Genomic DNA, 110,312 nt, shown 5'->3' with positions numbered 1-110,312 from the left:
GTAGCTTGGCATAAAATGCTTTATTAGCAGGACTAACACTCGGATTATGAGCCTGGCGGATATCCGCCTTGTGGTCGTGGCATAAAATGCCTTAGTTAACGGGACTAACACTTGGTTATATGGCTTGGTAGATATCTGTATTATGGCCTGGCATAAAATGTCTTATTAACGGGACTGACACTCGAATTATGGGTCTGGCAGATACCAGTCTTGTGGTCTTGGCATAAAATACCTTATTTAGCGGGACTAATACCCGAATTATGGGCCTGGCGGATACTCGCCTTATGGTTTTTTTCTTGTTTCAACATATCCTCGCCTTTCTGACTTTTGATTTTACTTTTGACTCGTTCTTTTGTCCTTTTTCAGCGTTTGAACTTCATCATCTAGTCTTATATACTTATGGACTTTATCCATTAGCTGTTGGTACGTAGCAGCTGGATTCTTGATTAGAAAATCCATGAACTTGATGTTACGCATTCCTTTCTTCAACACTGCACACGCTATCTCATGCTTTAATTCCTCCACCTGTATTACTTCTATATTAAACCGTGAGATAAAACTCCTTAAAGACTCGCCCTCTCCTTGGCAGATCTTCAGCAAGTTAGAGGATAACTTTATAGGAGGTATACAAGTAATAAACCTAGATTTAAGTAACATTGCAAATTGGGCAAAGTTCTAAATTGAATATGGACTCAGATGTTGGTACCATTTCTGAGCCAAATCTATGAGTGTTGATAGACACTCGGCACAACACGAAATTGTTGACATTCTGAAACTGCATGGTTGTCCTAAAGATCGCTAGGTGGCTTCTAGGATCTGCTGTTCCATCGTATTTGTCCAAACTTAAAAGTTTAAACTTGGTGGAAAATATCTCTACCAAGATCTCTTCTGACAGGGGCGAGGCATCATCCAACAATAATCCTACTCCTACTTCTTCTAGTATCTTTGCACAGCCCGTATCAGCTTCCAGTCGAAATCCTTTAGAGTCTCGTCCATCGACTCCTCTTCCTCTAGTTTTGCTTTCCTCTTGGACTGCATTCGGATTTCCTCTATTCGAGTCCACTTCCTCTCTTATTCTGGGAGCCATGGAGGCATTCTCCCGAGCTTTATATTGCTCGATAGTAACCTATAGCTTTTTATGTATTGAAATATATGCTCATTATTTAGATTGCTCAAATAAGCTCTATTGGCCATTGATGGAGTGTTTTATCCACTATCAAGAGAGGAGAAAATGATTATGTTTTGTTGGCAGTAGCAACTCGTGAATTTTCAGTTATTTTAGATAATAAAAAAGAAAAACGTTCCTTTTTAAGAGGAAAATGAATAAAAGATTGTGCTCTACTCCAATTGAACAGAGAAAATCCAATAAAATTTTCCGGCAATGGAACCAAATAATGTGACTAAAATGAAATTGTGTTGCGATTGGTCAACCTGCAAAAAAGAGAATGTGAGGTGGTTGGCGCTTACGACAGTCATTACGACACTCAAATCAGTAAACTAAAGAGAAGGACGAGCGTAATGTAATATTTTGAACTTAAGAGTAATTGTATAAAAATTGTGTATTTTGATATCTATGATCATTAGCTTTTATACAGTAAAAACATAGAGTTAATTATCGCATTTCCTAAAAATCCGACGGGTAGCGACCAATGAATAGTAGTCTTATGATTACAAGTGTAATAGGATATACTAGATTATATTTTTGACAAAGAGCTTAGATCTACGATATTTGGGTATTTTTTTCCGCCCGTGAAACCGAATATTATTTTATCAGACTTAACTTTATATTCGAGTACTAGCTTATTACGTATTTTAAATGATTGTTGTGTAATATATTAAGGAAATATTTTTTTTATTAAACCTCTAACATCAATTAATCACTTACTAAATAATTAATCATATATGTTTTTCTAGGTTCACTTTGTTTTATTAATTAGTCAAATTCAATTCACATATATTTTTCTTAAATTTTAATTTCAACAATAAATTCTTTAATCATTTAACTTTCAATTGAAATTTTATTTTCTACTATTTCATTACTATAATTGTTAGGATGTTATATAAACATCGATTTATCACATCGATCACGTAATAAAAGTTTAAATATTAGACGAATATTCATTTGATAACACTCTATTGCCTATAAATATTTTATTTTTGAAAATTATAAGGTTTTATGTGACTAAAAGTGAAAAATATGTTTTATTTGATTTAGTTTAATTTTTTGTTATTATTTTATATTTTGTAATTTCTAAATTCAAATTTTCTACATAAGTCAATATAATTTTTATAGGGTAATTACGGTGTAAATAATAAAATTTAAAAAAATTCATAATTCATTACAAAATCAATTTAAATTGAAAGGATTAAATTCTTATAAATATTAAAACTATAAAAATTAAATTATTATTATAAATATTAAAATTAAAAAAAATTAAATTATTATAAAAGTAAATTAAGAATAACTAAATAAAATTATTATATTCTATAGTGAATTATAAGAAAAACTATTTTATTAATTGGATAAAATTTTAAAATTAAATTATTTATCACAAAAAATAAATTGTAAGTTTTATAAAATTTGTATAAATTGCTTTTTGTTTTAATATCAGACAGATAAATGAAGATATATAAATTTAAAAAATATATAAAATAGCAACAAAATTTATTAATTAAATTATGAAAAAATAAGAATTAAAGTAAATTATTGACTATTTATCAGTCATTTGAAATATTTATAATTAAATTACGGATAAAATTTCATAATTATATTTTTATTTTTTATAGTGATACGTTTGTGATAAAAAAATTAATAATAAAAGTAATGCGCATAATAATTGTTAATAAGCCTAACACTAATTTATCGTAATTTTTGAAAAAAAATAATAAATGACCAACAAAAACATGCCAAATCACAACTAAGTCATTCATCTCAAGAACACAAGGATTTCTATTAAAATTCTATCAAATTTTCAAAAAGTAAATTATCAGTAAAAATATACTCAAACACTAATAATCTGAAAAAAAAAATTGTTTTTATTTTATATTTACTAAAATATCCTTATATTCATTTACAATTTACAGAAAATTAATGCATTCAAAGTTTTTTTTAAATGATATTACTATTTAAATTAAATATTTTTTTTCAAAAAATAGTTCACTCATTAAAAATAATAAAGTCTAAGGTTACAAGCCATAAAATAAAAGAATAGAAGGTTTTTGAAGCTCAAAACTAAGCAATATAAAGACCCACATGCCCAAAAGAAAAAATGATGGCACCAAAGAATCGCTGCTCTCATCTCTTCCGCTATAAAAACTGAAAACTACATTAACTACCATAACTGAAAATAAACTAATTAAAGAAAGAAGTAAAAGTAAGGAATTAAACAATGATGGCACCAAAGAATCTCCACAACTCCACATAGGAGCAATAGAAGCCAAAACTCTCGAACACCTATCCTTCACTTTTCTTTAACATGTGGTTGATAAAGATGAAGCCCAAAGGGATAGAAAAACTATCCTTAAAACAAAAAAAGCATGGCCAAAATGAAAGATAAAGGCACCTGCAATAACTCAAAAATTTGGCCAAGAAAAAAATAAACGTCATAAATTCAGTGTCAAGAAGACTTTGTGCCGATACTGGCCCTATAAAGTAACTATTATTAAACTCAACTTCTTGCGAATCTAAGCCCTTTTAATAAAAAAAAAAAAAATAAATAAATATGAGAAGAAATAAAATAAAAAATCACTAAAAAAATAACAATGAGAAAAACCTTATACACACGACTTAAAGGAAAGAATGCAGTCAAAGTTTATATAATTCACTTTTCACTCTTCGAATTTAAAATTTTCTTTTTCAAAATAAAATTCAAATGGTTTAAAAAATAAAATTAATAAAAAAGTTATTAAATTAAATCCTTATAAAATTTTAGTTTAAAGATTGAGAAATATAAAATAAGGCTTTACAGGAAGAAAAGGTTTAAATTATTTTTTATTTAAAATAGAATAATCCATTTGTTTGAATAAATAAGCGAAAACATTTTCGAATCAAAATAACAATATTATATTATTTAGATGTTTAGAGGTTTTAAAGTCGTTTAAAATAAAAAAAAATATTTATGCAATGTAGTAAAAAATAAATTTACTTTCTATTTATTTATAAAATATAAAAAGATAATATTTATTATTATATTTTACACTAGATATTACAATCTATTTATATATAAGAGAATATCTGTTTAATATTATATAATCTTAAAATTAATTAACTGATTTATCTATCAGTATTTATTTCCTATATTAACATGCATATTTACTTTCTATAACACACAATAATAATAATATAGTTAATTTTATTTTTTAATTGAATAAAATGCTATTCTTTTTTAGAAAATATATATTTTTTTAGCTATTTTTATATTAATATAATTTCCATTATGTTTTCTCACCATTATTTTGATTATATATAATTAAAATTATGCTTCTGATCAAAATTTAAAATAGAAAATAGTTAATGGGATAAATAATTTAACTTTGCAATAAAAGAAACGAATGTTCTATTAAAAAAAAAAAGAAATGCATTTGATAAAATACTGATTAGATTCCGTCATAAATTTTAATCAATATCGTTTATTTGAAACGATAAAAGAGAAAACAATAAATTAGAAATTGAAAATTTTTATTGAAATTTTTTAAAGATTTAAAAAATAAGTCTCAAATAATGAAGGAAAACTATTTATAAACAAAAAAAAATTATAATATATAAAATTATAAAAATATCTAAAAAAATAATTAAAATATAAAATTGATCTTTAATCGGTGAAATTTTTATTTCAAACTTTGTGACAGGTCTGGGACCCTCATCACACTTTTAAAAGTTATGTGTCTCAAAATTTTTTTTTTAAAAATCTATCGTGGATCGCCATCGAACGTCGGCTAGATACGGTTCAAGTCTGCCGTAAAATTTAAGAATAATCGCTCCGTGTCATCATTTTTATTTAAGATTATTTTCATGAAAAGTCAATAAATATAATTAAGAAGAATATATGGTGGATCTAAACAGTAAAAATAATAAAAGAAAAAACTATATCAATATCAGGATCCATAATATTATTCCATAAGCATATTTGTAGCTAATTAATCCCACATTCTTTAATTATTCATATTTTCATTATGCTTAATTCTTAAAATATTGCTTAATTATTGATTATAAGGCATCTTAAGAAGATAAACATAATTAATATGAAGTTTATTTAGAAACTATTAAGTAATTACATTCTCAATTCTTTAAATAAATAAGTTGAACTAATTTACCATAATTTTAATTTAATTAGAAAATTTTGGTATAACACACATAAAAATTGTGGAAATAGGAGTTTATTAGCTTTTCCATGTTAATTTTATATTTAAGTTATACATTAGTACCAAAAGTACTAAATTTTATTTTCGTAAAAAATTACCACTAAACTATTATTAAAAAGGTCAAATAAAATCATCGCCGGTTCAAAACTATTGTCTTTTTTTTGAAAGAGCCTTCATTTCTCATGTCTTTTTCTTAAAGGAGCGTTCAATTCTTGTGGCTTGAAAATTATCGATGTGATCTTTTCTGTATTCTCATCCGCAATTTCGACGATGGTTTGTTTTTTAATGATTTTAATTTCTGTGATTTATACTGAATTCTAGCGTGGTTTTGATGGTGTAGATTTAGTGCTTCTAGTTATTTTCCTTTTTCGGCCATTTGCTTAATTTTTTCCTCTTGGCTAGTTCCAAGTGGTGACGGACCAAATTCATTTTGCTGCCAACAAGTTGGGACTTAGTTTGGTTTGGTTTGGATTGTGCTTAGTCTTGCATGAGTTTGCTATTTTCCTATTTGAGATAAGAAGTCTTTTATATATCCAGTATATCATTGTGAGCTTAAAAGCCCTCTCCAATATATTGACTTTGAAAAAAAAAACCAATACTAATTTTAAACTATATAATGGTTTTTTTGTCCTACATATTGGTTCTCTCCTTTGATATTACTATTATACAATTAAAGAATAAGTATGAAAAATAAACAAACACACAAATTTAATATAGTTTATAAATTTATCTACATTCATGGCTGTTAAGTTTTTCTTTTTTTTTTTTGAATTTTCAAACTAAATATACTAGGAGTATATTACATATTTATATGTATAGAGAAAATATAAAAAGATATAATAATTGGATCCGCGACCATGAGATTTAATATACGGTTTGTAATATATTATTAGACTTTATATCTCAACAATTCTCCTACTTAGAATATCCGGTCAATTTAACTATTTTCATTTTCTGTGCCAATGTATCTAATAAAAAAGGGTAAACTGTAATTTAGTCCCTCTGATTTAGTGAAAAACAACCTTTCGTCCCTCTGTTTTAAAAAATCTTTAATTTAGTCACTGTAATTTTTAAAAATTATGCGTTTAGTCCCTCCCGTTAGATTTTCAGTTAAATCACCGCTAATTTTAGTTAAAAAGACTAAAATACCCATTCTTTCTCCTTCCTCTTCCTCATCTTCTGGTTTAATCTTTATACAATTGAAAATTCTGAAATTTTCTCAGGAAAAAACTCTCTCTTTGTTCTGGGTTTTTCTTGATCTAAAATGTTGAACTCTGTTGTTTTTTTTTTCTTTTCTTTTTTCAGGTTCAGTTGTTCCAATTTATAGCGGTGGTGTTGGGATTAACTATGGCCAGATTGCCAACAATCTTCCATCTCCATCTAGAGTTGCGCTTCTGCTTGAATCCCTAAACATTACAAGAGTAAAACTCTATGATGCTGATCCAAATGTCCTACTTGCCTTTTCAAATTCAACTAAACATTACAAGAGTAAAACTCTATGATGCTGATCCAAATGTCCTACTTGCCTTTTCAAATTCAAATGTCTATTTCATCGTTGGACTTGGAAATGAGTATCTTCAGAACATGACCCCATCAAAGCTCAAAATTGGATTCAACAGCATCTTCAAACCCACCTCCCTCAGACCAAAGTCACTTGCATTACTGTTGGAAATGAGGTTTTTAACAGCAATGATACTCAATTAATGTCTTATCTACTCCCAGCTATGCAAACAGTGTATCATGCTCTTGTTAATCTTGGATTAGATAAGCAAGTTACTGTCACAAGTGCTCATTCTCTCAACATCTTAGCCAACTCTTACCCTCCTTCTTCTGGGAGTTTCAGACAAGATCTTGCTGAATATATTCAGCCACTTTTGAATTTTCATTCTCAAATCCGGAAGGAAGGAGAAGAAGAAGAAGAAGAGGAAGAGGAAGAGGAAGGAGAGAGAATGAGTATTTTAGTCTTTTAATTAAAATTAACGGTGATTTAACTGAAAATCTAACGGGAAGGACTAAACGCATAATTTTTAAAAATCACAGTGACTAAATTAAAAGTTTTTTAAAACAGAGGGACGAAAGGTTATTTTTCATTAAATCAGAGGGACTAAATTACAGTTTACCCAATAAAAAAATATATAGTCAGAAAAACATTTTAATATGTAGAAGAAGACCAACTGAAACCTTGCACAACTGAAACCTTGCGCAACCTCAACTTCCCCGTATCAGTACTTCTTGTCAGCATATTTGAATTTTTAGTACTTCAATTTTTTTTAAATACATCTCACATTCTTCCAAGTAAAATAGTACCTATACGGAATGTAAAATAAAAAATCTATTAAAAAGCCAACGATAAAATTGAATCAGATTAATTCAATTCATATCATATCTTTTTTAGTTCGTTTTATTTAATTTTTATAAATATTTAAATTTAAATTTAAATTCGATTTTGAATCAAATCAAACCGAATATTTATCTCTATATAAAATGGGTGAAATTTCAAATTCGAATCTATTTATATACGGCACTTTTATAGTGACTCGAATAAATGAAAAAAAAAGTGTATTAAGAACTAAGAAGTAGGAAATCCATTTTTAAATTGGTAAAAAAAATAATTTTTAGTGATATAAACATTAAATAGGAAGCTATTTGATTAATTGATGAAAGATGAAGTTTTATTATAAAAAGTTGGATAGTGAACCCATTTGGGTCTCTTCTGATATTGGGCTTTGCACTTGTCAAGCTTATCATGTACTTTAGTTAAGAAATTAAACATTTTTATTTTTATTTTGAATTAAGAAATTGAGAAATTTAACCTAAAACTACTTATTAAAATTTATTTAATGTTTTAATTAATTAATTTCATAAAATATATATTAAAATTGAAAATTAATTAAACACTCCATTGTTAAATTATTGTAATTGCTGGGCTATTGAACAAGATATTTCAAAGGTTACTGCAATTTATATTTTAATATTTATTCCTTAAACAATAAAGTTAAACTTTAACGAAGTTATAATTTAAATTAACTTTTTTTGAAATTAATTTATAACATGACTTTAATTACGGTATTTTTTCAAATTCAATTTAAAAGGCATGATTAATCTCAAAGTTTTATTTTATTAATAAAATAATTATTTAAAATGAAAAATTTTTAAATATTATTAAAAACATATTCACATATTTAATCTGATAATAAATATATCTGAATAAATTTGAAAGATCTCAAGATATTTTAAAAAAAATATTATTAAAATTAATTTACGCTTCGATTCTTTAATAAAAATAATTTATATTTAAAAAATATTGCCAAATATAACTTTCTCTTTTCATTCTCCTACTTACATTTTTTCTATTAAGAAAATATTTTTCATTTAAATTTTTTAAATGCTAGAAAATATGAAAATTATTTTTTTATAAAATATTTTCTCTTAAATGAATGGAGCCTAAAAGATATTATTTTTATTATCTTAATATATTTTGAAAAAAATTAAGGTATGTTAAATATAAATTAAATTTCCATAATTTTTTAATTATTGAGAAGGGGATATAATATAATTAATAAATAAGAAAATTATTGAATTTAATAGATATAATAAAAATATTTATTTTAAAAAGACTATTTTATTAATCAAATTAAACTTTAAAAATTATATTATAATTTATCATTAATTTTTTAAACTTTAATTTAATTCGCTAATTTTAAATTTTATTAAAATTTAAAATATGAATGTAATTTTTCTCCATAACAGTTTTTATCAACCATAATAATTAGATATCAATTTCAAACTAATTGGGGTAGGATCTATTAAATTAATATGATAAAAAAAACATTAATTACATTTATTTATTTGTGATAAATTAATAATAAAAAAATAGCTAGCTACCAAACCATTAATAACAAACCACTAATAATAAATTAATAAAAAAATAATAAATTAATAATAAACATTAATTACAAAATTTTAAAATTCGTATTGTCCGTCCTGCTTGGAATAAAAAAGAAAATTTCTCTAGCATATTATTGACATTTTGCAAGCTACCAAACCATCGGAATAAAAGAAAAAGAAACAGTTAACTTGTCTAAGCAGTCAAGAAGGGACAAATGGGTATTGAAAATTTCAAACTTATTTGAAAATGTACTATCAAATTATTTATTTTACAAATTAATATTAATTTTAATAATATATAAAATTAGATGTCATGTTATTAATATTAAGCCATAATATGTCATAATTCATGTCTTATTATTCAATAAATTACTTCTTTTAATGATTTATTGATTTTGGGAAGAGTAAAATGAAAAATTTCTGATGTTTTGAAATCCAGATAATAAGATTTAAAACAGCCCGGAAACCGAACTGCTACCGGCGCTAGGATCCAGGTCGGCTTAAGGCTGCCTAGACCCGTAGCAAGCCTGCTGTGAACTCTGTGTACCTGTGAAATCCCATACATGACCATACATTTTCTGTAAAAATTTAAAACTTTTCTTGCTCCATGACTTAACCTGTGCATACTCTATATCTGTACTGTAAACGCCTGCCAGAGCTCTCATCTTTGCTCAAGGCAGCACAAACTCATATTATGTTAAGCCTGGTTTTTCATACATAAGACATAAAACATTTACATAAAAAGATCATGTACATACAAAAGGGATAACAACTCTTATAAATCAAGCATCATCTATACACTGTACATTACACTATCTCTTTACAATTACATGTCCATACTAGCTATTACAATCTCTATACTCTTCCTGTACCCTGCTGTCTTCCCTCTGAACTCTGAACCTGCAAAATTGGGGTTAGGGGAGAGGGGTGAGCTACTATAGCCCAGTGAGTAGAACAGTAATAAAAACAGGTGATAAAACATGCTCTCATGGAATGCATTACATCACAAATAAATCACATCATCTCAGCTGGATGGATCAAAACTCCCTCTATCTGTGTCCAGCCCACAAAGGAGCTCTTAGGACTGCATCTCAAACATTAGTACCGAAGTACCCTGTGCCTGGTCCCCGTAGGGCTGTTCCAGGTCTTTCCTACGAGAGCTATTGAATCCAAAACTATGTCCGCACCGTATCATAGAAGCAATGTACAAGGAGCAGTGCCAAGTACAAGGATAAATGCAATGCGTCACATTCGTGTATACTAATGCACTCAACCTATAGCATATTCATGATGCATGGAACATGATAAAAATATTCATTCACCATATTAAAACATTAAGTTCAGTTCCACTCACCTCTGGCTGACTCTGAACTGACTCTGCAGGTTCTGAAGTAGTGCTCACTGTTGACCTCCCTGATTCCTCTGGTCCGTTCCTACACAGGTGGACTCAAATGAGGGACCAAACTAACACAAGAACATCTCTAAAAACTCCCCCAAAAACCCTCTAAAACATCCTAAAACAATCACATAAAACATGCAAAAGAAAGCTGGACAGGGCACTTTCGGCGGCAGGTTCGGCGGCCGAAACTCCCCTCCAGAGACGAAACTCATGCACTTCGGCGGCCGAACTCCTACCTTCGGCGGCCGAAAGTCCCTTCTCATACCGAAAGCCTAGCTTTCGGGGGCAAGGTTTGGGAGCCGAAACTCCCCTCCAGAGACGAAAGTCTCCAACCTTCGGCGGCACCTTCGGTGGCCGAACCTTGCCTCCAGAAACGAAAGTCCAAACTTTCGGAGGCAAGCTTTGGCAGCCGAAACTGCCTCCACAAGGGGTTCGGCGGCCGAACATTCCTTCGGCAGCCGAAGTTGGTTTTGCCCGTAGGACAGAACCATGCTCTGCTTCATGCAAATCTCCCCCAACTTCACTCAAACATGCAACACACAACTCCTCAACAAGCATATACTCGTGTACATGCACAAAAGGGTCTAAAACTAACTTAAAACCCCAACAAACATAACAAACATAACACTCAAACATGCTCATACACCAAAATCATCAAAAACCTTAACCAAACCTTATCATGCATACTACCCATAAAACTTCCATAAAACCTTCAAAAATCAAGAAAGGAAGTTCAGGATCTTCACTTACCTCTTCCAAACAAGAGAATAAATGATCCCAACGTGGAGATATGGAGAAATCCTCACAAATTCTCCAAGCTTCCAAACTTAGCTATTTTTGTTCAAAACTTCAAAACAAAAATAACACTCCTCAAAATCATGAAAGATTTAAAGGAAAACATAAAAATCATGAAAGTCAACTTGGAGAAGATTTGGACTCACCTCTGGCTGAAGATGGAAGAAAAATATCCTCCTTCCACCGACTTGGGGCCTTTTATAGGTGGCTGGCCATACCACCTTCGGCGGCCAAACGTGAATCCGAAACCATGCAAGGTTCGGCGGTCGAAAGTGACTTTCGGTGGCCGAACTTGCCATTTTCTCCCTTGTTGCTTTTCTTTCAAAAACTCATTTCTCTAAACACTTTAAAACATTAAAAACTCTTTAAAAACATGTAAAAACATAACCCGAACCCTTCTAGGGCATTTCGACATCAGAAATCCACCGGACTACAGGGATTACGACGCTAGACTCTAGCCGGGTATTACAATTTATAATGGTTTTGTAAGTTTAGATGGAGAAGAGGGCGTTTCCTCCTTTTATTCCTTTTCTTTTTATCTATTAGTGACATCTAACGGTCTCTCTACTACAATGTCACCTGCTCCTGATACGTAGGTCCATACGTACGAAAGTGTCATACACCTCCTCCATGCCAGTCGGTCATTTAATTCTCTTTGGCGTGTCCGCGGGCAGAGCTGCAAAGTGATTAGGACCGCTGTCCTTCCCCTTGTTATCTAATAGGGCTGGACTTCTTCTTACTGGATCTGGACTTGCAAGTGATATGGTCCATTTCACGCGTTCGGATCAAGACTGAAAGCGTTGGGCCAGTTAGTTCTAGAGGTTTCATGGAATTTGGGCCGGTACTGTCTTCTTAGGCTTAACCCTATCCTGTAGTGGAGAAGCGCGACGATTATCAACTCCCTTCTGATTTTATCATTATTTCATTTCAAGATTTGTATTTTACTTATATTATATGATTCAATTTTATAGTAAAATAATATTTTATAATATAAGTTTGATGGTAATTCAAAATTTAGAAATTTTTATCATTTTTAATAGCCTGATAAAATTTTATTTTTATATAAAATTGAATTATAAGACCTAAAATAAATAACTGATAATGAAAGTTTATTTTTAATTGAACTCTGTTTTGAAAACTTATTATTTTCATTTAAAAGTATTCATCGATTATTTTTAGTAAATTCAATTATCTCGCTTCTTTATAGCTATATTGAATTTGTTGATATGAATTTAATACTTTTATCTACTATAATCTATTTAAGATTTTTAAGCTTTGAAATAGTTTAATTATTATTGAGTATGAGTAATATACTTATAGAAGATTGCAAGTTTCTTGAAAAACTTATTGATATATATTGTAAATTTTTATCTCTTACTGTATTGAAAAGAGAAAAAAGAAAATAAGACTCAAAAGGAAATTTTAAGAAAGTTGGTATAAGGTAGTTAAACCAAATCACTATCATCTTTAATTCTTTTAATTTCAGTTTTTTATGTTTAGTTATTGTATTTAATTGCTTATAAAGTCGCTGGATCTGTTTGCTTTCAATTGATTTATTTATTAAAACACTTTAACTTGTTTGGTTTAGGATAATTTAATAACAGAAGTTTAATTTTCTTTAAAAATATGAACTATCGTGAAATAACTTTTTAAAAAGTCTATATTTTAAAAAATAAATTACCATGAAAATATTATCTTATTTAAAAAAATTAGATTTAAGGAAAATATTATCTTATTTTAAGAAGTTAGATTTAAGAAAGAGAAAAAATCGAGAGCACCGAATCACAAATGACCACATTTTTAACACTACAAAAAAGCAGACTATCAGCGACGGATTTAGCGACGGAAATTACTTCTGTCGGAAAAAAAAAATTTAGCGACGGATTTAGCGACGAACACTAAAGCTTTATTTTCTGACGGATTTGCGACGGATTTTTAAAATATTAGCGACGGAATTTATTCCGTCGCTAATCCGTCAGAAAATGCAAAAACAATATTTAAAAACCTAATCCATATCTTTCGGGACTCTTTTTTATTTCAGCCACCCTTTTCCTCTCCTTATCTCTCCATCCTTCTTCTTGCCACTGTCGTCGTCACCGCCGCCGCCGCCACTGCCGTTCCCGGGCTGTCGCGCGTTGCTGCGCCTCTCTGTAGCTGTTGCTGTTGCCGCGGCTGTGCCGCCATTGCTGGAGCTGCCACCGCTGTCGCCACCACCGTTGCCACTCACCGCCGTTGCAGCTGCCAATCGTCGCCACTCCATGTAAGTTATTGATGGAATGATTGGTTGATCATAATGTATGCTTGTTATACTAATTTTTAATTTTATATTAATTATTAAATTAATAATTTTGAAAAAGATTAGGTTATTACTTAGCCATTGAGTTTGATGGGTTTATTGCTTAATTGTTTGTTTTTATGTTTTTTATTTATTTATTTGGGGTTTTGAGATTACATCAATTATTGAGAACATGATTATTATGTTACTAATTTTTATAAATTATGAAATATATCTTGTAATATGTTAAAAATAATGTGAAATTAAATTCATTAGTTATAAAAAAAAATAATGTGAAATTATGAAATATAGCTTGTGCAGCAGCAAGCTTGCTGCTGCCTTGCTTGTGCAGCAGCAAGCATGTTGCTGCCTTGCTGTGCAGCAGCTAGCTTGCTGCTGCCTTGCTTGTGCAGCAGCAAGCTTGCTGCTGCACAAGCAAGGCAAGCTGCTGCACAACAGCTTGCTGCTGCTGTGCAGCTGCTGCTGTGCTGCAGCTTGCTGCCTTGCTGCAGCAGCTGCATGCTGCTACTTCCCTGCCTTGTTGACCAGTTATATTAATTTTTTTTTTGTCTCCATTTTGTAAATTGGCTTTCAATATTTATATTTTAATTATTAATTATTTTTTTCTAGCAAATTAGATGAATTGCTTATAGAAGTAATCAAAAGTAGTGATAACAAATAATTTAAAAATTGGATAAACAACGAAATATTTTTAACGTTTAAAATTGATTAATATAGTTTTTTTTAATTAAAAGGAAAAAATGACCTTTTAAAAAATATATATATATTTTTAATTTTAAGAGAATAAGTCATTTTATAAATTTCAAAATAATAATAATAATAATATATAATTTTATTAATATATATATGTATTGTTAAATTGATTATTTTATGTGCCTTTATTCAACTTTTCTTTGATATGTATTGTTAAATTGATTAGTGTGTTTGATTTGTTAAATTAGTATATAATTAGAGTTGAATTTGTTTATATTTCAGAATATATTTATCATGTCGGTAGATCGTAGATGGATGTATGAGCGACTAGATCAAAATGGCTTTCTTAATTCTGAATTTGAGATTGGGGTGGAGACATTTCTAAACTTTGCCTATGCACAAGTACAGTTTATATGCCAAGATAAAATTCGTTGTCCATGTTCTAAGTGTCAGAATAGAAAATTTCAGAATAGGCAAGATGTTACTTATCACCTTTGCAAAAGTGGATTTGTTGGAGGATATACTAAGTGGATTGAGCATGGTGAATCTATCACTCATGAAATAAATTTTGAACAACTTGAGGAACAATCTACTGATTATCTTGCTACAACCAACAATGTCAATGATTATAGAAGCATGGTCATAGAAGCAATGGATATAAATTATGGTACAGTTGGAGTTGGTAGTTCTGAAATGGGCAATCGAACCATGGAGCCGAACTTAGAAGTTTCAAAATTCTATGAATTATTACATGGTGCGGATGTGCCATTATGGGAAGGCTGCAATAATCATACCAAGTTATTTGCTGTATCTCAATTGCTGAACTTAATGTCAGAATTTCACATTAGTCATAGTTGTTTTAATAAGTTTATGGGAACGGTAAAAAGTATGCTACCAGAAGGAAACCTCTTACCAGATAATTTTTATAATACGAAGAAGATGATGTCCACTCTAGGCCTTGGTTATACAAAAATCGATGTTTGTGTAAACAATTGTATGTTGTACTTAATATTTCAACATTAGGTGGGAAGGAACGGAGTTGATAACTGCATTTATCAAATAGCTCAAGGGCCCAGCCGAAAAATACAATAATATAAAGGATATTTTGTGAATGGATTTAAATTTCATCGACATGATTATGGCAGAGAGCGAAAAATATTAAATAGTGGTGTATGGGTCAAAGGAAGTTGTTATAATGAATATGAAAGTGATTACTATGGCTTGCTGAATGAGGTATTAGAATTAGAGTACTTTGGAGAGAAAAACAAGATAATCCTTTTCAAGTGTGAATGGTTTGACACTAATAGAGGGGTAAGGGTCCATCCTCAACATGGTCTTGTGGAAATCAATGTCAAATTAAGGCTAGCATCATCTGATCCATTTATTTTAGCTCAACAAGCTCATCAAGTTTGCTATATTAAATATCCTAAAATCAATAAAGTCAGGGTTGACTGGTGTGCGATTTTCAAAACCAAAGCTAGGAGCACTTACAATATTGGACCTTCCATGGTTAACAACAATTCAAATGAGCAAAACTCCAATGATGTTGCTTATCAAGAGGATGATGTCTCAAGACCTCAAGAAATTGTACCAACAACCGAACTTGATGATCCCACAATGTTACTTGATTCAAGTAGTATGGTTGAGGTGGATGTTAATGAATTGCAACAAGTGCAACAACCACTTGAAGTGGTGGAAGATGAAGATGAGGATGTAGAGGAAGAGGAGGAGTGAGAGGATGAAGAAGAGGAAGAAGACACTGAAGAGTCAGATGACGATTTAGAAGTTGATGGTATTGATAGTGATGATGATGTCAACTTAGAAGATGATTCTGAATGATACATTGTAAAGTATATCATATTTATATATATATATATTCATAGACTTAATATTTGATTATTATTTTTTCTATTGTTTGTCTTTATTGTTAATTAAAACTAATGAACAATTATTTTTTCAGATGCCTCGAAGAGCAGTATCATCTAGAGGTAGAGGACATAGCCAGCAGCTCTCTATGAATGAAACAGATAATCCAACTGCAGATTGTACTTCTCTATCAGATGATTCAGCAAATTCATAGATTAGTTTTTAGTTTTATGAGCATTGTTAAGTATTATGAATTTATTTTATATATTCTGAATATTGTTAAGTATTATGAACATTACTTATAATTATTATGAATGATATTTGATTTATATTCAATATGATTCTTAATTATAAATTATTTGATTATACAGGGAATATCTAAATAAAAACAGGGAATTATTTTTTGTGATTGAATTTTAATATATTAGCGACGGATTAGCGATGGATTTGTGAGAAATTTTTTTTAAAATGTGTTAATATTTCCGACGGAAAATTTCCGTCGCTAATTATTTCCGACAGATTAGCGACGGAATGTTCATCGGATGAATTGGAATTTCCGACGGATTTAGCGACAAACGTTTTTCGTCGCTAAATTTTTCCGACTGAATTTTCGTCGGAAAACAGTCGTAAATTTTTCCGACGGAGTTTAGATCCGTCGGAAATCCGTCGCTAATATTTCCGTCGGAAAAAATTAGCGACATGACTTTAAGCGACGGACTTGAGTCCGTCGCAAATCCGTCGCTGAAAGTTTCAGCGACGGATTTTTTACTTTCAGCGACGGAAAAATCCGTCACTGATACCCTATTTTTTGTAGTGTAATAAATAATATTTTATTTCTAGAAGATTTGATAACAAACTCCACCTTTTTATAATATAAAAACTAATGAATACAAAAATAAAAGAATACATTTTTATAAAACTATTATTAAGTTCTAAGCAATTCATTATATTTATCCATTTTATCAGTTTACTGACTTGAATATTGGAATTGTTATTGTAGACACCAATCACTTCACGTTCTTTATTGCAAATTGATTAATCATAACTCAATTCTGTTTCAGTCAAATTAGGTACATTTGTAAATTAAACTAAAAAAGTAAACTAAACTCGATGATCAATCTAATTCTATGCCAAAAGTATCAAATGTATCATTCAACCTCCTCCATTCATTTGTGCAACATGAGCCCATTATATGACGTTGTTTCTCACCTGCATTGACTTAGTGACGGACTCAAGAGGGTAAGTACATAATGTTCCTCTTGAAATTTTAATTTTTAATTAAGAGTTGGTTAAATATGAGTTTGCTTTAATATAACGTTACATTTAACTTTCTTGTTTTCTTAAAAAAGATTTAGAAAGTTGAATTTTTTATCCGTCTCATTACATAAAAATTCAATGAGTTCAAATTTTAATATAATCACATGCATGTCTCAAGCTTCGAAACAAGGCAATTTTGCAAGCAACATGAAGGATAATACTAGAAGAAGTAATGTTGGCAATCACAGTCATTTTAACTTAAAATTTTGGTCCTTTTTGGATGATTATGACCCAAAATTATAGATACGACCATCTTCACATGATCAAGTTTGATCTACATAATCCCAATATTTTGAGGAGAAAGAAAATCTCTGCTATGTTTCTAATTATTTGATTAGTTTTGGTTACAAGTATGAGCAACCACTTGACGTTGTAAGATTTGGTATGCAATCCACACTAATTTATTGTGTAGTCCAATCTCACATCAGTTTGGGATAGTGATAATATGTCTCTTGTGATAATAACTTATTTGGTAAAACTAATTTATAGTTTAGTGCTGGCTCGTAAAACATTTTAAACAAAAGCAACGATGGACCTAGTGGCGACTTCATCGAGGGAAACGCAGCCCGCTGAAGGAGTAACAGAAGCAATGGCAGTATCATCGCAAACAGCAGCCGCAACGTCAGCGCCGGTTTCTTTTCCGCTGGTTGCAACGAGAAGAGCCACCCGTTCCCAGACCAAAGGAAAAACCTCCATCCATGAAGTGCACACCAATGAAGATGATGAATGGGAGGTCAAGCCTAAAATTTTGAAGTAGCTACAGGACTGGAAAGCACAACTTAAGACCACACATTGGTCTTAGAAGTCTCAACAGAAAGCAGTGGCGAGGACACAACCTCTAGCCACAGTGAAAAAGAGACTACAGGACCAGCACGGGAGGCAGATGACACCAGCAGTGAGGAGGTTCAATCCACTTCTCCTCCGAAAAAGAAAGAGAAGAAAAGAATGCCTAGAATAGTCGGTGACAAGGCCAGATACTTGCCCGAGGAACAAGACTTACACGATAACTTCAATTTTGAGAGCGATGATAAGGTCCTATTATTTCACTACGATCGTATTTATTTCGGACAGAGGACAAGTAAGCTCCAGCCACCACAGCAGCACCTCCAAAACCTAATGATCAAGCCCGCCTAGCCAGAATTGAGGCAAAAACACACCACATTGATGCTAAGTTAGATGCCATCTTCTTCCCACTTGGGGCTGCACATACTCTAACCTCCACCAGCCTGAAGGTTTAAGCAACTCACTCCTCATGAAAGTTCTCTTTACTCATTTTTGCTAATTTATTGATGAACTTCTCTCATTGCTTGAATTTTTTCCATATTGAGGACAATGTGAGGAGTAAGTGCATGGGAGAGAAGTGATTGGAATAGAAGTGTTTTTGTTGTGTTTTTGCTGTGTTGATTGATGTACATATTTTTTTGCTGTATTTTCTCTTTTGTTGTCCTGCATAAATTTTTCTACCTGCTGTCAGAGGCTTCCCCAAGCCTGTAAGACTTGCCCTGTTTTTATATTTCTCAATAGTTTCTCAATACTTGCTTTTGCTGATTTGTCATTATTTTTTCAATTCTCAAATTTTAATTTTTCTATTTTTGAGGTTTATTTATATAAAAATAAATGAATAAATAATTTTTACAGTTCCTTACTTGCAATGATAAATTGATAAGTCTTTATCACACAATTCAAGTTTTTATGCCATTTATATGCTAGCCTAAATAGAATAAATTCATCATTGTTCATTTTGTTAGTTTTGTTTTTAAGGTTTGTTTTGAGAGTTCATGAAATATGGTCCTTATTTTAAATAGTTGGGTAATGAATCCTTATTTTAAATAGTTGGGTAATGAATGCATGTTCTTTTAAATGTGTTGTTGCCCTTTGTTAAGAATGATTTTAAGGATATTGTTTAGACCATGTGTTTATGTTAAAATTAAGGGGTGTCATTAAAGAAAAAATAGCAAAAGTAAAAATCAGAAATTAATGTACTCCTGTGACCCATTCCTCTAGTTACTTGGTTATTTGGTTATCAACTCGATGACCAAGTAGTGCAGTACTTGGTGACTCTTTAAGGTGATTTTATATGGAAAAATTAGCGTTTGGAAGAGTATCACCCCTTTTGGGCCATTTAAAAACTCGCCCCATGTCTTTAGTTAAGTGACCATGAGTAGAGCTAGTAGCCATCTGAGCTGAATAACCTAGGCAAGTGGCTCAGTAACCATTTGTTTCACGTTCACTTCATCAGTTTTGGGCAAGATATAGTGGGAAGTATAATAATAATCCCGAAATTCTTTAAATTTTATTAGTCTAGTCAAGAGTTTCTAAGAGTCTATTTTTTCAAAAAGGCAGTTTAATATTAAATGGTATTTTAATATTTTATGTGTTTAAAGATGGATTGAGGGCTAGCTTTAAGTATTGAGAAACACATTTTAAATAGGCCGGTTGAAATGAACTTTGGCGAAATTAAGCTATTTCTACTATTATTTTATTGCATGACAATTTGATTCTTTGCTTTGGACAAATTAAGTTTCAAATGGTTGATAACAAGTTTGTGTTTTTATTGTTTTTAGGGATTCAAATTTCTATACTTGAGGACAAGCAAGGGTGTAAGTGTGGGAGAATCTGATGAGTTGCAAAACTCACTACTTTTTTCATATTAAATTCCATGATTTTGCTATAATTTTGATATAAACAATTGATTTTTATTTGGATTTTGATTTTGGACAGGTTTTGAGCTGAAAATGAGAAAAGAAACCAAAAGAGGCTGTTTAAAAACTTTTTCTGAATTGGAAGGTACAGCCTTGTTTAAGGCTGTAACCCAAGCCCGACGAACAGACTTTAAGATTTTAGTTTTGCTAACTGTACAGAGTTTTTAGATATATGCAAACACGATTAGATCAGAATTAGGATAAGAGTCATCATAGGAGTAGTAAATTTATTCTACTTTTTCTTTAAATTTGTGAATAGTTATCTTTTTTTGGAAAAGTTTATATAAAGGCTGCCCTAAAAGTAGAATTCATCATCTCTTCTTATCACCTCCTCTCTCTTTTTTGGGTCCTCTTGGCCGAATTCTTCTTCTCTTCCTTCTTTTATTTTCTGCAATTTTATTATAGCCCTTAAAGGCTAAACTCTTTTATTCAGTTGAAGGTTAATCAAATTGAGGTTTATTTAAAGTTGTGAGATTTTGTTATTAATTTCTGTTAATCTTATTTCTATTTTCAATTAATTTTTATTTTTGAAAAACACCACCTCAATTGTTATCCTTTTAGGAATTCAAGAGGTCCATTAAATCTTCTAGGAAGACAACATATTATTAATTAACCCAAGTAAATATGTAATTGTTTAATTGGGTTAATACAAGTAGTAATTAATATATTTATTTATGTTAAGTAATTAATTGATTTGATTTAAATAATTCGCTTGTTATTATTGATCAAGTTTGAATTTTTCTCTCTTAAAGCAGTTAATTAATTAAATATATACATTTGATGAGCTTATTAATTAACTAGGAATTAATTTAAGCACTATCCAAATTAATTTAATCATAAAAAAGAATTGGTAGGATTCACTTATTTGAACATTATAACCAAATAATGGATAATAAAATGAACTATCTTTTTAATTAATGATCAATTGTAAACTACTCAATTTTGATTACTTTCAGCTGAGTCTTTATAAGCTTTCAGATATTTTTTTAGTCTTTATGAGCTCTTTGGATTTTTCTAGCCTTTATGAGCTCCTTAGATTTTTCTAGCCTTCACGATCCTTCGAGCATTTTTCTAGCCCTAATCTTAGCCCTGACATGCCTCCGGGCTTTCTGCATTAAATGCCTTAAAATTTTCTTGTGAAGCAGGACTAACACCCTGTAGATCCGCTAACTTATATACACCTTCAGGCCTGACATTAAATGTCTTAGAAACTTCTTATGATGCGGGACTAACACCCAGTAAGTCAGTCGGTCTGACGTAAACCCGCTTTCAGGCCCAGCATCAAAATGCCTTGTCGCGCAGGACCCCTGCCCGGATGACTTTGTGACCTTTTATGAATTTATTTTTGCCACCAATGCCCAGATTTTGTGCAAGACCTATGCCCGGATGGCCTGGTAATTGCTTTATTGCCTTTTATGAATTTATTTTCCAAACCAATACCTGAATTATATGCGGGACCCATGCTCGGATGGCCTAGCAATTGCCTTCTAGCCTTTTATAAATTTGTTTGCGCGGACCAACACCCGGATTATGTGCAAAACCCCTGTCCGGATGGCCTGGCCTTTTATGAATTTATTTTCGTAGATCAACACTCGGATTATGTGCAAGACCCATGCTCAGATGACCTTGTGGATGTTTATGAATGTTTGTTTCTGTTTCCATACTATTATCCATCCAATATTTATGCTAAAAGAAAATATTGAAGAATACGTCGTGGCTTTATTTATAACATTTTTCACAAATTACCTTCTTTTAGGAATACAACAAAAGACTCGATCATCTAACTTGATCGATGTCAAAACCTCGAGGTTTGACTCAGGGGCTGAATGTCTGTGACATTTTCCTTATGACTACTCCTATTAACACTTGGTCCTCCTATAATCACATGAATAACCCCGTAGGTTCACTGTCAGTGGTGATTTCAAAAATTATTACCTCGAGCTAAGGACTCCTATCTTTTATACTCTTTCTGATGAATTTTCGAAGTGTGCCGTTCCCTACTAACCTTTCGATCTCATCTTTCAATTGCTGGCACTCCTCCGTTATGTATTAGTGGTCTTCATGAAAATGACAGTACATGATCCTATCTCATTTTTCGGCTTTTTTAGGGTTGAGTTTGAAAGGCCATATGATCCTCTTGTTATTTTTCATAATCCACATTAGGATATGTGATCGTGAGTCGTTCAATGGGGTATATTTCTTATACTCACCTCGGCCATTCCTTCCTCGGAAAATCAGATAACTTTGTGGTCTCCCTCATATCCTTACTTCTCCGGCTTTTGGCCTAATTCTCATCCGTCCTTTTGTCCTCTTGATATCCTTCCTAGCACCTTTGGATAGCCCGCCCCAGCTTCCAGCTAGTGTCTTGGGAACATCCTTCCTCGAACTTGTCCTTCCCTTTAGACCATGTTTGGACTACCTCCATCCGATTCCATGGGGTATCTTCAGAGACTTATTTCCTTCTCTTGGGCGCCATAAATGACACCTTTTCCCGAGCTTTATATTGCTAAAAAATAACCTACAACTTTTTGACATACTGGAGTATTTGCTTAATATTCAGATTATTGAAATCTGCTTCATTGACCATAGAGACCGTATTTTATCCACTGTCAGGAGTGGAGGAAATGATAACATCCTCACAGGTAGCTGCCTTAGCAGCAGTTCATGCATTATTGGCTATTAAGGATAAAATAGAAATTTCTTTTTAAGAGAAAAAAGGATAAGAGACCAGTTTTAATCTAAATGAACAAGGAGAATTCACTGGACCTCCCGGCAGCAGAACCAATGATATTATCAAGGCTAAAAAATAATGACGTGGTCAGGCCAGAATTGTATTGTAATTGGAGTGAGGTGGTTGGCGCCTACGGTAGCCACTCCGATACTCAAGTTAGTAAACTGAAGAATAAGACGGGAGTAAAGATTTGCTTAGAATACAGAGTATCGATATAGAAGAATAACGTACCTTTACCTCTGTGATCGTTTTCCTTTTATACTGTAAGAAGGTGGAGAACATTTCTTGATAATCTAGCGATAATGTGGTCAGCCTGTTGGTAAGCGATCTTCACCGGCTAATTGATCGGGGATCCTGTGATCCTAGGCGTAAAGGGGATCTTACTAGATTATAGCTATTTAATGGTAATTTCTTCATGGAGGCGAATCTGTCCGACCTGAAACCGATTTGTCCTGAAACCGGATCTTTTCTATTGGTTCCGACATCATGTTCATCCAAGTCTTAATTAGGAGCCGGTCGTTTGAGTTTTCCCTTTTACGGATGTAACTACTTATCAGCTTATCAAATCTTGCCATATAACTCTATTTTAGGGTGATAAGTGTTGTCATGACTTGCGTGACATTAATATCTAATGATAATTCTCCATTTAAATAATTTCATTAAAAACTTTAACAACTTTCTGCCCTTAATTATCATCATATTTTTTAAATTTTAGAAAATCAAAATTCCTAATTATTTTATTATAAGACTTTATTTATTTATAAAAAATAGTTTGTATTTAAAAAATATTTTTTAAAAAAATATTCTTTATCAAAATATTTTTTATAAAAGATATTTTTTTAAAAAAATATTAATAAATTTATATAGAAAAATATTAATAAAATTTTTAAAATGTAAAAAATAATTTAATTTCCTTAAAATGACTTAATATTATTTAATTAGAAAAATATATTATATTTATTAATTTATTCAAGTATTGCAAACATTAGAAATTATAATTAATATTTTTTAAAAAAATATTTTTAAAAAAATAAATGGAACCTATTTCTATAATAGAAGTATTATTATTATTATAAGTGTAAGTAATATAAATACTTAAAATTACGGTACAAAACGATATAAATTTATAGTAGAAGTCATGATGATTAATTTTTTTTTTACAAAGTGATTAGAGAGTTTAATTTTATAAATTATAATAATATTTTAGTTAAATTATAAAAAATAATTATTAAGTATCTAATTTTAATAAAATGTATGATCAAATGCTAATGTATTGATTTGTAATTGAATCTATTAATCATTTTTCTTATTTTCTTTTAATTTTAAATAAAAAACTGTGCTGATTAAATATTATTAATATTATTAATATCAATAATTTCTTATTTTCTTTTAATTTCTGTTTTATTATTTTAATATTATTAAAACTAAAAAAATGTTTTCTTTAAATATATTAAATTTTAAGTTTAAATTAATGTTTAGTATTTTTAAATTAATAGGAGGACTAAATAGCAAATTGTAAAAAAAGAAAAGGGGATCCAGAGAGAAAAATAGAGGAGAAACGGTCCTTTCTGATACAAACAACAAATTGTTAATGGCGACGGAGGAGGAGCTTCTCCCTCTCCCTTTCTCAGAGATCTCGTTCTCGTCATTCTTCTTCTTCAGGTACTCTCTTCCTCTTTGTAATACAAGCATTTATTTGTTTGTTTATTTTTTTGTTCTGCTTTTAAGATCAAATCATCTGATCACCGTTTGATTATCAAAGTGCATTTCTTTTCTGTCCTCTCGATGGGTGTCCATTGGTTCTCATTCCAAGTTGATTTTGTACGTTGAAATGGGTTATGTAACTAGTATGTAATTTTTTTTGGCATTTCGTTTGAATCGGAAATTTGTGTTGCCGATTCAAAGAGTGAGATTGGTAGGATTTATATTGGCTATTCGTAGTTCACAGAAATCAAATTATTCGTTTGATTAGGTTTTCTAATAGTTTTAAATGGTGGGTATTGTTGCTGATTCTTGTTTTTAGAATCAAATGTTTGTTTCTTAGTGGCTTTTATTGTGTTTAGCTTATATTTTGCTTTTGATTTTATGTGCAGTTGATTGCTTTTCGAGTTGAGTTGCGTTGGGGATGATAATAAGGAAAGATTGAATTTGAGTGTGTGTGTGTGTGAGAGAGAGAGGTTTCTGTTAACTGTAAATGTCTTCTGGAGAAGACGAAAAGCAATGGAGTTGTCCAAAAGCCGGAGCAGTGAATTTGCAGAGAGTTGGTTCACTAGTGCGCGATATTGGAGAGCCTTGCCTTTCTCAATCACCCATAAAGGTTGTTATTGCTGTAAGACTCTCATCAACTATTCTAATTCAATGATTTTCTCTCTCTCTCTCTCTCTCTCTCTCTGTTTGTGTACCTTACTGGATCAAAATCAACATCATTTCTTTCTTTGTTTCTTTCTTTTTTTTTTTTTTTGGCGTATTTTTTTGGCTTAGAAAAATGTTTTTTCATTTGGAGTTTGGAAGATATCAGGCTTTGAACAGTGAGTTCTCCAATGATCATAATATATTTTATGTGGCTTTGGCTACATATATTAGATGGCTTATGCCTTCATGTGAAAAGTGTTGCCCTTCATGCACTTAAGGGGGAAAGAACACAGAGATGAGAGAAATTCTTATTAGCTGTGAAATGGCATGCCCAACTGTCATTCTCTCCCTCCTTGCCTCTTTTTCCTGCCCCTCCAAAAGACATGCACACACGTGCTGTTTGTTCAGGAGTTTGAGTGTTTAGGTATTATATTCCTTAAAAAGTGAGGGATTTTGCGGGATTAGGATAAAAGGCATGATATGAAGCAGAGAAGTAAGAAGAGACTCGGTCAGAAATTAAGCGAGAAATTGACAACCACAGCTTGACTTAGTAGTGTTAGTTAGATGTATGAGATCTGTAATCATGTGTTTGAATAATTTTACTATATGCCTGGAGCATAGAGATGACACATTAGTTAATTTATTATATATCTTGGAAAGTCTATATATGTTTCTGGAGTTTGAAAAGACAATCTATTGCAGCGTGACTGCTCAATTTGGATGGAATTCCTCCTTTTCTTTTTTCAATTTATTTTAAAGTGTAATTGAAATGTGATAAGTTTTCTCCTTTTTGGAATAAAGTTCTCATATGAGATACTGTTGTGTCTCAGATAAGCAGAATGCTTAAACCAGACAAGTGGCAGGCAATTTTTGATACTGATGGGAAGGTTTTTGGTTTTCAAAAAGCACTCAAGTCTATTCTTGTGGGGGTATGTTGTTTCATCATTGCCATACATCCAGTACTTGTGTTGCTGATTCACATGTGCTGTTAGTGCAATTTCTATGGAGGTTTTAACCTTTTCAATTCATATTTTTATACTCCATGAAGTTGTATTAGGAGCAGAATTGAGGCGTAGTGGTGAAGGTCTATGAAAAGTTATTACGCATTTGTTTAATTTTGAATATGAAACTTTTTAATTATTTGAGTTGTGGTCTCATAGCTGACCATACTTAAAAAAAGTTGCATTTGGTTGCATTTGTTAGCGCATATTATTTTGATAAGATAAGAAATTTCATTGAGACAGAGTAAAGGAGAGTGGACAAAGAATCCTTCTGTAAAACTCAACAAATAACTACAAGCAATAACAAAAAAAGAAAAGAAAAACAGATAATGTCTTCCATTCAAGTTGGATAACACACAAATAAATCCCTAAAAAGCCTCACATACAAACATACACGACATAACAAAACCAAAGGTTTTAGAGAGAGTTTTCTAATATATATCTCAATGAAACAGGTTCAATACGTACCTCTTATATGTGCAATAACCTGTCATAGATTAAGAAGGGAAATATAAAAGGAAGTACAAGCAATTGCAGGATAAAAACTAAATTAATTCATATACTTATTGGATTATATGTATATTTGAAGATATACCCACATGGATGTATGCAAGTGTCTTAAAGGATTGGAGTAGCTTGCTAACCATGCTATTCAATGCTATAATAGAATTTGGAAAGATGCCAAATCCCACATTAGTGGAGGAATAGCATTTTGGTTCCTATCCTTAAAAATGAAGGAGACATTTGAAGTTGGGGATAAACTACCGGGATATTAAACTAACGAGTCACGTGAAGGTACAGGAAATAGTGATTGAACACTGGCCTAAGGACATTACTAGAGTATGAGAGAAGCAGTTTGCTTTATGCTTGACATATCTATAATAGAACCTCTGTTTTTATTAAGAAGATTAATGAAATTGTATAAGGAGAGGAAGAAGGATCTCCACATGGTATTTATAGACTTACAAAAGCTATGTGATAGAGTGTCGAGGGATGTTCTTTTAGGTGCTAAAGAAGGGGGCTAAGTTTTATTCTTGTTCACTCAATTTTGAGGTTTCTTTCACTTTTATTACTTGATTTTAGTCTATTTCAATAAAATCACTCTATTTTAATTTTGTTTCAGAAGAAGTCAGTTCAACTTGGCATAACAGGTTTTCAGATTATCAAAGTGAAAAACAATAATTTTAGATATTCTCTAGCATATCTTTTTTTTTCTCTTTTAATTTTTTCCCCACTTTCATTTTTAGTTCAAAGAAATTAAAAGTTAATTAGTAATGAAATTATTTTATCTTAAATAAAACTTTAGTTTGATAAATTTATTAATAATTTAATTTTATGATATATTTCTTTTTATTCATTTTATTATTTCAAATTTTACTAAATTAATTAATGGAAGTTGAACTTAAATAAAAATTATTTTTAAGGTTTAAGTTTACTTTTCTCTAATTAATAAAAATTTGCTGTTGGTAAAAAAATTTGAATATCTCAAAAATAAAAATATGCAATAATTTTAATAATATGTAATGAAAGGAGTTTAATAATACATATTTTTAAAATGCATAATAATTGATATTGAAAATGTAATTTTTCTTTATTCAAATTAGTGATATAATTTTATTTTAGAAAAGATAATAATCTTTAATTAATATTGAAATAAAGACTATTTACATTAAATTACTTGTGCAATTAAGTAGTAGCTTTCAAAATCTAGTATTGTTTATAAAATTCAATTGTTAGCAATGAGAATTTTCATTATTTTTTTATCAAATATTTGTTCATCTATTTCAAAATTATTTAAGTTTTATATTTATAATGTTATAATTAATTTTACTTTAATCTAGTTAATTATCTTTCGTATATCAATATATTTTTTGCAAAAAAAATCCTAATAAACAAGTTAATAATAACCCCTTTATCATAGCTAATTATAAAATTTTATACTCTTATTTGTACGACAAGAATATTTTTTAAAATTCTAAATTCTATCTCAAATAATCAAATTAAATAGCAAATATATCATGTAATTGACTGTAGAATTTAATAAGAAAGTTTATTAAAAATAAAACAATTCTATTAATAAATAATTATCTATTAATTAAATATAAAGGATGTAAAAGAGGGAGAGGAAATGGATAGAGGGGTTGGTAACCTGTTATAGCAGGTTAGATCGACTTCTTTTGAAACAAAACTAAAGTTGAGCATTTGAAATGAAATAAATCTCAAGGTTGATTGGCTATGGATAAAACATACCCTAGAGCATCTAGAAGACAGAGCATAGTTACTAAAAGCACAAGGCACACAAATACAATAAGGGTCTTGGTGACTAGGCGTGAGGCACACACGCAAGCGAGGTGGAGCACAAAAATATAAAAAATTCATTAAAATAAATTATAAAAGTAGTATAAATTTAGCACAATGTCAATTATATAAGGTTATACATATTATGCTATTTATTTAATTATTTTTTACTTCATTACACCACTACAATTGTCAATTAAGTATTACATATAAGAGTGAATATCATTGAAATGCATTGTATTAATTTTTTCCAATCGAGTGCAACATTAAAATGATAGTTTTAGCTGTTTTGCATTATAATTTTAATTTTCACTATATATTTAGTTAAGGGTAGTTACTATCAGGTCTCTCTTTTGTCAAAATTAACTGCTTAACCCTATTTATAAATCAATCAATTAACTTGTCCCTTAATTTTGTAAAATTAAACTCTTTACTCTTTCTATCGAATAAAACGTTAGTCAACTCCCTTTAGCCTTGGTCAAAGGGACTAAACAGTATGGATATTTAAAAAATTACAGGGACTAACTAAAATATATGGTTAAAATTCCACCAATAAGACACAAGTTATATATAGCCCTTTATTATCATGTGAAGAAGGACTAGAGAGGTAGCTAGCCAGCCAAATAAAGAACAGTGAGGAAGGATCTAATTCTAGGTGATTTCTCCATTTAGTGGGTTTACATAAGGGATGGGTTTTGATTTCACGGCAATAAAAAATTGTGTTGGTTATGTAACGGCCTTTATTGGCAATAACTTAACCATTGTAAAGGCTATTACCTTCATTTAATGGGTAGAAATCTTTAGAGTTGCTGTAAGAGACCACTTGCAATGTAGTGTATGAGAAGACACTTTTTTCTTTATATTTGAAGCCTTCCACTTTCCTCCCAAGCCAAAATTTACCCTTTTTTAAAATTTCTCTCAAATTTCTCTAAATTTTCTCCCAACTTTCAGACTCTTCTAGTGCTATTAATCAACTTCTCTAGAAATTCTTGTGTTGAAGAGCTCAAATCATCCAAGATACTAAGTGGTTTTGAAGTGCTATTGTGCAAAAAGTTAGTTCTTATTATTTTTCAACAATTTTTAGATATTTTTAATCATTTTTTTAGTGAATGCATAAATAAAAATAATTAAAAGTTAGAATATTAAATAATTTATATTAGAAATTTGGAGCATAAGTTTTTATTATTTTTTCAACAAGTTTTTAGATATTTTTGAATCATTTTCTAGTGAATCCATAATTAAAAATAATTAGAAGTTTGAATGTTAAATTAGAAATGTAGAACTTTAAAAGTTTAGAATTATAATCTAATATCATTAAAACTAATTATTAAATGAGTTTTGTGCTCTTATAAGTTATAATAAATGATAACTACATATTAAGTATAAAATATAAATATAAAATTTACAAAATTAAAAATTTATGAAAAATAGGTAGTAAGTATAAAAAAAATATGATTTTAAATTAAAATGTAATTTCTTTAAATATTTTAACTTGTTTTGCATAATGTAAATACTGAATGCTCATTCTAGTAGTAATTGAGGTTAATTATTATGTATAATGTTTGAAAACTATAAATTTTGTGTTTATTATTATTAAGTTGTATAACTTACTTTTGATTATGTTTTTAAATATCTGTTAATTTCATGAATTTTGCAAATTTTTAAAAATAATTTGCATAGCGACCGGTCATTACCATTATGTTCATTACGTTATGACCGTTACAGGCCGTTTTTGTTACCTGTGATCGCGACCGCGATTTGAAACCATGCTCATGGTGCTTATTATTTGCAAGTGATTTATTTGAGTTGATGAATATAGTGAAGGAGTTAATGAAAAATGAGTTCTGGAGAAGAACTCTTGAGAGTAAAGGTTTAGAGTTTAGACTAAGTAGAAGTAAGGCATGGTTTCTGCAATATGACATTAGCTCATGCATAAGGGATGGAGGGGGGTTCAATTAAATGGAGTTTTAGTGTTAACATGCAATCAATTCGAGTATTTAGGTTCAATTATCCCTAATAAAGTAAAATGGTTTGTTCTGCAGAGCTATGTCAGGCCAATTCTGTTGTATGGGGTGTTTAGGTTGGATATTCAAATTACAACACACCCAGAAGATGAGTGCAACAAAAATGTGGAGGTTAAGATAGATGTCTAACTGTAAGATAAGGAATAAAATTAGGAATAATCACAGCTGCTAGAGTGCGTGTAGCCAATTTGGAGATAAAATGAGAGATTGATGAAAATGATATAGTCATGTCAATGTGGAAGAAAGATGAGTTACTGGTGAAAGAAAAATGAAAGGAGGAGACTAAAATGAAGTGGAGACCACTCAGGGAAGTGGTATAAAAAACTTTACGAGTTTTGGATATCATCATAGAATTGGTTTTGAACAAAGCCGAATCGCAAAAAAGAGGCCCATATAGCCAAGTCCAACTAGTTTAGGATTCAGGTTGAGTTGTTGTTTGTAAATAGTATTGTGATGCCATCCATGTAGGTTCCAAGTTGACTACGATCAATTGTTATTTTACGTCATAGAAACAGTATATATGTGTCATCATGATTTTAATCCTATATTACATAAAAAAATGATAATATAGGACCACCTATGTTTCTAAATTGATACTGAAAGAATCACTGTCCTCACAGTGAAGTAGCACTAAACCACAGGGTATATATGTATTAATTATTTAATGTTTTTCATATGTACTAAAACATGAGCAGCATTTTTTGCTTTTTGTGGCTATACCCTTGTCATAGTTCTGGATAGTTTGATATGGTTCTCTAAAAGCAAGATTTTACGTTTAATTTCTCCTCTTGGTGTTTATTTGTATTTATACTGTCACTCATTTTGGTGAAGGTTCATTAGGCATTCCTTGTTGGAGGAATAGCAACGTTTAAGCTGCTATTGGTTAGAAATTTGCATATGTTTTATTCACCTTTAGATCATGCACAACCTCAAAATAGCTTACCTGCTATTATATGTGGTGTAAGATTATTGTATTTCTTACATTTCTTATCGTCTAGCTTTGAGCTTTGTCTGCAGTTGCAACTTGAAACCTTTATGTTTATCCATTTAAAAGTTTGTTTCATCTGCTTCCTTCACAAGTTATACTTTTTTCGCTTGTTCTCTATTGTTTGGCAGTTTATTTCTATATATGCATTACACATTTTTGTTTTTATATGTGTATGTGTGTATAAAAATATAATATAATAATATATATATATATATATATATATATATATATATATATATATATATTATTTTTTTAGATAAACACACCCCCGTTGGCGCCTTAGTGCGCCTTGAGCCTTTAATAACTATGATATACATATGTGTGTTTGTGTGGATACAAATGTAAATATCTTTTTATGTTGCATTATTCCCGAGTTTATTAATTTCACTGTCTTAGTAATCTGCTTTCCCCATTACCCTAAAAGATGATCCTTTCTGGTTCTTCTGACTTCTATAGAATTGTAATGGTGATAAGTTCTGGTTTCTCTGACTTATATGTCATGGCCACATTTGATGCATGTCATAGGGTGTGGATCCAGCAATAAGGCCAGAAGTTTGGGAGTTTCTACTTGGTTGTTATTCACTGGACAGCACTGCTGAGTACCGAAGGCAACTGAGGACAGCCCGAAGGTCTAAGGCTTTTTATTTTCATTTTTATTTTTCCCTTATAAACTTTCTTTCAGGGGTATATTTCTTCAGCTTCACTGCTTGCATGAAACCAATTGAATAACAAGGCGGGACCTTCTACTAGGGATTTTAGATCTACTTTTTAGGAAGAAATTTAGGTAGTATTTTATTCAGAAAGTAAGTGTTGATTTTATATCAGGACCTTCTACTAGGGATTTTAGATCTACTTTTTAGGAAGAAATTTAGGTAGTATTTTATTCAGAAAGTTAGTGTTGATTTTATATTCCTAATTACTAATTAGATTGGTTTAGTATCTTCTTATCTTGAGATTCTTAATGGTAGTAGTAGTATTATGATTATTATTGAAGATTGAGAATTAATAAAATTTGAGAGTTCATTTCTTTTCCCTTCTGATTGTTCTTTGTGTTTCTATATCAATTATCATATAATCTTGGTAAATCAAATTATTTCTTGTCTAATGCTATTCCACTTTCTAAAATATTGATTGTATCTGTTGCAATTCTCTGTAGTTTTCGCATTTTATGGTTATGGAGTTCATTCTCCTTTCCTTGTGCTTTTTTTGTTAATGCATGGATGCTTAGGCTTGTAGTTATTAAGAGGGCAAAACTATCCAGCGAAGAAAAACCTTAATTTATTGATGCTGTGAATTATCTTTCCATATGTTTTTTTTTTTTTTAAAATTTATGCCTTTTAGAAAACAGAAAATGATGAACATGTGTTTCTTGATTATTTCTTAATCTAAGACCATTCCTTACCATATTTACCCTAGAGATTTAAGCTTAATTACTTGATTGAGCAACTTGAGCTATAAAGTTCTTTCTGTTCTCATCTTCATATTTTCTTCCCTTCTATTTTATCTCTTCCCCTGCACCCATAATTCTTACATTTTCATCAATGAGGTTATTGACGTTTTAGATATTTGCAATGAAAGTACCTCCTCTCTGGGTTAAGCCACTTATTTGAAGGATTTGGAGCAACTAACTTTTTATTTTTTATTTTTAACTTCCTAGATTATTGTATAATTCTCTGGATGAAACCTCTTTATAAAACCTTTAATGCAGGGAGCGCTATGAGGACCTGGTCAGGCAATGTCAAATGATGCATTCAAGTGTAGGAACTGGTGCACTTGCATATATTGTGGGGTCCAAAATTATGGATATGAGAATGTTATCCAAGGATGAAGGGAGAGGGGAAGCGAAAGTCAAAAGTAGACACACTTCTTTTGATGCTGCTAACAAATTAGAGAATTATAGTGATTGGAATAATAATTGTACAGAAACACCATATGAGTGTGAAAGGGAAAGTTCTAGTGATTCAGGTGAGCTTGTCAGTGTGAGGGGAAGCACAGACAGCCCGACATATGATTCTTGTTTTTTACCTGCATCTGGCCAATATAGTAGTGGTTCTCATGAAAGAGGGGGTGAAGTTCATGAATCACAATATGTAGCAAAGAGTTATTTTGATTTTCCTCCTTTACCTGTCACAGATTTATTTGATCGGGGAGAAGATGAGGGAGAATGTGTTGTGCATGATTTTGAACCTTCTACCCAACAAACTTTAAGTTTTCAAGATGGCAGAATGCACATTTTTCAAATTGATAATAACATAGATTTAATTATGGAATCAGGTGGTTCACCAGCTAACAATGTTTCACATTACAACAACTCTGAAATTGAAATAGTTCATGATGATGATCATGAACCGGTGTTATGGTCTAATAATCAAGAATATGAAAAAGAAATAGTAAACAGATTGAGAATATCTGATGTTCCAGAAACATCCTTGTTAAATGCGGCTTCTCAAGGAGGGGCTACTGGCGAAGACAAAGTATCTGAATGGCTTTGGACTTTGCATCGCATAGGTACTTGGTTGTGCATTTTTTCATGTTATCTGAAAGGCAGTGAAGCTATGCCATGGATTTATTTTATCAATATTCTTCTGAGCAACCAGCATCTCTTGTTTTTCAGTTGTTGATGTGGTGCGAACAGATTGTCATCTTGAATTCTACGAGGATAAGAAAAATTTAGCTAGGATGTCTGATATCCTTGCTGTCTATGCCTGGATTGATCCTGCCACTGGTTATTGTCAAGGTTTTGACATTTTTGTTTTTGTTTTTTTATATTTTCTGGATAAATATTTAATTTAGTATTGTTATAAATATTATTTAATGCTATACTTTGAAACCTAACTCCAATCTCTGAAATTTAAACATTACAGTCACCTATTTTGTTTGGTTTTCTGATTTTAGGTATGAGCGATTTGTTGTCTCCTTTTGTTTTCCTCTTTGAGGATAATGCTGATGCATTTTGGTGTTTCGAGATGCTTATAAGGAGAATGGTATTACCAGCCAATCCAGACTTGTTTAGCTAGAGATCTTTATGTTGTTCTCTAAGACTAAAAATGATTTTATACCTCTACAGCATGAAAATTTTCAGATGGAAGGACCAACTGGAGTGATTAAACAGTTGCAAGCATTGTGGCACATCCTGGAATTCACAGATAGAGAAATTTTTGCTCACTTGTCACGTATAGGTGCTGAAAGCCTCCATTTTGCGTTCCGAATGCTAATGGTTCTTTTTCGTCGAGAATTATCTTTCAATGAGGCTCTTCAGATGTGGGAGGTTTGTGGTCTTTAGCCATTCTCCATAAATTCCAGGAAATTTATTGCATTGATTACATCATTATGTACCTGTCATTGGAACCTTTTTTTTTGGAACATGGAAATTTGCAGCAATAATTAGTTGCATATAATGGTTCTTTTTTGCATTTTTACCTTGCTAAATGCATACCTGTTATTATAGAGTGTGTCCAAGAAGTCGAGGAGGGGGGAATTAGACTATAATCAAATTTTCTGCTCTTGCTTGAAGCCTTAATGGATTTGAAACTATACACTTAACTGTGTGAGATCAAATGTGTTTATGAGTGCTAAGATGGCAAATATAGGTAGAAATTATGGTAGATAAATTGACTACAATTACCTTTTTTTTTGGACTGAGAAATAGGAAAAAAAGAGGCAAATAAAGAACAACTCATAGAATGACATAGAGTTATATCGAGATCATTAGAACTTTCATCATTATCATTAGAACTTTCATCATTATAACTTTCATCATCATCATTATAACTTTCATACTGATATTTAGAAAAGCAAAATTGGAAAACAGGAGATTCAAACAGGGACTTTGGTATCCTTAAATAGTCACTTTACCATTAGGCTAGAGAGGCTACAGATGCAAAAGCTATCTTCCTTTCTAAAGTATACTGGTTTGGTTTGATTCTACCAAAGATTTTCCTTCTAAATCGAAACCAAACTGAATAAATCAGACTTTTTAAAATTCAAAGTCAGACTGAATCAATTTTCTCGAAAAACTGAACTGAATTTCTAAACTAAATCAATTCAGTTGGTTTTCAGTTTGAACTGAATATTGCTTTGCCCTAGTGGGAGACTACACATCAAATGGTTGATTTGACATGAAGAGAGCCATTACCTTTTTTCCTGACATGACAAGTCTGTTGCATTGAGAAAATTAGATGTCCAATTTTCATTATACTTGAAAACCATAAAAAAAAGCTCAATTTAGCTGAGAGCAAATTAGCCATCTAATTTAAATTTAGACATCTAATTTTGCTTTTGCTAGCAGATGTTTGGGAATTTAAAAGGACAGATTTGTTTTGGGCCTTTAAAATCATTTATCATGAAGCATAAAACTTGTCTAAAATCTTGGAATTCAAATTTGTAAGATGGTTTATCAAAAAGGACAGAAGAAGGCATTCATTTATCAAAAAGAAGTCGGTTGAGAAAGCATTAACCCAAAACCTTTTAGGAATGCTCATTTGGAAAAGAAGTTATTTGTCCAGGAAGAGTTTATTGAATCTATTTTCAAATTTATGTTCTCTTTTTTAACAAAGGGCTTGTTTCAACTCCAAAAAGCTTTAAGGGACTAATTGGCAGAACATTAAATAATGAGAATGATGTGGGCTTGTGTTGTTATTGATACTCTTTGGTTGTTATAGTTGTCGTCCAGTGTACAGGTGCTACTTACGAAATAACGGTAAAGATGGACAAAAGCTGTACGTAATTTTTTTTAAACAATATCAATTGTTTGTTATTCTGAAAGGAAATTGTAATTTAAAGGACCTCATGTCTCAGAATACATAATTTTGTAAATCTTGTAGACTAGTAGAAGAGGTACTAACATTTTCTGGCATGTGCATATTCTGCCAAAAGTGCAGTATAGACGAATTTTGGTTATCATACTTCAATAGTAAGAATGAGATGTACGGTATTTCTTTATAACTTGTCTAACTTTCAAAATGTGCATGATCCATTTATACGTTCTTTTCTTGATTCTGAAGTGACAAATTAACCTCAGGATTCCTAAAAATTTAATTAAAGTTAACAACTAAATATGCATACTGGGGACAAATGGTATTTTACTAAATGGTTTTGGTCATATTTCTACCAACTTGATTCAGTTATCCTTGAAAAAGAAATACTGTTTCCAACTTTGCAGGTTGATTCATGATATGACACAGATTTTCTTGTGTTAGAATAGGCTGACACAGTTGTGGTACTAACAAGATAAAGATAAATCTAAGCCCTCTTATTAAATAATGATTTAGTAATGCCCCTATGTTTTCCCCTTTGTAGGTGACATTGAAAATATCTGTATCTGAAATTACTAATTTCCCCCTATGTCTTTTCTTCTAAGAGATTGTGTTTTAACCATGGTTATATTATCTTGAATTTTTTCAGCATAGTTGGAAGATAATTATAAACTTAGTTGATAGGTTTTTGTGGACCCCTTCATATTCTTGTGGTGAATTTGTATTCATTGGTGACAGAGATGTTGCCTAGTAGTGCAGTTTGATGAACATGGTATTTTGAAACATGTTTTGGAGATGAGTAGTACCATGAAATGATGAAATGGTGAAAAATCTTTAATGGCAGATGATGTGGGCTGCTGATTTTGATGAATCATTGGCCTTTGATTTAGAGGAGAACTGCCCGGAGCCACTGGTGCTACATCTCCCAAGGGATTCTGGAGGAGAAATAAAAGAAGAAAGCACAGAAAATGGCAATGGTAAAAGCACAGAACATGGCAATGGTAAAAGCACAGAAAATGGCAATGGTTGTTCAAATGATAGTTCACAAATGAAGCATGCAAATATGGACCACTCAATGTCTGAGGACACTGCAATGAAGTCAGCATTAGCTTATCCCTTCTGTGGTTTGACAAGGAGTTTATGGTCGAGAAGCGACCGCATGCATATTGGCAATCTGGTCTCATCAACTAAAAATGGGGACGATGAATTACCTGTCTTCTGTGTGGCAGCAATCCTCATCATGAATCGGCATAAGATCATTAGAGAAACTCGGTCAATTGAAGATATGATCAAGGCAGGTGCATTACTGTCAATTATTTTTATACTTGCTTCATCTAGTTAATTTGATCAGTTCTGGGATAAGTAGAAATATATATTACCATTAATCTCAATTTTTTGTGTTAACTACTGGGACAATGTGCTTTTCCTGCCTACCTATTGTTTACTTATTTATGATCTCTCTTTCTGATGAGAAAATGCATGACCAGTTAGAAGAACATATGTCTTGCTTATTGAACTGTATATTAGGTAAAATGCTTGTATATGATGTCTTGAAAAGAAAATACTAAAGAGGAAAGTTTAAAGACAGTAGTTTTTGATGTCTTGAAAAGAAAATACTAAAAGAGGAAAGTTTAAAGACAGTAGGTTTTCTCTTCTTCAGTTGTTGGCATAGCAAAAAAGTTTTCCTAATATGTTTTGATCATGGGACCCTGCTTTAGTGTTGGCTATATTTCGTAGCAACTATCGACTTTAATATCTTAGGATTTTATTATGTTGACTAGCATTCAATGATATGTATGATCTTGTCCAAAATCAAATACCTGCATGTCAACCTATCTACAATTTCAGTTAGCTATTAGTTCTCTTTCTTTTTTCCTGCCGTCTTTTTTAGTCATCTCTTTTTCCTTAAACCAAGTATAATGTATGTAGGGAAAAGAACTTATAACTAACCTCAGCTAGATTGAAATTGAGGCTGACTTGACTTCCGTTGACCCTTGCATATTTAAATAATTGCAGATATTCAATGACAGACTGCCAAAGATCCATGTCAAAAGATGCATACGTGCTGCAATCAAACTTCGGAAGAAGTACTTTCACAAGGTTTGATGCTCATTTATTTTTTTTTTCCTTTGTTCATGCAACTCTGGAAAATAAGAGTCTGAATTATAAAAAAGAAATCTGTTAATGTTTTTGCTCATTTGATTTTCTTTACAAGTCCTTTTCCCCTAGGGGTGTAAACGAACCGAGCCGAGTCGAGTTTTGAAGAGCTCAAGTTTGGTTCGTTAAAATTTTTTCGAGCTCGAGCCGAATTCGAATTTTACTCATTTCGATCCCGAGCCGAGTATTAAGAAGTTCAAGCTTGGCTCATTTAGCAAACGAGCTTAGACGAGTCAAGCTTTTATCGAGTTGAGTCGAACTTTTATCGAGTTTAGTCTCGAATAGTTCATGAGTAGTTTAATTTATTTACATGTATAATAAATTTTAGTTTAAAAGTAATAAGTTTAAAACTAAAATAATTTTAGTTAAATAAGTATATATACAAATTAGCTTATAAACTTATAAAGATAAGTTTTTAAATCTTAATGATCCAAATATATGCAAGTTTAAGAGTGTAACTAAACTATATAGAGCTGAATTTTAGAAAATTTAGGATTGGCTCATGAAAGTATATGCAGGGTTTGAGTTTATTTCTCTTACAATAATAATTTCAGCTTACTTAACGAGACTGTTCACGAGCCTATTCGCGAACCTGCTCATGAACTCAAAAACGAGCCGAGCTCACGAGCCTTAACGAGCGGAATACTATGGAGCTCAAGTTTGGCTCGTTTACCAAACGAGCCTCAAAATTAAGCTCGAGCTTGGCTCGTTTAGAAATCGAGTCGAGCTCGGTCGAGCTTTTATTGAACCGAATCTCGAGTAGCTCACGAACGGTTTGGTTCATTTAGACCCCTATTTTCCCCTAACTTGAAGGAAATACTATCTTTTGCTTATGCTTGACTGCTGTTTTTCTTTTTTCCCTTAAATTGCTCCTTTTTCTGAAACTCCTTTTTCGGACAGCTGATAAAAAACAAGAACCATGCAGCTCAGAATGGTGACTAGGCAGTTTTATTCTTGTAAACTTCTACACAGAGAAGCACTTGCAACTATGGTCTTTGATATAAAGCTTTGAGTATCACTGGCATAGTTATTTGGGTCTTTTAACAATGGAGTTGTGTACTTGGCGTTCAATTCAAAGGCATTATTCAGTTCTTTGTACTTTCATCATCTCCTTCATAACTTTTGTGAGGTAACTACCCTGTTATTAGGGTTCTAATTTCCTTCACTGCAATAATATACCTGGTGCAAGAAAATTATCATGTCATGTGTATTAGTGTTGTTCAGAATTTGAATTCAATTTATGCACTGGCAACTTTGTGCAAAAAAATATAGATTGCTTTTATGTTAAGATGGTTTCCTGTCGTGGTCCCTTAACATGTTACTTCAACACTCTTTTATGCCTATCACTAGTGAAAGTATCTGGTTGTGGGGCATGTTTCTGCTCTTTGAACGTGACCTCCGACTACAAAATTTATAGGTTTAGTTGAAGATGAAATGGTGGGAAATAATTGTGTTTAATTATATCAAACATTGGGAGAAAAAAAAAAAGAACAGTTGGAAATGCATACATGGTGTAGAATGGTGGAAATTTTTCTTTGAGCCATCTATCCAGTCCTACTAAAGTTAATGCATTTATTGTTGTTTTAACTAATTATTGATATAAAGGGAAACAAAGGTTCTGTTCAAAGTTCAAACCTTACTATCTACATACTGAAAAATGCTTTTTCAAATAATGACCTTTCACATGATCAAGATTCCTGGTGCATATTTCTTTGTATGATGTGAATTTTTCTGCCTTTGAATTTGGTAAGATATTTAGGTTCTGTTCAAACCACACTATATGCATACTTAAAAATGCTTGGTTTAATAGGGACATTTCTCATGATCTTGGCAAATATTTCTTTGTACAATGTGAAATCTTCTGTCTTTTCTTTTGTTAAATATTTTTTCTTTAAAAAAAAACAGTTGTGGTACTCAGTCCTACCTTTTATTTTGCAGCATGATGTATGTGACAACATAATTTTGTTTTAAGGGAAAGATGTAGTTTTGGTAAAAAAAAAATGTCATTTTAATTATACAATTACTCAAATATTGAATTTTATGAGTATAGAGGCCAAAGTGTTTGTATATGATAAAGGAATAACCAAAGTGTGTAATATACCAAACTTAAAGCTTTTTCACTTTGCAGTTGTTTGAGAAGCTTAATTAGTAACATAGTAGTATATGGGAAGAATTAAATATGTTATTGATGAAATAAAAATCAAATGAAGGCCTTGTATATTATTGTCTATCAATTTTACATTTGTCAATAACAAAATGAAACCTGTACAGTAGACTTTTTTCTTTTGAAATTTCTTTTTAATATGATACTGCTTTCGTGGAGCCATTGAGGTTTATGATGAATCTTAAGGCTTTCTGTTTGGTGGCCTTCTAGCACCTATTTGTTCCCTCAATGATGTCTTCTTTATCTGTCATAAGAACTTCTTCGCCCTTGATTTGGCTAAATGCCTTTTTGGCTATTAAACTTTGGGGTAGTTTGCCATATTCATTAAACTTTGTTCAAATTTCATCACTCAAATTGGATTTGATATGTAATATAAGTCAGCATAGCCAAAATTGATGGACGATCTGTGGTGATAACATTTCTTGAAAATCAACTATATGGAGTGACTCACCTAAAGACACAAATAGCTCCATGTTGTTGCCAAATATAGGTTTTTTAATTTTAGACTGCTCAATTTCATCATCAGCTGTCATTATTTGTGCTTAACCATCATTTCAATTTTGAACTACTGAGGTGTTTATCTAAATAGCAATCAGACATTCTACATATGCAAATTCATTTCTCGCCCTTTCTTTTCATAGATGGTATCATTTGATTTATTTATTTATTTATTTTTGTGTGTGTACAGTGGAAAGATCAAAAAGTGCAACAAGTTATTTTCTGGTCCATCTGGTTTCTGATAAATTTTCTGCTGTGGACACTACTGACAGGTTAGGCAAATACATATTGTATTTTTCCTTCACAAATTTTTATACCATACAATTAGGGAGCAACTCATGTATTGACAATTTTGATCCTTGCCCTTTTGTTTATATATGAAACTAAAAAGTGCACTCAAACTTGTTGGAGACAACACGATCAAATGATTGTAGAGGTCTAAACATCAAAATCAAGTCTGTAACTTCAAGTAGTATTGATGTATTTTATTTGTGGATGGAAAAACAGATTCTTCATGTTCATGCTTTTATTATATTTTGGTTTTTTGCTCTATCCTTGACAAAACAATATCATTTAATTATCATATTGCGGAGTATGTTTATGTTGATAAATTTATCCTTATAAAGATAATATATTCAGTGTTATTCTGTTATTTCTTGTTGACGACCCGGCAATTTCGCCGTATCTCCCCTGCATATCCTGTTAGAACATCGATATTTCCCATCCGATTCATTGACAGCGCAAATGATCTCCTCATGTCTTCAAAATTAGCAGCAAATTCTTGTGTTATGTCTAATGTGTCATTACTGAATAGCAGCTGCTGGTCAACTCCAAGGACAGATTTGTAGGACAAAACCCCCTGGTAGAAAGTCTCTGTGAATTTGTAGTTAGAGCCAGATTCAGGATTTAGAAACACCAGAGGATCAGATTGGCCCTTTTTGGTTCTGGGTGGACATAGCTTTCTCATCTCAGCTGCAAATGCTGGGTCCATGTTTGGATCTGGCTTTCCTGTATTACCGAAATTGTACAACCGGTCCTCAACAAAGCTGCAGTGTGTTTTTCCCAATGAGTGTGCCCCTGTTGTACACAAACACGCTTATTCGACCAGAAAATGTGCAGGATCATATTGAACAGGGCATATAGGATGGTTGGATACTAACATTGTTAACCTAACTAGGAGATCCATTGGAAAAATTGCTTAGCTTTTAGCATCATGATTTTGCAGAGTAGAATAGGTTGTATATATTTTCTGGTGAAATTAGATTCATACCTAAGAGGGTAGCAAAATCTAGCACATCTAAGCCTTTAGATTTGAAATAAGCCAATGCCTTCGATAATGGGATGGACGGTGATGGGAGGTCTACTGATGCTGAGCTTGACGACATCCCATCCCTTCTTCCTGTGTATACAGGATAAGATGGTGCACCTGCCTGTATGTTTCATTAGATCATTAAACACAAGTCATGAAATTTTTAGTCTAGTTCATACAGTAGCCAAATTCTAAATTTGCATTGATTTGATAAATCTTGATTTGATATGTTTTTCCTTTGAAGTATTTGGATTTTTTGGAGTAAAATTACTGGGAAATTTTCCCCAGTTATTTTTTTGTATGAATAAAGGTAGGATGTGGAAGATTTCATACCAAATGAACAGCATCCCTGGTAGCTAGGTTAAGAATATCAGCACAAGAGACAACTCCAGGGCACCTTTGTTCAAGAACTTGTTTGATCTTGTCTATGAGTGCAAATCCACCCAGACCTCTGTTCTGTGGTGCAGTTTTCTCTGAGTTTGGTCCATCAAGAAGAATTGATGCATCGCAGCCCTGAATTTGTGTCAAATTATTATGGTTTTAGCCAGAGAAGAAACATGAACAATTGACCTTTATGAGTTTATAAGGTAAAACTGAGCATGAATTCATATGAGAATAAATTTGATAATCAGTAATTAAATGTTTGCATATAGATTTATGCATTCATTATATATATTTTAATTGATTCTGCACAAATTTAGATACATATACTTTTGATCTAATAGTTATTAAACTCGTTCTTCTATGATATCATCGAGTTTGTATTAGATGCACACACTTTATTTGAGAAAAAACTAAACCTTCATTTATTTAAATGTTCCTTGCTCTTCTAGATTGATAGCTAACAATTTTAGTCACCAGTGATTAGAATAAATAAAAGGTAGGCAAAGGAGAGATTTACAAGGACTTACAGTAACAAAGCAATCTGAGTAGAGCAGCCGGAGAAGCTTTGGAGTAATGGATTTATCTTGTTTCCAATACTGCTCTATTTGATGCCTTATGTACACCTCTGCATCAGGGCATGAGGTGTTCCTCTTGTAATACTGCCACTGCAGCTTCACCGGTGGCTGCAGCGTCACTGCCGCCTCCACAATTGCTATAGTAAACAAGCTTAATGCAAGAACCACCAGAGGGGAAAACGTCATAACACTTTCTGTTTTTCTCATTTTCTCTCACACTTTGATTAGCTGATGATGGATTTGGCATAAACGATGATATCATTATATACTAGCTTGGTGGGTTTCGTCCACGTGGCATTACCGACAATGCCAGGCTGGATAAATTATCATATTAATGTATAAAAATTAGGGTTTAGCTTTGAAGTTATTAAAGAGGAAGAGTATGAAGAAAGGCAGAGTGTTAATAGGCTGTACACATGGACCAAGGGAAGGAGTTTCAACATTCTCGTTATTGCATAGAAAAGTTTCATTAACAAGAAAGGAACGTGCATGCATGTGATATCTACCTTGGTTTTAGGGTTTTTTCAATTTTTACTATGCAAAAATTCTGTGATCCAAAAATCTTATTTATTTTAAGTTGATGGTGAGATTACCAACATAAATACTCTGATTAGTGATTATATTGGTTAATTATTAGGTTGGATTTTGCATATCAAATTTGATACTTATGGCTATCGTAAACAGCACCTTCATTTTATTAAATTTTATCACATCAGATCTTGATTTTGTAAGGTTAATTCTCCAACAAAATTATCTCTCCCCGTTTTGATTCGATGGAGGTCCAATGATTCGAGTAATATATATCTTGTGGGTTACACAACAGAGGTAGGCTTCCCTCTTTCTCACTACATGGGTGATTCAAATTGGTTATTTTTTTAGAATATGGGAAATTCGCTTCCCAAAAAATAACTTAATTGGGCAAGGGAAAGGGAAGTAATTTAATTGCTAGAGGAGGGGACGGATGTAATTTACTTCAAAAATGTTTTCAACTTTTCAAGAAGTTAAGTAAAAATACCAACTAAATAAATATAATTTTAACACTTTTGAGAATTTAAAGTTTTCTAATTGAGTTGGTTCAAATTAAATAAGACTTAAGTCTTTTTATATTTATTTTTTATTATTTAAGGTAAACTGCAAATTAGCTAACATTTTAAGTTTTTAGAATATGAGTTCATTGATTAATATTATATTTAATAAACAAATATCAAAGTGGCTATTTCTGGGCAAATATTAGATAATTGGGGTGTGGTGTGATTTTTGAGTATGATTTACTCATTGAGCTAAATTTGGTTAGCAAAAATATAAAGTTGACATATAATAGATGATAGATTAAGATACTTAATGTGTTGCTTTCTTCACTTGGTATTTGACCTTTTTTAGATCAAATCTCTCTCTTCTATCACAACCAAAAGCCTCTTTGAGTATTTGTATGAAAAGTATAATTTTAAATCAAAAATATGAAAAATATACACTTAAATTTTAGAAAAATGTAATTATTAAACTATGAATTTTATAAAATATATATTAAACTCATAAATTTTATATAAATATAATAAAATTAAAGTACGTGCAAGTTATTTTATATAAGAGTATTGATATAGAATTAACTGTTAGTCACGAAAAATAAGTATGAATTAATTTTTTATAAAGATTAAAGAGTGGAATGATGCATTTCGCATTTTAATTAAAACAAAAAGGAAAATTCATCTTTTTCATCTACAAACGTTTAGGTTATTGAATAGATGGAAAGGTTGGTGATGAAGAATTAAAAAAGAAGAAAAGTTATGAAGTTATGAGAGAAGACCAAGTTGTGCAATTGGGCAGCTTTGTATGAGGTAAAGCTTAATTGAAGCTCAAGCATTTATCACAAAAGCCTTCATAGGCAAATTATTTGAAGCAAGGGTACTGCTGGCCTTGACCGACCTTTCAGAGCTGCCGCCGCACACTCCTCTTCTTATTTACTTTTTTATTTTTTATTTTTTATTTTTGACTTGAGATTATTTCTTCCACTACACTCAGAAAATATTTTAATTTTATTAAGATGATTAAAAAAATTAATAATTAAGAGAAAATTAAATAAAAAATTTGAGAAAAAATCAATTTCAGTTCAAAATTATGATCTGTTTTAGTTATGACAATTAATTATTAAAATAAAAATATTTTAATTTATTTCAATAAATTAATTATAGTTATTAATGATTTTTTTATAATTAATATATCTGTACGTGAAATTAATTATGAAATGTTTATTAATTAATCTTAATCAATAAACCAACCAAAGAAATTTGATTTATCAATTGTTTTAAGAATTAAAAATACTCAATTTTAACCAATAAATCACACTGTGAGTTTAAGTTAAATAATGAAATTTTTGAATGAATTATATTAATCATGATTTATTATTAAATAATTTAAATAATTATATTTTAAATATTCAATCGGACAATATATTATTTTAAAAATATAAACAATAATAACTATTGATGAATTAACAAAATAATAATAAAAAGAACTGAAGTTATATAAATATTAAAAGAATAAATATAACAATAAAATTTAGATTTCACAATTTTTTTAAAAAATAAAATTTCAACGAATAAATATAACAATAAAATTTAGATTTCATAATTTTTAAAAAAAATTAAAATTTCAACTTATTTTCAACTGGTGTTTATTCTTCCTTTATTTGATTCTACTAATTTCTTGCCAACCAAATGAGGTTTCGATTGTTGAAAAAAAAAACTTTCCAAAAATAAATCTCTAATTTGTGCCTAGATGGTAATTGATATAAATAATAAAGCCGATTTTTAGTATATTCAACCAAAGTAAAAAAAAAATTACTAATGTGATCTGTTTGTCAATTATTTCCTATGATCTCATACTTAAATAAACAACATAAAATTTCTCTAAAATAAAAATGTGAGTCTTTATTTTCGGCCCTAAAACTTAGGTAATCTGTGGATCATATTCGTTCTAGTTTCAAAGGATGTGTTTAGCGCGATGAAAATACACTTTCATTGAACAACTGGCGACTTCCATCCATTATTTTTTAAATCAAAGATACAATAGTTAAGGAACAAACAAAAATATGGTCCCTTCTCTTTAATTTCACAAAGCTAAGAAGTTCTTGAATCATTTATTTATGATTTTTTTTTCACTACATTACACATTTTTATATTCGTTATTTGAAAATGAACATAATTAATATTAAATATTAATGATTGTAATATTTTATAATTTAATATTCATTATAATATTAAATTATTTGATAACAACTTTAATTTTTTTAAAAATAATTATACGATAATTAAGTGATATATATTTTATCCATAAGATAATGAAGTAGATAATAGTCTACATTGTTTAAAATTTGAAAAAAAAAATCATATTAATATGAATTGATTAGATATAATATGATTTTTTTGTATTTAAATTCAATTTTTATTTCAATAATAGATATAATCTTGTTAGAAAATTTTAATTTTGAATTTAAAAAATTTTACTTTGATGGGAGAGATTCGATTTCTATTTAAATTTAAATTTAATTAATTAAATGAATTTATATATATATTTTAATTTAAACTCAAATAAGAATTATGAATTAAAATTACACCTTTAATTCATTTATTTTTTAAACAGTTGAAATTATATGAATTAAAGAAATATTTAAAAATTATATATATATATTAAAAATTAAATAATTATACAAATCAAAAAATAAATAAAAAATCAGAGGTAAGATTCAATTATTTTCATATAGATTCTGTACGCGTCCCACTCTCTAATTCCGTTGTAAATGGCGAGAGCTCCCTTCAGTCTCATACGCTGCATGTCTCTGAATCCGTTTCTTCATATAGTTCTATAGAAGAAAAGGATATAAAATCATTTCATTCATCTCAAAATTCAAAACCCATCTCCTGATATTTCTCTAAAATCCTTAAAAACCATCTTCTCAATCTTTGCTTTTATGGCGGGAACTCCATTGCTGGTGAGAAAGTTTTCAAAGCTTTGAGATTCTGTGATTCTTGTTCTTGTTTTTTGCATTTGGGATTTGTGTATCTGTAAATATAAGAATACAGAATCTCTTCTTTTGATTGTTTTCTTTCTTTTATGGCGAACCCATCTGATACCCATCATCAAGATGCCAATCGTGCGCCCTCTTCTTCACTGGAGCAAACCCCACTAAAACAACAAGTCCTATTCCAGGTTTGAGACATGACCCTGGTATCTCCACTGAATGGAGCAAGGAAGAGCAAACAAGTCTTGAAGATGGTTTAGTCAAGTTAGTCATTTTCATTTCTAGTTTACTTAGTTTCTTGCTGCTTTTCTTAAATTGGGTTATTCCAATCTTTCTTGATTCTGTTTATTTGTGAATTTTTGTTGGGGCTTGTGTTGATTATTTCACGTTTTGTGAATCTTCGCCTGAATTTCATTTTTTGCTGAGTTCTTGATAATTCTGTTAGCTGAGGTCTTGATTAGACGCATATAAATTCTGTCAACATTTATCATTTTTGCATGTTTCTTTTATACAAAAAAAAAAAAAAAAAAAAGGATCCCACTCAACTTTTATGAACTAAATACTCCATAAATGCAGATTGTTACTAACCAAGTTCCTCAAAATGTTAATGTACATTGAGAAATGCCAAGAACAGTCACTTTTTCAATATTATTGTCCAACGCTCTCCACTCAATTGGTTGCAAAATATTTTATATTTTTTCTCTCCTTAATTAATTATTAATTATTATACTGGTCATACTTTTCCACCAATGGAATGAAGAGTGATGACATTTCTCATGTATATTTCCCTTGTTTATCTAACCAATCTGTGTAAAAAAAAAAAATGATCTTTTATACAATAGTTATTCATCATTGGATTATATACTCACACGTTAAATTAACAAAATCAATTGAAATAATGAAAATTCTAAAATCAACCAAACTAAAATCATAACAGAATAATTGAAAGAATGATTAATTTGTTTGACTACTTAATTAGAATTGAACAATACCCAATTTGCATTTTAGTTTTTTTAAACAAAAAATAAAAGGTTATTTGCATGAAAAATCTAAAATTTTTCGTTATTTTATAATTTAATTTAAAATTTTAAATGATGATAAAATTATCTAAAATTATAAAATTTATTGTAATTATATTCAAATTAAAATTTAAATTAGAGACAGCGTACGTGGTAAGATTACGTAAATTATTTTATTATAGTTATGTAAATAAATACTATTCATAAAAAATTTAAAATTTGTATCTATTTTGCTATTTTTTTTAAATATGTGAAGTATATAATTTGGTGTGACAGCACATAAAAATATTTAAGTAATTAACATTATTATAAAGTCTATGCCCTTTTGTTTTCAACACAAGTTGTTATCCCCACTTGCCTAAAAAATTATATATGCCTTAAATTAAAATTCCAATTTTGACTTTGTCAACAAATGAATGCGAAGCTCTAACGTGAAAGCCACCGCTATTTCTGCTTCCTTAGTGTATTCTTTATTTTTATTTTTTTTCAATTTGCTGTTATTGCAGGAAGCAAGAAATGGTAGATGAGAATGAAACAAGCAAGGACTTGCTACAAAAGCATAAACTAAAGGTGCAGATCTTTCACTTTCTCCCATTTTAATCCAAGAATATACTCATTCCAGCATTCCCAGCCAACAAATAAAGATTTATTTCCTTGGTACCCTTTAAAATTTCTTCATTTCTGGATTTTTGTTTTGTTTTTTACTTAATTTTTGTCCTTCACAGGAGTGCAAGAGATGGGAAATGAGAATGATAACCACTATTTGCCACTGTATAAAGCTGCACTACATGGGGATTGGATTACAGCAAAGAGAATTTTTGACAGTGATTCAAATGCTCTAACTGCTAAAATTTTAGGCTTACATGAGACTGCTCTTCATGTCTCAATCAGCGCTGGTCATTCCATTGAATTTGTGAAGAAGCTTGTAGATAGAATGTCAGCAGATGAACTTGGAATAAAAAATAAGTACGGCTATACTCCTCTTCACTATGCTGGTATAGCTGGAAACACAGCAGCTGCAAAGCTTCTGGTTAACAAAAATCCAAAATTGACTCAAGAAAGAAACTCTGATAATGACACCCCACTTCATCGTGCTGCTGCTTATGCCCATGAAGATACAGTTCAGTATCTTCTGTTAGTGACTGAGGATGAAGAAGATCCAATTCGTTCAAGTCCTTTTACAGATGAAGATGGTGTCAGGCTTCTAAATTTGCTGATAATTGCAGATTTTTATAGTTATGTTCAACATGATTTGTGTGTGTAATTAAACAAATATTCAGCTATGATCTGTTGATAACCATTTTCTTCTCATGTTTTCATGAACAGGCATTGCTCTTACTGTGTTGAAACGCTACCCTGGATTAGCTCGCAAAACAGACTATAATGGATTTTCAGCTTTAGACAGATTGGCTGAAAAGCCTCATGCATTCTTAAGTGGAAGTCGGCTTGGATTTTTTCAGCGTTTTCTCTATCATTGTTGGTCTAGCAATCTTGATCTGTTTCATTTAGTGAAATTTATTGTTTAATCTTCGCGATACGGAAGAACTCAATAGTTAGACTCTTAATTTTGAAAATACATTTAAAACTTCGATATTTTAAAAAATTTATATGTAAAAATTTATTAGTTAGTCTCCGTGTAAAAATATCTGCCTATGTATTTAAGTCATTTTTAGACTTTTGCGCAAAACTGAACGGCTAAATTTAAAGGGTATAATATTTTTAATGTATTTTTTAAAATTAAGGTTCAACTAATTCTTATATTTACATGTGAGTTAGATCACTCATTGACTAGGCCTTTTCTCTGCAGATTTTGCAGTTACTTCTGCAGATAAAGCAAGTGTCCATCAAGGCAAAGACGTAGAAACTCCAGGTGGGAGTTTTGGTGAATACAAAAACGAATCCTTGCACTTTCAATTTCTACAGCAGATACAGAAAACAAAAGTGATGCATAAGCAAGCAATGGAGCTACTCAGATTCTTGATTTCTGAAGCTTTAAAGGGGAGTGTTTTAGAAGCTGATAATCTATTAGGACCTCCAACAAGAATTGCTGCAATATTAGGCATCCAAGAATTCGTTACTGAGATGATTAAGTCCTACCCTGTCACGGTTTGGCTAGAGAATATGGCTGGACAAAACATTTTTCTTCTTGCTGTAAAACATCGCCAAGAAAAATATTCAATCTGCTATATCAAATGGGTACCCACAATATTTTTGCTGCATCATTCTCAGATGATTTGGGCAACAACATGTTGCATTTAGCAGGGAAGCTGGAACCATCAATCAAGATTTCTGGTGCTGCTCTGCAGATGCAAAGGGAGTTGCAATGGTTCAAGGTTATAAATTCTTCAAACACTACTGCATTTTAGAGTAAATTGTTACCTTAATATTATTGTGACAATAATTTAAAATTATTGCTGAGAAATTTAAATTTTTACTATATATAATACCATATTTTTAATAAATGGTTTGTTTTATGTATAATAAGATAATAAATTCTTGGTTTATAAATGAATTTTTGTTATTAAGCTTGTAAAGAGCAAGTAAGAGGATTACTAAGGTTCATGGGTGCGAGATTGGAACGAAAAACTAATTTTAGTTCAAATTTATCGATTTACTCCCTTGTGCGTGCAAATAAATAAAGCTGTGAAATTTTTAATTTTCGTATGTTTGAATCATATACGATTTGTTATCAATTGTTTGCTGTTGAATATTTCTGTTGGAGAATTTTAGCTATTTTTATCTATTGCGAAAGAATAAGTAAAAGGTTGTTGTATGCTATGGCAGTGATTTTCAAACAATTGTTGTTAAATTTTATGTTGGAGATTTCCTCTTGCAAACAGCATTATAGTATTCAAGATTTTATCTTTCTTTGTTCATGATCATTTCTTTCTTAAATTTTATGCAGGAAGTGGAAAAAGTTGTCCAACCATCATACAAAGAAATGAAAAACAAAGATATGCAAACTCCAAGGATGGTGTTCACTGCGGAACACAAAGATCTAGTTGAGAAAGGTGAGAAATGGATGAAGGACACAGCAACATCTTGCGCAACAGTCGCAGCCCTTGTCGTCACAGTCGTGTTTGCGGCAGCTTTCACCGTACCGGGTGGCAACAACAGCGATGTAGGGATACCCATTTATCTAAACGAAACATCTTTCATGATTTTTGCTGTATCAGATGCCTTGGGACTATTTTCTTCCTCAACATCATTGCTGATGTTTCTGGGAATTCTCACATCTCGCTATTCTGAAGAAGATTTTCTCAGGGCCTTGCCAATGAGATTGAGCATTGGACTTATCACATTATTCTTCTCAATAGCTTCCATGCTCACAGCATTCACTGCAGCCTTTCACTTGGTTTTGTTTCATAGAGTGAGATGGATCACAATTCCAATTGGCCTACTAGCTTGTGCACCTGTCACCTTATTTGCACTTCTGCAATTTCCTCTCTTGGTTGAGATAGTCTCTTCAACATTTGGGCCTAGCATTTTTTACAAACAAAGTGAGGAAATAATTTTTTAGCTCAAGAATATATATTTTTATGTTGTGTTTCTTCTTTATTGTTTGATGTTCATCTTATGTAAGATGCAGCTTTCACTGTGTTTCAGCTTAATGAACTTGGGAAAATTACTATTTGTTTTATATGGTCTATGAAACTTATTAGTTATCAATCGATTTGAATATATTAAAGCATTCTTAAATTTTTAAAAAAGTCTGTTAATTAGTCATTTTATTAAATTTTATTCGTTAAATATTATAAAAAAAAATTAAAATATTAACACATAAACTAAATATAAAATATTTAATAACTAAAGTTAATGGATAGGCTTTATATATTTTTAAAATTTTGAAAATTTTTAATTTATTTTTCAAAATCGATAAATCAATTAATGGTTTTTTATATTTTATAGACTAGATAATAAATTTTTTAATATATTATTTAGAAATAGTACAATTAAATTGTATCTAAAATTATAATGATTCGAGTTTAAATTCTAATTAAAATCATTTATAAAAATTAAAAAAAAAAACAGTAAATTCACAAATCTTATATAATAGCAGAAAGAATGAGAGAGCTGTGTACATATATTTCTATTTTTTATTAATGATAATAGTTTATTTGTGAGTTTAAAATTTTTAAATTTGTAAAAAAAATTATAAAGTGTTACTTTATTTTTATATTTTTTTTAGAAATTATATATGAATCTTATTAACTCTGTTTGTTTTTTTTGATATTACAACCTAATAATAGAAAATAAGTGACACTATATAATAATCGCTCAAAATAAAATAAGTTATGAGTTATTACTATAAAATTTTTTTTGCCTTTTCTAATTAACTAATTGACTTCTCTAACAAAAGAAACTAAATGCACCGTTTAGCTTAAAGGAACTAATATTAAAGACTAAAAGACACTGTTTTATTAACTCTTCATCCCCCTCAAGATAGTGATGGTGAAAAATACGACACCAATGCCATTTTGGACAATAAAGAAGAAAAAAGAGGGGATGCCAAAGACTTGGTGAACAGATGTCCGAGTTGAGCTTGAGACGAGACATGAACTAGTCTGAGGCCTTTACTTAGCTGATTTCGTACCATATGACAGTCAATGTCCATATATTTTATACGTTCATGTAACACTGGATTGTTGGCTATGTGCATTGTGGCTTGGTTATCACGGTGAAGAGGAATTGCGAGGGTGACTGGAGATGAAAATCTCGAAGAAGATACGAGATCTATTGGAGTTCACAAACTATAGATGCCATACTTTTGTATTCGGCATCAGCAGAAGGTCTAGTATTTTTTGTTTCTTGGATTTCTAAGAAACTAAAGAAAGGCCTAAGAATACACAATTTCTTATAATTAATTTTCTAGACGTAGGACATGAAGCCCAGTTAGCATCATTGAATACTTGTAATTGAAAAGAATTTTTGGCAGGAATGAAAACACCTCTATCTAGGTAGCCCTTCAGATGCTTCAACACATGAATGGCTCCCAATAAGACTGTAGAGGACTTTGCATAGATTAGCTAAGTTTTTTTATTGAGAAGGTAATAGCAAGTCTTGTTAGGCATAAATAAAGCAGTTTGCCTATGAGTCTCATATAAAAATTAGGATTAGTGATTAATTCACCTTTTTTAGAATTGAATTTAGCATTTCTAACCATTGGAGTGGGACCAGATTTGATATTAATTAGTCCAGCATCCTTAACTAAATCCATGACATACTTTTTCTGGTGAGGAATATCCCAGAAGGGGATCTTGCTAACTTAAGGCCTAAAAAATACCTTGCATAGCCTAAGTCTTTAATAGTGAATGGTTGATCCAGAAACCTTTTGACATTCTGGATGACTTCTTCATCAGGCTCAGCAATTAAAACATCATGCACATATACTAAAAGAGTCACAAAAGAGGATCCAATTCCTTTGGTGAAAAGGCAATGATTTGCAGTTGATTGTATGAAGCCAAAGTTCATCAATTAGACTGTAAACTCTTTATTCCACTGTCTACTGGCTTATTTTAAGCCATATAAAGACTTAATCAACCTGCAATCTTGACCAGGAGTAGCCTTATTGTAACCCTCAGGAGGGAGCAAGTATAGATCTTCAGTAATATAACCATGCAAGAAAGCATTGTTAACATCTATTTGATGTATTGGCCATCCAAAACTAGTAGCTACAGTTAAGAATATTTTGACAGTGACTAACTTGGCTACAGGAGAGAAATTATCTACATAATCAATCCCTTCAACTTGGTTATATCCCTTTGCTACAAGCCTTGCCTTGCCTTGAATCTATCAATTGTACCATCAGGTTTGTTTTTTATCTTAAACACCCATTTTGATGCAATAGCTCTCTTTCCAAGAGGAAGAGTGGTGAGTTTCCATATGTCATTAAGTTCTAAGGCTCTTAACTCTTCTTGCATGGCCTCAACCCATTAGGGATTCTTGCTAGCTACATTATAAGTTTTTTGCTTCACTGAGAAGAGCGATATTAGCAGCAAATTGATTATGATGTGGAGTGAAGCTAAATGAGGAAGGTTTATTAACAAAACAACTGATCTCATGAGACACAGCTACAAAGTCTTGGAGCCAGGAAGGTTGTACAATGGTTCTTGAACTTCTTCTTAAAACATGTACAGATCCTGAAGTAACAGGAGTTACTTGAGGAGATTTAGGAGCAATATTAGTGGTGTAAGGGAGTGGTGAGGTAGAAATTGAAGAGTAACATAACTCTATTTGTTCTTCAGTGTAAGGTACTATAGGAAGTGGTACAATAGAAGAAGGTTTAATGTTCAGCTCCTTATAAGGAAAAGTATCTTCATAGAATATGACATCTCTGGATGCAAATATTCTTTTGGTAGCTAAATCAAAGAGTCTGTAATCTCTATGATCTGCAGCATAACCCAACATACTACATTTTATTGCCCTTGGAGCAAACTTGTCCTTGTGGGGCTCTGTAATTGTGGCATAGCATAGGCAGCCTACTGTTCTAAGATTACTGTACTCTGAGGGCTTCCCATGCAATATTTCAAAAGGTGTTCTCTAGTTAAGGACAGGAGTAGGTAGTTTGTTGATGAGATGTGTGGCTGATAGCACACATTCACTCCAGAAAAGCTTTGGAAGACTGGCCTGAAACATTAGAGCTCTTGCTATTTCCAGGAGATGTTTATGCTTCCTCTCCACTATCCTATTTTTTTGTGGGGGTATAGATGCATGTCTTCTAATATATGATGCCCTTATCTGCAAAATAACTCTTGGAAACTGAGTTTATGAACTCAATTCCATTGTCTGACCTCACCTTCATTATTTTGAGCTGAAATTGATTCACAACTATGTTATAAAAGGTCCTTAGAGCAATGGATACATCAACTTTGTTAGCTAACATGTATGTCCAAGTACACCTACTAAAGTCATCCACAATGGTGAGAAGAAAACGTGCACCAGTAAGAGAGATCTCACTATAAGGGCCCCAAAGATCTATATGCAGCAACTCTAATATTCTTGAAGAAGAAATACCACTTTTATTAAATGCAATCTTGCTGTTTTGCATAAGAACATACATCACAATGACTGGTATGGAATTCTTTATTTATAATGTTATGAATGTGAGAGAGTTTGGTTGAGGACACATGACCAAGTCTCCTGTGCCAAACCTCAGCTGAGACGTTGTTTACTGATAGATGGGCTTGAGGTCCTTATTGTTTAGGTTCTGTGTTGCAAAAGATGTCTTGTCTAGCATGTATAAGCCGTTGACAAGCTTACTTGTTGCCATTATTCTTTTAGTTTATTGGTCCTGCAGAATACATATATTGCTATCAAAAGAAATTGTTAAATTTGGGTCAGGCCTAACTCACCCCAAAAGCTAGCTCAAGGAAGAGGATTGCCTATGGCCCATATAAGGGACACATTACCCCTTCCACAACCGACGTGGGATTCAACAGAAACAATCACATTTGATTCTTGTGCCAGCTTGCTTACAGATAACAAATTGTATTTAAAGGTGGGAATATGCAGAACATTGTTGATAATCAGATCAGAGGATAACATCACAGTTCCTATGTGCAATATCTATTGGTGAGATCCATCAAGTAACAATACTGGACTTTGCTTCTTAACTGCTTCTTTCTCATAGAACAACTTATTGTCATGGCACATGTGGCTTATGTTTCTAGAGTCAATTATCCATTGAACGATGTGATTTAGAGAGAGAACAGTAGTGGAGGTACCTGCAAATCCTGAGAAGTCTGATCCAGGAGATTTAACTCCTTTTCCCTTTAGAAGCCTGGAAAATTCTTGTTGAAGAACATTTGCCAGACTTGCACTCCATTCTTGTGGCAAACTAGTTGAATTATTTGAACTCGAGGATTCTGCCTCATTTGATGATTCTGCTGTGAAAGCTTGATGCTTATATCTAGATTTAGATCTTTTCTACTTTAATTCCTTAAACTAGTCTGGGTAGCCATGCAGCTTGAAGCAAGTGTCTCTAAGATGACTTGAGTTCTTGCAGAAATCACAGTGTCTATCTTCCTTTTTACTGAAGTCCTTTTTCTTAAAGCTTTTACCACTTACACTGTTATATTGTCCTTTAACCAACAAAGTAGAGACTTTCTCATCTAAATCATTAGCAATTACATTGACTTGTCTCTGTTTTTGAACTCACAAAACCATAGAATATGCTTTGTTTACAGTTGGTAGAGAATCCATGATTAAGATTCAATTTTTAACATGATCATATGAATAATTTAGTCCCATAAGAAATTGCATTATCTTTTTTTTTTATTCTCTCTTTCAATGAAAGTTCTAGAGGCTTCACATTCACATGTTGGTAAATGTTTCAAAATACTCAACTCATCCCACAACATCTTAAGTTTCGTAAAATATATTGTTGACATAACTCCCAGACTAATAGTGCTTATCTCTCTGTCTAATTTAAAAAATCAAAATGCCATTACTTTCACCGAAATGCTTTCTTATTTCTCCCCACAATATTCTTACATTACTTGCGTATATAAAAGGCTCTAACATGTCTTTTGAAATGGAGTTTAAAATCCAAAAATTAACTATATTAGAACTGTGTAGGCTTAGCGGATTTAACTCAATTTCTGGTTGTATCTCAATTTAGCGTCAGTTGCCATTATCGGTTTTGTCAATCAGGACTTCCTCTCGTTCCACCATAAATACTGATTATTGATCCTTGTAGAGAAACAAGAATCTTGAACAAAGAACTAGAAAGGATTTCAGATAACAATACCTAGTGGATGCTTTAATACTCGATCCTTGTTAGAAAATTTTAATTTAGAATTTAAAAAATTTTACTTTGATGGGAGAGATTCGATTTCTATTTCTATTTAAATTTAATTAATTAAATGGATTTGTATATATATTTTAATCTAAACTCAAATAAGAATTATGAATTAAAATTACACCATTAAATCATTTATTTTTTTAAACGGTTGAAATGATATGAATTAAATAAATATTTAAAAATTATTTATATATATATTAAAAATTAAATAATTATACAATTCAAAAAATAAATAAAAAAATCAGAGGTAAGATTCAATTATTTTCATTCTATAATTTAATTTGTTAACAGCTTTTCATCATACATTATATATATATATATATATATATATAAAGAAAACCCCGCAAAATTGTAAAAAAAATATAAATAAAAATAAAAATAAAAATTTGCTTTCACATCCAAACTTGAAGAACCTTTCATATAGATTCTGTACGCGTCCCACTCTCTAATTCCGTTGTAAATGGCGAGAGCTCCCTTCAGTCTCATACGCTGCATGTCTCTGAATCCGTTTCTTCATATAGTTCTATAGAAGAAAAGGATATAAAATCATTTCATTCATCTCAAAATTCAAAACCCATCTCCTGATATTTCTCTAAAATCCTTAAAAACCATCTTCTCAATCTTTGCTTTTATGGCGGGAACTCCATTGCTGGTGAGAAAGTTTTCAAAGCTTTGAGATTCTGTGATTCTTGTTCTTGTTTTTTGCATTTGGGATTTGTGTATCTGTAAATATAAGAATACAGAATCTCTTCTTTTGATTGTTTTCTTTCTTTTATGGCGAACCCATCTGATACCCATCATCAAGATGCCAATCGTGCGCCCTCTTCTTCACTGGAGCAAACCCCACTAAAACAACAAGTCCTATTCCAGGTTTGAGACATGACCCTGGTATCTCCACTGAATGGAGCAAGGAAGAGCAAACAAGTCTTGAAGATGGTTTAGTCAAGTTAGTCATTTTCATTTCTAGTTTACTTAGTTTCTTGCTGCTTTTCTTAAATTGGGTTATTCCAATCTTTCTTGATTCTGTTTATTTGTGAATTTTTGTTGGGGCTTGTGTTGATTATTTCACGTTTTGTGAATCTTCGCCTGAATTTCATTTTTTGCTGAGTTCTTGATAATTCTGTTAGCTGAGGTCTTGATTAGACGCATATAAATTCTGTCAACATTTATCATTTTTGCATGTTTCTTTTATACAAAAAAAAAAAAAAAAAAAGGATCCCACTCAACTTTTATGAACTAAATACTCCATAAATGCAGATTGTTACTAACCAAGTTCCTCAAAATGTTAATGTACATTGAGAAATGCCAAGAACAGTCACTTTTTCAATATTATTGTCCAACGCTCTCCACTCAATTGGTTGCAAAATATTTTATATTTTTTCTCTCCTTAATTAATTATTAATTATTATACTGGTCATACTTTTCCACCAATGGAATGAAGAGTGATGACATTTCTCATGTATATTTCCCTTGTTTATCTAGATGTTAATATGTGATTCTTTTGTATTTTCAATATCTTGGGATGAAGGATTATTTAGAACTGATTGTCAAGCTGAAAGAATATTACTTTAGCTACATTTATTAAATTTTACACATCTTCCTTTTTTTGGTCTTAACTAACCCAGTATAACTGTTTTTCTTAATACTGATTTCAGGAAAGCTTAGTAAAAAAAAAAAAAAAAAACTTTGGCTCTATTCTCTATGTGGCTTAAGGACACTTTCATGGTTTTTATGCACTACTATTAAATATGATAATTTTATCTCAATTGCCAAATTTATTTCCAATTCTATCTGTACTTTTCTGACTGAACCTTCAATTATTCTATCATAATCTCTATTAGCATCAAAATGAAGATTGGGCCGCGTTGATGGTAGTTGGGAGTTTGGATCATCATCTGGCCAATCATTGTTACCGTTATTTTCTCATCTAACTAACTGATTCACAACTAACCAGCTAACTAATCTGCCAACTCAGCCAACAGACAGTTAGCTAACTAACCAGCGGACTCCTCTTCTTATCTTAGCTCGCTGTCACAACATTACCCTCCCTTGTGAAAGCATTCTTGTACTCAAGGATGAGTTGAATGAAGATTAACACGCACAAGTAACGTCTTACATGCTGAAATTGGCTGTTAATAGAGCAGCTGCCAAATAACTTGTTGAAGATGCCTTGTGCATGACATGAACACCTTCAAGAAATGAACTGTTAATTGATTATTGATTTCTAGCCATACATGTAAGGATACCCATCTTAGGATACTTCTTATCAAGAAATGTCATTCCCAAATTTATTCATATTTCACAAATAGAAAAGATACTCATCTTAGGATACTTCTTATCAAGGCTTGTAAGACCTCTGCAATTCACTTTATCATTTTCACAAACAGTTAAACTTTCACATCCTCTTCTTTAATTGAAACCTTCTCAACGAAAATGCACTTTTTGTCTTCAAAAAGTTATATCAAGTCTAGCAGCAAGAGATGTACCTTCCTTATTAAAGACTTTAATCTCAATTCATGGTCCTCGCTCCAAGATGCCTCAGGCCTGTGGACTTTCAGTTGTGAAGCTTTAATCAACTTCAACATGTGTTCCTCAAGAATTTGAAGCCTGGTTTTTTCCAATTGTGGAATTCTGCATCGCTTGTTTCTTTTCCGCTGGCCTGGCCAGAGTTTCAGGAATTATGGTTTCGTTCCCTTTTCATCGTGAGGCTCTCATCATTTCCATCATTTCTTCAATTTTATGTAATTCTGAACTCAAATCTTGGATTTTATGATTCTGCAACTGCATTTGCTCCATCAGATTCTGCGACCTAAGGTTCTCAGCAAATACCTTGCTTGTTCTTCCTTGCCAATTTAAGTTGTGCTGGTTTTAGATCTGCCGGATTGAACTGTTCTGATACCAAATGTTGTGGCAGGGCCACAACTCAATAGAAAAAGAGAGGAACGGAGAGAGGAAAATACAGAAGAAAGGGGAGAAGAAAGAGAAGAAGAAGGAAGGAAGGTGAGAAATAGAGAGAGAGGACATAACTTAGCCTAACAGACGTATTAGCTAACTAACCAGCAGAATCAAGCTCTTCACAACACTTGGCTAATGGAACTATTTACATACTAAAATATGGAAAGATGCCAAATGACTGGACAAAAAGCACTCTGGTTCCTCTTTTTAATAACAAAGGAGACAATCTATCATGGTAGTTTGCTTATATCCAACATAGAATAGAATGTCGTAGCATGGATGTATGATAAGCTAGTGGTAAAAGAAACGAGAAGGGAAAGAGAGAGACCTAAAATGATGTGGAGGAAAGTGATATAAAAGAATTATCAAGTAAAGCTGAACAGCAAAAATATATCCATACAATTGACTCCAACTAATTTGGGAATAAGGCTTAGCTGCTATTGTTTTTGTCGAGCTATTGAACCCCGTCAAAGTCCTTTTGTGATCAATGGCATCCTAATTGTCATGATATTTTTTGTTAATAGATTCGCTGTTGTTTTCCTACCAGTAATTGTGAACTAAAAAGTAACAACTCAACAATGTGAATGTAATAATTGGGTGATTGGAAGAATTGGAAGCATTTTATGATGTGCATTGTCATGTTGGGTGTTGGTACTGTAGATTTGCTTCCTTTTCCCTGTATTTCTCTGTATGTGTTCACGTGCAGACACTTGTAATTCTTGATTCATTATACATAGGAAGTTACCAATTATTATTTCATGGCCAAGATCTGAACTTTTGCTCTTCAGGAGTTTTCTACTTCCCTATTTAGGGCATCACTTAACTAAATCTCAATTTTAAAACCAGTTATGGTCGGCTATATAGCCACTTTGAGAATTTATTCTCCGCTTAGAGCAAATGTTCGTCTCTGATAATTGATACAATGTTAGTTCTGTATAGAACATGTAGTTAATTGATTACAGCATCTTCATATTCGAGCATCATTAATGATGAAACCCTTTTTATCTTAAGCAGAGTCAGAAGTTTTCAATGTACAGCCTTTCTGGATGCATATTATAAAGACACTTGAGAGGCTTTCTGGATTAATAGTGTTATATTAAAAGAATCTTCTATGAAGAGTTTCTTTATGGGTTGATTTCAACCTCTCCCTCCAAGCATACAGAATTAAGTCATTGTGGTTCATAAAAACCTTAAATACTGTTGAATTGATAATGGATGTAGATTTCAATTGGGTTAGTGATTGGACATCTCATGTACTCATATTAGCAGTTTGTGTTAAATGTTATATAATGAAAACACCATAGATGTCTTGAGATGAAGTAGTCTAGTAAAAGCTTGAGATAAATTAATTGGAGTTTACCATTTTCTGCTTGTCACCTGAAACAGTTTGTGTGTGATTGTAAATGAGTTGATGGAGGGAGATGATTCAGCCTCAAGTGCACATCATGTCAAGAAACTAAAGTTATACTTGTAATCATTCAATGGATGAATGTGATGTCGTTAATGAGGTTCAAGATAAGGAGGAAGAATTTATGATGGGTCATTGTGGCAATTCATAATACGAAAAACACCTTTTTCTTGGCTAGTATTTGGAGGGAGGTCAGAAATTTGTTGGATATTTGTCTTTTTAGTAAGATTGGATCTGATCAGGTCCCAATTTAGAATTCTCAAATGGGGTAATGCTTTTGTTTTTTTTTTTTTTGGCATAGAAGTTATAGCATTTGCAGTGCATGAAACCTTTATTTTTTGGCCCCTTTCCCTCCCTAGTTCTATAAATCTCATTATTTCTTATATGATATTACTATATCTCCCGGTTTATTGATAAGCCGCATCATGCTGCTTGCAGTTGGTGGTGTTACAGGGAAGCTTCTCGAGCAAAATGCCGAGGCCTTCTATCAAATATCTGCTAATCTTTCTACAATGCAGGTGAATACCTATGTCATGATCTCAGCATTTTCACTTAAAATATGCACGAGTTCGGTATAATCTCAAATGATCTTAATGCATTGCTCTCTCTCTCTCTCTCTCTCTCTTATGTGTGCACGTGTACTTGTTTCCTTTTTCTGAAGAGAACCCTTACCGCATCCTCGGGATGTGATTACTTGGTTGACCGAGTCGAGAAATCATAGATGCAGCTGGTCTTTCTGTACAAAATATCTATATGCATTAAGTAGCCTATGCCCTTGAAGTTTTTTCTTTAATGATGTTTCTGGTGGTGCTTCTTGACCCGTAATTTCTGTGAAAAGCGTTTGCTAGTGTTTTTGTTTTTCATCCTGCTTCATGCATGTCTTGCAGTTGTAGCTGTGAAACTGAAGGCATTTTTCTTATATTTTTCTTTTTCAGCTACAGAAGAACATCAGTCTCCTCTGCCGAGTATGTTGGAACTTGTGCCTTTGATGATCTGACTGAGTTGCTGTCAAGCTTGGTCCTATTTCTTCCCAAATAGAATTCGTCTGTCTCGTTTATATTTGCAGGTTGAATGACATGCCTGATGTAATGAAGCAGATGCCACCATTGCCATTCAAGTTGAATGAAAAGCTAGCTAACACCATGCTTCCCTATCGTCCGAATCTTCCAATGAAATGATCATGACCCTTCTCAGTCAGATCATCCAGCCTCCGATCAACTAATCTGTAGACGATGGAACAGCCACCACCGGCCGGTTGACCTATGATTTTGCTTTGGAAATGGCGTGTAGTTCATCATGCTATAGATTTTAGTATTTTGTTTTTGCTGCCTTCAATTACAGTTTGCTTTGAAGAAATGGTACATTTCATATAGAAAGTTATGAAAAGGATAAATATTTTTTTTTTTTTGTTTAGACTATATAATACTTTTAATATTTATTCAAATTAATTAAAAAATTAATTAATTAATTAATTATATATATATATATATACGGGTATATATATATATATATATATATATATATAAAAGGGGAAGAGGAAATAATTGAAATTTCAAAAATGCCCTTGATACTTGATATTATTTACTATAAGAGCTAAATTTTATTAAAAGTAATTTATTTTAAATTTATAATGCAAATCAATTTTAGAGTAAATTTAATTTATTGTTAAATTTATTTATTTTAATTAATTAGAGTTTATATAAATTTAAAATTCTTCAATTCTATTTGCATTGAAATTTTTTTAATTAATTTTTATTTATTTATTTTTAGAAAAAAAAAACCATACATTCACTGTGCAAGAGTTTTGTAAAAAAACAAATATAAATAAAGTGATTTAATATTTTTTATAACTAAAATATAGATGAATAAAAATAATAATAGTGTGTAAAAATGCATAATATAATAATTATAATATAATATATTATAAAATTAGTGTATATAAATACATATAATTATTGTTGAAAGCATATAACATACTTAAAAACTCATAAAAATGAATTGGCTATTTTTATTGCACGAAAAAATAGTTAAAACAGTTCGGTTCAAATTGATCTAAATAATTTTTGAATCTACTTTCCGCTTGATTTTAAATGATTTTTCATTTGATTTAAAATAATTAATTTAAGTTATTTAATAGTTTCGTGCTAATTATTATAGCGTCCAAGTAGTAGGTGAATCTCACACTCGACTTCCACATCTAAAACTTGTGGTAAGAAGGGTTTTATTCTTGTGTTCGAAAATAATATTCTAAAATTTTTGTGTGTTTTCCATTATTTGTGTGAACGTTTCGTTTGGACTTGTGGACGACTTCTACTTCCAAGCAAATAGGTGAACTTTACACTCGTACTAACTATTATATATAATTTTAATTTGGCATAATCCATCGATATAGAACGACTTCCACATCCAAGCAGGTAGGTGAATCTCATAATAGTACTGCTTTAACAACCATTCACAATTCTCATATACTCAATATAGAATGCCTATAAAGAATGGAGGCACAATATAAAATTTTAAAAAGTTTACATAATAACACGAGAATATATCAATATATCTGATATGACATACCTATTAATATTAATAAATAAAAAAAAATTACAAATAATTATTGTGATCCCAATTTGCTAAGCTTGTACTATGAATTCTCTCTATATTCTTTAAAAAATTATATTTTAATCCTTGAAGTTTTAAACGCTTCACTTAGTAGCTGAAATGCTTAGCAACTATCACCGGCAGACAAGGTCATCTTACTTCAGTCTGTTTTATCTACCATGCACTATATATGCTATGCAAACTGCTTAAGTTGGCAATTTCTGTTTATGATGATATTGAGAAATCCATTCATCTGTTTGTTTGGGGTTCAATTGCGGAGAAAAGAAAATTTGCTTTGGTTTCTCGGGAAAGTGTACGACGTGCTAAGGATCATTGTGGGTTTGGCATTCGAGATTTTGGTTGCCAAGAAAATAGCAGCTCCTGAAACATCCTTGCAAATCTCTTAACAGCCAACCAAGACCAACACCAGTTACATTTGACAAAAGGAGGAGGTGGTTTAAGCTAGACAGCTGTTGTAGACCCAACTCAAAAAATAAAGGAGATATTTGAATTTTCTGAATACAGTCAACCAATCTGTGTAAAAAAAAAAAAATGATCTTTTATACAATAGTTATTCATCATTGGATTATATACTCACACGTTAAATTAACAAAATCAATTGAAATAATGAAAATTCTAAAATCAACCAAACTAAAATCATAACAGAATAATTGAAAGAATGATTAATTTGGTTTGACTACTTAATTAGAATTGAACAATACCCAATTTGCATTTTAGTTTTTTTAAACAAAAAATAAAAGGTTATTTGCATGAAAAATCTAAAATTTTTCGTTATTTTATAATTTAATTTAAAATTTTAAATGATGATAAAATTATCTAAAATTATAAAATTTATTGTAATTATATTCAAATTTAAAATTTAAATTAGAGACAGCGTACGTGGTAAGATTACGTAAATTATTTTATTATAGTTATGTAAATAAATACTATTCATAAAAAAATTTAAAATTTGTATCTATTTTGCTATTTTTTTTAAATATGTGAAGTATATAATTTGGTGTGACAGCACATAAAAATATTTAAGTAATTAACATTATTATAAAGTCTATGCCCTTTTGTTTTCAACACAAGTTGTTATCCCCACTTGCCTAAAAAAATTATATATGCCTTAAATTAAAATTCCAATTTTGACTTTGTCAACAAATGAATGCGAAGCTCTAACGTGAAAGCCACCGCTATTTCTGCTTCCTTAGTGTATTCTTTATTTTTATTTTTTTTCAATTTGCTGTTATTGCAGGAAGCAAGAAATGGTAGATGAGAATGAAACAAGCAAGGACTTGCTACAAAAGCATAAACTAAAGGTGCAGATCTTTCACTTTCTCCCATTTTAATCCAAGAATATACTCATTCCAGCATTCCCAGCCAACAAATAAAGATTTATTTCCTTGGTACCCTTTAAAATTTCTTCATTTCTGGATTTTTGTTTTGTTTTTTACTTAATTTTTGTCCTTCACAGGAGTGCAAGAGATGGGAAATGAGAATGATAACCACTATTTGCCACTGTATAAAGCTGCACTACATGGGGATTGGATTACAGCAAAGAGAATTTTTGACAGTGATTCAAATGCTCTAACTGCTAAAATTTTAGGCTTACATGAGACTGCTCTTCATGTCTCAATCAGCGCTGGTCATTCCATTGAATTTGTGAAGAAGCTTGTAGATAGAATGTCAGCAGATGAACTTGGAATAAAAAATAAGTACGGCTATACTCCTCTTCACTATGCTGGTATAGCTGGAAACACAGCAGCTGCAAAGCTTCTGGTTAACAAAAATCCAAAATTGACTCAAGAAAGAAACTCTGATAATGACACCCCACTTCATCGTGCTGCTGCTTATGCCCATGAAGATACAGTTCAGTATCTTCTGTTAGTGACTGAGGATGAAGAAGATCCAATTCGTTCAAGTCCTTTTACAGATGAAGATGGTGTCAGGCTTCTAAATTTGCTGATAATTGCAGATTTTTATAGTTATGTTCAACATGATTTGTGTGTGTAATTAAACAAATATTCAGCTATGATCTGTTGATAACCATTTTCTTCTCATGTTTTCATGAACAGGCATTGCTCTTACTGTGTTGAAACGCTACCCTGGATTAGCTCGCAAAACAGACTATAATGGATTTTCAGCTTTAGACAGATTGGCTGAAAAGCCTCATGCATTCTTAAGTGGAAGTCGGCTTGGATTTTTTCAGCGTTTTCTCTATCATTGTTGGTCTAGCAATCTTGATCTGTTTCATTTAGTGAAATTTATTGTTTAATCTTCGCGATACGGAAGAACTCAATAGTTAGACTCTTAATTTTGAAAATACATTTAAAACTTCGATATTTTAAAAAATTTATATGTAAAAATTTATTAGTTAGTCTCCGTGTAAAAATATCTGCCTATGTATTTAAGTCATTTTTAGACTTTTGCGCAAAACTGAACGGCTAAATTTAAAGGGTATAATATTTTTAATGTATTTTTTAAAATTAAGGTTCAACTAATTCTTATATTTACATGTGAGTTAGATCACTCATTGACTAGGCCTTTTCTCTGCAGATTTTGCAGTTACTTCTGCAGATAAAGCAAGTGTCCATCAAGGCAAAGACGTAGAAACTCCAGGTGGGAGTTTTGGTGAATACAAAAACGAATCCTTGCACTTTCAATTTCTACAGCAGATACAGAAAACAAAAGTGATGCATAAGCAAGCAATGGAGCTACTCAGATTCTTGATTTCTGAAGCTTTAAAGGGGAGTGTTTTAGAAGCTGATAATCTATTAGGACCTCCAACAAGAATTGCTGCAATATTAGGCATCCAAGAATTCGTTACTGAGATGATTAAGTCCTACCCTGTCACGGTTTGGCTAGAGAATATGGCTGGACAAAACATTTTTCTTCTTGCTGTAAAACATCGCCAAGAAAAAATATTCAATCTGCTATATCAAATGGGTACCCACAATATTTTTGCTGCATCATTCTCAGATGATTTGGGCAACAACATGTTGCATTTAGCAGGGAAGCTGGAACCATCAATCAAGATTTCTGGTGCTGCTCTGCAGATGCAAAGGGAGTTGCAATGGTTCAAGGTTATAAATTCTTCAAACACTACTGCATTTTAGAGTAAATTGTTACCTTAATATTATTGTGACAATAATTTAAAATTATTGCTGAGAAATTTAAATTTTTACTATATATAATACCATATTTTTAATAAATGGTTTGTTTTATGTATAATAAGATAATAAATTCTTGGTTTATAAATGAATTTTTGTTATTAAGCTTGTAAAGAGCAAGTAAGAGGATTACTAAGGTTCATGGGTGCGAGATTGGAACGAAAAACTAATTTTAGTTCAAATTTATCGATTTACTCCCTTGTGCGTGCAAATAAATAAAGCTGTGAAATTTTTAATTTTCGTATGTTTGAATCATATACGATTTGTTATCAATTGTTTGCTGTTGAATATTTCTGTTGGAGAATTTTAGCTATTTTTATCTATTGCGAAAGAATAAGTAAAAGGTTGTTGTATGCTATGGCAGTGATTTTCAAACAATTGTTGTTAAATTTTATGTTGGAGATTTCCTCTTGCAAACAGCATTATAGTATTCAAGATTTTATCTTTCTTTGTTCATGATCATTTCTTTCTTAAATTTTATGCAGGAAGTGGAAAAAGTTGTCCAACCATCATACAAAGAAATGAAAAACAAAGATATGCAAACTCCAAGGATGGTGTTCACTGCGGAACACAAAGATCTAGTTGAGAAAGGTGAGAAATGGATGAAGGACACAGCAACATCTTGCGCAACAGTCGCAGCCCTTGTCGTCACAGTCGTGTTTGCGGCAGCTTTCACCGTACCGGGTGGCAACAACAGCGATGTAGGGATACCCATTTATCTAAACGAAACATCTTTCATGATTTTTGCTGTATCAGATGCCTTGGGACTATTTTCTTCCTCAACATCATTGCTGATGTTTCTGGGAATTCTCACATCTCGCTATTCTGAAGAAGATTTTCTCAGGGCCTTGCCAATGAGATTGAGCATTGGACTTATCACATTATTCTTCTCAATAGCTTCCATGCTCACAGCATTCACTGCAGCCTTTCACTTGGTTTTGTTTCATAGAGTGAGATGGATCACAATTCCAATTGGCCTACTAGCTTGTGCACCTGTCACCTTATTTGCACTTCTGCAATTTCCTCTCTTGGTTGAGATAGTCTCTTCAACATTTGGGCCTAGCATTTTTTACAAACAAAGTGAGGAAATAATTTTTTAGCTCAAGAATATATATTTTTATGTTGTGTTTCTTCTTTATTGTTTGATGTTCATCTTATGTAAGATGCAGCTTTCACTGTGTTTCAGCTTAATGAACTTGGGAAAATTACTATTTGTTTTATATGGTCTATGAAACTTATTAGTTATCAATCGATTTGAATATATTAAAGCATTCTTAAATTTTTAAAAAAGTCTGTTAATTAGTCATTTTATTAAATTTTATTCGTTAAATATTATAAAAAAAAATTAAAATATTAACACATAAACTAAATATAAAATATTTAATAACTAAAGTTAATGGATAGGCTTTATATATTTTTTAAAATTTTGAAAATTTTTAATTTATTTTTCAAAATCGATAAATCAATTAATGGTTTTTTATATTTTATAGACTAGATAATAAATTTTTTAATATATTATTTAGAAATAGTACAATTAAATTGTATCTAAAATTATAATGATTCGAGTTTAAATTCTAATTAAAATCATTTATAAAAATTAAAAAAAAAAACAGTAAATTCACAAATCTTATATAATAGCAGAAAGAATGAGAGAGCTGTGTACATATATTTCTATTTTTTATTAATGATAATAGTTTATTTGTGAGTTTAAAATTTTTAAATTTGTAAAAAAAATTATAAAGTGTTACTTTATTTTTATATTTTTTTTAGAAATTATATATGAATCTTATTAACTCTGTTTGTTTTTTTTGATATTACAACCTAATAATAGAAAATAAGTGACACTATATAATAATCGCTCAAAATAAAATAAGTTATGAGTTATTACTATAAAATTTTTTTTGCCTTTTCTAATTAACTAATTGACTTCTCTAACAAAAGAAACTAAATGCACCGTTTAGCTTAAAGGAACTAATATTAAAGACTAAAAGACACTGTTTTATTAACTCTTCATCCCCCTCAAGATAGTGATGGTGAAAAATACGACACCAATGCCATTTTGGACAATAAAGAAGAAAAAAGAGGGGATGCCAAAGACTTGGTGAACAGATGTCCGAGTTGAGCTTGAGACGAGACATGAACTAGTCTGAGGCCTTTACTTAGCTGATTTCGTACCATATGACAGTCAATGTCCATATATTTTATACGTTCATGTAACACTGGATTGTTGGCTATGTGCATTGTGGCTTGGTTATCACGGTGAAGAGGAATTGCGAGGGTGACTGGAGATGAAAATCTCGAAGAAGATACGAGATCTATTGGAGTTCACAAACTATAGATGCCATACTTTTGTATTCGGCATCAGCAGAAGGTCTAGTATTTTTTGTTTCTTGGATTTCTAAGAAACTAAAGAAAGGCCTAAGAATACACAATTTCTTATAATTAATTTTCTAGACGTAGGACATGAAGCCCAGTTAGCATCATTGAATACTTGTAATTGAAAAGAATTTTTGGCAGGAATGAAAACACCTCTATCTAGGTAGCCCTTCAGATGCTTCAACACATGAATGGCTCCCAATAAGACTGTAGAGGACTTTGCATAGATTAGCTAAGTTTTTTTATTGAGAAGGTAATAGCAAGTCTTGTTAGGCATAAATAAAGCAGTTTGCCTATGAGTCTCATATAAAAATTAGGATTAGTGATTAATTCACCTTTTTTAGAATTGAATTTAGCATTTCTAACCATTGGAGTGGGACCAGATTTGATATTAATTAGTCCAGCATCCTTAACTAAATCCATGACATACTTTTTCTGGTGAGGAATATCCCAGAAGGGGATCTTGCTAACTTAAGGCCTAAAAAATACCTTGCATAGCCTAAGTCTTTAATAGTGAATGGTTGATCCAGAAACCTTTTGACATTCTGGATGACTTCTTCATCAGGCTCAGCAATTAAAACATCATGCACATATACTAAAAGAGTCACAAAAGAGGATCCAATTCCTTTGGTGAAAAGGCAATGATTTGCAGTTGATTGTATGAAGCCAAAGTTCATCAATTAGACTGTAAACTCTTTATTCCACTGTCTACTGGCTTATTTTAAGCCATATAAAGACTTAATCAACCTGCAATCTTGACCAGGAGTAGCCTTATTGTAACCCTCAGGAGGGAGCAAGTATAGATCTTCAGTAATATAACCATGCAAGAAAGCATTGTTAACATCTATTTGATGTATTGGCCATCCAAAACTAGTAGCTACAGTTAAGAATATTTTGACAGTGACTAACTTGGCTACAGGAGAGAAATTATCTACATAATCAATCCCTTCAACTTGGTTATATCCCTTTGCTACAAGCCTTGCCTTGCCTTGAATCTATCAATTGTACCATCAGGTTTGTTTTTTATCTTAAACACCCATTTTGATGCAATAGCTCTCTTTCCAAGAGGAAGAGTGGTGAGTTTCCATATGTCATTAAGTTCTAAGGCTCTTAACTCTTCTTGCATGGCCTCAACCCATTAGGGATTCTTGCTAGCTACATTATAAGTTTTTTGCTTCACTGAGAAGAGCGATATTAGCAGCAAATTGATTATGATGTGGAGTGAAGCTAAATGAGGAAGGTTTATTAACAAAACAACTGATCTCATGAGACACAGCTACAAAGTCTTGGAGCCAGGAAGGTTGTACAATGGTTCTTGAACTTCTTCTTAAAACATGTACAGATCCTGAAGTAACAGGAGTTACTTGAGGAGATTTAGGAGCAATATTAGTGGTGTAAGGGAGTGGTGAGGTAGAAATTGAAGAGTAACATAACTCTATTTGTTCTTCAGTGTAAGGTACTATAGGAAGTGGTACAATAGAAGAAGGTTTAATGTTCAGCTCCTTATAAGGAAAAGTATCTTCATAGAATATGACATCTCTGGATGCAAATATTCTTTTGGTAGCTAAATCAAAGAGTCTGTAATCTCTATGATCTGCAGCATAACCCAACATACTACATTTTATTGCCCTTGGAGCAAACTTGTCCTTGTGGGGCTCTGTAATTGTGGCATAGCATAGGCAGCCTACTGTTCTAAGATTACTGTACTCTGAGGGCTTCCCATGCAATATTTCAAAAGGTGTTCTCTAGTTAAGGACAGGAGTAGGTAGTTTGTTGATGAGATGTGTGGCTGATAGCACACATTCACTCCAGAAAAGCTTTGGAAGACTGGCCTGAAACATTAGAGCTCTTGCTATTTCCAGGAGATGTTTATGCTTCCTCTCCACTATCCTATTTTTTTGTGGGGGTATAGATGCATGTCTTCTAATATATGATGCCCTTATCTGCAAAATAACTCTTGAAAACTGAGTTTATGAACTCAATTCCATTGTCTGACCTCACCTTCATTATTTTGAGCTGAAATTGATTCACAACTATGTTATAAAAGGTCCTTAGAGCAATGGATACATCAACTTTGTTAGCTAACATGTATGTCCAAGTACACCTACTAAAGTCATCCACAATGGTGAGAAGAAAACGTGCACCAGTAAGAGAGATCTCACTATAAGGGCCCCAAAGATCTATATGCAGCAACTCTAATATTCTTGAAGAAGAAATACCACTTTTATTAAATGCAATCTTGCTGTTTTGCATAAGAACATACATCACAATGACTGGTATGGAATTCTTTATTTATAATGTTATGAATGTGAGAGAGTTTGGTTGAGGACACATGACCAAGTCTCCTGTGCCAAACCTCAGCTGAGACGTTGTTTACTGATAGATGGGCTTGAGGTCCTTATTGTTTAGGTTCTGTGTTGCAAAAGATGTCTTGTCTAGCATGTATAAGCCGTTGACAAGCTTACTTGTTGCCATTATTCTTTTAGTTTATTGGTCCTGCAGAATACATATATTGCTATCAAAAGAAATTGTTAAATTTGGGTCAGGCCTAACTCACCCCAAAAGCTAGCTCAAGGAAGAGGATTGCCTATGGCCCATATAAGGGACACATTACCCCTTCCACAACCGACGTGGGATTCAACAGAAACAATCACATTTGATTCTTGTGCCAGCTTGCTTACAGATAACAAATTGTATTTAAAGGTGGGAATATGCAGAACATTGTTGATAATCAGATCAGAGGATAACATCACAGTTCCTATGTGCAATATCTATTGGTGAGATCCATCAAGTAACAATACTGGACTTTGCTTCTTAACTGCTTCTTTCTCATAGAACAACTTATTGTCATGGCACATGTGGCTTATGTTTCTAGAGTCAATTATCCATTGAACGATGTGATTTAGAGAGAGAACAGTAGTGGAGGTACCTGCAAATCCTGAGAAGTCTGATCCAGGAGATTTAACTCCTTTTCCCTTTAGAAGCCTGGAAAATTCTTGTTGAAGAACATTTGCCAGACTTGCACTCCATTCTTGTGGCAAACTAGTTGAATTATTTGAACTCGAGGATTCTGCCTCATTTGATGATTCTGCTGTGAAAGCTTGATGCTTATATCTAGATTTAGATCTTTTCTACTTTAATTCCTTAAACTAGTCTGGGTAGCCATGCAGCTTGAAGCAAGTGTCTCTAAGATGACTTGAGTTCTTGCAGAAATCACAGTGTCTATCTTCCTTTTTACTGAAGTCCTTTTTCTTAAAGCTTTTACCACTTACACTGTTATATTGTCCTTTAACCAACAAAGTAGAGACTTTCTCATCTAAATCATTAGCAATTACATTGACTTGTCTCTGTTTTTGAACTCACAAAACCATAGAATATGCTTTGTTTACAGTTGGTAGAGAATCCATGATTAAGATTCAATTTTTAACATGATCATATGAATAATTTAGTCCCATAAGAAATTGCATTATCTTTTTTTTTTATTCTCTCTTTCAATGAAAGTTCTAGAGGCTTCACATTCACATGTTGGTAAATGTTTCAAAATACTCAACTCATCCCACAACATCTTAAGTTTCGTAAAATATATTGTTGACATAACTCCCAGACTAATAGTGCTTATCTCTCTGTCTAATTTAAAAAATCAAAATGCCATTACTTTCACCGAAATGCTTTCTTATTTCTCCCCACAATATTCTTACATTACTTGCGTATATAAAAGGCTCTAACATGTCTTTTGAAATGGAGTTTAAAATCCAAAAATTAACTATATTAGAACTGTGTAGGCTTAGCGGATTTAACTCAATTTCTGGTTGTATCTCAATTTAGCGTCAGTTGCCATTATCGGTTTTGTCAATCAGGACTTCCTCTCGTTCCACCATAAATACTGATTATTGATCCTTGTAGAGAAACAAGAATCTTGAACAAAGAACTAGAAAGGATTTCAGATAACAATACCTAGTGGATGCTTTAATACTCGATCCTTGTTAGAAAATTTTAATTTAGAATTTAAAAAATTTTACTTTGATGGGAGAGATTCGATTTCTATTTCTATTTAAATTTAATTAATTAAATGGATTTGTATATATATTTTAATCTAAACTCAAATAAGAATTATGAATTAAAATTACACCTTTAAATCATTTATTTTTTTAAACGGTTGAAATGATATGAATTAAATAAATATTTAAAAATTATTTATATATATATTAAAAATTAAATAATTATACAATTCAAAAAATAAATAAAAAAATCAGAGGTAAGATTCAATTATTTTCATTCTATAATTTAATTTGTTAACAGCTTTTCATCATACATTATATATATATATATATATATATATAAAGAAAACCCCGCAAAATTGTAAAAAAAATATAAATAAAAATAAAAATAAAAATTTGCTTTCACATCCAAACTTGAAGAACCTTTCATATAGATTCTGTACGCGTCCCACTCTCTAATTCCGTTGTAAATGGCGAGAGCTCCCTTCAGTCTCATACGCTGCATGTCTCTGAATCCGTTTCTTCATATAGTTCTATAGAAGAAAAGGATATAAAATCATTTCATTCATCTCAAAATTCAAAACCCATCTCCTGATATTTCTCTAAAATCCTTAAAAACCATCTTCTCAATCTTTGCTTTTATGGCGGGAACTCCATTGCTGGTGAGAAAGTTTTCAAAGCTTTGAGATTCTGTGATTCTTGTTCTTGTTTTTTGCATTTGGGATTTGTGTATCTGTAAATATAAGAATACAGAATCTCTTCTTTTGATTGTTTTCTTTCTTTTATGGCGAACCCATCTGATACCCATCATCAAGATGCCAATCGTGCGCCCTCTTCTTCACTGGAGCAAACCCCACTAAAACAACAAGTCCTATTCCAGGTTTGAGACATGACCCTGGTATCTCCACTGAATGGAGCAAGGAAGAGCAAACAAGTCTTGAAGATGGTTTAGTCAAGTTAGTCATTTTCATTTCTAGTTTACTTAGTTTCTTGCTGCTTTTCTTAAATTGGGTTATTCCAATCTTTCTTGATTCTGTTTATTTGTGAATTTTTGTTGGGGCTTGTGTTGATTATTTCACGTTTTGTGAATCTTCGCCTGAATTTCATTTTTTGCTGAGTTCTTGATAATTCTGTTAGCTGAGGTCTTGATTAGACGCATATAAATTCTGTCAACATTTATCATTTTTGCATGTTTCTTTTATACAAAAAAAAAAAAAAAAAAGGATCCCACTCAACTTTTATGAACTAAATACTCCATAAATGCAGATTGTTACTAACCAAGTTCCTCAAAATGTTAATGTACATTGAGAAATGCCAAGAACAGTCACTTTTTCAATATTATTGTCCAACGCTCTCCACTCAATTGGTTGCAAAATATTTTATATTTTTTCTCTCCTTAATTAATTATTAATTATTATACTGGTCATACTTTTCCACCAATGGAATGAAGAGTGATGACATTTCTCATGTATATTTCCCTTGTTTATCTAGATGTTAATATGTGATTCTTTTGTATTTTCAATATCTTGGGATGAAGGATTATTTAGAACTGATTGTCAAGCTGAAAGAATATTACTTTAGCTACATTTATTAAATTTTACACATCTTCCTTTTTTTGGTCTTAACTAACCCAGTATAACTGTTTTTCTTAATACTGATTTCAGGAAAGCTTAGTAAAAAAAAAAAAAAAAAACTTTGGCTCTATTCTCTATGTGGCTTAAGGACACTTTCATGGTTTTTATGCACTACTATTAAATATGATAATTTTATCTCAATTGCCAAATTTATTTCCAATTCTATCTGTACTTTTCTGACTGAACCTTCAATTATTCTATCATAATCTCTATTAGCATCAAAATGAAGATTGGGCCGCGTTGATGGTAGTTGGGAGTTTGGATCATCATCTGGCCAATCATTGTTACCGTTATTTTCTCATCTAACTAACTGATTCACAACTAACCAGCTAACTAATCTGCCAACTCAGCCAACAGACAGTTAGCTAACTAACCAGCGGACTCCTCTTCTTATCTTAGCTCGCTGTCACAACATTACCCTCCCTTGTGAAAGCATTCTTGTACTCAAGGATGAGTTGAATGAAGATTAACACGCACAAGTAACGTCTTACATGCTGAAATTGGCTGTTAATAGAGCAGCTGCCAAATAACTTGTTGAAGATGCCTTGTGCATGACATGAACACCTTCAAGAAATGAACTGTTAATTGATTATTGATTTCTAGCCATACATGTAAGGATACCCATCTTAGGATACTTCTTATCAAGAAATGTCATTCCCAAATTTATTCATATTTCACAAATAGAAAAGATACTCATCTTAGGATACTTCTTATCAAGGCTTGTAAGACCTCTGCAATTCACTTTATCATTTTCACAAACAGTTAAACTTTCACATCCTCTTCTTTAATTGAAACCTTCTCAACGAAAATGCACTTTTTGTCTTCAAAAAGTTATATCAAGTCTAGCAGCAAGAGATGTACCTTCCTTATTAAAGACTTTAATCTCAATTCATGGTCCTCGCTCCAAGATGCCTCAGGCCTGTGGACTTTCAGTTGTGAAGCTTTAATCAACTTCAACATGTGTTCCTCAAGAATTTGAAGCCTGGTTTTTTCCAATTGTGGAATTCTGCATCGCTTGTTTCTTTTCCGCTGGCCTGGCCAGAGTTTCAGGAATTATGGTTTCGTTCCCTTTTCATCGTGAGGCTCTCATCATTTCCATCATTTCTTCAATTTTATGTAATTCTGAACTCAAATCTTGGATTTTATGATTCTGCAACTGCATTTGCTCCATCAGATTCTGCGACCTAAGGTTCTCAGCAAATACCTTGCTTGTTCTTCCTTGCCAATTTAAGTTGTGCTGGTTTTAGATCTGCCGGATTGAACTGTTCTGATACCAAATGTTGTGGCAGGGCCACAACTCAATAGAAAAAGAGAGGAACGGAGAGAGGAAAATACAGAAGAAAGGGGAGAAGAAAGAGAAGAAGAAGGAAGGAAGGTGAGAAATAGAGAGAGAGGACATAACTTAGCCTAACAGACGTATTAGCTAACTAACCAGCAGAATCAAGCTCTTCACAACACTTGGCTAATGGAACTATTTACATACTAAAATATGGAAAGATGCCAAATGACTGGACAAAAAGCACTCTGGTTCCTCTTTTTAATAACAAAGGAGACAATCTATCATGGTAGTTTGCTTATATCCAACATAGAATAGAATGTCGTAGCATGGATGTATGATAAGCTAGTGGTAAAAGAAACGAGAAGGGAAAGAGAGAGACCTAAAATGATGTGGAGGAAAGTGATATAAAAGAATTATCAAGTAAAGCTGAACAGCAAAAATATATCCATACAATTGACTCCAACTAATTTGGGAATAAGGCTTAGCTGCTATTGTTTTTGTCGAGCTATTGAACCCCGTCAAAGTCCTTTTGTGATCAATGGCATCCTAATTGTCATGATATTTTTTGTTAATAGATTCGCTGTTGTTTTCCTACCAGTAATTGTGAACTAAAAAGTAACAACTCAACAATGTGAATGTAATAATTGGGTGATTGGAAGAATTGGAAGCATTTTATGATGTGCATTGTCATGTTGGGTGTTGGTACTGTAGATTTGCTTCCTTTTCCCTGTATTTCTCTGTATGTGTTCACGTGCAGACACTTGTAATTCTTGATTCATTATACATAGGAAGTTACCAATTATTATTTCATGGCCAAGATCTGAACTTTTGCTCTTCAGGAGTTTTCTACTTCCCTATTTAGGGCATCACTTAACTAAATCTCAATTTTAAAACCAGTTATGGTCGGCTATATAGCCACTTTGAGAATTTATTCTCCGCTTAGAGCAAATGTTCGTCTCTGATAATTGATACAATGTTAGTTCTGTATAGAACATGTAGTTAATTGATTACAGCATCTTCATATTCGAGCATCATTAATGATGAAACCCTTTTTATCTTAAGCAGAGTCAGAAGTTTTCAATGTACAGCCTTTCTGGATGCATATTATAAAGACACTTGAGAGGCTTTCTGGATTAATAGTGTTATATTAAAAGAATCTTCTATGAAGAGTTTCTTTATGGGTTGATTTCAACCTCTCCCTCCAAGCATACAGAATTAAGTCATTGTGGTTCATAAAAACCTTAAATACTGTTGAATTGATAATGGATGTAGATTTCAATTGGGTTAGTGATTGGACATCTCATGTACTCATATTAGCAGTTTGTGTTAAATGTTATATAATGAAAACACCATAGATGTCTTGAGATGAAGTAGTCTAGTAAAAGCTTGAGATAAATTAATTGGAGTTTACCATTTTCTGCTTGTCACCTGAAACAGTTTGTGTGTGATTGTAAATGAGTTGATGGAGGGAGATGATTCAGCCTCAAGTGCACATCATGTCAAGAAACTAAAGTTATACTTGTAATCATTCAATGGATGAATGTGATGTCGTTAATGAGGTTCAAGATAAGGAGGAAGAATTTATGATGGGTCATTGTGGCAATTCATAATACGAAAAACACCTTTTTCTTGGCTAGTATTTGGAGGGAGGTCAGAAATTTGTTGGATATTTGTCTTTTTAGTAAGATTGGATCTGATCAGGTCCCAATTTAGAATTCTCAAATGGGGTAATGCTTTTGTTTTTTTTTTTTTTGGCATAGAAGTTATAGCATTTGCAGTGCATGAAACCTTTATTTTTTGGCCCCTTTCCCTCCCTAGTTCTATAAATCTCATTATTTCTTATATGATATTACTATATCTCCCGGTTTATTGATAAGCCGCATCATGCTGCTTGCAGTTGGTGGTGTTACAGGGAAGCTTCTCGAGCAAAATGCCGAGGCCTTCTATCAAATATCTGCTAATCTTTCTACAATGCAGGTGAATACCTATGTCATGATCTCAGCATTTTCACTTAAAATATGCACGAGTTCGGTATAATCTCAAATGATCTTAATGCATTGCTCTCTCTCTCTCTCTCTCTCTCTTATGTGTGCACGTGTACTTGTTTCCTTTTTCTGAAGAGAACCCTTACCGCATCCTCGGGATGTGATTACTTGGTTGACCGAGTCGAGAAATCATAGATGCAGCTGGTCTTTCTGTACAAAATATCTATATGCATTAAGTAGCCTATGCCCTTGAAGTTTTTTCTTTAATGATGTTTCTGGTGGTGCTTCTTGACCCGTAATTTCTGTGAAAAGCGTTTGCTAGTGTTTTTGTTTTTCATCCTGCTTCATGCATGTCTTGCAGTTGTAGCTGTGAAACTGAAGGCATTTTTCTTATATTTTTCTTTTTCAGCTACAGAAGAACATCAGTCTCCTCTGCCGAGTATGTTGGAACTTGTGCCTTTGATGATCTGACTGAGTTGCTGTCAAGCTTGGTCCTATTTCTTCCCAAATAGAATTCGTCTGTCTCGTTTATATTTGCAGGTTGAATGACATGCCTGATGTAATGAAGCAGATGCCACCATTGCCATTCAAGTTGTCACACCCAACCCAAAACTATAGAGATGGATATGACCAAGAAAACTGACAGAACTTCCCCTGATATTTATATATATAAAAACATGTAACCTGCTAGTTGGACCTGTCAATAGATAAAATATTTACAATAAACGAAAACATTTTTCACTGGAATGTACAATCTATACATGATCTATCAAAATTACAAAAAGAAATGACAACAGGCTTAGGATTGGTCCGACCTCCTCTAGACTCTGAGTGGATGAAGTGGAAGGAAAGATAAACTAGGAGATGAAGATTGCTGAACGGATCATCAAAAAGGAACTGAAATATAAAAAGGAATATAAGGGGTGAGTACAACTACTCAGTGAGCGGATAAATAAATAACAAAGGGGAAAAGATAAGTTTAGGTACTTAATAGTACCAAATATTTAGCTAAAATAAGTCAGCTGAATAAATACAATTTAATTCCATCAACATAAAATAAACTGAGAAAAAATAGAATCCGCATACACTCATAATATGTTCCCTGCAGATAATGCTGGCATCTCAGGTATAATAAAATAATAACAGCCTGAGAGCAATGCTGGCATCTTAGGCTCTATAATGACAAATTTGGCCCAAGAGCAAATAAAATACTGGTCATACACATGTGCAGAGCTACCCCCAAAGGGTGACCACCTGACATACGCCCCAAAGGCTGTCTGTATATCAAGCGCTGTCCCAAAGACAGTATAAATATATATCATGCTGAAAATAAATCACCCGTCATCAAGGTGTTATCTGTTCGGTGCATATACAGAGTGTAATCGGCTATTTATTCAGCTGTGCTTTAAATTCAATTTAAGAAAAATATCAATGTTATATATTTATCCACTCACCAGAATACTTGGGACAAAAGACCTAGGTCGCAGGAGGACCCCTATTATCTATCCTGAAAGCTGGATCCTCTCCTAGAATTAAAAGAAAAATAAAATAATATATCAAATAATAAAAATGCTCTAAAACAATAATATAAAACGTAAAATATGAAATTTTAAAATATTTTTATATATATTTTTAAGAAAATTTGGGCAGTATCTCGACATAGCTAGACCTCCCAAAAATACCCAAACTCAACAAAAATACTCAATAAGCTGTAAATATTATTTAAATCAACCTATGAAAATCATAAATCCCAAAAATAAATATTAAAACTCATTAATTAAATCTAACTAAAACATATACCCTTTTTATGCTCAAATCACCAAAATCACTATTAAAAGGTAGAGAAAATAGATTATATCGTAAAAATTTAAATAAAAGGAATAAAACTCACCTACCCAATTTTGGAGCCTGAAAGAAATTATTGAAATTTTAAGCAGAATATAGGTTTAATCAGGATCTAGCTGAAGGATCTTAGAAGTTTATGGGTTGAGGGGAGGAGATTTGAATTAAAGAAAAAGGAATTTTTTTTTTTTTTTTAAACCAGAGCAGAAGCTCTGTTTCGCTTCGCTGGGGGGGGGAAGAAGGAAACTGTGGTTTCGGGAATGTTTCGGGACATTCCCGAAACCACAGCTTAAAAGCTCTCTCTTTTTTTTTTTTTTTTTTTTTATGGGCTGGGCCCGATAATTCTCTCCTCCTAAAAGAAATTTCGTCCTCGAAATTTACATACCTGGTGAAGGGAATAAATGTGGAAATTGAATTCGCATATTCTCTTCTTTTTCCCAGGTAGCTTCTTTAGCAGAGTGGTTACTCCATCGAACTTTAACCAGGGGTATTATTTTGCTCCTTAAAACCTTCTCTTCTCTGGCAATGATCTCTACTGGCTCTTCTTCATATGTTAAATCTTCCCTCAACTCGATAGGCTGTTTCTGGAGGATGTGGGAAGGATCACTTCTATATCTCCTTAACATGGATACATGAAAGACATCATGAATCGGAGATAGCTCTGGAGGTAGTGCTAAACGATAAGCAACTGGTCCAATTCTCTCTAAAATCTCATATGGTCCAATGAATCGCGGACTCAATTTCCCACGTTTGCCAAAACGTACAACCCCTTTCCAAGGAGAGATCTTCAGAAATACCTTGTCGCCAACATTATATTCAATATCCCTTCTCTTCAGATCTGCATAACTCTTCTGTCTGTCTTGTGCTGCTTTTAGTCTACTTCTGATCATCTGAATTTTATCTGTAGTGTGTTGTACTAGTTCTGGACCTTCTAATTGTCTTTGCCCTACCTCATTCCAACACAATGGTGTTCTGCATCTTCTCCCATACAAAGCTTCATAAGGAGCCATGTCGATACTCGAATGATAACTATTGTTATAAGAGAACTCTATTAAATGCACATACCTATCCCAACTCCCTTTAAACTCCATCACACAAGCTCTCAGCATATCCTCCAAGGTCTGAATAGTTCTTTCTGATTGACCATCAGTTTGAGGGTGGAAGGAAGTGCTAAACTTCAACTTGGTGCCTAAGGCATTTTGCAAGCTAGGCCAACAACGAGAAGTGAATCTTGGATCTCTATCTGAAACAATAGAAACTGGAGCACCATGAAGTCTTACAATCTCATTGACATAGATCTCTGCTAACTTGTCTAAAGAATAATCCATTCTGACAGGCAAAAAGTGTGCTGACTTCTTTAACCTATCAACTATCACCCATACTGCATTATGTCCATGTGAAGTACGAGGTAATCCAGAAAGAAAATCCATAGTAATGTGTTCCCACTTCCATTCCGGAATAGAGAGCGGTTGCAGTTTTCCTGTTGGATGTTGATGTTCTGCTTTAATTTGCTGGCAAACTAAGCATGTAGACACGAAGTTAGCTATTTCTTTCTTCATACCTGGCCACCAATAGTTTTCTCTAAGATCTCTGTACATTTTTATACTGCCTGGATGCATAGAGTAAGCAGAACAATGGGCTTCCTCCATAATCTCTCTCTTCAAGCTTTCCACTCTGGGTACACATAGTCTATCACCAAACATTAAAGTTCCATCCTCCCTTAGAGAAAAGTCGGTACGTGTGCCATTTCTTACTTCATTACTGATCTTACTCAACTGCTCATCTTGATTTTGGGCTTCTCTGACTCTTTCTATCAACACTGATCGAACTTTGAGAGTTGCTAACAATGATCCTACATCATCCACTGCTAGTTCTACCCTTAAGGATCTGATCTCTAGTAACAAAGAAAGCCGAACTGTTTTGAGATAAGTCAAATTACTAAAGGACTTGCGACTAAGGGCATCAGCTACCACATTAGCTTTGCCTGGATGATATTCAATAGTACAATCGTAGTCCTTAAGTAACTCAATCCACCGTCTCTGCCTTAAATTCAACTCCTTCTGTGCGAGAAGATACTTCAAACTCTTATGATTTGTAAAAATCTGGCAAGTCACGCCATAAAGATAATGCCTCCATGTCTTTAATGCAAACACAACTGCAGCTAATTCCAGATCATGGATGGGATAATTTAATTCATGCGGTCTAAGCTGTCTAGAAGCATAAGCTATCACCTTCCCATGTTGCATGAGTACACAGCCTAAACCCTTGTGAGAAGCATCACTATACAGCACAAATCCATCTGTACCTGAGGGTAAGGTAAGAACTGAAGCTGATGTAAGACACGTTTTAAGCTTCTCAAAACTCTCTTGACATTCATCTGTCCATTCAAACTTTGCATTCTTTCGAAGGAGTTTAGTCAATGGTGCTGCAATGATGGAGAAATCCTGAACAAAGCGACGATAATACCCTGCTAAGCCCAGAAAACTTCTAACCTCTGTAACGTTAGTTGGAGGATCCCAATTGACTACTGCTTCAATCTTCTTAGGATCAACCAAAACTCCATCTGCTGAGATAACATGTCCCAAGAAAACCACCCGATCAAGCCAGAACTCACATTTGCTCAATTTAGCATATAGTTGTTTATCTCTCAAAATCTGCAGTACTATCCGTAAATGCTTCTCATGCTCTTCCTTGCTATGGGAATATACTAAGATGTCATCAATAAACACAATAACAAAGCTATCCAAGTAGGGCTTGAACACCCTATTCATGAGATCCATAAAAGCAGCGGGTGCATTAGTTAACCCGAAAGGCATAACGAGAAACTCATAATGCCCGTAACGAGTTCTGAAGGCTGTCTTGGGTATTTCAGACTCCTTGATCTTCAATTGGTGATACCCAGACCGCAAATCAATCTTAGAGAATACTTTAGCACCTTGAAGCTGATCAAAAAGATCATCAATGCGGGGTAAAGGATACTTATTTCATACTGTTACTCGATTCAATTGTCTGTAGTCAATACACAACCTTAAGGAACCATCCTTCTTCTTCACAAATAGCACAGGGGCTCCCCAAGGTGAAACACTGGGTCTTATGAAACCTTTATCAAGTAGCTCCTGCAATTGTGCTTTTAACTCTTTCAATTCTGCTGGGGCCATTCTGTATGGTGCCATAGAAATAGGAGTTGTACCTGGATTTAAATCAATAGAGAATTCAATCTCTCTATCTGGAGGCAACCCAAGAAGCTCTTCAGGAAATACATCAGGAAACTCGCTTACTACTGGTATATCTTCCAATTTAGATCCTTCCCGACTACTGTCCATCACATAGGCTAAGTATGCTTGACAACCCTTTCGAAGCAACTTCCTAGTAGTCATGGCAGAAATCACAAAAGAAGGAAGTAAACGCCTCTCCTCAAAGAAAGTGAACTTGGATCCCTCTGGACTATTAAATACCACTGATTTCTCAAAGCAATCTATTGTGGCATGATGACGGGATAACCAGTCCATACCTAGGATGACATCTAGATCTTGTAAACACAAAGGAATCAAATCCACTAACAACTCATGGTCGCCCAACTTAACAACACAATCCCTATACACATATTCACATACAACAGAATCCCCAACTGGAGTACTCACAGCTAATCCACAGTCTAAAGGTTTTAATTCTCTATCAGCATGCTTAGAGAAGGATTGAGATACGAAAGAGTGAGTGGAACCAGGATCTATAAGAATGTGTGCATCTTTACCAAAAATAGTTAACATACCAGTCACCACCTCTGGAGATGCTCGTACCTCCTGCTATGTCACAGCAAAAACACTGGCCTGAGTGCGAGGTCTGCCAGGCTGCATCATTGGTCTAGTCTGAGAAGATGAAGTAGCTCCACTGGCTCTGCTTATGCCAGGCCCAACTTGTGCTATAGGTACACCTTGTGATGGTGTCACACCATACCTTAGATTCTGAGGCGCCACTGATCCTTGCTGAGAACCACTGTCTCTGGCTATCAGCAATGGACAATCTTTCTTAAAATGCCCCGAAGAACCACATTCAAATCAACCCCTATCAAATTTTCTGCACTCCCCCGCATGATATTTTCCACAGGTGACACATTGAGGAAAATGTTTCTTCCTTTGTTCAAACCCAAAATTATATCCTTGCCCACGTTTTTGTGCCCCAAAGGAACTACCCACTGGTTGTGCTACTGAACTCTGACTAGGCTGTGGTCGAGTATATTCTTGATTCACCACCATGAGAAGCAGAATCTTCATGCCCTTCTTCGCTCTCAAGTAAAACATGATCTGCCACCCCTTCTAGAGGTGGAGGTGTAACTGTAGGATCCCTATGAGGTCGACCAATATCAACTAATCTAGCTGTACGAACACTACGGCCCCGACTTCTATTACTATACTGACTCGAGGAAAGTCTACAGAATCTATAAACCTAAGCTCTGATACCAAAAATTGTCACACCCAACCCAAAACTATAGAGATGGATATGACCAAGAAAACTGACAGAACTTCCCCTGATATTTATATATATAAAAACATGTAACCTGCTAGTTGGACCTGTCAATAGATAAAATATTTACAATAAACGAAAACATTTTTCACTGGAATGTACAATCTATACATGATCTATCAAAATTACAAAAAGAAATTACAACAGGCTTAGGATTGGTCCGACCTCCTCTAGACTCTGAGTGGATGAAGTGGAAGGAAAGATAAACTAGGAGATGAGGACTGCTGAACGGATCATCAAAAAGGAACTGAAATATAAAAAGGAATATAAGGGGTGAGTACAACTACTCAGTGAGCGGATAAATAAATAACAAAGGGGAAAAGATAAGTTTAGGTACTTAATAGTACCAAATATTTAGCTAAAATAAGTCAGCTGAATAAATACAATTTAATTCCATCAACATAAAATAAACTGAGAAAAAATAGAATCCGCATACACTCATAATATGTTCCCTGCAGATAATGCTGGCATCTCAGGTATAATAAAATAATAACAGCCTGAGAGCAATGCTGGCATCTTAGGCTCTATAATGACAAATTTGGCCCAAGAGCAAATAAAATACTGGTCATACACATGTGCAGAGCTACCCCCAAAGGGTGACCACCTGACATACGCCCCAAAGGCTGTCTGTATATCAAGCGCTGTCCCAAAGACAGTATAAATATATATCATGCTGAAAATAAATCACCCGTCATCAAGGTGTTATCTGTTCGGTGCATATACAGAGTGTAATCGGCTATTTATTCAGCTGTGCTTTAAATTCAATTTAAGAAAAATATCAATGTTATATATTTATCCACTCACCAGAATACTTGGGACAAAAGACCTAGGTCGCAGGAGGACCCCTATTATCTATCCTGAAAGCTGGATCCTCTCCTAGAATTAAAAGAAAAATAAAATAATATATCAAATAATAAAAATGCTCTAAAACAATAATATAAAACGTAAAATATGAAATTTTAAAATATTTTTATATATATTTTTAAGAAAATTTGGGCAGTATTTCGACATAGCTAGACCTCCCAAAAATACCCAAACTCAACAAAAATACTCAATAAGCTGTAAATATTATTTAAATCAACCTATGAAAATCATAAATCCCAAAAATAAATATTAAAACTCATTAATTAAATCTAACTAAAACATATACCTTTTTATGCTCAAATCACCAAAATCACTATTAAAAGGTAGAGAAAATAGATTATATCGTAAAAATTTAAATAAAAGGAATAAAACTCACTTACCCAATTTTGGAGCCTGAAAGAAATTATTGAAATTTTAAGCAGAATATAAGTTTAATCAGGATCTAGCTGAAGGATCTTAGAAGTTTATGGGTTGAGGGGAGGAGATTTGAATTAAAGAAAAAGGAATTTTTTTTTTTTTTAAACCAGAGCAGAAGCTCTGTTTCGCTTCGCTGGGGGGGGGGGGGGGGGGGAAGAAGGAAACTGTGGTTTCGGGAATGTTTCGGGACATTCCCGAAACCACAGCTTAAAAGCTCTCTCTTTTTTTTTTTTTTTTTTTTTTATGGGCTGGGCCCGATACAAGTTGAATGAAAAGCTAGCTAACACCATGCTTCCCTATCGTCCGAATCTTCCAATGAAATGATCATGACCCTTCTCAGTCAGATCATCCAGCCTCCGATCAACTAATCTGTAGACGATGGAACAGCCACCACCGGCCGGTTGACCTATGATTTTGCTTTGGAAATGGCGTGTAGTTCATCATGCTATAGATTTTAGTATTTTGTTTTTGCTGCCTTCAATTACAGTTTGCTTTGAAGAAATGGTACATTTCATATAGAAAGTTATGAAAAGGATAAATATTTTTTTTTTTTTGTTTAGACTATATAATACTTTTAATATTTATTCAAATTAATTAAAAAATTAATTAATTAATTAATTATATATATATATATATATACGGGTATATATATATATATATATATATATATAAAAGGGGAAGAGGAAATAATTGAAATTTCAAAAATGCCCTTGATACTTGATATTATTTACTATAAGAGCTAAATTTTATTAAAAGTAATTTATTTTAAATTTATAATGCAAATCAATTTTAGAGTAAATTTAATTTATTGTTAAATTTATTTATTTTAATTAATTAGAGTTTATATAAATTTAAAATTCTTCAATTCTATTTGCATTGAAATTTTTTTAATTAATTTTTATTTATTTATTTTTAGAAAAAAAAAACCATACATTCACTGTGCAAGAGTTTTGTAAAAAAACAAATATAAATAAAGTGATTTAATATTTTTTATAACTAAAATATAGATGAATAAAAATAATAATAGTGTGTAAAAATGCATAATATAATAATTATAATATAATATATTATAAAATTAGTGTATATAAATACATATAATTATTGTTGAAAGCATATAACATACTTAAAAACTCATAAAAATGAATTGGCTATTTTTATTGCACGAAAAAATAGTTAAAACAGTTCGGTTCAAATTGATCTAAATAATTTTTGAATCTACTTTCCGCTTGATTTTAAATGATTTTTCATTTGATTTAAAATAATTAATTTAAGTTATTTAATAGTTTCGTGCTAATTATTATAGCGTCCAAGTAGTAGGTGAATCTCACACTCGACTTCCACATCTAAAACTTGTGGTAAGAAGGGTTTTATTCTTGTGTTCGAAAATAATATTCTAAAATTTTTGTGTGTTTTCCATTATTTGTGTGAACGTTTCGTTTGGACTTGTGGACGACTTCTACTTCCAAGCAAATAGGTGAACTTTACACTCGTACTAACTATTATATATAATTTTAATTTGGCATAATCCATCGATATAGAACGACTTCCACATCCAAGCAGGTAGGTGAATCTCATAATAGTACTGCTTTAACAACCATTCACAATTCTCATATACTCAATATAGAATGCCTATAAAGAATGGAGGCACAATATAAAATTTTAAAAAGTTTACATAATAACACGAGAATATATCAATATATCTGATATGACATACCTATTAATATTAATAAATAAAAAAAAATTACAAATAATTATTGTGATCCCAATTTGCTAAGCTTGTACTATGAATTCTCTCTATATTCTTTAAAAAATTATATTTTAATCCTTGAAGTTTTAAACGCTTCACTTAGTAGCTGAAATGCTTAGCAACTATCACCGGCAGACAAGGTCATCTTACTTCAGTCTGTTTTATCTACCATGCACTATATATGCTATGCAAACTGCTTAAGTTGGCAATTTCTGTTTATGATGATATTGAGAAATCCATTCATCTGTTTGTTTGGGGTTCAATTGCGGAGAAAAGAAAATTTGCTTTGGTTTCTCGGGAAAGTGTACGACGTGCTAAGGATCATTGTGGGTTTGGCATTCGAGATTTTGGTTGCCAAGAAAATAGCAGCTCCTGAAACATCCTTGCAAATCTCTTAACAGCCAACCAAGACCAACACCAGTTACATTTGACAAAAGGAGGAGGTGGTTTAAGCTAGACAGCTGTTGTAGACCCAACTCAAAAAATAAAGGAGATATTTGAATTTTCTGAATACAGTCAACCAATCTGTGTAAAAAAAAAAAAATGATCTTTTATACAATAGTTATTCATCATTGGATTATATACTCACACGTTAAATTAACAAAATCAATTGAAATAATGAAAATTCTAAAATCAACCAAACTAAAATCATAACAGAATAATTGAAAGAATGATTAATTTGGTTTGACTACTTAATTAGAATTGAACAATACCCAATTTGCATTTTAGTTTTTTTAAACAAAAAATAAAAGGTTATTTGCATGAAAAATCTAAAATTTTTCGTTATTTTATAATTTAATTTAAAATTTTAAATGATGATAAAATTATCTAAAATTATAAAATTTATTGTAATTATATTCAAATTTAAAATTTAAATTAGAGACAGCGTACGTGGTAAGATTACGTAAATTATTTTATTATAGTTATGTAAATAAATACTATTCATAAAAAAATTTAAAATTTGTATCTATTTTGCTATTTTTTTTAAATATGTGAAGTATATAATTTGGTGTGACAGCACATAAAAATATTTAAGTAATTAACATTATTATAAAGTCTATGCCCTTTTGTTTTCAACACAAGTTGTTATCCCCACTTGCCTAAAAAAATTATATATGCCTTAAATTAAAATTCCAATTTTGACTTTGTCAACAAATGAATGCGAAGCTCTAACGTGAAAGCCACCGCTATTTCTGCTTCCTTAGTGTATTCTTTATTTTTATTTTTTTTCAATTTGCTGTTATTGCAGGAAGCAAGAAATGGTAGATGAGAATGAAACAAGCAAGGACTTGCTACAAAAGCATAAACTAAAGGTGCAGATCTTTCACTTTCTCCCATTTTAATCCAAGAATATACTCATTCCAGCATTCCCAGCCAACAAATAAAGATTTATTTCCTTGGTACCCTTTAAAATTTCTTCATTTCTGGATTTTTGTTTTGTTTTTTACTTAATTTTTGTCCTTCACAGGAGTGCAAGAGATGGGAAATGAGAATGATAACCACTATTTGCCACTGTATAAAGCTGCACTACATGGGGATTGGATTACAGCAAAGAGAATTTTTGACAGTGATTCAAATGCTCTAACTGCTAAAATTTTAGGCTTACATGAGACTGCTCTTCATGTCTCAATCAGCGCTGGTCATTCCATTGAATTTGTGAAGAAGCTTGTAGATAGAATGTCAGCAGATGAACTTGGAATAAAAAATAAGTACGGCTATACTCCTCTTCACTATGCTGGTATAGCTGGAAACACAGCAGCTGCAAAGCTTCTGGTTAACAAAAATCCAAAATTGACTCAAGAAAGAAACTCTGATAATGACACCCCACTTCATCGTGCTGCTGCTTATGCCCATGAAGATACAGTTCAGTATCTTCTGTTAGTGACTGAGGATGAAGAAGATCCAATTCGTTCAAGTCCTTTTACAGATGAAGATGGTGTCAGGCTTCTAAATTTGCTGATAATTGCAGATTTTTATAGTTATGTTCAACATGATTTGTGTGTGTAATTAAACAAATATTCAGCTATGATCTGTTGATAACCATTTTCTTCTCATGTTTTCATGAACAGGCATTGCTCTTACTGTGTTGAAACGCTACCCTGGATTAGCTCGCAAAACAGACTATAATGGATTTTCAGCTTTAGACAGATTGGCTGAAAAGCCTCATGCATTCTTAAGTGGAAGTCGGCTTGGATTTTTTCAGCGTTTTCTCTATCATTGTTGGTCTAGCAATCTTGATCTGTTTCATTTAGTGAAATTTATTGTTTAATCTTCGCGATACGGAAGAACTCAATAGTTAGACTCTTAATTTTGAAAATACATTTAAAACTTCGATATTTTAAAAAATTTATATGTAAAAATTTATTAGTTAGTCTCCGTGTAAAAATATCTGCCTATGTATTTAAGTCATTTTTAGACTTTTGCGCAAAACTGAACGGCTAAATTTAAAGGGTATAATATTTTTAATGTATTTTTTAAAATTAAGGTTCAACTAATTCTTATATTTACATGTGAGTTAGATCACTCATTGACTAGGCCTTTTCTCTGCAGATTTTGCAGTTACTTCTGCAGATAAAGCAAGTGTCCATCAAGGCAAAGACGTAGAAACTCCAGGTGGGAGTTTTGATGAATACAAAAACGAATCCTTGCACTTTCAATTTCTACAGCACATACAGAAAACAAAAGTGATGCATAAGCAAGCAATGGAGCTACTCAGATTCTTGATTTCTGAAGCTTTAAAGGGGAGTGTTTTAGAAGCTGATAATCTATTAGGACCTCCAACAGGAATTGCTGCAATATTAGGCATCCAAGAATTCGTTACTGAGATTATTAAGTCCTAACCTGACACGGTTTGGCTAGGGAATAAGGCTGGACAAAACATTTTTCTTCTTGCTGTAAAACATCGCCAAGAAAAAATATTCAATCTGCTATATCAAATGGGTACTCACAATATTTTTGCTGCATCATTAGCAGATGATTTGGGCAACAACATGTTGCATTTAGCAGGGAAGCTGGAACCATCAATCAAGATTTCTGGTGCTGCTCTGCAGATGCAAAGGGAGTTGCAATGGTTCAAGGTTATAAATTCTTCAAACACTACCGGATTTTGGAGTAAATTGTTACCTTAATACTATTGAGCCAATAGTATGACAATAATTTAAAATTATTGCTGAAAATTTTAATTTTTTTACTATATATAATACCATTGTTGTTGATTTATGAATACAACCTGAATATATAAAGCAACAATGTCTTGTATCTATTTTCATAGCAGTGAATCTATTACAATGGCATTTCCTCTTGCAAACAGCATTATAGTATTCAAGATTTTATTTTTCTTTATTCATGATGATTTCTTTCTTAAATTTTATGCAGGAAGTGGAAAAAGTTGTCCAACCATCATACAAAGAAATGAAAAACAATGATAGACAAACTCCAAGGATGGTGTTCACTGCAGAACACAAAGATCTAGTTGAGAAAGGTGAGAAATGGATGAAGGACACAGCAACATCTTGCGCAACAGTCGCGGCCCTTGTCGTCACAGTCGTGTTTGCGGCAGCTTTCACCGTACCGGGCGGCAACAACAGCGATGTAGGGATACCCATTTGTCTAAAAGAAACATCTTTCATGATTTTTGCTGTATCAGATGCCTTGGGACTATTTTCTTCCTCAACATCATTGCTGATTTTTCTGGGAGTTCTCACATCTCGCTATTCTGAAGAAGATTTTCTCAGGGCCTTGCCAATGAGATTGAGCATTGGACTTATCGCATTATTCTTCTCAATAGCTTCCATGCTCACAGCATTCACTGCAGCCTTTCACTTGGTTTTGTTTCATAGAGTAAGATGGATCACAATTCCAGTTGGCCTACTAGCTTGTGCACCTGTCACCTTATTTGCACTTCTGCAATTTCCTCTCTTGGTTGAAATAGTCTCTTCAACATTTGGGCCTAGCATTTTTTACAAAGAAAGTGAGGAAATAATTTTTTAGCTCAAGAACATATATTTTTATGTTGTGTTTCACTGTGTTTCAGCTTAACAAACTTGGGAAAATTACTATTTGTTTTATGCAATCAAAAACGCTGATTAGTTATTAAACTTGGAAAAATTACTATTTATTTTATGCGGTTTAAAATGCTGATTAGTTATTACTCGATTTGAATATATTAAAGCATTTTTAAATTTTTAAAAAATCTATTAATTAGTCTTTTTATTAAATTTTAGTCGTTAAATATTATAAAAAAAATAAAATATTAACACATAAACTAAATATAAAATATTTAATAACTAAAGTTAATGGACAGGCTTTATATATTTTTAAAATTTTAGAGATTTTTAATTTATTTTTCAAAATCGGTAAATCAATTAATGGTTTTTTATATTTTATAGAGTAGATAATAAATTTTTTAATATATTATTTAGAAATAGTACAATTGAATTGTATCTAAAATTATAATGATTCAAGTTTAAATTCTAATTAAAATCATTTATAAAAATTAAAAAAAAACAGTAAATTCACAAATCTTATATAATAGCAAAGAATGAGAGAGCTGTGTACATATATTTCTATTTTTTATTAATGATAATAGTTTATTTGTGAGTTTTAAATTTTTAAATTTGTAAGAAAAATTATAAAGTGTTACTTTATTTTTATATTTTGTTTTTAGAAATTATACATGAATCTTATTAACTCTATTTGCTTTTTTTGATATTACAACTTAATAATAGAAGATAAGTGATATTACATAATAATCGCTCAAAATAAAATAAGTTATGGATTATTACTATAAGATAAGGTCACGTGGCAAAGGATAAGTGGGAAACACGGTTCATTCTGAGGAAAAAAAAATTTGAACACTTTAACACTCGGATCATCATTAAGTCTCGCCCTTCTCACGACATGGCGAGTCTCTGTATAAAATTACCGTTATCAAGCACAGTCCAACGCGCATCCCCATTACACCTGTAATCGTAGGATTACCAACCTATTAGCTAGCGATATCCCTTATCAAGTATCGAGAAATATTATATTTATCTCCACTTTCTTATAATATAAAAGGAGAAAAATCACAAAGGTAAAGGTACGCGATTCTCTTATACAAAAACTCCAAGCAATTCATTGCATTCTCTCTCTTTTCTTCAGTATACTGACTTAAGTGTTAGAGTGGCTGCTGTGAGCACCCACCACCTCACGTTCTCTTCTTTGTAGGTCCAATCCATCACAGCGTAGCTTCCTTCCGACCACATCATCAGTCTAATTTCTGCAACATCATTCGGCTTCGTTGTCAGGAAATTCTTTGAATTATATCTTTGTTTATTTGGATTAAAACCGGTCTCTTGTTCCTGCTCTCTTTAACAAAGGAACCTTTCATCTTTATCTTTTAAAATGGTCGAAATTGTACATATTATTATGGGAGAACCTGATAAAGGTAAAGAAAAAATAAGCGTGTTGCAGAAGACGTCTTGTTTTGTTGATTAAGCACCAAGGACCAAGTAAGAGGTAAGGTTCGGTGCTGCTGATAAAGCGGTTGGATTCTTTCAAAATGACCTGCTGGTTGTTATTGTAATACCCGGCTAGAGTCCGGCACCAGAATTCTTGTTGTCTGGTGGAATCCGGGGTGTCAGAATTCTATAAAAAACGTAGGATTTATGTTTTACTAAGTGGTGTGATGTGTGTTGATGTTTTAAGGTTAATGGAAGTGAGTTTTGAGTTGAAATGACCTAAGGCAGTTGAGCCAAGTTCGGCCGCCGAAGGTAAGTTCGGCCGCCGAAAGTGCTCAAGGTTCGGTTTCCGAAGGTAAGTTCGGCCCCCGAATGTTGCATGGTTTTGCATGCGATTGGGCAGCCGAAGCTGAGTTGGCTGGTCAGCTGAGTCATGTATTTTGACAGGTGTTGGCCTCAGATTCTTGCCATGGAATAGGCCACGTCTCGTATGACTCATCTGTATATGTTTTGGTTGATCACACAGAAGGTTGAGGTGTGTGCAAAGGTGTTGAAAGTTGAGAGAAACTCAAGCTACGTTTTTGAGGTTTTGAGAGTTTGAAGAGAAGTTGATCCGTTTCCCTTGTTCAGTACGTGCATCTTCCTGTTTACAGAGGTAAGGGAAGATCTAGAACCTGTTTATATGTTTTCTGAAGGTTTTATGGGGTTAAAGGAAAGAGATGCATGCTTAGGTTATTAATGGTAGTTTTGTTGATTTAGGCATGTATACATGTTTATGTGTTATGTTTGATTTGGTGTTTGGGGTTATGAGAGAGTTTTGGACCCCTGTCACCATATACATGAGGATATGTATGTTGAGGAGGTGAAGTTTGCATGGTTTGAGAAGTTGAAGGGAAGAAGGAGATGGTTTACCGTTGAAGCTGAGTTCTGGATGAACTCAGGTTCGGCAGCCGAAGGTTCATTCGGCCGCCGAACCCCTTGCATGGTGGCTTGGTTGCCACAGCTTGCCCCGAGTGTTTTTGCATGTTCGGCTCTGTTTGGGGGATTCGGCCGCCGAACCTGCCGCCGAAAGTGTTCTGTCCAGCTTTTCTTTTGTATGTTTTGCATGAGCTTTAGAGTAAGATTAAGGGGATTCTTGGTTAGTTCAATAGAGTTATTTTACGGTAGTTTGGTCCCTCATTTAAGTCTTTATGTGGTTATACAGACCAGAGGAACCAGAGAGAGCAGCAGTGAGTACTGCTCCAGAGTTTACTGAACCTGCAGAGTCAGTCCAGAGCCAAAGGTGAGTGGAACTAAACTTAGTACTTTTAATGAAACAATGGAATGTTTTAGCATATTTCATGCATCATGATTATGCAAATAGGTTGACTGCATTAGTATTCACGAATATGTTGCATTGCATTGTTAATTGTTGGTGTGAGTAAATGCTGAATGATCCAATAGTCTCTGAGTTAAGACCAGGAGCCTTTGACTACGCCCTGGCAGGTATAGTAAAGACCAGGAGCCTTTGACTATGCCCTGGCAATGGTAAGTACAGAGGTGTTATACACATATACATATATGACAGGAAGACCAGGTGCTCGATTCTACGCCCTGGCACGGAAGTTACTGAGGCTATGTGGTGATAGGTTTACTCTTGATGTGGCTTGTCTGTGTTATGACGCATTCCATAAGATCATATGTTATGACTGATTTTATTATTCTACTCACTGGGCTATAGAGCTCATCCCACTCCCTTAATCCCAGTCTTGCAGGATTCAGTGTACAGTGTACAGAGGGAAAGTCCAGAAGAGTTCAGAAAGAGAAACTGAGACTTGTAATAGTTTAGAGTGGACATGTATTTATAATGAGATGTATATTCAGTTAGAATTGTGCTTGACTTAGTAATGTTTTGTGTTGTAATTCTTTGGTTTGGGTACATGATCTGTATATGTATATGTTTTACAACGTATGTGAAAAACCAGGCTTAACAGATACGAGATAACCCATCTAGAGCAAGCTCTAGTCAGGGGAACAGGGTACAGAGTATTGAGTACAGTGATAGTGCATGCACAGGTTAAGCCTTGGTACAGAGAAAAGAGTTTTTATTCTCATATAAAATGTATGATCATGTATGAGATTTACAGGTACACAGAGAGTATAGTAGGCTTGCTACGGGTTCTGGCGGCCTTAAGCCGACCTGAATCCTAGCGCCGGTGACGGTCCATTTTGGGGTCGTTACAGATTGGTATCAGAGCCCTAGGTTCATATGATCGGACCTATAGAGAAAGTGTCGGGCTCATAGAGATTAGAGTTGGTCAAGCACAATAGGAATCATGTCCACTAGGATAGGATGTTGAGTCCTGTCTTTTTGATGCTATGAGATGCATATTAAGATATATGTGTTTATGTGCTGATATGCTATAGTATGTGTTGTTTTCAGAGTTAAGATGCGAGGAACTCGTCGATCAGCTCGATTGACTGGAGTCCCATCAGATAGTGAGGGAGTAGCTGCTCGTCCTCCTGCATTGCCAAGGGCAAGGTCGCAAAGATCTAGCAGGGAAGGCATGTCAATAGACCCTAGAAGGTCTGTGGACGAGAGCAGAAGAGGAATAGTTAGAGGAGGTAGATCAGAGGAAGAGAGGGAGGCTATGGAGACTGATCCGTCTATGGATGAAGGTATGGGAGAATCTTTGGGAGGTGTTCAGGCCTCAGGATTTGATTATCCAGCTGTTTTTCAGGATCCAGAGTATCCGATGGAGGGTATGTCGGAGTACTCTCGCTTTGACCCATATCCTACATACATGCCATATATGCCATATCCTCACTATTACCCATCATATCCACCATATCCTATGTATCCACCCTCCCCTATACATCCAAGTGCAGCACACCAGAAATAAATGAACCAGCACCTCCACCACCACAAACAGAACCAGTAGCCCCTGTTGCCCAAATGTTTCCATCTAGTTCATCTGGAAGTAAGGTAAAGATGACTGAGTACCTTAAATTGGATGCTCCTAAGTTTAACACAGGAGATGATCCATTTGAGTACCTGAGATTTGTGAAGATGATCACTGATGAGTTGGGTACAGATGACAGTAGAGCCATAGAGATGGCAGGATTTACACTGAAGTGTAAGAAGGCTCGAGAATGGTTTAAGAACTATATAGAGCCCAGAATGAACAGTATGTCGTGGGGAGAGTTCGCGAATGAGTTTGCAGGGTGGGCTTTTCCTGATAGTTCCAGGGAGATGAAGATAATTGAGTTTGAACAGTTGAGACAAACAGATGAGATGACTGTTGATGAGTTCACAGATAAGTTCCTGGATCTGCTTCAGTACGTGGGTCAGGCCTATGATACTGATCAGAAGAAGGCGAGGAGATATACCATGAGACTTCATCCTAGGTATTCTTCTTTGATCCTTCCAGCAGAAAAGGAGAGTTTTCACTCTATTATAGATGCAGCCAGGAAGATGGAAGCTAGTGCCAATATTCAGAAACAGTCAAAGGCACAAGCTTCGGGTTCTAAGGCCCCCAGTTCAGGTTCTACAGGCAGTAAGAGATGGGATAGAGCGAGAGGAACAAGGAAAGGGTTCTGGAGTAAAGTCAAGTCAGGTCTGGGAATGGGTAGTGGCTCAAGCTCTGGCACAGCTGTTCCAGCATGTAGGAGATGTGGGAGACCACACAGAGGAACTTGTCAGTTGGGATCTACAGCTTGTTTTAGATGTGGACAGGAAGGGCATATTGCTCGAGAGTGTCCTCAGGTGACTTTTGTGGCACCTTCCCAGCAGATGAGTTCAGGCAGTGTAGCACAGCCAGTAGGGCAGCCAGCAGCTTCAGCTATGCCTCAGGGTAGTGGTAGAGGTAGAGGGAGAGGGGCAGCCTCTACTTCAGCAGCAGGTTCCCGAGCTGGAAATCCTGTAGCCCCAGCACGAATTTTCACCATGACTCAGGAGGAGGCTAACATGTCGAACACAGTGGTGTCAGGTAATCTCATCATTGGGTGTTCAGATGTGTATGCTTTGATGGACCCCGGTGCTTCTCATTCCTTTATTGCTTCGAGAGCCATAGAGAGATTGGGTTTGATCAGTTCTGAGTTAGAGTATCCTCTCTGGGTCAGTGGACCTAGATGTGACCCATCAGTGGCAGTGTCAGTCTGTCGTTTCAGTCCAGTATTCATAGAGGGTAGATGCCTTCCAGCTGACCTTGTGGTTCTAGACTTGACAGATTTTGATGTCATTCTAGGGATGGATTGGCTATCTGCATATAGTGCTACTTTGGACTGTAGAGAGAAGATAGTGAGTCTCAGAGACCAGGATGGGTCAGAGTGTGTCTTCAGAGGAGACAGGAGAGGTACACCCAGAGGTATGATTTCAGCCCTTCAGGCTCGTCGTTTGCTTAGGAGGGGTTGTCAGGGGTTTCTAGCTCATGTGAGAGAGCTAGACAGTCAGGTTAGGGAACCAGCCGCAGTACCAGTAGTTCGAGAGTTTCTTGATGTTTTCCCAGACGAACTTCCAGGACTACCACCTGGTAGGGAGATAGAGTTTGAAATAGAATTGCTGCCTGATACCAGACCTATCTCTATTCCTCCCTACAGGATGGCGCCAGCAGAGTTAAAAGAGTTAAAAGAGCAGTTACAGGACTTGGTAGATAAGGGTTTCATCCGCCCTAGTACCTCACCTTGGGGTGCGCCAGTACTATTTGTTAGAAAGAAGGATGGATCCCTCAGACTTTGTATTGACTACAGACAGTTAAACAAGGTCACTACCAAGAATAGATATCCTCTGCCTAGGATTGATGATCTATTTGACCAGCTAGCTGGAGCAGGTTGTTTCTCTAAAATAGATCTGAGATCCGGGTATCATCAGTTGAGAGTCAGAGAGACAGATGTGCCTAAGACAGCATTCAGAACCAGATATGGGCACTATGAGTTCTTAGTGATGCCGTTCGGGTTGACTAATGCCCCTGCAGCATTCATGGATCTCATGAATAGAGTTTTCAGCGAGTTTCTGGATCACTTTGTGATTGTTTTTATTGATGACATCTTAGTGTATTCCAGAAATGCAGAAGAGCATGCCCATCATCTGCGGATAGTTCTGCAGACACTGAGAGAGCATGGTTTGTATGCCAAGTTCTCTAAGTGTGAATTTTGGTTGAGGAGCATTTCCTTCTTGGGACATGTGGTATCAGCAGATGGGATTGAGGTAGACCCCAGGAAGGTTGAGGCTGTAGCTAACTGGCCCAGACCTACTACAGTGACTGAGATTAAAAGCTTTCTGGGACTGGCAGGTTACTACAGGAGGTTCGTACAGGATTTCTCAAAGATAGCAGCTCCTATGACCAAACTGACTCAGAAGAACCAGAAGTTTATCTGGTCAGACCAGTGTGAAGAGAGCTTTGAGGAGCTCAAGAGGAGATTGACTATAGCACCAGTGCTAGCTCTGCCTGTTAGTGACAAGGATTTCACAGTGTTCTGTGATGCGTCTCGAGTGGGATTGGGTTGTGTTCTGATGCAGCAGGATAGGGTGATTGCTTATGCTTCTAGACAGTTAAAGAAGCACGAGCTGAATTACCCCACCCATGACCTTGAGATGGCAGCAGTTATCTTTGCACTCAAGATGTGGAGGCATTACCTCTACGGGGTTAAATGCGAGATCTTTACTGATCACAAGAGTTTACAATACATCTTGAGCCAGAGAGAACTGAATTTGAGGCAGAGAAGATGGGTAGAATTGCTTAGTGATTATGATTGTAAGATCCAGTATCATCCGGGTAAGGCGAATGTTGTGGCAGACGCCTTAAGTCGGAAGTCACTAGGCAGTTTATCTCATATAGCAGCAGAGCGGAGACCAGTGGTGATGGAGCTTTCCAAGCTCATCGATGAGGGGTTACAGTTAGCGTTGTCTGGTACAGGTGCGTTGATAGCACAGATGAGAGTGACACCAGTGTTTCTGGAGCAGATAGCATAGAGACAGCACGAGGACCCTGAGTTGATGAAAATTGCCAGGACTGTTCAGTCAGGCAACAGTGCAGAGTTCAGATTTGACAGCAAAGGGATCCTTCATTTTGGAAGTCGAATTTGTGTCCCAGATAATAGCAGTCTGAAGGAAGACATTATGAGGGAAGCTCATAATGCAAGGTATAGTGTTCACCCAGGAGCCACCAAGATGTATCGAGACCTAAAGAGAGTGTATTGGTGGCCAGCCATGAAAAAGGAAGTGGCGCAGTTTGTAACAACTTGTGAGACTTGTCAGAGGGTGAAGTTAGAACATCAGAAGCCGGCTGGAATGCTTAACCCACTGCCGATTCCAGAATGGAAATGGGAGAACATAGCTATGGATTTCGTAGTGGGCTTACCGGCAACATCCACCAGGATAGATTCTATATGGGTGATTGTGGACAGACTCACGAAATCTGCTCATTTCATTCCAATTCGGAGTAACTATTCTGTGGATAAGTTGGCACAAGTTTATTTGGATGAGATAGTGAAACTGCATGGAGTCCCAGTGTCTATAGTTTCAGACAGAGGACCACAGTTCACCTCCAGATTTTGGCGAAGTCTACAGAGTGCGTTGGGCACGAGATTAGATTTTAGTACTGCTTTTCACCCACAGACTGATGGACAGTCAGAGAGGACCATCTAGACCATAGAGGATATGCTCAGAATGTGTGTGCTAGACTTTGGCGGTTCTTGGAGGCAGCATCTACCTTTGGTGGAGTTTGCCTACAATAATAGTCATCATGCTAGCATTGGGATGGCTCCTTATGAAGCATTATATGGGAGGAAGTGTAGATCACCTGTTTGCTGGGAAGAGGTAGGAGAGAAAGCTCTTGCCGGACCAGAGTTGATAGAAATTACCAGTAAAACAGTGCCAGTAATCAGAGAGAGAATCAGAATAGCACAGAGTAGACAGAAAAGCTACGCAGATATTCGCAGAAAACTGTTAGAGTTTCAGGAGGGAGATTGGGTATTGCTAAAAGTGTCTCCAAGGAAAGGAGTGGTTCGTTTTGGGAAGAAAGGTAAGTTAGCTCCACGATACATTGGACCCTTTGAGATTTTACAGAGGATCGGAAATGTATCATATAAGCTAGATTTACCTACTTCTATGGAGAGGATTCACCCGGTGTTTCATGTTTCTATGCTACGGAAATTTGTGTCAGATCCTGATCAGGTTATTAGTGAGCCTGATGTGGAGATTCTAGGGGATCTCACTTATGTAGAGCAGCCAGTACGGATTCTGGACACACAGATCAGACAGCTAAGGAACAAGGAGATTCCGATGGTGAAAGTTTTGTGGAACCACCATAACCTAGAAGAGTGCACGTGGGAGACGCGGGAGTCTATGCTCCAGCAGTATCCACATCTGTTTTGAGGTGAGTTTCCTCCTTTATTTGTGTGTTTTAGGAACATCCGAGGACGAATGTTCTTAAGGGGGGGAGAATGTAATACCCGGCTAGAGTCCGGCACCGGAATTCCTATTGTCTGGTGGAATCCGGGGTGTCGGAATTCTATAAAAAAGGTAGGATTTATGTTTTACTAAGTGGTGTGATGTGTGTTGATGTTTTAAGGTTAATGGAAGTGAGTTTTGAGTTGAAATGACCTAAGGCAGTTGAGCCAAGTTCGGCCGCCGAAGGTAAGTTCGGCCGCCGAAAGTGCTCAAGGTTCGATTTCCGAAGGTAAGTTCGGCCCCCGAATGTTGCATGGTTTTGCATGCGATTGGGCAGCCGAAGCTGAGTTGGCTGGTCAGCTGAGTCATGTATTTTGACAGGTGTTGGCCTCAGATTCTTGCCATGGAATAGGCCACGTCTCGTATGACTCATCTGTATATGTTTTGGTTGATCACACAGAAGGTTGAGGTGTGTGCAAAGGTGTTGAAAGTTGAGAGAAACTCAAGCTACGTTTTTGAGGTTTTGAGAGTTTGAAGAGAAGTTGATCCGTTTCCCTTGTTCAGTACGTGCATCTTCTTGTTTACAGAGGTAAGGGAAGATCTAGAACCTGTTTATATGTTTTCTGAAGGTTTTATGGGGTTAAAGGAAAGAGATGCATGCTTAGGTTATTAATGGTAGTTTTGTTGATTTAGGCATGTATACATGTTTATGTGTTATGTTTGATTTGGTGTTTGGGGTTATGAGAGAGTTTTGGACCCCTGTCACCATATACATGAGGATATGTATGTTGAGGAGGTGAAGTTTGCATGGTTTGAGAAGTTGAAGGGAAGAAGGAGATGGTTTACCGTTGAAGCTGAGTTCTGGATGAACTCAGGTTCGGCAGCCGAAGGTTCATTCGGCCGCCGAACCCCTTGCATGGTGGCTTGGTTGCCACAGCTTGCCCCGAGTGTTTTTGCATGTTCGGCTCTGTTTGGGGGATTCGGCCGCCGAACCTGCCGCCGAAAGTGTTCTGTCCAGCTTTTCTTTTGTATGTTTTGCATGAGCTTTAGAGTAAGATTAAGGGGATTCTTGGTTAGTTCAATAGAGTTATTTTACGGTAGTTTGGTCCCTCATTTAAGTCTTTATGTGGTTATACAGACCAGAGGAACCAGAGAGAGCAGCAGTGAGTACTGCTCCAGAGTTTACTGAACCTGCAGAGTCAGTCCAGAGCCAGAGGTGAGTGGAACTAAACTTAGTACTTTTAATGAAACAATGGAATGTTTTAGCATATTTCATGCATCATGATTATGCAAATAGGTTGACTGCATTAGTATTCACGAATATGTTGCATTGCATTGTTAATTGTTGGTGTGAGTAAATGCTGAATGATCCAATAGTCTCTGAGTTAAGACCAGGAGCCTTTGACTACGCCCTGGCAGGTATAGTAAAGACCAGGAGCCTTTGACTACGCCCTGACAATGGTAAGTACAGAGGTGTTATACACATATACATATATGACAGGAAGACCAGGTGCTCGATTCTACGCCCTGGCACGGAAGTTACTGAGGCTATGTGGTGATAGGTTTACTCTTGATGTGGCTTGTCTGTGTTATGACGCATTCCATAAGATCATATGTTATGACTGATTTTATTATTCTACTCACTGGGCTATAGAGCTCATCCCACTCCCTTAATCCCAGTCTTGCAGGATTCAGTGTACAGTGTACAGAGGGAAAGTCCAGAAGAGTTCAGAAAGAGAAACTGAGACTTGTAATAGTTTAGAGTGGACATGTATTTATAATGAGATGTATATTCAGTTAGAATTGTGCTTGACTTAGTAATGTTTTGTGTTGTAATTCTTTGGTTTGGGTACATGATCTGTATATGTATATGTTTTACAACGTATGTGAAAAACCAGGCTTAACAGATACGAGATAACCCATCTAGAGCAAGCTCTAGTCAGGGGAACAGGGTACAGAGTATTGAGTACAGTGATAGTGCATGCACAGGTTAAGCCTTGGTACAGAGAAAAGAGTTTTTATTCTCATATAAAATGTATGATCATGTATGAGATTTACAGGTACACAGAGAGTATAGTAGGCTTGCTACGGGTTCTGGCGGCCTTAAGCCGACCTGAATCCTAGCGCCGGTGACGGTCCATTTTGGGGTCATTACAGTTATGATCCTCCTGAATCGGTACGAGGTAAGGCAAGTATTGGTAGATGCATATAGTTTTGTTAATGTAACGATCCGGAAACCGGACCGCTACCGGCGCTAGGATCCAAATCGACTTAAGGTCGCCGGGACCCGTAGCAAGCCTACTATACAACCTGTACACCTGATAAAATCTCATACATGATCATACATTTTAATAAAAACTTTAAACTTTCCATATACCAAGTTTGACTTGAGCATGCACCATACTGTAAACATAAAACCCCACACTAAAGCTCTCATCAAATACTCTAGTGGGGCAACATAACATATGTCAAGTCTGGTTCAACATAAATCATCATTAAAACATTAACATAAGATCATGTACAAAAAGGGATTTACCATACATTAGGGCCAAGCACAATATTAATCCTCAATACAACACTGAACAATACCTTACATTACATTACATTAATTTACATATCATGTCCACTACTAATCTATTACAATAATACAGCTTTTACCCTTGACGACTTCCCGATCTATCCTGAACCTGCAAACCTGGGGGTTAGGGAGAGGGGTGAGCTACTAAAGCCCAGTGAGCAGAACAATAAAACAATTTAAATATCACATGCTTTTATGAAATGCATCACAACACAAGTAAATCACCTTAAGATGGTATTGTCACCAATAACCCTCTACATATCCAATAAATGATCGGCCCTCGACGGAGCTCCTCAGGACTTCCTCTTAAACATAACATAACATGTCCAACTGTACCAGGAGCGTAGAATGGGCAACCCTGGTCTTTCTGTAACATATCATAGCATATCATATCGAGGACTAATGGATCATCCAATGACCATCCACATCAACATCATATTATGCAATGCATCATATTCGTGAATTCTAATGCAACAACCTATAAACATGGCAATCGTGATGCATGAACATGCTTAGGAGTTTAATTACTTTTAAAATAGAAAGTAGTTCTGTTCTACTCACCTCTGGCAGATACTGGACTGACTCTGAAGCAGCTATCTCACTGCTGAACTCCTCGGTTCCTCGAGTCTGATCCTACAGAGGTGGACTCAAATGAGGGACCAAACATACTCTAACATTAAACATCTCCCCAAAAACCCCCTAAAACATCATAAAACATTCATAGAAAACATGCAAAGGAAGGTTGGACATGGCACTTTCGGCGGTAGATTCGGCGGCCGAAAGTCCCTCCAGAGCCGAAAGTCAGGCACTTTCGGGGGAACGGTTCGGCAGCCGAAAGTCCTTCCAGAGCCGAAAGTCACCCACTTTCGGGTGCAGGTTCGGCGGCCGAAACTCCCCTCTAGAGCCGAAAGTCCAAACTTTTGGGGGCGAGTTTAGGCGGCCTAAACTGCCTTCCCTGGCAGGTCCCGCGGCCGAACCTGGATCCTTATGAGTGGTAGAACCCAATTCAGCCATCCCATACTCAGCCATCCCAACTTCCCAACATGCAACAAACCATACTAAAATATGCATAAACACATTTCCAAGCATATAGGGGCATAAAACTAGCCTATACCCCAACAAACATCACATTAAGCATACATTTATCAATAACCAAACATAAACCCTAACATTTTTACAACTAGCCTAAACATGCATGTAATACTCGGCTAGAGTCCGTCATCGGAATTCCTGTAGTCCGGTGGATTTCAGATGTCGGAATGCCCTAGAAGGGTTCGGGTTATGTTTTTACATGTTTTTAAGAGTTTTTAATGTGTTAAAGTGTTTAGGGAAATGAGTTTTTGAAAGGAAAAGAACCAAGGGAATTCAGCAAGGTTCGGCCGCCGAAGGTCAGTTTCGGCCGCCGAACGTTGCATGGTTTCGGGAGGATGTTCGGCCGCCGTAGTTGGTCTGGCCAGCCAACTATAAAAGGCCAAAGGTCGGTGGAAAGGATAAGATTTTCTTTCCGTTCCCATTCACAGAGGTTAGACCATGATCTTCCTTGGGTGATCTTCATGTTTTCTTCAGATCTTTCAAAGTTTGAGAAGTTTTTTTGATTTTTGAAGGTTTTGAGCAAAAACAGCAAGTTTGGAAGCTTGGAGCTTTGGGAGAGGATTTCTCCATATCTCCATGTTTGGATCGTTTATTCTCTTGTTTGGAAGAGGTAAGTGAAGATCCTGAACTTCCTTTCTTGATTTTTGAAGGTTTTATGGAAGTTTTATGGGTAGTATGCATGATTAGGTTTTGGTGAGGTTTTTGGAGATTTTTGTGTACAAGCATGTTTAAGTGTTGTCTGATATGTTTGTTGAGGTTTTAGGATAGTTTTGGACCTCTTTATGCATGATATATGGTATGTGCTAGTTGGGAGTAGTTGATATGCATGTTGGGTAAGTTTTGGGTGAGTTTTGCATGAAACAGAGTTGGTCTCTGCCCAATAGGGCAAAGCCAGGTTCGGCCGCCGAACCCTTGTGGAGGCAGTTTCGGCTGCCAAAGCTTGCCCCCAAAAGCTAGGCTTTCGGTTTAGGAAGAGACTTTCGGCCGCCGAAAGAGGAAGTTCGGTCGCCGAAAGTGCATGAGTTTCGTCTCTGGACGAGACTTTCGGCCGCCGAAGGTGCTGCCGAACATGCATGAGTTTCATCTCTGGAGGGGGGTTTCGGTCGCCGAACTTGCCGCCGAAAGTACCCTGTCCAGCCTTCTTTTGCATGTTTTATGTGATTATTTTAGAATCTTTTGGAAGGCTTTTGGGGGAGTTTTTAGAGATGTTCTTGAGTTAGTTTGGTCCCTCATTTGAGTCCACCTGTGTAGGAACGGACCAGAGGAATCAGGGAGGTCAGCAGTGAGCACTGCTTCAGAACCTGCAGAGTCAGTACAGAGTCAGCCAGAGGTGAGTGGAACTAAACTTAATGTTTTAATATGAGAAATGAATATTTTTATCATGTTTCATGCACCATGATTATGCAATAGGTTGACTGCATTAGTGTACACGAATATGACGCATTGCATCGTTCCATGTACTTGGCACTGTTCCTTGTACATTGTATTGTTGTGAGATAGACATAGGATGGCTCATTAGCCCTCACAGTAAAGACCTGAGGAGCCCCATCGAGGGCCGGGCACAGTAAAGTCCTGAGGAGCCTCTGAGAGGGGTCGGGCACAGTGTACTTCGGTACTATTGATTGCATAATAAAGACCTTAGGAGCTCCTTCGCGGGCCGGGCACAGAGTAGAGGGAATTTTGAGTCAGTCCATCTGAGCTGGGTGATTACTTGTGATGTGATGCATTCCATGAGAGCATGATTTATCACTTGTTTTATTACATGTTCTACTCACTGGGCTAGTATAGCTCACCCCTCTCCCTTAACCCCAGTTTTGCAGGTTCAGAGTTCAGAGGGAAGTTAGCAGGGTACAAGAAGAGTTATGTAATAGCTAGTGTGGACATGTAATTGTAAAGAGATAGTTTATATTGTACAGTGTATAGAATTGTGCTTGACTTATAAGAGTTGTAATCCCTTTTGTATATACATGGTCTGTTTATGAAAATGATTTTATTGTATATGTATGAAGATCCAGGCTTAACAGTATATGAGTATGACCCGCCTAGAGCCAAGATGAGAGCTCTGGCAGGGGTTTTACAGTACAGAGATAGAGTATGCACAGGTTGAGCCTTGGAACAGAGAACAGTTTTAATTTTTACAGAAAATGTTTGATCATGTATGGGATTTCACAGGTACATAGAGTTCACAGCAGGCTTGCTACGGGTCCCGGCGGCTTTAAGCCGATTTGGATCCTAGCGTCGGTAGTAGTTCGATTTTCGGGCTGTTACAGATTGGTATCAGAGCACTAGGTTCACATGGTTGGACCTATATAGATAGAGTCGGGCTCATAGAGGTTATAATTGGTCAAGCACAATAGGAAAACATGTCCACTAGGATAGGATGTCAGTCCTGCCTATATGATGATGTGGAATGCCATGATTCATGCATGTGCATTGTTTATATGTGATGTATGCTTGAGGGTTCATGTGTTTTCACATGGACTATATGTTGCTGATGTTTTATGTTATGTGCTGTTTTTCAGAGAGTTAAGATGCGAGGAACTCGTCGATCCGCAAGATTGACTGGAGTCCCACTAGAAAGTGAGGGTACAGCTGCTCGTCCTCCTGCATTGCCAAGGGCAAGATCTCACAGGTCAAGCAGGGAAGGAACGTCACGAGACCCTAGAAGGTCTTCTGACGAGAGCAGAAGAGGAGTAGATAGAGGAGGAAGGTCAGAGGAAGAAAGAGAGGCTATGGATGTTGATCAGAGTGGAGATGAAAGTATGGGTGTGGGAAGGTCTGAAGAAGGTATGGGGGAGTCCCAGGGAGGCGCTCAGGCCTCGGGGTTTGGTTATCCACCCTTTCCACAGGGCCCCGGGTATCCGATGGGAGGTACGTCGGATTACTCCAGCTTCGCCCCATATCCACCCTATATGCCCTATATGCCTTATCCTTCTTCTTACCCACCATATCATATGTATCCACCCCCACCTTTTCATCCAAGTCCAGCACACCCTAAATCTAGAGAAACAACACCTCCACCACCACCTGAACTAGCAGCCCCTGTTGTTGAAGTACAGCAACCCAGTTCTTCAGGGGGAAGTAAAGTGAAGATGACAGAGTACTTAAAGTTGGATGCTCCTAAATTTAATACGGGAGATGATCCCTTTGAGTATCTCAGTGCAGTCAGAATGATAACTAGTGAGTTGGGAGCAGATGATAGCAGAGCCATTGAGATGGCAGGGTTCACATTAAAGTGTAAGAAAGCAAGAGAATGGTTCAAAAACTATGTGGACCCCAGAATAGACGGTATGACTTGGGAAGAGTTCGCCAATGAGTTTGCTGGGTGAGCTTTTCCTGACAGTTCCAGAGAGAGGAAAGTTGCAGAGTTTGAACAATTGAGACAGACAGAGGAGATGAGCGTGGATGAATATACAGATAAGTTCCTGGAATTATTACTGTTTGTGGGTCAGACTTATGATACTGACCAGAAGAAGGCAAGGAGATATGCCACAAGGCTTCATCCCAGGTATTTCTCCTTGACCCTTCCAGCAGAAAAAGAGAGTTTCCACTCCATTGTGGATGCAGCCAGAAAGATGGAGGCGAGTGCCATCATACAGGGAACAGTGAAGCAGCAGGTGGCACAGTCTTCAGGTTCCAAGGCCCCCAGTACAGCAGTTTCTAGCAGCAAAAAGGGAGAGAAGTTCAAGTCTAAAAGAGGAAAGTTCTGGAGCAGAGTTAGATCTGGTCTGGGAATGGGTATTGGCTCCAGCTCTGGCGCAGACAGTCCAGTATGCAAGAGATGTGGGAGACCGCACGGAGGAGTTTGTCGGCTGGGATCTACAGCCTGCTATAGATGTGGGCAGGAGGGACATATTGCACGAGCATGTCCTCAGGCGACCTTAATGGCACCATCCCAGCAGATGACCTCAGGCAGTGTAGCACAGCCAGCAGCTTCAGCCGTACCTCAGAGCAGTGGCAGAGGAAGAGGAAGAGGGTCAGCCTCTTCATCACTGATGGGTTTTCGAGGTGCAGGTCCGTCAGCCCCAGCACGGATTTTCACCATGACTCAGCAAGAGGCAGACACTTCGAACACAGTGGTGTCAGGTAATCTCATCATTAGGTGTTCAGAGGTGTATGTTTTGATGGACCCCGGTGCTTCTCACTCTTTCATTGCTTCTAGAGCCGCAGAGAGATTGGGTTTGATAGTCTCCGAGTTAGAGTGTCCTCTTTGGGTTAGTGGACCCAAATGTGACCCATCATTGGCAGAGTCGGTCTGTCGGTTTAGTCCAGTGTGTATAGAGAGTAGATACCTTTCAGCTGACCTTGTGGTTCTAGAGTTGACAGATTTTGATGTCATTCTAGGGATGGATTGGCTATCTACATTCAGTGCTACCTTTAACTGCAGGGACAAGGTAGTCAGTTTCAGAGACCAGGATGGGTCAGAGTGTGTCTTCAGAGGAGATAGGAGGGGGACACCTAGAGGTTTGATATCAGCCCTTCTGGCTCGTAGGTTGTTGAGGAGGGGTTGTCAGGGGTTCCTAGCTCATGTGAGAGAGCTAGACAGTCAGGTTAGGGAACCGTCCTCAGTACCAGTTGTTAGAGAGTTCCCAGATGTGTTTCCTGAAGAGCTTCCAGGATTACCACCTGATAGGGAAATAGAGTTCGAGATAGAGTTGATGCCTGGTACCAGACCGATCTCTATTCCTCCCTACAGGATGGCACCGGCAGAGCTGAGAGAGTTGAAAGAGCAGTTACAGGAGTTGGTAGACAAGGGTTTCATCCGCCCGAGTACCTCACCTTGGGGTGCTCCAATATTGTTCGTCAGGAAGAAGGATGGATCTCTTAGACTTTGTATCGACTACAGGCAGTTGAACAAAGTTACTACCAAGAACAAGTATCCTCTACCCAGGATCGATGATCTATTCGACCAGCTGGCAGGAGCAGGTTGTTTCTCTAAGATAGATCTGAGGTCCGGATACCATCAGTTGAGAATCAGGGAAGAGGATGTACCCAAGACCGCTTTCAGGACCAGATATGGGCATTATGAGTTCCTAATAATGCCGTTCGGGTTGACTAACGCCCCTGCAGCATTCATGGATCTCATGAATAGGGTTTTCAGAGAGTACCTGGATCACTTTGTGATTGTCTTTATAGATGATATCTTAGTGTACTCCAGGAATGCAGAGGAGCATGCCCAGCATCTGAGGATAGTCTTACAGACTCTAAGAGAGCATGGCTTGTATGCCAAGTTCTCCAAGTGCGAGTTCTGGCTGAGGAGCATTTCTTTCTTGGGGCATGTAGTATCAGACGAAGGTATAGCAGTGGACCCCAAGAAGGTAGAGGCAGTAGCCAACTGGCCTACACCCACCACAGTAACAGAGATCAAGAGTTTTCTGGGTTTGGCAGGCTACTATAGGAGGTTCGTTCAGGACTTCTCGAAGATAGCTACTCCTATGACCAGACTGACCAGAAAGAACCAGAAGTTTGTATGGTCAGAAGAATGTGAAGAAAGTTTTGAAGAGCTGAAGAAACGGTTGACTTCAGCACCGGTGTTAGCTCTGCCGACTAGTGATGAAGATTTCACAGTGTTCTGTGATGCATCCTGTAATACCCGGCTAGACTCCGGTATCGGAATTCCTACCATCCGGTGGAATCTCGGATGTCGGA

The 110,312-nt window shown here is 34.0% G+C and overlaps 3 protein-coding genes, 3 long non-coding RNA genes and 2 pseudogenes across 13 annotated transcripts; 6 read left to right on the top strand and 2 right to left on the bottom strand.

Moving 5' to 3' along the window:
* Nucleotides 1-24,572: 24,572 nt before the first annotated feature.
* LOC110626601 (small G protein signaling modulator 1) lies at nucleotides 24,573-41,836 on the top strand. Of its 7 annotated transcripts, none has more exons than XM_021772607.2 (12): nucleotides 24,573-24,710; nucleotides 25,142-25,365; nucleotides 26,231-26,329; nucleotides 32,237-32,340; nucleotides 33,420-34,219; nucleotides 34,326-34,448; nucleotides 34,607-34,695; nucleotides 34,779-34,979; nucleotides 37,310-37,759; nucleotides 38,482-38,565; nucleotides 39,523-39,751; nucleotides 41,475-41,836. In XM_021772607.2, exons 2-11 carry the CDS (start codon nucleotides 25,243-25,245, stop codon nucleotides 39,562-39,564), a joined length of 2,115 nt encoding a protein of 704 aa, XP_021628299.1. In that variant the 5' UTR covers nucleotides 24,573-24,710; nucleotides 25,142-25,242; the 3' UTR covers nucleotides 39,565-39,751; nucleotides 41,475-41,836. The 7 variants fall into 7 exon arrangements, with proteins under 7 accessions (XP_021628299.1, XP_021628298.1, XP_021628300.1 ...); XM_021772606.2 differs by having other exon boundaries at nucleotides 25,142-25,377; XM_021772608.2 differs by lacking the exon at nucleotides 26,231-26,329.
* Nucleotides 41,627-43,858, bottom strand: LOC110626603 (probable peroxidase 61). Its single transcript, XM_021772615.2, has 4 exons — nucleotides 43,505-43,858; nucleotides 42,927-43,106; nucleotides 42,555-42,714; nucleotides 41,627-42,361 (listed from the first exon to the last, which is right to left on the bottom strand). The coding sequence occupies exons 1-4, from the start codon at nucleotides 43,757-43,759 to the stop codon at nucleotides 41,934-41,936; spliced, it is 1,023 nt and encodes a 340-aa protein (XP_021628307.1). The 5' UTR covers nucleotides 43,760-43,858; the 3' UTR covers nucleotides 41,627-41,933.
* A 5,209-nt stretch (nucleotides 43,859-49,067) lies between these two features.
* LOC122725183 lies at nucleotides 49,068-52,236 on the top strand (annotated as a pseudogene).
* Nucleotides 52,237-57,772: 5,536 nt separating this feature from the next.
* On the top strand, nucleotides 57,773-63,156 carry LOC122725075. Its single transcript, XR_006352472.1, has 3 exons — nucleotides 57,773-58,338; nucleotides 62,194-62,273; nucleotides 62,691-63,156. It is a non-coding gene; the product is annotated as an uncharacterized LOC122725075 (long non-coding RNA).
* A 2,402-nt stretch (nucleotides 63,157-65,558) lies between these two features.
* LOC122725181 (ankyrin repeat-containing protein ITN1-like) lies at nucleotides 65,559-68,747 on the top strand. 2 transcript variants are annotated; one of them, XM_043962140.1, is made up of 5 exons: nucleotides 65,559-65,669; nucleotides 65,825-66,334; nucleotides 66,426-66,575; nucleotides 66,907-67,433; nucleotides 68,006-68,747. In XM_043962140.1, the coding sequence occupies exons 2-5, from the start codon at nucleotides 65,836-65,838 to the stop codon at nucleotides 68,618-68,620; spliced, it is 1,791 nt and encodes a 596-aa protein (XP_043818075.1). In that variant the 5' UTR covers nucleotides 65,559-65,669; nucleotides 65,825-65,835; the 3' UTR covers nucleotides 68,621-68,747. The 2 variants fall into 2 exon arrangements, with proteins under 2 accessions (XP_043818075.1, XP_043818076.1); XM_043962141.1 differs by having other exon boundaries at nucleotides 65,600-65,756.
* A 5,537-nt stretch (nucleotides 68,748-74,284) lies between these two features.
* LOC122725099 lies at nucleotides 74,285-79,379 on the top strand. The gene is made up of 3 exons (XR_006352519.1): nucleotides 74,285-74,850; nucleotides 78,705-78,784; nucleotides 79,202-79,379. It is a non-coding gene; the product is annotated as an uncharacterized LOC122725099 (long non-coding RNA).
* A 5,753-nt stretch (nucleotides 79,380-85,132) lies between these two features.
* Nucleotides 85,133-86,345, bottom strand: LOC122725101. The gene is made up of 2 exons (XR_006352521.1): nucleotides 85,960-86,345; nucleotides 85,133-85,402 (listed from the first exon to the last, which is right to left on the bottom strand). It is a non-coding gene; the product is annotated as an uncharacterized LOC122725101 (long non-coding RNA).
* Nucleotides 86,346-89,385: 3,040 nt separating this feature from the next.
* On the top strand, nucleotides 89,386-92,178 carry LOC110625686 (annotated as a pseudogene).
* The last annotated feature ends 18,134 nt before the right edge of the window (nucleotides 92,179-110,312 follow it).

This window comes from Manihot esculenta, chromosome 11, assembly GCF_001659605.2.
Source record: "Manihot esculenta cultivar AM560-2 chromosome 11, M.esculenta_v8, whole genome shotgun sequence".
NCBI lineage: Eukaryota > Viridiplantae > Streptophyta > Magnoliopsida > Malpighiales > Euphorbiaceae > Manihot > Manihot esculenta.
Note: the sequence above shows the minus strand (reverse complement) of the source record. Positions and strands in the feature narration are given on the sequence as shown.

Coding starts and splice junctions, on each gene's coding strand:
- LOC110626601 (XM_021772606.2), top strand. CDS start 25,243: ATGTCTTCTGGAGAAGACGAAAAGCAATGGAGTTGTCCAAAAGCCGGA. Junction 25,378..26,230: donor CCATAAAGGTTGTTATTGCT/GTAAGACTCTCA, acceptor GTTGTGTCTCAG/ATAAGCAGAATGCTTAAACC. Junction 34,980..37,309: donor AGGCTCTTCAGATGTGGGAG/GTTTGTGGTCTT, acceptor CTTTAATGGCAG/ATGATGTGGGCTGCTGATTT.
- LOC110626603 (XM_021772615.2), bottom strand. CDS start 43,759: ATGAGAAAAACAGAAAGTGTTATGACGTTTTCCCCTCTGGTGGTTCTT. Junction 42,715..42,926: donor CCAGGGATGCTGTTCATTTG/GTATGAAATCTT, acceptor TGAAACATACAG/GCAGGTGCACCATCTTATCC. Junction 42,362..42,554: donor AGATTTTGCTACCCTCTTAG/GTATGAATCTAA, acceptor TGTGTACAACAG/GGGCACACTCATTGGGAAAA.
- LOC122725181 (XM_043962140.1), top strand. CDS start 65,836: ATGGGAAATGAGAATGATAACCACTATTTGCCACTGTATAAAGCTGCA. Junction 66,335..66,425: donor GATAATTGCAGATTTTTATA/GTTATGTTCAAC, acceptor TTTCATGAACAG/GCATTGCTCTTACTGTGTTG. Junction 67,434..68,005: donor GGGAGTTGCAATGGTTCAAG/GTTATAAATTCT, acceptor AATTTTATGCAG/GAAGTGGAAAAAGTTGTCCA.